We start from the raw sequence: 121,896 nt of genomic DNA on the forward strand, positions 1-121,896 counted from the left end.
CAGGGCTGCATTTCTTAAGATGCTTCTCGTCAGTGGGAAGTAGGTGGAAATTTCCTACATTCTGTTCTCTTCTAACAAGGTTGAATTTGTTGCTTTAATGGAAAACTTTACTGAAGTCTTGAGAATCCCATTCTAGCTATTTCTATCACTGTTGGACTCTAACCTCTTTATATTTACAGATTTATTTTGCCTCACTCACGGCTACTAAGTGTACTTTTACTGAGTTTCTATGGACAAGGTTAATTAGTCTCTTTTCCTGACTTCTTGTGATTTTCGTTGACCCCTGTTTGGGTTTCATAATCACACAACCTCAGGGGTTTTCTGAGGTTAAGGGAAAACAGCAGCTTGAAGGCTCAGGAAGTGGTTGGGCTTTGGGAGTTCTGGAAATAGAGCCCAGACATAGACTTACAAATTCTTGATGAGCCTGTATTGGTGGCTCAGAGGACCTGGTCTTCCAAGGACTAGTAATGCAGCTAGGTTGGCCTCCTGCCTCAGGAAACAGAGCACACAGAGGCTTTGAGAGTGAGTAGAAGGCTGCTGGTTATACCTTCTCAGGCCCCAGATATGCATCTGGGCCATACAGTTGGGAATAGGGAAAACTGTTGAAACTCTTCCTGATTTGTATCAATTAGTTTAGATTCAGCACAACAGCAGTGACTTAATCAAAATATATTAAATGGCTTCTCATATACATAGTCTAATTGCATTATGTCAGCTTCACCGTCTTCAGGGACCCAGGCTCTTTCCAGCACTGTCTGCCCTCCCTAGACAGTGTGCCTCATCCTCATGGTCCAAATTGACTGCTGGAGCTCCAGCCATCACATCTGACTTCCAGGCAGCAGGACAAAGAGACTTCCTGGAAGAACCATACTATACTTTTGCTTACAACTCATTGTCTAGAACTTAATGGCCAAACCAAGTTGGAGGAAGATTGGGAAAATTAGTTCTTTAAGCAGGGTATAGTGCTACTCAGAATAGTTGGGGTTCTGTTATCCCAATGGGGAGAAGGAACATTGCTGTTGGATTGGGTAGGCAGCTAGAAGTCTCAATCAGAGAAAGCTGGATATAGAAGCTGTGATATAAACAGCTTATTGGGATTTATAATTCACTTAACTCTTTGTGTGACCCTAGGCAGATCACTTTACTTCTTTGAGCTTCAGTATCTTCATAAAAAAAAAAAAAGTTAGGGCTTCCCTGGTGGCGCAGTGGTTGAGAATCTGCTTGCCAATGCAGGGCACACGGGTTCGAGCCCTGGTCTGGGAGGATCCCACGTGCCGCGGAGCGGCTGGGCCCGTGAGCCACAATTGCTGAGCCTGCGCGTCTGGAGCCTGTGCCCCGCAACGGGAGGGGCCGCGATGGTGAGAGGCCCGCGCACCGCGATGAAGAGTGGCCCCCGCTTGCCACAACTAGAGAAAGCCCTCGCAGAGAAGCGAAGACCCAACACAGCCAAAAATAAATAAATAAACAAAGTAAACAATGCCTTAAAAAAAATTCTTTAAAAAAAAAAAAAAAAAGTTAGACCTTATGACCAGTAGCTGTGGTTGTTAAACTGTTCCATGAAGTCCTGGGGTTTCTTGGAGGTGCCTCAGAGGTGAACGGGAGCAACCAGAGCTGAGGCAGGAGAGGAGCCCAAGCCAGATGAACTCCTCTCTTATCTGCTTTGTTATGTTACCATGGATCTCAGCAGTTCTAATGCTCCATGGCCCAGGGAGAAACTTAGGAGCAATGGTGCAAAGTTTCTGGGTTTCAAGAGGAGCAAACTGGACAGATAATGTAGGCTCAGGTTTCTGTGGTTTGTGAGATAGAGGGATGCATTTCCATAATTCTGAAAATTCAGGGAGGCCTCAGGAAAAAAGGTTGGTCATACTTTTATGATTCTGTAGGTAATCAGACATAATTTTCTTGACTCATGGGCTTAGAGTATATTTCCTAAGGGCTAGAGTGAAGAGAAAATGGACTTCAGAATAAGATCCAGGCTTGTTTCCCTCCTCTGCCATTTGCTGCTTGTTCTCAATCTCTCCGAGCCTCAATCTCCTCATCTGTGAAATGGGGATAATCATGCCTCCTCTTAGGGCTGCTGGGAGAATTAAATGTATTCAAGTATGTAATGCTTAGTAGGCTGTGAGGAAATGTTAGTCTACTTCAATGTCACCCATTCATCACAGGGTCCCCACCACTTAGGGGGTTATGGTAGAGTAGAAAGGCCTGGTCTTAATGATTCTGCCAATCAGTTCCCAAGGCTCAAAGTAAAAATGATGACATTGGGACTTTGGAACATCACCCTGAGCAGTGTCTGGGCCAAGCCCCTATCTCATAGGGTTTGGGGTTTTTTCCAACATGCAGCGCCCTAGATGCAACCAAATCTCACTGCTATTGTTTGCTTTCTCCCCTAAATCTTCCATCTCTTTCTCTTTACTGGTTTTTCCCCCTCACCATCAATTAAATATTCTGAAGTTGTTCCCATCTTAAAACAAACCAAAAGCCTTTCCACCTCTGGGCAGACGACTCCCACTACCCATGTCTTTCCTCCTTTCATAGCCAAGAACCTTGAACAAGCTGTCTACACCGGCGGCCTCTCCTTTCTCCCCACCTATGCTCTCCTGGTTCCCTGTGAGCGGGTTTGTGCCACATCTCTCCATGGAATCTGTTCCTGCCAAGGTCATGGACAGCCCCAATAACAAGTTTCAATTCTTCTGTGGCCTGAGTATCGCTAATTCTTTTGGCTCCCTGAGGTCACCCTTTACTTTTTTTTTTTTTTTTTTTTTTTTGCCACACCATGCAGCTTGTGGGATCTTAGTCCCCTAACCAGGGATGGAACCCGGGGCCACAGCAGTGAGAGCACAGAGTCCTAACCACTGGACCGCCAGGGAAGTCCCGGTCACTCTTTACTTTAACAAAGAAAGTTCAGCATGTAGGTATTAGTAACACATATAAGTGTGACCCCTAGTGTTTCTGAGGATCGCCCCACCTCAGGGGGGATATGGTACCTGTATGTTTTTAAACTCTTGCAATTTTCTCTCTAACTGTTCCCGTCCCCCTTCCTGTGGCTATCTCAGCCCTGCTTCTGCTCCTACGGGCTGCCCAAGCTCTCTCCGACTTGCATTATCCCTAGATATGAACACACCCGTTGTCTTCACATCCAAGGACATCACTCACTCAGTTCCACTGGGTGAAAGAGACATTAATTCAAGTCTACAGGTACTTCCGGGGAATTACAGCATAGAAGAGAAAGCAGGGAACACGGGGCATTCGCCTCACGTACCTGGGACCCACCGGCCACTGGCACTGTGGAATCTCTTCCCAGCACCCTCTCTTCCTGGCCGCTCTCTCCTGCTTTGTTGCTGGAGCCTCCTTGCTCCCTACCCGGAATCTCCTCCTGTATGTTAGCTTCTTTTAGTCACAAGGCCCATCCCAAAGTTCTGTCTCTGAGGTCACCAGAGGCCCATGAAAATAACTCTATGCTGGGCAATTTCAGTTCCCTTTTGACTCAGTGTTTCCTTTCCGGCGAGAGTGAGGGTGGGTGCCTGGGGGGTGAGCCCCTCTATACTTACCCTCAAGACACCCTTGTACCCTGGGGTCTCCAGCTTCAGCCACATGAAACACTGGCAGACATTCTGAAGCCAACTTTTCTTTCATGGGGTCAATGGTTTCAAAGAATATTCTAGGCTTCCCTCCCCACCGTTAGCGCCTGTGGAAGGAGAGTGGAGATCTTTTCCGAGCAAACTCACGGGGTTGTGGTTTGTTTGTCTTGTTTGTCTCCCCACAAACTCCTGCTCAACAACCTGACACTCTCCTCCCCAGGCTGTCATCACATCACTGTCTCCTATTTACTTCTTTCCTCTGTGCCTGTTCTTCCTGTCTCCTCCCAGGGATCCTCTTCTTCTGCCTTTTTCTTTTTTCTTTTTTTTTTAACTTTTATTTAAAAATACTTTCAGACTTACAGAAAGCTGTTGCATAACAATGTAAAAATACTTAACACTGCTGAACTGTGCACTTTAAAAATGGTTAAGATGGTAAGTTTAATGTTATACATTTTTTTACCACAATTTAAAAAAATGCTATTTGAAGGCTTAGTTACATTGCAAAGGAAGGGAAGGGGTAGAGATAGGAGTTGAAAGTTTTGGAGGAACAACTCACAAGTCAGTTTCAACTCTACTTAATAAATGTCTAGCATTTAATACACACCTCAAAATAATTTCAGACTTACAGAAAAGTTGAAAACAATGCCACAAAGAATTGCAGTGTACCTGTACCCAGATTCCCCAAATGTTAACAGTTAACATTTTATCACATTTGCTTTGTCATTATCTATCTGCTTACCATCTATTATCTTTCTTTCTCTCTGTCTCTCTCTGTCTCTCTGTATCTATCTATTAACTATCTATCTATCTTTCTATATTACCTTTTTCCTGAACCATAGAGAGTAAGCTGTAGACATAATTCTCCTTTAGCTCTAAATACATCTATTGATATTTCCTTAAAAGGGCTTTCTCTTACACAGTACAGTGATATGAGTCAGATCAAAGTTACAAAAACACTGATATAGTACTAATGTCTAGATTGACTATAAACTTTATTTTAAATTTTGCTAATTATCACAAAGCAAGTGTAGCAAAAGAAAAAAAAAACCTTTATATTTCCTGCTACAGGATCTAATCTAGGATTGTACACTGAATTCTTTTTTTTTTTAATAAATTTATTTTATTTATTTACTTATTTATTTATGGCTGTGTTGGGTCTTCGTTTCTGTGCGAGGGCTTTCTCCAGTTGCGGCAAGCGGGGGCCACTCTTCATCGAGGTGCGCGGGCCTCTCACTATCACGGCCTTTCTTGTTGCGGAGCACAGGCTCCAGACGCACAGGCTCAGTAGTTGTGGCTCACGGGCCTAGTTGCTCCGCGGCATATGGGATCCTCCCAGACCAGGGCACGAACCCGTGTCCCCTGCACTAGCAGGCAGATTCTCAACCACTGCGCCACCAGGGAAGCCCACACTGAATTCTTTAGTTATTGTGTTTGTTACTTACTCTCCTTTAATCCAGAACAGTTCCTTAGCCTCTCTTTGTCTTTCATAACCTTGACATTTTTGAAGAGCACAGACCAGTTATTTTGTAGAATGTCCTGCGATAAGGATTTGTCTGTTGATCCCTCATGATTAGACTCAGATTATGCATTTTGGGCTGGAATGTAACAGAAGTGATGTTGTTTCCTTCTCAGTGCATCATGTTGGGAGGCCCATGATGTCTATTTGCCACGTTAGTGGCGATGTTCGTTTTGATCATTGGGTGAAGGTGGTGGCTGGCAGGTTTCTCCATTGTAAAGTTACTTTTTTGTCATAGTTAATAAAAGTGTCATGTATGGAAGATACTTTGAGACTATGCAAATTTCTTTTTTAAATAATTTTTTTTCTTTCTTCATCATTTTATTTATTTTTTGAATTTATTTTTGGCTAGGCGGCACGTGAGATCTTAGTTCCCCGACCAGGGATTGAACCTGCACCTCCTGCAGTGGAAGTGTGAAGTCTTAACCACTGGACCGCCAGGGGAGTTCCAAGACTATGTAAATTCCTACGTCTTCATGCTCCCTCATCAGCCTTCGGCTCTTCTCACTCAGCAGTGCGCGTGGCTTCAGTTACTTGGCACACTGCCTCTCGGACCTCTGTCTTTGGCCAAGATGGCTCCTGGAGGCACAGCTCCCTCACACGATGTCCCGTGGCCACCTTAAGTCAGCACTACTTTTCCTATTCAGGACCTTGTCTCTCATTCCTCCTCTATCCGTTGATGACGGTTTATGGCACCACCACGCTCCCATCGTCCATCATCCTGGCCTCCTGGGCATCATTCCAGACCCCTCCCTTCCCCTCACACTTCATGTCCAGTCAAAACCACTAAGTCCCATTGCTCTTACATCCCCAGTACTTTCTACTGCTCCCTTGGTGCAGGCTGTTATCATCACATGCTTGGAATCCTTCCACAGTCACCTCTTCCTGCCCACAACCTTGCCTTCGCTCTCACTCATTCTCCATCAGATGGCAGAGCGAGCTTCCCAGAGTGTAACTGTTGGTCCTCAAGGGTAGAGCAGGTGGGGTGGGTACTACTTAGACTCCCTCAGGGGGCTCCCCATCACCTTCACAGTACCAACCAATTCCTTTATGGGCAGGTCCTGCCTCCCTCTCCAGCTGCCCCAGTCATGTTGATGTTTTCAATTTCCCATTTTGAGTTGCTCTCCCTGTGGGTTTTCACACGTGAGATCTGCCATCCCCACTTGAACCTGTTCACCAGCTCTTGCCGCCATTCAGGCTTCAGCTTAGACTCTGTGCCACTTGCTGAGGAAGACAGTCCCTGCCCCCGTGGGCGTGAGTTAGATGCCCTTCCCAGGTGCTCCCCTGGTACCTGGAACGTGTTCCATCCCGTGGTGACACCCATCACATCGCTGAAATGGATTAGATCTACTTTGACACCTTCCACTGGGCTGTGAGCGCCTCTACTCCAGGAAGCATGTCTTGCCATTCCTTGCTGGGCAACTAGCACATTATGCGGCTCCAAAGCACATGCTCTGTAAACATTTGTTGCCTGGATAAGTGGATGAGTGAGTGGAGGGGCGAGTGAAGGCAGGACTCGGCTGCGGGGTTTTGCTGATCTAGGAAAGTAACCAAGACTCTGGCGACTCAGAGAATTGGTTTCTAGGGACAGCGTGGCCAGTTCTTGGAGTCCAGCTCTCACGGGCCTAGGACATCCAGGAGGAACACGGGGAACAAGACAAGAAATTTCAGAGGCCACAAGATTTAATTAAGGCAGGGCACTCATCAGATATCCAAGGTGCCTGTGATCCAGCAGGACTGGGTTTCCAAGTTGTAGATGACTCCAAAGGAACAGGTTTCCAAGGCCCAGGTGACTCAGATAGGGTTGGGCTCCAGAGTTTAGGAAGGGCGAGTGCCAGGTAAGAAAGCAGTCAGCAAGGCTTCTGCCCAGGTGGCCAACCACACGGTCAAAACCCTCCGTTGACTTAGCAGCCAGTTCAGCCTGTGGTTTCCTAGGGAACCGAGGGCCAGTCTATAGTGCAGCTTGGCGTGGAGCCGGGGAAGGCTTCTGAGGGCCAGATGGCCAGATTCCGGTGCTGTCAGTGTTGCAGGGTGGGCGGCTGGGGGTCTTCAGGGTAGGACTCAGCACTAGGGCTGGGAGGGTCTGAGAAAAGCTAGAGACTTACAAGGGCTACATGGGTGAGGGGCACGAGAACTGGTGAGATCTGGAGATGCCCGTCACAGTTGGCAGGTAGGAGCGTGCAGAACCAGAGCCTGGTGGGCAGTCTGGAGACAGGGGCCACTGGTCCTGAAAGTCAAGACAAGAAAGTGAGTTACAGACTGGGAGTGACCACATGGTTGGAATCTGGGTCCAAAATATTCTTTGCCCCATGAAGGAAGGAATCTTTTCTCTCTTTTTCTCTGCTGTAATCCACACTGCTTAAAACACAACCTGGAACAAAAGAGTCACACAGATCAGAATGAGAGCCAGTCAGGGCTATTGAAGGGCAGGGCTGATGGTGGCTCTTTCAGTCCTGGGAGGCAGAGCGTTCCAATGACAGAACTGACATTTTTAAAGTTTATTTACTAGGATTAATACCTACATGAAGCACTGATGGTAAAAAAAAAAAAATCATAAGGCATAAACATGTAAACAGTCACAGTCCTAGCAGAAGGCACTCTTTGCTGAGGGCTGGGTCCCCAGCACCTCAGACGCCCAGCCCAGGTGTGAGAATGTGAGGTTGGTCGGTCAGGGATGCCCCGTTGCTAAGGAGACCTGGCGGAGGGGGGCTGCTTCGGTGGGAAGCTGAGGGGCCCAGAGTGAAACTCGAGACCTGACTTGTCTTGAGAAGGCAGGAAATGATTAAAACTGAACCCAATCACCAGATATTTTCTCTCTGGATCTTACTCAGAAGATATGTAGATTAAAGGAGTTCAGAGCATGCGCACTGGCAGTCTGAATTAGGCTGAGTTCCATAACAGAGATGGGAAACCGTTTGTCATATGTGGTTGGTGATGGGCGCAAAATGCTCCATCTGTTGGATTTTTTTCCCCTGATGGCAGCAAGAACTGGGATGTAGGAACATCTGGACAGAGAAATGAGGGGCTGACAGATAAGGGGAAAAGCCTGCACTGCTTCCAGTCAGGAATGTGAGCTAGAGTGCAGGCAGCGAAGCCCTGCCACCAGCAACGAGGGACTCTGGACTTCGAGGCTCCTGGGAGCTCCGGACAGGAAGCCTCTGACACATGGGGGATGGGGCAGCTCAGTGCCTATAGGTTGGGACAGGGAGACAAGTTAGGGAACTGAGCAGACCAGGTACTAGGGAAGAGGCGGCATGAGACGGCCGAAGAAATGGCAGGTTCTGCTACCACCCCAGAGCCTGCCCGTGGCTCCTCATTTTCTGTAGCGTCATAAGTGGCTCCTCTTCCTGGGTTTCAAGGCTCAGCATCAGCACCATCCTCCTCTTCCTCCTCCTCCTCCTCATCAAAATACCATTTATTGAGCACTTCCCTTTTGTTCAGTTACCTCACTTAATTCGCACAAAATGCTGTGAGGCAGGAACTATTTGAGGAAACTGAGGCTCAGCAAGGTTCAGTGACTTGCCAGAGGTCACTGTTACTAGGTCATCACCTAGTAGGTGGCAGAGCCAGACTTTGAATCAAGGTCAGAGGGACTCCAGACTCTGCAAGGTAGCCTAGAAGTTAGGAGCACACACTGTGGAAACAGACTCGCTAGTTGTGTGGCTGAGGGCAACTCCGTGACTCAGTTTTCTCGTCTGTAAAATGGGAATGATGGTGATATGAGAACTAACTCATAAGATACTACTGAGGAGCAAATGAGGAACTATAAAATATATAAACGACAGATAATATTTTAGAACAAAAAGTCTTGCAATATTTGGGACATACTTATACTAAAAATTATTCTTTGTTTATCTGAAATTCTAATGGAACCGAACATCCTGTATTTTATCTGGCAGCCCTATGGAGGGGGCTCCCAGGCGGGCTTGACCCCTTGCCCAGCTCGTCTTGCAGGATTCTCTGCTCTAGTGGGGCTTGTTTCCTCCCTGGCCTCCCAGCCTCCCGGCTTCTGGTCCTGCACTTTCATGCCCCCAACTCTCTCCTCTCCTTTCCTCCCCTCCTGGCCTCAGGGCCTTTCCTTCCTTCCAGCCTCGGCGCCTTCCTTGGTCTTCCTGTGTCTTCTTCCCCCTGATACAGGCCAGTCCATCCGCTGCTCATTCAGGTGAGTGACTCCACTCTCTCTTAACTGGGCTCCACGAACCTATCAGACAGAGCTCTGTCTTCGGAGTCCGGAACACGTACAGGTTTCAGGAAATTCTTGCTTCGTGAGCAGTTACAGAAATGGAACCAGCTTCCTGAGGGAGCCACTTCTGTTTTCCTAGGATGGCGGGGGTTATGCTATCAAAGTAAACCAGAAAGTCTTGGTGTCTCCGGAGGACCCCAGTCGGCCCCCTTCCTCCGGCCTACGGCTCTGTGTCACTTCTGCTTCCCACAGAGGGGAGTGACTTGGGCAGAAGTTTGTTTTTTCTCAGCCAAGGAAGTAGCACCCAGGGCACCTCCCTTCAACTGCAATAAGGAAACGACAGCCCAGCCTGGAGACCTTTAGAACACAGCAGGAGGCGGGGCGCCCACAGAGGTGCCCGTCCCCCTTTGTCACACCTCATCTCAGGTGGCATCAGGCCCGCCTGACTCCTTCCCCTGTTTCCTGGGCCAGGGTGAGTCCTTGGATGGACACCCTGCCCTTCCTGTGCTTGTCCTTGTCTTCCCCAGCCAGGTGTGGGCCCTTGTAGGCTGCATAACTAAAGCCATGTTCCCGAAGAGTGGACCTGAGTCACAATGGGGCTTGTTAGGACCCTCGTCACCAGCCCCATCCCTGGAGTTTCGGATGCATAAGTCTGGGCTGTGCTGAGAATTTGCTTTTCTATCGAGTTCCCAGGTGATGCTGAGGCTGGAGCCCAGTGTCGCACTCTGAGTCAACAGGAGGTTGAGTTTCTGAGAGGCACTCTTGACCCTCAGCTTCCTGATCGGAAGACGAGGAATCCCAAACCAGGATGCAGTCCTCTGCATGCCCGTTTATTGTGGCTGGCATCCCTGTAGCATGAAGGATTGAGTATGGTCATTGCAGGCCCATTTGGTAATCCTGTCTGGGGAGGCCTTCAAGAGGCATGGCGTGGTGGTTAAGGGACACTTAAAGTTGGAAGGGCAAGTCTTTCCTGCAACATGTGTATCATCCAGCGTAGACACAAAGTGAGAAGTAGGGGTAACGATTAGTCACCTATGATGTGATCACACCCCTCAGTAGCGGGTTCTGCGGGTGCTGCTGGGAGCAGGTGGCTGCTGGCTCTTGAGTCGAGTCCCTTTCCAGGAATTGCCCTCCTTGTTCAAGGTCATCTACGTCTATTTATCCCTAAATCTGGGGAAGGTAGTGCAGAGGATAAATGCTTCTAGAAGTTAGAGGAGGGCTCTATCTTTAGGACCTGGTGTTCACACAGAGGGGGAAGCAGATGGGGCAGTGACAGGGTCTGGCAGCCTTTCCACGCCCTCTCTGCGCTGGCCCCTTGCTCCTGAGACCCGGGGAGCCCAAGGTTTGTAGCTTGCTCCCCCCCAAGACTTCACCGCAGTGCATCTGCTCACCCCGCTTCCACCCAGACTCCTGTTCCTTTCACACCCTTCCTTATACTAAGACTTAAGATATTACTGCTGAGAAGATACTCATCTCTCAGTCGTGACCTTTCGTTATCCCCATAAAAGCCACTCGGGTAGATACCATCTCCAAGAAAAGATAAAAAGAAAAGAACGTCTGGAAGAAAAACAACACTGACACTCTGCAGTGAATCTTGGAAGGGGTCCCCTGATAAGGTGCTATGAGCATTTATAAAAAGCAAAGAAGCTCTTTAAAGTTAAATGTGAGGTGCCCAAAGGACTTCTAGATATAAGGATCATTGTCCTTGATAAGAATGACTTCTGGGTTGAACTGGGGGAGCTCCGTGAAGGCCATCAGGAAAACTAACCTCCAGGCACACAGTAGGCTTTGAACAGACACTGACTGAGTGAGGAAACATAGGCTAGGCTGAGCTCTCTGTCAGTCATCTCTTCCCGAGTAACACTGATGATGTCAGCTTATTTTGAGACTAAAAATATTCCCACCGTGCTTCCATGAGGCCTTTGCAAGCAGTGGCCCCCGATGACTCCAGAGACCCCCCCGAGTCCTGCAGAATATGAAAGAGGAAGTCCATTTGGAAAGTGTACCTGAAAAGGAGTCCTCAAATACATCCCCCACAAAGCTTTCCTAACCCTCCCGCCCATGGGCAGACTTAGCCTCCTCTCCCTTTGGACGGGCACTGTCCCCCAGGGCCCCCTCCGAGGACCTGACACTGCTCCTGTAACCCTGCACTGCACTTACTTCTGGACAAGTCTCTCTCCTCCCCAGCCTGTGAGCTCCTCAGGGGCAGGGGCCATGTCTGTATTTACACCCATGACCACAGTACCTGGCACACTGGGGCGGGGGGGCCTTAATATTTATTGAGTGAACAAACAAATTACATATATTTGTTCCAGAAATAATCTAGCATGGGAAAGATAAGGCAATTCATTTTAGTTTGGATGAAACGATATTCTTCCAAAGTCCTTGAAGGTGATAAAAAGGAAACAAAGAAAAAGCAGAAATTGACGTTAGTGGCAGCACACAAAACAAGACTGATGAGAGCACTGGGGAGGAAAAAAAGATGTTCTCTGTGAATCTGGGTTCGTTTTATTCTCAGCTCCTTTTCTGGAAACCAGGGCTTTCTGTATCTTTTTTGACACAGTAGAGGACACGGTGTGCAGAGAACATAATGACTTTCTTTGTTTTACTGTGAGGATGACCCCTACCCCAACCCCCAGTTCTTAGATTTTGTCTGATTCTCATCAATAGGCAAAAACTGACAAGTCAGTTCCCTTCCACGTTTTGGAGTTTCATTCACAAAAAGAATTCAAAACATATAACAATAAAGTCAACTGATAAGTTTACAGTTCATGCTTAGGTAAGCCATGCTCTTATAGTTATTATATAAAGCATTCTATGAACAAGTTGTACATAGTACATTTTAATGTTCCCAAATATCAACGTTTTTTCAGTCTTTAAGAGGGCATTTGTGTGTCTTTCCCATTAAATATATTTCTCTTTCCCCAAGTGTCCCTGTTCCCTTTTTTTTTTTTTTACCAGAAACGGTTGTTTCATCATGTCTTCAACTTTTTGTAACAATCTACAACTCTACCCTCATAATTTCTTTAAAGAAAACCAAATAATTAAAGGAACATGCAAAGAGAAATTCTGGAAAATAAAAGCATAGCAGTTCACATTTCCTGGGATTTGCTGTGTCCCAGGGACATTCTAAACACTTTATACTACTACCTCATTGACTCTTCACAACAGCCTCGTGAGGCAGGTGCTCTTAAACTCAGCCCCACCATGCACGTGGGAGTCTCGCCCAAGGTCACACTGGTGTTGGTTGAGGGGCAGACTCTGGTGTGTAACGCTCTGAGCCTGTGCTCTCAGATCCCATAACGTCCTGCCTGCCTTCCGGGACCGAGATGAGAAAGAGGGGAAATGGGGGCTCTTGCTTAAGCCCTGTCAGTGAGAACTGAAACATGGTTACCACGGAAGATGGCTTTCTGGGTGCGATGAGCTTATCTGAGCTGAGGCTGCTAGGCTGTCTCCAGCCTCAGGGTCACCGGTGTTTAATGCACAGAAAAGGATCTGGTTTTCTGACGCTCTCCCGGTACTCTGTTGCTATCTTATTTCAGGGCTTTCTGTTGGATTCTCATCCAGAGTTTCTTCTACTTATGCTTGGTAGACACTTGAACTTCCCTCCCCCCTCCCCAGCCTCCCCCATTGCTCCCAGACAGAGAGCCACCGAAAGCAATTGAGAGGTCAGAGGTCAATGGCAGGAGTCAAAGGTCGCCGGCCTGGTCCCCTAAACAATGGTTGAGGGTCAGACAATTGAAAAGCGAAGGGTGATAAAAACTTTGGCGTCTGTGAACCAATTAATTAGACGCCCTGTCCCTGTGGAGTGAGTGCAGGACACCTCAGATCCAGTGTGGGCAGCACTAACGAAATGCTAAGGTGAAGCCATCACGGAGAGACAGAGCTTTCCAGAAAAAGACTTGGCTTCTCAGAGACCTTCTGTTATCTTAATCATATCTTTCTTTCACGATTCCAACCAATATTCGTGGTCCACCTGGTGTGAGCAGGGCAGGACGAGGAGGGGATGAGGGCATTTTATCTGTGAGGTCAGGAAACTCGGGGTGACCCTTTCTCCAGCGGGGTGTAGAGGGCGTCGCCTCAGCAGGGCTGAGCACCTGTGCCCTCTCAGATCTATTCTGCCCTCCTTTTATCCGGCATCCAGCGTTTCAGACTAGACTCCCTGGCACGTCACAAGACACCCTCTCTGCTTTCCTCTCCTGGAGGGAAAGAATTTTTGTTCTGGAAAGAGAGGCTTTGGGGCCTGCTTACTTAGGGCAACTCACACCTCAAAAGCTGATCAGGTTCGGGCTCTATATTCAAACTCCTTTCATCCAAGCTCTTTAATCTCCCCAAGAAAGGACCGCCTCGTTCAGCAGCTCTATCTGCCTGCTTGCAGCGATTTGCTTCCCCCGCGAGGAGTAAAGGGGATTCTCTGAGAATTTGTGCATGGTTCACTGGTTTCATTCAAAAGTGTTTACCGAGGGCGGCGCAGTGATTAAGAATCCGCCTGCCAATGCAGGGGACACAAGTTCGATCCCTGGTCCAGGAAGATCCCACGTGCCTTGGAGCAACTAAGCCTGTGCACCACAATTCCTTAGCCTGCAAGCCACAACTACTGAGCCCACGCACCTAGAGCCCATGCTCTGCAACAAGAGAAGCCACCGCAACGAGAAGCCCGCGCACCGCAAGGAAGAGTAGCCCCTGCTCGCCACAACTAGAGAAAGCCCGTGCACAGCAACGAAGACCCAACGCAGCCAAAAATAAATAAATTTAATTTTTAAGAAAAGTGTTTACCGAGCTAATGATAATAGTAATATTCATAAACGTATTCATAAAGAGAGGAGGATTATACAGCAAAATGTAGGAGATTATGTGTGAACTGGTTTTTTTCTTTGTATTTTTCTGTAGTGACAAAGTTTTCTGTGATAAACAGACTCATTTTAAAATCAGAAAACAAAAATGCTATTTTACACTATTATTGATCACGTAGATGAACAAAGCCCTCTTCATAGCATGATGCAGAGATAGACTTCTGCTTCTAGCCATAATGGAGCAACATAGATCAGATTTACCTTCTCACCTAAAACAATTTAAAAACCAGGCAAAATATATGAAGCAATATTTTTCAGCCATGGTACAACAGGCAGTGCAAGACAATAATACCTGAAAGAATAGAAACAAATGAGGAGCACCATGAAATTCCCCCAGATCACTACCTGGAGAGTTTCCATTTGCAGTAAAGGGAGGAGGACCCAAATGGAGCTCAATGGTGTCTTGAGTTGAGGAAGCCAACCTCAGAGTTTGGAGATGGTTAATTTCATGTGTCAACGTGGCTAGGCCACAACACCCAGATATTTCTAGATGTTTCTATGAAGGCATTTGCAATGGGCTGAATATTTGTGTCCCTCCATATTCATGTGTTGAAGCCCTAATCCCCAATGTGATGGTATATGGAGGTGGGGCCTTTGGGAGGTGATTACATCATGAAGGTGGAGCCCTCCTGATGGGATTAGTGCCCTTATAAGAAGAGATGTGAGAGAGGTGATTTCTCTCTCTCTGCCATATGAGGCTACAGCAATAAGACATCCGTCTGCAAACCAGAAAGTAGGCTTTCACCAGACACTGAATTGGCGAGAACCTTGATCTTGGACTTCCCAGCCTCCAGAACTGTGAGATGTAAATGTCTGTTGTTTAAGCTACCCAGTCTATGATATTTGAAATAGCAGCACAAGCTGACAGTATTAAGGCAGTATTTTCTGGATGGGATTAATGTTTAAATGGGTAGACTTTGAGAAAGCAGATTGCTCTCCATAATGTGGGTGGTGGGCCTGACACAATCAGTTGACGGCCTTAAGAAAAAGACCAGTCTCTCCCAAGGAAGAGGGAATTCTGCCAGCAGACTGCCTTCAGGCTTGAGCTGCAACATCAACTCTTTCCTGGGTCTCCAGCCTGCCAGTGAACCTTACAGATTTTTGGCTTTGTCAAGATATATATATATCGACATATATATATATTCATTTACTTATACATATATGAATATATATGACATATATATATTCATTCATTCATTCATTTAGGGGATGATGGGGAGCCACTGAAGTTTCATGAGCAGGCCAGTGTGGATCAGTGAGGTACTTTAGGAAGATGCCTCAAGCTGAACTGGAGGAGTGAGAGGCTAAAGCTTTGGAGAAATTCTGGGGCTGGGGACTGCCAGAATCCAGGTGTGTGGTAGGAAGGAAGGAGGGGATGAGAGAGAGAGGGTCAGTGAGAGAAACATTTTTAAAGAAAGAATTCATAGGGCCTGGTGAAGACTCTTTTTTATTCATTTGACTGGGGGTGAGGGAGGCATTTCAGTGAAGTCCTCATGATGCAAACGGAATACCAGGGATTGGATAATGATGGATAATGAGGAAAGAGAGGCACCCAAGTTCTCATGGAAGAAGGGGGTGGCTAGATCAGTTCCTAGAGGAGTGGTAGCTTGTTTAGAATTCCTCTAGTTTTGCTGTCATTTTCTCCAGGTCAGACACTTCTTGGACAGTTACTGCCATCAGACCCTCTGCTAGGCAGTGCGCAAGGAAACCTGGGCTTGCAGGAAGGGAAAGAAAAGGCTTAATGGGGAGCAGGAGAGGAAGGAGGTACAAGCAAGGAAGGGGGATAAGGCACCGAACAGGCTTGGCAAGAGGGAGGGCAGGGGTTACACAGTCATGGGTGGAGGGCTAGGCTGCGGCTTCTGAGTCCAGAAGAAGACAGAGGAAGTCTGGGAGAGGAAGGGAGTTCAGAGGGTGGACGAGGTGTGGCCTCCATCTGCCCTGTGGGTCGTGAGGGTCTCTAGCAAGACTTTTGCACCCTTCATCCAGGATGTTTAACCTTCTCCCTGGGGACGGTTTATCGAGTCTTAATCACTGCTCACTGGACTCCTGGCCGTGCTCTGCCTGTTCAACAAGTGCTCTGTGTTGTTCTCATGGCAGAGGGCGATTTCTGGCCCTCGGGTATCCCAGGGTACGAGGAAAAGGCATGTTTGAAGCTGGAAAGAATTCCTCACTCCAAAATTTTCCTTGGGACATGGAATTTAAACTTTTGTCACTGACAGGACTTTGCTTCTCATTTTCCTGAATGACTCAAATGTTTCCTTCAGACAATGGCAGAGTGTATCTTGCTTGAATCATTGGACTTCTGTTATTTTTGTAAGATGTGGGTGGGCAATATGACTCAGTATTTTTCCAAGAGATGTGAAAATTATATTGCCTATTTTGGATCATTTCATGCTGAGATCTGGAATCTTTTTCTTGAATTTCAAATCTTGGAGCTTGGGAAATTTTTGTTTCTGTTTTGCTTTTCAATCATTTCAGATCTTTCCCAGATAAAATGTTAAAGGAAAATGACTTAAATTTACTTAGCCATAATTCTAAGTTATGAAGTAAGTTTTGAATTATAACCTATTCTACATTTTTTAAATAAGAGATTTGCTAAATCTAGTGGTGTGTTTGCCATCTTGGTTGTGAAAAAAATTGGGGAATATGGGGTTAGTAGAGTTTTGAAGGTCATCTAATTCAAAACCTTATCTGGTGTGTGAATACCCTCTGACTAGTTTTCCAGCTTCTGCTCGGGCACCTCTCTCTGACAACTGAGTTCTATTTGAGTGCATCAGGTGATGGAGAGCTCTTTGGGTACTAGGCAGAACCACTTCTGCACAGCACTTGCACACAAAACTAAAACCTGCTTCCCTGTAGCTTCCAAACACTGGCCCTAGTTCTGATCCCTATTCTCTATGGATCTCTATTGAATAATTCTGTAACAGTGTGATAGATTTTGAAATGCTTACTGCTGTATTTTCCTTCTTGATAAGTCAGGTCCTTTAGAGGTCTTTTTATTATTAATGCTAGGATAAGACTCTGAGGCTTAGTGTCTCCAGGGAGGATAGTATTGTGGGATGAATTGTGTTCCCCCTCCAATTCAGCTGTTGAAGTCCTAACCCCCAGTACCTCAGAATGTGACTGTATTTAAAGATAAAATCTTTAAAGAGATGATTAAGCTCAAATGAGGTCTTTAGAGTCTGCCCTAATCCAGTCTTACTGGTGTCCTTATAAGAAGAGGAAATTTTGGACACATAGAGAGGCACCAGGAGCATGAGAGCACAGAGGGACAGCCATGTGAAGAGGCAAGAGGATGGTTGTCTTCAAGCCAAGGAAAGAGGCCTCAGAAGAAAACAATCCTGCCAACACCTTGATCTTGGACTTTTAGCCTCCAGAACCATGAGAAAATGATTTCCACTGTTTACAGTTCCCAGTCTATGGCATTTTGTTGCAGCAGTCGTAGCAAATTAATACAGATGTGGCAACTAAGAATAAGAAATACATGCCACAAGGGCAGTTGCTTTCAGATAGAAAGAGTGGAGAGGAAATGCAAAGTCCTTCCAGAGTATGTGCACGAGAGCCACTGGGCAGCCCTAGAAAAGAGCATGGAGAATGTGTCTGGTGCCAGGGCTTTCGATGTCCCCACACCCCACTTGCCTCCAGCCCTGAATTTGGCCCTGGGCGGGAGCCATTGTTGGTAGCAGAAACATCTAGAAAGTTCTGGAGCAGAGGCAGATTTACCATGAAGCTAATGGAGCTCACATTTCAGGGCCCTTAACTTTTTGGAGCTTCCTCCAATGCCCGAGGAGGTGCCCTAGCAAAGTGTCCACATAATCTTGTTTTTTAAAAATTTGCAAAAGATATTTTAACTGCAATTGGTTAAAACCACTGCCTCTTTCCACTCCAACTTCTTCTCCATCACACTTCTCCGCCTGTTGAGTGATGGGAGAGTGGCCACAGCTAAGGGAAATTTGAGTTGGGGTTTCATTTTTTTGTTTTTGTGGAACACAGGCACATAGGTTGTAGTCAGATCTGGCTAGCTGTCCTGGGGTAGGAATGGCTACCAGGTGGTGGTGTACTAGTAAATGTTTAGCAACTGGATTTGTAAAGTTTGCCGATTTCTATGGTGTAAATACTCCCACCGTGGCCCATTTCAAGCTGTCAATGTGACATCACTGTAAGTGGAGTTGGGAAGAGTATACACCATTAGGTAGTATTTGCATCATACGGATTCAATAGATGTAAACAACCTTAAGAGCATAGTAATGGTAAAACGTAGTGAGATAATTGGAAAATGATGAGTTTTGAGTATATATTATCTTTGTTTTTAGTATTATTTATTTAATTGGAAGTTTATATTATTTAATTTTTAATAATGTCTCTGTTTAACAACTGACTCACCAAATTCCTGAAAACCTACCAATGTACTCCTGTGAGCCACAATGAACCAGCTTCATCACACGACTGTGAACCAGGTACACTCCCACTGCCCACTTTGTTGATTCACCATGTTTCATGTCAGGAAGATGCAGGGTTAGAATTAGTAATTTGATATGAAACATATCAAAACTATGTTTTGAGGAGAAACTAGGTTTTTAAATGTATGGAGCAAGAAGCTAGTCCGGAAAATTCTTTCACTCATCAGGCATATAAATTTGTACACAGACGATTTGGTTCTCATCAATGCCTAGGTGAAGTGATAGTTCTTGCCTGTCAAGAATATGCTTGATAATGCAGTTTATAGAATTATAAATGCCCCATATAGTTAAAAGGAAATATTGACGGTGTATTAGCTCCTATCCCCTTTCCTCTCTCATATTCTCCCCCATACAACACTCCCTTTTGCTTTCTCCACTCTAGCCACTCTGGTCTCCTTGCTGTTCCTGGAACTTACAGGGTATATTCCTGCCCCAGGACGTTTGTACTAGCTCTTCTGTCTGGAATGCTTTCCCCAGGTAGCCAGATGACCAGTCCCTCATCACTTTCACGTCTTAGTCATTTAGTCACTTTCTCATGAGGCCTTCCCTCAATCTAAAACTACCACCCAGTTAACCCCTTGGCCTTTCCTTAATTGAAGTTTATTTAGACCTTATCACCTAGGATGTCAGCTTCCTACACTAGGATGCAAGTTCCATGAGGACAGTTACTTGTTTTATTTTACTTTTAAGGTTCACTGCTGCACCCCTGGCTCCTAGAAGAGGGTCTGGGACATGGTGGTAATGAGTTCCCGTGATCTACCAGTCTAGTAACCAGGAAAGAGAGATAAGTTCAAGCCATAATGGCTCCGACTGATCCCTCTCTCTCTCGTTTCCTTTTTTTTTTTGCTTAACTGACATGTAATTATAGAAACAATGCATGCACATAGCAAAATTAGAACGATCCAGAAAAGTATAAAATAAAAGTATAAGATGGAAAATAAACATCACATTCCCTTCCCCAAACGGATCCCTCAGACTCACTCCTTAGAAGCCCCCATTGTCATGATTTTCTGTTTTATGTTTTATGGTGGTTATTATAGAACCCCAAATAATTTGTTTATGACTTTCTTTCTTGATTCATCAATGTAGAAAGTATCTACTAATTCCTTGCTGTGCAAATGAAGAATTTAACACATCTATAATGCTGCCTACTTTCTCTAACCAGTTTCTATCAGATATGTTATTTCAGTTCTTTAGTTCTTCTGTGGGATATCTTACAACTTCACATAAAATACTAAAACCTTTATTTCTGGGTTTATCAAATTCAGGCAGATCCTATTGACTCTCTGCTGATAGATGAAGAAATTTGCACACTTTCATTTCTTTTCTTTTCTCATCTGCCTCTCATTTCTTTATTAGACATTTTTTTTACATTATCAAGATTTAAAATATTTACATTCTGTGACCATAGGTAAAGTTTTCTGTGTTTTGACTATAGATTGGTTCTAAAAATAAAAATCATTTAAAAAGCCATTACAATATTATAATTATTTAAATTATTCATCACTGAACCAACAATGATTGGCTCTGTAGGGAAGGAATGTAATCCAATGTCATTAAATCTTTGAAGCTTAAAGAAAAATCATTTATGCATCAGTGCCTAATGTATCCCCTACTTTTTAAACTTCCTTTACTTCTAGGTCATTCTCAGCTAACACTGTTTCTGGTATTTCAAGCCACTGTATTTCTTGGAGTCCTTGATTTGTTTTTCTGGAAGCTCTGGGGTTTTTGTTTTTTTTTTGTTGTTTTTTGTTTGTTTGTTTGTTTTTGAAAACTACTCAGATACTTTTTTCACATAGGGTAGGTGTCAAATTTTCTAAATTCTTACAAGTCCAAAAACATCTGTTTGCACTTCTACTTAATTGACAGTTTGGCTGAGTATAGGATTTTAGGTTCAAAGTCTTTGCTTCTCAGAACCTGGAAGCAGGGCTGCCTTCACTGGCATGAGACCTGTCCACCCCAAGAAAGACAGTGGCATGAAATACAACAAGCATTGGAAGCCGAGAATGGCCTGAAAATAAAGGAAGCACAGATTAATGAGGCCCTGTGCTTAAAAGGGCCCTCGTTTGGTTTAAGTCTCTGCTGTCACCATCTTGAAATTCTTAATAATTTTTTATGGAATGCCACATTTTCATTTTCTCTGAGCCCTGCAAATTATGAAGCTGGGCCCACTTAGAAGACATTCAAGCATCTAGCCATGTTGATAAGTGTGAAGTCAGACTGATTCTTATTCCTTGGCAGGTAACATGCTTTCTCTTTCTGGAAACTTTGAATATAAATACATACATACATAAATTTTAATCTGAATTTTATTCTGGATTTTCACCAAGGGGCACCTCCCTGTGGGTCTCATTACAACTGCTTTGCTTTGGCATTCAGTGGGCCCTCTTAATCTGAAATCATTCATTTCATTCCTAAGCTTAGGGGATTTTCTCCTTATTGTTTCTTTGATTTTTTTCCCCCCTCTTTGTATTTTTTCCTTGCAGAACTTCCATTTGATAAATATTGGACTTTCTTCATCTTCTATGTCTCAGTATCCCTCACATATCTCCTATTTGCCTGTCTTTTTTGCATTATGTTCTGGGAGATGTCCTTAGGTTTATCTTCCAGATCACTAATTTGGCCTTTAGCTTTGTTCATTCATTATTTCACTCCTTCACTTTTTTTCTTTTACTCTAGTAGTCATAATTTTTAGGTTCCTCAAACTCTGTGAGGAATTCTGAAGGAGCTATGAAGGCTCCTTTTTCATAGCAGCTTGCTCTTTTTTCTTGAAATTTGCTCTCAACTTTCTCTGAGGCTACTCATTAGAATGAAGAAAAAGGTGTATTTCTCTTGTGTTCCTGAATTATGCTTCCTCTAGGGTGAGTTGTTATTTCTTTGTGTGTTTGTTTTCCACATTAGTCCTCCTCTTTTATGCCGTTGATTTTCCTCACATGCCTTTTTGTCCCTTCACATTTATAATACACATTTCTCTTTATTAGTATGAGCTGATTTGGGCTTTTTCTGCAATTTATCCACATGGTTCTTCCTTGAATGGGAGCCCTTACTGTGAGTTTTAGGTGGGCCAGGGAGTGTTTACAGGCATTCAGATCAGGTCTGTATCAGGCCTGCAGGTTGGGGAACTTCTCAATTATCAAAGGAAGAAGGGCTTTATTCTGGGAAAATAGCAGCTCAGTGTATTTCTATCCTTATCCTTTACTCCTTCTCTTTCTTCTTTTTCCTGGCGTCTGTTGTGGAGGCCTGGAGTTACCTAAGCTCTGCTGCATTTCTCTCCCAGCCCTCAGTACCCTTATTAGGAGCCCTCCTTAGGCATGCTGCCCACTTTCTTTAGAGAGCAGTTCTAGCTTCCACCTAGATCAGGGGTTCTCAGTGTGGTCCCAGACCAGCAGCGGCCTAAACATCACCTGGGAACTTGTTAGAAATGCAAATTCTCTGCCCCACCCTAGACCTACTGAAACTCTGGGGGGTGAGGCTCAGCAATCTAGGTTTTAACAAGCCTGAAAACAAGGCCAGTAGTCTGACAACTATTGGCCTAGGGCAAAGCTGCTGCTGCCAGCCACTCTGTTTCTGAGGAGGAGAGGGGAGGGTACACCTGTTCCAGGTGGTTCAGAAGTTCTTTAATGAGTTATCCTGATGATTGTCCCATGGCTCACTCCTTGTCTTTAAATATATTGACTGGAGCTTGAAGCTTCTCTGAAGCTTTCTTGGGAAGATCCACAATTACTTTGGGTGCGGTTCCCCTTTCCCTTTTTCAGTCAATCAAATCCCACCTGCTTTTAAAAAGTTAGCAATTTTTTCATAATAATACAAGGGTATAAGTGATAAATCAAATAGTACGAAATGACTTACAGTGAAAAAAGCAGTCCTCTGCTGTCATTGCTACACCTTTGCTCCCCACCTCCATGCCACCCAGGCCCATTCTCTACTGGCAACTACTTTGAACTCTTTTAACCACTTTTCTGTTATTTAACTCCATATTTCTAAATAAAATACTTATATGGCTATTTATCCATTTTGGACATTACCTATTGACTTCCTGTTATTGTTATTGAGGATTTAACTCTTTCAATCCATCCTCTCCCTCTTCTATTCTTTCCATCTTCTAAGTACAGTTATATTACAGTTTTAAAAGATCAATAATCAGAGTTTAAATAGGATTCACTCTAGAACCCCATAGTGTACTCTGATTGTTTCCTTTCTCTTACAACTTTAGTATGTCCTAAAGTTAAAACCAACTTGGTAATTCCCCTGCGGTCCAGTGGTTGGGATTCCGCGCTTTCACTGCTGAGGTCCTGGGTGCAATTGCTGGTCGGGGAACTAGTATCCTACAAGCTGCGTAGAGCAGCCAAAAATAAATAAATAAATAAATAAATAAATAAATAAACTTGTTTTTAAATTTGCTTATTTTCTAAGTGCTTATTCATTCATTTTAATTGGCCCCAATGAGCCAATATGTCTGTCATCAGTTTTTTTTTCTAATGTTAAAAAGATCATTTCAAGCAATCTGTCAGTTTCATTATTTTTTAGTCCCTGGAAACCTTCCTCTTGTCTTCCTGTCCTTCTGTCCTCGTTTCTCATCTGACAGATTGCTCTCCTGGCCTTCTGCTCGGTTACAATCCTGGGATTTCCCTTTACCATTCTCCCGGTCGCATGAATCTTAGCAGGAAGTACTTAAGCAGCTCAGCAACAAGTCATCCTTCCTTGAATTGTATTTCTAATTCCTGGCCTCTGTCCTAGTCCCTGTCACAACTCATGCTTTTGATACATCCAAGATCACATAGGCCTAGTACCTGACTTTCTTCCTGCCAGTCTCTTTGCCCAGAGAAGGTCACCCAACTCCTAAACTCCAGTCCCAAGACAGGAGCCCTCATAGCTGCTCACAGACTTCCTTGATGCCAATGGGTGCCTTTGATTTTTAAGTTTATTATCCTTCGGATTCCATATCACTGGGCCATCTTCAGCATACAGAGGAAAGAGACTGTGAAGTCATAGGGACCTGGGGTCAAATCTCACCTGCTCCTCTTGCTAGCAGCATAGCCTGAGCAATTGTCTTATTTTCCACATTGGAAAAGTCCAAGGATCAAATTACTACTCTCATTAAGATTGTTTTAAATGTATATAAATACTAGCTCTAGATTCCATTCTCTGCTACCTTGTCTCTCTGGTCCTACCACCAACAGCTGTCTTTGCATTGTCATCTGGTTTTCCCATTTCCGGTGGATAAACTGATCCTTCGTGCATCTGCACCTGGATCTGTGTCTCTAGAACCACCTGCCTCCGCCTCTCCTGTACTTTGATACTTCCCTTTGGCCCACTCAATAAGCTAAATCTAGTTTCAAATAGAGAACCTTTCTAATCTTCCCATGCTGCTACAAATAAGTGGGTCAAATCCATACATAGTTCCACATACCATTTTTTTTTTTTGGCAGAGACTATTTTCTAGCTCCAAAGACATCTTCTGATAGGAGATGAAAATTAAATAGATGTTGAGAATTTTGCTTTATCATCTGTCAATATTACGCCATCCGCCCCTACCATCATGCCTACACCTTCCTTGTTCTTTTTCTCACTCTAAATATAGATTAAAGAGTCCTTTTAGTTGTCCTGAATTTATTTTGGCAAGGCCCAGCTCATCCTAGGCTTTGGTCTTCCTCACAGCTTTTATACAAATCTGTGCTGAAATTCTGTGTTTGTTCTTGACTGAATGTTCTTTTCACCAGGTCCTTTGAAAATCTTGGATTTTCAGGGCTGCCTGTGTACCACATGGTTAACTCTTTGCTCACTATTTTTTTACTCTTGGAAATTATAAGTTTCTTAAAACAGGAACCATTTATACATTTCTTTGATTTTCTTCATGGCATCCAGTATGAAACAGACCTCAGTAAAATCTTATTAACCAAACTTACTTTTGTTAATGCAGGTAATTCTTTTCTAAGGTAATTCTTTTTAGTATTTTTGTTAAAAATCATCTTTAAAGCTATTTTTTCCTCCTATTTTTTCCTCAAACATAAGAGAATATAAGCTTCTTTCCCATGACTGGCCCTGAATATTCAGGCTGACTATACATTAATTCCTATTTTTAAGTACTTAAGGAAAAGATAGCTGGGAATTCTAAACCCTATCTCTAATACTATGAAGAAAGTTATTTAGTAGTATTTTGTAGCTTTTGTGCAATTAGAAAACAAAACTAAAACTTAAAACCCATTTTGGTTTTAATGTTAATTTCTTAATTACAACCTATAAAAGAATAAATATGTGAGGCAATAAAATTAAGAGGCAGGACTCACAATTTAATTAAATCTACAGACTTAATAGGTTGTAAATTAGTTATCCATAGGCAAAAGATTTATAAGTCATATATGAAGAATTCAAAGACAGTGGACAATATCCAAACTTATTACATATATATTCATGCTGCAATTTTCAGGTCACAAAAGAATTACTTGTCATTTGGGTTCAATTTGAAAGAGATTCTTTGCATTTTAAAAATATTTGTTTATTGGTCATTAGGAGTGACTGCTAATTGCATCAATCAGAAACAAGGAGGAATCACCCCTGAAATAAGAATGCAAACAAAATTTATTAAGAAGTTGTCCACTGGGGAATTCCCTGGTGGTCCAGTGGTTAGGATTTGGTGCTTTCACTGCGGAGGGTGCGGGTTCAATCCCTGGTTGGGGAACTAAGATCCTGCAGACCGTGTGGCATGGCCAAAAAAATAAAAAAGAACTTGTCCATAATTCTCTACTTATCAAATTTTTCTATTTACTAAATTTTTCTTTATACTTATAGTATTGCTACACACACCACCTTGAATGCTTAATAAATGTTTGGTGTTGTTGTTATACAAGAAATTTTTGCCACTGCCTCTCATTCAGTCCCCTTTAAAGATACACACCCCAGCCTCATTACTAGTAAGTACTACCTTGATTATTTGGTTTGCTTCTTATAACCTGAAAAACCAAAAACATGTATATAAATATATACACCTCCCACTTCTACTTGAGGTGGGAGTGAAACTTCTTTATACTGCTTGGAAAGTAAAATTTTTACTATTTCATAAATAAGGATAGTGAAGGACATAGAATTTCTTTCAATATTTGTCTGTCCTTTTGGACTAAACATTCCCTGATCAACCCCAGTCCAGATTAGATGTCCTTCCTATGTGCTGCCACAGCTCTTTGTGTTTTTCTCCATCAAAACTCTTAACATATTATGTTACAATTTTATATTTACTTGTTTATCTCTTTTATGGTAAGAACCCACTGAGGACAGGGGATGTGTCTTTTATTCTTGTGTTCTTAGCAACTACCAGATGTATGGAGTAGGCACTCAATAATAAATGAATGGATGAATAAATACTTGAAAATTTTGCCAACCTCTTGGGCTAATAACAGGTACACAATACACACAGACCCAGACATGCATAATTTTCCAGACTGAATCAGTATTAATAACATGTTGCTCACCCCACCAGGCACATCTTCTCCAACTGCATCGAAGTACCAAAGAACTCAGAATGGGAAACCATGATCTAGTGTCCTCTGTAACTGTTTTTTAGTAAATGGGTTGGTAATTGAAACATGGAGATTTTGTAGGTAATGTACACAAGAGCTTTTTGATAGACCAAAATAATAACAAATCCAAAGCATTTGTGATTATGGGATAGCTCTAAGCTCTAGGCCCCTGAAAGAACAGTTTTAAATTTACAGAAAAATTGAGAAGATAATATAGGATTCCCATACGCAGGTACCAAGTTTCCTCTATTATTAACATCCTCCACTTGTCCAATACATTTCCTACAATTAACAAACTGATATTGATGCATCATAATTAACTAAAGCTCATGGTTTATTCATATTTCCTTAGTTTTAACCTAATGTCCTTTTTCTTTTCCAGGATCCCATCTAGCACACTACATTTAATTGTCATGTTTCCTTAGGCTCCTCTTGGCTGTGACAGTTTCTCAGGCTTTTCTTGTTTTTCATGACCTTGACAGTTTTGGGGAGTACCGCTCAGGTATTTTGTAGAATGCTTCTCTATTGGAATTTGCCTGATGTTTTTCCTCATGGTTAGAATGGGGCACAGGTGGAGCTTTTCTTTTTTTAAAAAAATATTTATTTATTTATTTGGTTGCACCGGGTCTTAGTTGTGGAAGGCGGGCTCTTTATTTGTGGCTCACGGGCTCCTTAGTTGCGGCATGTGGGCTCCTTAGTTGCAGCAGGCGGGCTCCTTAGTTGTGGCATGCAAACTCAGTTGCGGCATGCATGTGGGATCTAGTTCCCTGACCAGGGATCGAACCCGGGCCCCCTGCTTTGGGAGCGCAGAGTCTTATCCACTGTGCCACTGGGGAAGTCCCACGGGTAGAGGTTTTTGTATGGAGACTAGTCTAACAGAGTGGTTATCAACACGTGGGACACACGCCCGTGAGTAACATCATCTCTCATTAGACAAGGGGTGGAGTGGTGGGGACACAGCATTAGGAGCATTTAGGAAACTTTCTCTGTAAAAAGTGCCCCTCCCTATTCCTCTTTAGAAGGGTCAAATTCTACCTCTTATTTCATAACCCCTTGGGTTGTGAAGCTTAAACAAAATAATAGTCCCATAGCACTTTGATTTATGAAAGACAGGTATAACTCTAGAAGATATTATCCACTACAAAAATATCATTTATTTAACTTCAGAACAGACTCAGGAAAGGTTAGACTTTTAAACTTATGGAAAATTACAAAAATACAGAAAAGCTGAAAGGCTAGTACCACGAACACTCATATACACGTCATTACCTAGATTCAGCAATTGTTAATATTATTATATTTGCTTCATTCATCTCCATCTTTCTTTTCCTCTTTTTTTTTTTTGCTGAGCCTTTCGAAGCAAATGCTGACATCATAATGCTTTACCTTTCAAGCCTTAGCATGTGTCTCCTAAAAATAAGGACATTCTTTTACAAAACCACAATACTGTAACACAGCAAAGAAAATTAATGTATACTTAATGTCATTTAATACCCAGGTTGTATTAAGATGTCCCCAATTATCCCCCAAACTGTATTTTCTAGATTTTTTTGAATCAGGATCAAAGTTCATAAATTATATTTAGTTATTTTCTTTTCTTTTTATTGAAGTATAGTTGGTTTACAATGTTGTGTACAGCAGGTGTACAGCAAAGTGATTCAGATATATGTATATATATATTGTTTCTCAGATTCTTTTCCTTTATAGGTTATTATAAAATATTGAGGATAGTTCCCTGATCTATACAGTAGGTCCTTGTTGGTTATCTATTTTATATACAGTAGTGTGTATCTGTTAATCCCAACCTCCTAATTTATCCCTTCTCCTTTGATAACCATAAGTTTGTTTTCTATGCCTGTGGTCTATTTCTGTTTTGTAAGTAAGTTCATCTGTATCTTTTTTTTTTTAGATTCCACATATAAAGCGATATCATATGATATTTGTCTTTCTCTGTCTGGCTTACTTCACTTAGTATAATAATCTCTAGGTCCATCCATGTTGCTGCAATGGCATTATTTCATTCTTTCTTATGGCTGAGTAATATTTCCTTTATCTATCTATCATCCATCATCTATCTACCTATCTATTTATATTTGGTTATTTTCTTAAGACTTTTATCTAAAACAGTGTTCCTCCTCTCTCCTGTTCCCCTCCCTTTTTCCTTTCTTTTTGTTTTTAAATTTTTTTACTTTATTTTTGGCTGTGTTGGGTCTTCGTTACTGCGCGCGGTTTTTTTTTTTCTGTAGTTGCTGCGAGCAGGGGCTATTCTTCGTTGCCGTGCGCGGGCTTCTCATGGCGGTGGCTTCTCTTGTTGCGGAGCACGGGCTCTAGGCGCGCGGGCTTCGGTAATTGTGGCACATGGGCTTAGTAGTTGTGGCTCGCGGGCTCTAGAGCGCAGGCTCAGTAGCCGTGGCGCACGGGCTTAGCTGCTCCGCGGCATGTGGGATCTTCCCGGACCAGGGCTCGAACCTGTGTCCCCTGCATTGGCAGGCGGATTCTCAACCACTGAGGCACCAGGGAAGCCCTTCCCCTCCCATTTTCTTAATGACACCTTATTAAAGAGACGAAGCCAGTTGTCTTGTGGAAGGTTTCACATATTGGATGGGTCTTAACTCCCTGTGGTATCTTGCAACTTGCTGCTCTATCTCCTGAATTTCCTGTAAACCGGAAGTTAAGTCTAATGGCTTAACTACATTCAGGTTAAACATTTTTAGCAAGAATACCTCATAAGTGAAGCTGTGTACTTTATACTGTATCCCTTCAGAAGGTATGTAATGTCAGGCTACATTTTTGATTCGCTTTCCTTACTAATGTCACTTATCTGCTTTGCCTTCATTTATACCACTTTCTCATCACTGTTTTATTCTTAAATTTGCACGTCGATTGAATATGTTCAACATGTTGACAGTTTCCTTTAATAACTTCTTAAACTGGGCCATCAGTTTAGAATTTACCCCAGCTCCTGGGGCAGAAGCAAAGAAAATCAGGCTGACTGTCAAAACAGCTGCCGAGCTTTGTGTGCTGGGGTCCTGCCTTCTCTCCTGGGACCCTGCGCTCCTTCCTCCCAGCACCAACCATACACTTCCTCTTCAAGATCTAGTCTCCTTGGGTGATGTTTTCTCTTTTTTCTTTTTAAATTTATTTATTTTATTTATTTTTGGCTGTGTTGGGTCTTCGTTGCTGTGCACGGGCTTTCTCTAGTTGTGGCGAGTGGGGTCCACTCTTCGTTGTTGTGCGCGGTCTTCTCCTTGCAGTGGTTTCTCTTGTTGCGGAGCATGGGCTCTAGGTGCGCGGGCTTCAGTAGTTGCGGCAGGAGGGCTCAGTAGTTGTGCCTCTTGGGCTCTAGAGCACAGGCTCAGTAGTTGTGGCTTGCGGGCTCCAGAGTGCAGGCTCAGTAGCTGTGGCACACGGGCTTGGTTGCTCCTCCATGGCATGTGGGATCTTCCTGGACCAGGGCTTGAACCAGTGTCCCCTGCACTGGCAGGCGGATTCTTTTTTTTTTTTTTAACATCTTTATTGGAGTATAATTGCTTTACAATGGTGTGTTAGTTTCTGCTTTATAACAAAGCGAATCAGCTATACATATACATATATCCCCATATCTCCTCCCTCTTGCGTCTCCCTCCCTCCCACCCTCCCTTTCCCACCCCTCTAGGTGGTCACAAAGCACTGAGCTGATCTCCCTGTGCTATGTGGCTGCTTCCCACTAGCTATCTATTTTACATTTGGTAGTATATATAAGTCCATGCCACTCTCTCACTTCGTCCCCGCTTACCCTTCCCCCTCCCCGTGTCCTCAAGTCCATTCTCTATGTCTGCATCTTTATTCCTGTCCTGGCAGGCGGATTCTTAACCACTGTGCCACCAGGGAAGTCATGAACAGTGTTTTGAAGAAAAAGGAAGGAGAGGGAATACTGAGGAAGGGAATAGCAGACGTGGTCTTGGAGATAGACCAGTATTGGTAGTAGTGGGAAGCAGAGTTGTTAGGCTGGAGCAAACATTTCTTTTTAGAGAAATGAGGGTTTATGGACAAGTGGAGTGTTAAAAACAATCCACAGAGTGACTTCGATTTGATATGAAAATTAAGTAAGATGTATGGTAGGTACCAGAGTACCTGCAAAGGAGAAAGACAGAGGGATCCCCACAGTCGTTGCCAACCAATGCTGACGTGGAGCTGGGTGTCTCTCCTCAAGATTTTTTTTTTTTTAATTTTTTATTGGAGTATAGTTGATTTACATTGTTGTGTTAGTTTCAGGTGTACAGCAAAGTGAATCAGTTATACATATATATATATATCCACTCTCTTTTTAGATTCTTTTCCCATATAGGCCATAACAGAGTACTGAGTAGAGTTCCCTGTGCTATACAGTAGGTTCTTATTAGTTATCTATTTTATATATAGTAGTGTGTATATGTCAATCCCAATCTCCTAATTTATCCCTCCCTCAGGATATTTTCTTTCTGAAATTCTCTTCCCCCTTTTTGTAATAATACTCTCCTAGCTCTCCTAGTCTTCCCTCCTAACTTTCTAGGTGCTCTTCGGTCTTATTATTATTAATAAACAAGTAAAATAATTACTCATAATTATAGCTAATAGCTATATGGGTTACTATGTACTAAGAATTGTGACCTGCATTTTGTTATCTCATTTAATGCATCTAACTGTGTGAGGTAGATATTCTTATCACCCCTTAAAATGAGAAAACTAAAACCCAATAGTTAGTAAGTTGTCACAGAGATAGTAGATTGTGGAATTCAAACACATGCTCTTAATTACTAGGCATGGAGATTGTCACTAAAATTTTGGCATTATTCAGAGTTCCAGCCTTCATTCTTTTCTTCTCAAGGTCAAATCTTTGTGTTTACAATTTTCTAACCTTTCCTTACAGATTTGTATGCCTTATGGTGTTCTTATTCTTGCTGATTTTTTGATGTGCCTTTGAAACTAGCTGTGTTTCCAAACTGGAGACTCAACTAAGTGGACCAGGCAAAAATACACAGAAGTGATGCTAGTATCCTCACTGGATCCTATCAGGTGGTGCATGATTCTGATTTGTCCCATTACTGATGGCCCTTGATCGCTTGATTAAGATGGTGCTTGCCAGACTTCTCCACTGTAAAGTTACTTTAATTCTCTTTGTAATTAGTAAGAATTTTGTGGGGAGATACTTTGAAACTTTGTAAATATTCCAATCCTTTTCAAACTTTCAATTTATGTTATTTACATCTGTATGGTTTTCTATGTTATTCAATGTGTTTAAATACATTATTATTTTTTATTTTGTCCCAGATTTGGGACACAAGTTGGCCTGTGTCCTTTTGACATGCCCCATTATTCTTTGCATATGCCCTTTTTTTCTGGCACAATTAGGGGCTCTAGTCTCATCCTGTACTTCTCTTCTCCAGTCCTGGAATCGGCCGTTTTGCCAAGAAGAAAAATGAAGAGGAGAATGGTGTTTACAAGGCAAGATCTGGGCTAGATATACTCATCATTTTGTTGTGCCCCAGACCCTCTCAGTGGACAGAGTGTGCATGTACTTATATACCTATATTTATTTCTATAAATAGAAATAGATTGATACCTCCATTACCAGTTCACTACCGAAAGATTCATTCTAGTTTTCTTTCCATATTTGTAACCTGTTCCTCAACAGTGAGGAATTGGCTCCCATTTTCCTTAATATATTTACTTACTGGATCAATCCTCTTGTTCATAACCAATCTCCCATCACCACTGCTGCCTCCTCCTCTGCTTGGCTACCCTCCTCACTCCACCCATGGTGACATCCCAGGGCCAGGCGGCCCTTCCAGCATTGAGAACACCTCCTACCCAGCCACGTCCCTGTGTGGTACCCTTCTCACCCCAGCTCCAACATGATAGCTTTCACTGCTTGCCCTTCCGTGACAACACACATCCTCTACAGTGTACTTTTAAAAATACATGATCTCTTCTGCTTATGATAAAGCCTCTGTGAGGTAGTTAAGGAATATATTATCTATAATTTTTCTTTGAGGATATCGTCAAGGATCTAATTCAAGAGAAATGGAGTGACTTGCCCAAGGTCACACAGCTTCTACAAAGCAGGGTCTGAATGTAAGGCTCTTTTCACTACCTGAATCCAGGATGCCTCTAAACATATGCCAGAGTTACAGTAACTTTTCTCTTTTCACCAGTAGAAATATGTTTCGAACTCATTCCCTCTGTGGTCAACTCTGACCTCTAGGTGTTTCTTTTCCTGCAAAATATGTGACAAGCAATGGTGTGGTAGAAAAAGGACTGGTTGTAGAACCAAGACACTTAAAAACTTTAGCTCAAGCCCAGATCTGAGATTTTAGGCAAGTTAATTGCTTTCCTCAATTATAAAAAGGCTAGACTAGATCAGTGGTTCTCTGCCTGGACCTGAATGAGACGGGAGCTATAGGGATTTTACCAACGATAGAAATGCCTGCGAAATTTAGCTACAAATATCTGATTCCATAATTCCTATATATATGCATGTATATATATATAATTTTATTGAAGTATAGTTGATTTACAATGTTCTGTGCTTCCATAATTCTTAACATCCCTTCCAATTCGCGTAATTATGATAACAAGGCAATCTATTTTTATTCGATATGTGTTAGCTGTTTTTATTCTTATCAATCTCATCTTTCATTCAAATATATTTTATTAGTGGCCTAATTATGTGCCAAGTACCGTATTATCTGGTTTTTGTAGTAGTCCCTTTCCGAGGTGTCACTGTCATTTAGAATTTTATCCTTATCTTCCAAACTGGTAACTTGAAAATATTCGCATCTAAGTCGTGTTGTTTATAAACATGCCGGGTTCCTCTCCGGTCCTTTCTCCACCCACATTTCAAGGCTGGTCCCTCTCGGCTCACAGCCATTAAATGAATTCCTCTTGGGAACAACCTCCTTCACCCACCAGTGGTTCCATCAACACTAATTTCCTGGCCGGTCGGTGGGAGTTCGGGTGGGACGTTTTGGAAGTTTGAATGACTTCCCAGCACACTCCTGCCCCACCGCAGGGCATAACCTGCTCGCTGTGCTGTTAATCCTCGGCTCGGACCCACGGAGGTCGCGGGGCGGCTGCTAATTGATTTAAGATTCTCCCCGGGTCGGGAGGTGGCCCTGGCGGGGCTCTAATTTCCTCGGTTCGCAGAGCCAGAGCACACACGCAGCGTGCGCCGCTTTTCACTGCGCAGGAACTTCCCCGGCCTCTGCGTTCACTCAGAAACGCCGGAGCCGGCTGCTCGCACGCGCCCGCTGTCCCCCTCCCGGGGCCGCGCTCCCCGCGCCACCGCGCGTGTCCTCAGGGAGCCTCTGCCTCCCTCCGCCTCCCCCGCCCCGCGTGCCCTTCAGCCTGTCCCTCCGCCGGGCTGACGCGAGAGGAGCGCGGCGCGCGCGCCGGCGGCAGGACGACGTGCGCGAGACGCACGGCCCCGCGCGGAGCGCCGGAAGGAGCCGGGCCGGGACCTCGCGCGTCGTGCGCGCGCCGCCGCCAGCCGCCCGCGGCCCCCTCCCCCCCACCCAGCGCCCGGCTGTGGCATCGCGCGCGCGCGCGCACTGAGGCACCGCCGCCGCTGCCGCGGCTGCTGCTCCGGCTGCTGCAGGAGGCGGCGCTGGCTGGCGGCTGCGCTCGCTCCAGTCGGCAAGCGGAGCAGCGAGCGAGCGTGTGTGTGTTTTTTAAAGATGGCCGGAGCGGCGGCGGCGGTGGCCGCGGGAGCAGCAGCTGGAGCCGCCGCGGCAGCCGTGTCGGTAGCGGCTCCGGGCCGGGCCTCGGCGCCCCCGCCGCCCCCGCCGGTGTACTGTGTGTGCCGGCAGCCGTACGACGTGAACCGCTTCATGATCGAGTGCGATATCTGCAAGGACTGGTTCCACGGCAGGTAAATAAGCCCCTTCTAGCCCCGCCGCCGCCGCCGGCCACCGGCCAACCGCCGCCTTCGCCGCTCCGGCCGCCCGCGCCGCCCTCCGCCCGGCCGCCGCACTGAGCGCCGAGGGGCCCCGGCGCCGAGCCCCCGGCCCGGGCAGCGGGGCGCGCGGGGCCCCGGGCTCGCCGGGCGCCGGGCGGGCTACGGGGGCTGGTGGGATCGCCCGGCCGGGCGAAGAGTCGCCACAACAAACGGGAACAAAGGGGACCAGCCGAGAAGTTGGCAGGGGGAGACCGGGGCGAGGGGACGCGTCCGGGGCAGGCGCCGGCGGAGGCGGCGGGCGGAGCGCCGGCCCGGCCCGCCGCCCCTCGCCGCACCCGCAGCCCGCCGCCGCCCCGCCCGCCCGGGGCTCCCGGCCCGGAGTCGCCGCCCGGCCGGCCGCCGTGCCCGGCCGGCCGCCGCGCCTTCCTTCCGGGCGGCGACCGGCTGGCCCCGGCCCGGGGTCTCCAGAAATTGCCCTCCTTCCCCCCGCCTCCGCCCGCGGGTCGCGGTCGCGCCCCCTTCCCCGGTCTTTATCAAACTTCCTCGGCCGCAGGGCGCTGAGACGGGGGCGTCGGTAGCGCCAGCCCGGCGGGGCTCCGCGGAGTAAACAGAGCAACAGATGAGGCACTCTCGGGGACTTGAAAGATGCCAGTCGGAAGTTCGGGCCGGGGGTCCCGGGCGGGGCGGCGGGGCGGCTCGGGTCGTGGCCTCCACCCGCCACCCGGGCGCAACCCGTCCCGGCGGGGGTGGAGCGGATGGAGTGGGCAGCGGGGCCCGAAGGGACAGCCTCTCGTCCCCAACCCCCCGCGTCGCCCCCGCGCCGCAGCCCAAACTTTACAAAGAGTGAAATTTCCTGTCGCCCGAGGGGCCGGCGACAGCCGGGCGGCCCGGGGCTAGCGCCCGGGGGCCTGGTGCGGGCGAACTTTCGCCGGACGGTGGGGATTTCGGGTCGGGTGGCGGGGGCGGCGAGCGTCGCCCTCTGCCTCGGCCGCCGCCTGTGTTTCGGGTTTGACGTTTGTGAGAGCTTGGGCCGCCTCCGCCGCCGAGCCGCCGACTCGTGTGTTTTGTAATCAAAGTGTGAGGCTAATAAAGGGCGGCGCCACAGCCTCTTGACTCCGGCGTGGGAGGGATTCGCAGGCATTTAAACAAAGAAACTAGTTGAGGTTGGGCTCCCAAAGTCCTTATTTGGGTCTTGTGGCAAAGCCTGAGGTCACTTTTAGGTGATGCAGGTTTCCCGAGCACCGTTTCATGTCGTATCTGGGCGAGAGTACGCTCGCGGGTAAGAGCAGATATGGTGACTGTGATTGTAGGAAGTGTCCTTTGATTGACAGCAGGACATTTAAATACAGCCTCCGCTCCCCCCCTCCCCAATTTTGCAGAAACGCTACACGACCAGGCCAGATGTCTTAGTCTCCCTCTACTGGACCTGGGAGAGAAAACCAGTTAAATTACAGCGTTCTTGTCAGTGTTTAGTGCTAGGTACAGTTGGTTTTATTTAATTTTCAGCTACAGCTAGTTTTCATCAGTTTTCAGGTTGCACAGTTCTGACAGCACAACAACAGAGGGGGGGAAAAAACCCAACAAATTGTCACTGTAAAAGAAGGACAGCATCCTTATTTTGTATATCAGATAATCTTTTAATAGTCTGGTGTATGCTGGGAATGTTATTGCAAATGTGCCGCTTTGTAATAAGAATAAATTATGTAAAGTGCTTTCTTTATTACTTGAAACCGATGTTTCGCCTATATTTTGATTGTATGTAAAACTGAAATATGAAGATACCAAGTTTTGCCAATTCTATTTCTACATCCTCTTTTCCCATCATAGGCAACCAGAATAGAGATTATCCAAAAATCTAGGTTACATATAGAATAAAACCCAAATCCCTGGTGATTATGTAAATACTTATTTTTTTCAAAGAACTATTTTAGCTGCATAAGAAATTTGTCCCATGGTACAATGTAGAGACTTGATGGGTTAATAAATTTTTGGCTACAATTTTATTTATCTTAATTTAAGTAACACTATAACCATGAAAAGCTGCAGGTAGTTTATGGAGAATTTTGTTAATACATTTAAATACAAATTCATAAATAGGAGGAGTTGAAGGGAGAATAAAGAGGCTGTGTGTGAAGGAGGGAGAGCAGGGCCAAAACAAGTATGGTCTCCTTTGTCACATAGATTTGTGTGACTTTATATCTGTGGAAGTGACTTTGAAAAGTGCTTTTTGAACCCAGGGCTTTTTTGACCAGCAATCCTTGATAAGTTAATGTGATTCAGATGTCAAAAGTTAGAAAATTTAGTGATAATGTCCTGCCATGCTTATTAGCAAGTTTAATTCTTAATGAAACATTGGTAATTTGGGGTCCATATGTTTTTCCTGTAATCAATATTTACTTTGTTTATTGTACCACAGAATGAATGCTTTGTTGAACACAGCAAAATGTTCCTCAGGTATTAATTATTAAACAACTGTCATTTGCTTATGTGAGAATTGGCCCCTAAAGTACCAAAGTACAACTTTAACCCCCATGCTCAGCTTTCCTTTGGTTTCCAGGGATGGTCCATCTGCAGAAGAGAAAGAGAGGGTAGGAGGGTGGATACAGAGAATTGTCTTTCCTGGATAACTTCTTGGTACTTTTATTTTTTTCGAGTAGAAGAATTTTTTAAACTCAAGGAGTCAGTAGATTTTGGTATAAATTTGGGTTAACTCTGCCTGGAGTTTCTGACATCTGGAAATCCGAAAAGTTTTTGCCCTAATTTATCCTGAGTGGGAAGGAAGATCCTCCCTTGATGCTTTTTAGCCAGGCATGAGGGCAGATGGAATCAGCTTCCTCCAGGTTTGAGGCTTTTGAACTTTGACTGCATCCTTGGTGTTCAGGAATTCCAGTCCCTCAGTCTGCCTAAGCCTTTTCTGTAAGTGAGAGGGGAAAAGAACATGTGCCCAGGGTACAACATATAATTGATACCTTAGGGGCAGCAAGCTGAGGAATTAACAGGATTTTCCTGGGCAGGTTCCTTCCAACCTAGAGATGGAGTTTTTCCTCTCTGAGTCCTTGGTGGAAGTAAGACAATGGAGATCTTTCTTGACAATGCCCTACCCCCTACTAATCTCTAGGATAGATGTCTTTCATAGAGCTTTTATATCATCCTATGCAAAATGGCATCATTGCCCTGATTCAGTTGTATTATAATGTCTTTTGTCTCGCCATTATAATGTAAACACCTTTATTTATTAGTCTTGTTAGTCATATATTCATGTTGATTGGCAAAAGTAACATATTGTAGAAAAATTGAGAGGTATAGAAGAGAATCAAGAATATGAAATTACCCATGTCTTCCAGTGATTACCAGTATTTTAACATTTAAGGTATACATATGTATTTTTAAAAATGAAACAAAACTAGGAATTTATTTATGCGTTCTACTGTTACCTATCATTCATTAATGTATACTTTTTCCTATATCTTTAATGTTCTTTGAGAAACATTTTCAGTGGCTGCATAGAGTTTAATTTCATGGAAGTACAGTACATTTCAAAATCATTCTCCTCATGTTAGTTTTTTACTTTGTTTACTAGTTTTTCTTCTATTTCCTAATGATGGATGGTTGATTGACATCCTTCTGAATAAACCATTGTTGAGCATCTCTAATCATTTCCTTAGAATAAATCAAATGAGTTAATACATGTAAAACACTTAGAAGAAGATCTGGCCCATGTAAATACTCAGTAAGAAATTTCCTTGAAGTAGAGTTATTAGTCACAGGGCATAGATATTTTTAGACTTCTTGTGCCTATTGCCAGAATGTCTTTCAGAAAGGTTATTTCAGTTTATACTCCCACCTACTGCCTACTTGCGTTTCCCTGGATTCTCACTAAGGTATTATTAACCATTATCTCCCTCCCCCCGGCCCCCCCAAAAAACCCCCAAACAAACAAAAATGTTGCCATTCTGCAGATACCAAAAGACATACCCATGAACCCAGAAGCCCATTCATGGCAGCACTATTCATATTATCCCCAAACTGGAGCAACTTAACTATCATCAATAGTCGATTATATAAACTGTGGTATAATCATAAAATGGAATGCTACTTAGCCATAAAGAAGGAATGCACTACTGTTGTATGCAACAACGTGGGTGAATCCCACGGATATAAGGTTGAACAAAAGAAGACCGACATGAAAGCATATACTGTTTGATTCTACTTATATGAAGTTCAAGTACAGGCATAATTGAGTAGAAGTCAGACTAGTATTGATACTCACCTCTCTGGGGGTATTTACTGAGAGGAGGCTCAAGGGAGCTTCTGAGGTGCAGGAAATGTTCTATATCTTGGTCTTGGGTTGTTGTTACATGAGTGTATACAGATGGAAAAGTTCACTGAGCTGTATGGGCACTGAAGATTTTTTTAAAACTTTATTACACTTCAAACATTAAAATAAAAAGTTTAAAAAGTTAAAAATTTGCCACTTTAGTAGCTGACACATAGTATTTTGTAATTTTACTTCATTTCTTTTTCCGGACACAAGGGACTGCCTCTTGTGTTTTATCAAGTATGCTGTTGGCTTTGGCCCAGTTTGCAGTATGCCTGGCGCTGTTCTTGGTGCTAGGAATATAGCGATGAACAAAGTCCTTGCTATCCTGTAACTTACATTCTGTGGAGGTGGGGATGGTGGGGAAGTGGGATAGTTGAGTAAATATACATGGCAAAAGAATGCTAAGTGCTGTGAAGAAAAATTGAGTTAGGAGAAGAGAGAGGACTGGGGGTGGTATAAGGCTGCTTTCATACGGTGTGATTATGGAAGGCTTTGTGAAGGAGCCATTTGAACACTAGAAAATTTTGGATTTCACTCAGAGCAAATAGTCAAATATTTTGAGTGGAGGAATAAACGATCTGACTTAACCTTTAAAAGGTTCACTCTGGCTGCTACATGGAGAAAATACTGGAGGGGGAGGCAAAGGTGACAGGCAGGTGAGTAAGAAAGCTATTGTGATAATCCAGGTGAGGGATGATTTTAAATGTTTGAGTGGTTTTGGTAATTTACAAATGTCCTATATTAATTTTCATTCCTGAAGTTTGAATGAACGAAGAGCCTGGTTTATGGGGATAGAAGCATTTTACCTAGAATAATGCTACTGGATAGGAGTTTCTCAGCTACTCACTCTTAGAGTCCCAGGAACTCAGCCGAACACTTAATGAATGCTTTGCCAAGTTCTAGGCACTGTCTAACTGCGTTAGCTGTATTAATTAACTCATCTAACTCTCACTGTAACCTTGCTGGGTAAGTGTTATTATCATCTCCATTTTACAGATGAGGAATCTGAGGGTTGAGAGGTTGGTAACTTTCCCAGGGTTGCAGAGCTAGAAGGTCATAGAGCCAGACCTGATCTCTGTCTCTGTCGTGGGGTGGGGGTGGGGGAGGGGTGTGATGCAGGTAAAACAGATGTGCCAGAGCTCCAGAGAAATACATCTGTAAACATCTTCCTTTTTTCCCTTTATTAAAATTATTTTCTTTGGCGTAAATATGTTTACAATGATCATAACTGCCTTGGGAACAGAGTATGAAATCATTATTTGAAAAGTTTTATAATTAACTCTGTTTCATCCTTATTATAATGGATTTCTTATTGGAGCGTATTTTGATTTTTCTTAATGTTAAGGATGGGAATTATTTTTAAAATTTGTTTTATCTACGTTTCTGCTTAATGATCAAGTCTTTTAGTATTATAAACTTAATAGGTGAACATGTATCTCCCTGTAAGAGACAAAAAGTCCATTTATTGAGTTTCTCAACATCTTTTTTTGATGTGACAGTTTATCATAGGAGAATATATGAGTATTTTCTTCATATGTTTCACTTATAATAGTATTCTACATATATACTCAATTTTGCTATTTGAACTAAAATATGTTGTGAAATGGAGTCTTCTCTCAGAATGCTTAGTGGCACTAACATATAGTTCTCTCATCAAGCTTTAAAACTTTTTAAACCATCAGTTTGGGGCAGATTTCTGCTTGGTATGCTGTCATATCCTGCATTCTTAGGTATGAAATTGAGTTTACTGAACACGTAAAGGGGATGAATGCCTTTATATTTGATGGTCTGACATGGTGGGGCTCAAGAATAAGAACAGAACAGGAGTAAGTAAAGGAATTTGATTATAAAGCAAGCTTTGGTTGGTTTGAGCAGTTGAAACCCCACAATAATTTGCACAGTTTTTGAACAGTTGGTCAGTGCTGATGTTGCAGCTGCTACCAAGTGTCTAATTCTTTTTGGAAGTCACATTTTATTACTGTAGTGATTGCCTACTTACTTTTCCATTAATATTAATATTATACTTTTTCCATTAATTATGGTGTGAATAAATGGTAACATGATTTTTTTAAAAAAATTAATTAATTAATTTATTTTTGGCTGTGTTGGATCTTTGTTGCTGTGCGTGGGCTTTCTCCAGTTGCGGCGAGCCGGGCTACTCTTCGTTGCAGTGGCAGGCTTCTCTTTGTGGTGGCTTCTCTTGTTGTGGAGCACGGGCTCTAGGCAGGTGGGCTTCAGTAGTTGTGGCTCACGGGCTCTAGAGCGCAGGCGCAGTAGTTGTGGCGCACGGGCTTAGTTGCTCCATGGCACGTGGGATCTTCCCAGACCAGGGCTTGAACCCGTGTCTCCTGCATTGGCAGGCGGATTCTTAACCACTACACCACCAGGGAAGTCCGACATATGATTTTTGTATGTATTTGTGTGAGCCCTGGTTCCTTTTATTGGAGAATGGTTGTTAGAAACCAAGGTCTGGCACTCGGTAGGCTCATTGCTTCTAGACGTTCTCAGTGGACAGAACTAGGAAATACTCTAATCACGCACATGCACACACACCTGTATTTGTGTTTATGTCTATTTGTACTAAAACCATAAAACTTTATAGTGATACCTTTGATTCTAATCTAACACCACAGGGTTCATTTTAAACTTCCTCCTTTCCTTACTGTTGACTTTGTTGACTAACAGAAACGCAGCTCTCATTATCTACAATATATTTATTTGTTCAATCCTAGTGTATACATAAAGTACATAAAGTAGTTCTCAAATTGCTAACCCATACCCTTCTGAGAAACCCAGTTTGCTAAGTAGATTACAGTATTTGTGTGTAGGTTTTGTTTTGTTTTGTTTTTGTCTTTAGCCTTATAATATCTAGGCAGAAAACCGTTTTCTAAAGTTAACTTCTTTTCTTCTACTTTAGTGTGTTATTTATTTGTAATATAGTTCAGGTTTATTTGTTACTGTTTATGTTGCATTTTGGATTCCTCCTCTGTCCTGGTTGGTTTTAATTGTTGGTTTATATTTTGGGTATGTGGAACATTACTGTGGTTCTAAGAAGCCAGAAGTTACATGAAAAGGTATACTCACAAGTGTCTTGCCCTCTTCACTCCTCCTACCCCTCCCGGTCCCCCATCTCCCCGATCCCCACGAGTGATCATTCTCTTTAGTTTCTGGTTTATCCTTTCTGTGTGGAGTTTTTTGTTCATTTTCCCACAAATGTGCAGATCCTTGTGTGTTTTCTTATATCTACTTTTTTTTACACTGTGTAGCATACGATGAATACTCTTCACTTTGCTTTTTTTTACTTGACGGTGTATACTGGAAATCACTCCATGTCAGTTCATAGAGCTCTTCTTTATTCTTTTTAACAGCTGTACGGTACTCCTTTGTGTGCATGTACCCTGTTTTATTCATCCATTTTCTTGTGTATGGGCATTTAGGTTGTTTATCACATTTTATAGTTATAAACAATGCTGTAATGAATAACCTTGTGCATATGTATTTTCATATTAATGGAGGTATATCTTCAGGTTAGATTGCTAGAAGTGGGATTACTTGGTCAGAAGATTAAGTGCATTGTTTTGTCAGGATTACCAGATTTCCCTCCAGAATGGTTGGACTAGCTTTCATTCCCACCAGCAGTGTAGGAAAGTGCAGCTTTCTCCACATTCTTGTCATCAGGATGTGTTGTCATGTTTTTAATCTTTGCCAATCTGATAGGTGACAAATGGTATCCACGTTTTGATCTGCATAGCTCTAATTACAAATGAGTTTGAACAACTTTTCATGGGGCTGAGGGCCATTTTCCTTCCTTCTTTCTTTCTTTCTTTTCTTTTCTTTTTTTTTTTTTTTTTTAGAATCATCTGTTTATATATTCTGAGAGCCCCTGCATGTGTTTGAGCAAGCATACCATGGGATGGTTAATGGAAACTAGTTGAACGTTAAGATTCACTTACTGGCATGGACATATATACACTACCAAATGTAAAATAGATAGCTAGTGGGAAGAAGCCGCATAGCACAGGGAGATCAGCTCGGTGCCCTGTGACCACCTAGAGGGGTGGGATAGGGAGGATGGGAGGGAGATGCAAGAGGGAGGAGATATGGGAATATACGTATATGTATAGCTGATTCACTTTGCTATAAAGCAGAAACTAATACACCATTGTAAAGCAGTTATACTCCAATAAAGATGTTAAAAAAAAGAAGATTCACTTACTGGGTTGGTTTGTCATTCATCTCAATATTGCTAGCCACCATGATGGTTTTGACTTTAATTTCAATTTTTGTGGGTTTTTTGGAGAAAATTTCAAACATAAACAAATAAATAGGATTATATAATAGGCTTCCAGATAACCATCACTCCACCTTAGTGATTATCAATTCATTCATGACCAATCTTGTTTCATCTAACCCTGCCCCCATTTCCCTTGCACTTGGTGTTATTCTGAAGCGAACTGGTGATGTGTCATTATATCTGTGAGCATTTCAGCATGTATATCTATTAAGATAAGGCCCCTTTTAAGAAAAACTACAATACCTTTAAAACAACTAAAAATAATTGAAAATTGTGTAATATCAGTATTCAGTGTTCAAATTTTCAGTTGTATCATAAATGTCATAATATTTTTTAGTATTTTGGTGTAGTAAATGGTAAATACAGTAACTTTTGGTATTATAGTTTGAATCAAGGTCCAAATAAGGTCCACACATTATGATTAGTTGATGTGTCTCTTAATCCGTAGCAGTGGTTCTCAACTGGGTGCGATTTCGCCTCCCAGGGGACACTTGGCAATGTCTAGAGACATTTTTTATTTTGGCAGGGGGATGGGGTGGGGTTGTTCCTGGCGTGTCATAGGCAGAGGGCAGGGATGCTGCTAAATGTCCCGCACAGAGCAGCTCCTACGAGAGAGGATTCTCTGATCCTAAATGTCAGTAGTGCTGCTGTTGGAAAACCCTCATCTGTAGATTTTCCTCATGTTTGTTTTCTTCCTTTGCAATTTATTTGTTGCAGAAAGTGGTTGTTTATCCTCTAAAGTTTTCCACTTTCTGGATTTTGCTTATTACATCCTTGCAGTATCTTTCAACATGTTCCTCTCTTTCCTGTAAATTGGTAGTTGGAGCTAGATAAGCTTGATCAGATTCAGGTTTTTCCCGCCAAGAATATTTTGTAAGTGGGTGGTGTAGTCTTCTATCAGGAGGCATGAAATGTCTGGTTGTTTCTCTTTTTGTCATGTTTGCTGCCATTGATCAGTGCCAGTATCCATTCATACATTCATTAGCAGTTGCAAAATGATATTTTAATTATAAAATTTCTTCTTCATTTGTTAGCTGGAATACTTCTATAAAGAGAAAACTTTCCTTCGTCTACTCCTTTGGTTACCATTTGTATAGGAGAGGTAGATTTAAACGCTTGATTCGGGCTTCCCTGCTGGCGCAGTGATGAAGAATCCGCTTGCCAATGCAGGGGACGTGGGTTTGAGCCCTGGTCCGGGAAGATCTCACATGCCGCGGAGCAACTAAACCGGTGTGCCACAACTACTGAGCCTGCGCTCTAGAGGCTGTGAGCCACAACTACTGAACCCGCATGCCACAACTGCTGAAGCCCGCATGCCTGGAGCCTGTGCTCTGCAACAAGAGAAGCCACCGCAATGAGAAGCCCGCGCACCACGACGAAGAGAAAGGTCACCACAACTAGAGAAAGCCCGTGCGCAGCAACGAAGACCCAACGCAGCCACAAATAAAATAAATAAATTTAAAAAAAATGATAATAAGATGGGGGAATTCCCTAAAAACAAAAAAAAAGCTTGATTCTTTCCCTTCATCACTAGTTTTGAAATTCATTGGCTCATTAGCATCCTCTATTGGTTATTAAAGGAAAAATTCAGTGTATAATATTTATTAGCTTTAAGTAATATGAAGTAAAATGGTGAATTTTAAAAAAGGTCCGTGTCTCCTTTGACCACATAACTTGTAATTAAAAAACAAAAACAAACCCCCAAAAATCTGGTGAGAAATTCAAGCAATATAGAAGGATAAAAAAGTGAAATGTGAGACATTCACAGAAAGACAGACAAGATGAAAAGGCAGAGGGCTATATACCAGATGAAGGAACAAGATAAAACCCCAGAAAAATAACTAAATGAAGTGGAGATAGGCAACCTTCCAGAAAAAGAATTCAGAATAATGATAGTGAAGATGATCCAGGACCTCGGAATAAGAATGGAGACAAAGATCGAGAAGATGCAAGAAATGTTTAACAAAGAGTTAGAAAAATTAAAGAACAAACAAACAGATGAACAATACAATAACTGAAATGAAAACTACACTAGAAGGAATCAATAGCAGAATAACTGAGGCAGAAGAACGGATAAGTGACCTGGAAGACAGAATGGTGGAATTCACTGCTGCAGAACAGACTAAAGAAAAAAGAATGAAAAGAAATGAAGACAGCCTAAGAGACCTCTGGGACAACATTAAACGCAACAACATTCGCATTATAGGGGTCCCAGAAGGAGAAGAGAGAGAGAAAGGACCAGAGAAAATATTTGAAGAGATTATAGTCGAAAACTTCCCTAACATGGGAAAGGAAATAGCCACCCAAGTCCAGGAAGTGCAGCAAGTCCCATACAGGATAAACCCAAGGAGAAACACGCTGAGACACATAGTAATCAAAGTGGCAAAAATTAAAGACAAAGAAAAATTATTGAAAGCAGCAAGGGCAAAACGACAAATAACATACAAGGGAACTCCCATAAGGTTAACAGCTGATTTCTCAGCAGAAACTCTACAGGCCAGAAGGGAGTGGCATGATACACTTAAAGTGATGAAAGGGAAGAACCTACAACCAAGATTACTCTACCCGGCAAGGATCTCATTCAGATTTGATGGAGAAGTCAAAAGCTTTACAGACAAGCAAAAGCTAAGAGAATTCAGCACCACCAAACCAGCTCTACAACAAATGCTAAAGGAACTTCTCTAAGCGGGAAACACAAGAGAAGAAAAGGACATACAAAAACAAACCCAAAACAATTAAGAAAATGGTCATAGGAACATACATATCGATAATTACCTTAAACGTGAATGGATTAAATGCTCCAACCAAAAGACATAGACTGGCTGAATGGATACAAAAACAAGACCCATATATATGCTGTCTACAAGAGACCCACTTCAGACCTAGGGACACATACAGACTGAAAGTGAGGGGATGGAAAAAGATATTCCATGCAAATGGAAATCAAAAGAAAGCTGGAGTAGCTATACTCATATCAGATAAAATAGACTTTAAAATAAAGAATGTTACAAGAAACAAGGAAGGACACTACATAATGATCAAGGGATCAATCCAAGAAGAAGATATAACAATTATAAATATATATGCACCCAACATAGGAGCACCTCAATACATAAGGCAACTGCTAACAGCTATAAAAGAGGAAATTGACAGTAACACAATAATAGTGGGGGACTTTAACAGCCCACTTACACCAATGGACAGATCATCCAAAATGAAAATAAATAAGGAAACAGAAGCTTTAAATGACACAATAGACCAGATAGATTTAATTGATATATATCGGACATTCCATCCAAAAACAGCAGATTACACGTTCTTCTCAAGTGCGCACGGAACATTCTCCAAGATAGATCACATCTTGGGTCACAAATCAAGCCTCAGTAAATTTAAGAAAATTGAAATCATATCAAGCATCTTTTCTGACCACAACGCTATGAGATTAGAAATGAATTACAGGGAAAAAAACGTAAAAAGGACAAACACATGGAGGCTAAACAATACGTTACTAAATAACCAAGAGATCACTGAAGAAATCAAAGAGGAAATCAAAAAATACCTAGAGACAAATGACAATGAAAACACGACGACCCAAAACCTATGGGATGCAGCAAAAGCAGTTCTAAGAGGGAAGTTTATAGCTATACAAGCCTACCTAAAGAAACAAGAAAAAGCTCAAGTAAACAATCTAACCTTACACTTAAAGAAACTAGAGAAAGAAGAACAAACAAAACCCAAAGTTAGCAGAAGGAAAGAAATCATAAAGATCAGAGCAGAAATAAATGAAATAGAAACAAAGAAAACAATAGCAAAGATCAATAAAACTAAAAGTTGGTTCTTTGAGAAGATAAACAAAATTGATAAGCCATTAGCCAGACTCATCAAGAAAAAGAGGGAGAGGACTCAAATCAATAAAATTAGAAATGAAAAAGGAGAAGTTACAACAGACACCGCAGAAATACAAAGCATCCTAAGAGACTACTACAGGCATCTCTATGCCAATAAAATGGACAACCTGGAAGAAATGGACAAATTCTTAGAAAGGTATAACCTTCCAAGACTGAACCAGGAAGAAACAGAATATGAACAGACCAATCACAAGCACTGAAATTGAAACTGTGATTAAAAACCTTCCAACAAACAAAAGTCCAGGACCAGATGGCTTCACAGGTGAATTCTATCAAACATTTAGAGAAGAGCTAACACCTATCCTTCTCAAACTCTTCCAAAATATTGCAGAGGGAGGAACACTCCCAAACTCATTCTACGAGGCCACCATCACCCTGATACCAAAACCAGACAAAGATGTCACAAAGAAAGAAAACTACAGGCCAATATCACTGATGAACATAGATGCAAAAATCCTCAACAAAATACTAGCAAACAGAATCCAACAGCACATTAAAAGGATCATACACCATGATCAAGTGGGGTTTATCCCAGGAATGCAAGGATTCTTCAATATACGCAAATCAATCAATGTGATACACCATATTAACAAATTGAAGGAGAAAAACCATATGATCATCTCAATAGATGCAGAGAAAGCTTTCGACAAAATTCAACACCCATTTATGATAAAAGCCCTGCAGAAAGTAGGCATAGAGGGAACTTTCCTCAACATAATAAAGGCCATATATGACAAACCCACAGCCAACATTGTCCTCAATGGTGAAAAACTGAAACCATTTCCACTAAGATCAGGAACAAGACAAGGTTGCCCACTCTCACCACTATTATTCAACATAGTTTTGGAAGTGTTAGCCACAGCAATCAGAGAAGACAAAGAAATAAAAGGAATCCAAATCGGAAAAGAAGAAGTAAAGCTGTCACTATTTGCAGATGACATGATACTATACATAGAGAATCCTAAAGAGGCTACCAGAAAACTCCTAGAGCTAATCAATGAATTTGGTAAAGTAGCAGGATACAAAATTAATGCACAGAAATCGCTTGCATTTCTATACACTAATGACGAAAAATCTGAAAGGGAAATTAAGAAAACACTCCCGTTTACCATTGCAACAAAAAGAATAAGATATCTAGGAATAAACCTACCTAAGGAGACAAAAGACCTGTATGCAGAAAATTATAAGACACTGATGAAAGAAATTAAAGATGATACAAATAGATGGAGAGATATACCATGTTCCTGGATTGGAAGAATCAACATTGTGAAAATGACTCTACTACCCAAAGCAATCTACAGATTCAATGCAATCCCTATCAAACTACCACTGGCATTTTTCACAGAACTAGAACAAAAAATTTCACAATTTGTATGGAAACACAAAAGACCCCGAATAGCCAAAGCAATCTTGAGAACGAAAAATGGAGCTGGGGGAATCAGGCTCCCTGACTTCAGACTATACTACAAAGCTTCAGTAATCAAGACAGTTTGGTACTGGCACAAAAACAGAAATATAGATCAATGGAACAGGATAGAAAGCCCAGAGATAAACCCACACACATATGGTCACCTTATCTTTGATAAAGGAGGCAAGCATATACAGTGGAGAAAAGACAGCCTCTTCAATAAGTGGTGCTGGGAAAATTGGACAGGTACATGTAAAAGTATGAAATTAGAACACTCCCTGACACCATGCACAAAAATAAACTCCAAATGGATTAAAGACCTAAGTGTAAGGCCAGACACTATCAAACTCTTAGAGGAAAACATAGGCAGAACACTCTATGACATACATCACAGCAAGATTCTTTTTGACCCAGCTCCCAGAGAAATGGAAATAAGAACACAAATAAACAAATATGACCTAATGAAACTTAAAAGCTTTTGCACAGCAAAGGAAACCATAAACAAGACCAAAAGACAACCCTTAGAATGGGAGAAAATATTTGCAAATGAAGCAACTGACAAAGGATTAATCTCCAAGATTTACAAGCAGCTCATGCAGCTCAATAACAAAAAAACGAACAACCCAATCCAAAAATGGGCAGAAGACCTAAATAGACATTTCTCCAAAGAAGATATACAGATGGCCTACAGACACATGAAAGAATGCTCAACATCATTAATCATTAGAGAAATGCAAATCAAAACTACAATGAGATATCATCTCACACCGGTCAGAATGGCCATCATCAAAAAATCTAGAAACAATAAATGCTGGAGAGGGTGTGGAGGAAAGGGAACACTCTTGCACTGTTGGTGGGAATGTAAATTGATACAGCCACTATGGAGAACAGTATGGAGGTTCCTTAAAAAACTACAAATAGAACTACCATACGACCCAGCAATTCCACTACTGGGCATATACCCTGAGAAAACCATAGGTCAAAAAGTGTCATGTACCACAATGTTCATTGCAGCTCTATTTACAATAGCCAGGACATGGAAGCAACCTAAATGTCCATCGACAGACGAATGGATAAAGAAGATGTGGCACATATATACAATGGAATATTACTCAGCCATAAAAAGAAATGAAATGGAGGTATTTGTAATGAGGTGGATGGAGTTAGAGTCTGTCATACAGAGTGAAGTAAGTCAGAAAGAGAAAAACAAATACAGTATGCTAACACATATATACGGAATCTAAGGAAAAAAAAAAAAAAAAGGCCATGAAGAACCTAGTGGCAAGACGGGAATAAAGACACAGACCTACTAGAGAATGGACTTGAGGATATGGGGAGGGGGTGGGGTGAGATGTGACAGGGTAAGAGAGTGTCATGGACATATATACACTACCAAATGTAAAATAGATAGCTAGTGGGAAGCAGCCGCATAGCCCAGGGAGATCAGCTCGGTGCTTTGTGACCACCTAGAGGGGTGGGATGGGGAGGGTGGGAGGGAGGGAGATGCAAGAGGGAAGAGAAATGGGAACATATTGTATATGTATAACTGATTCACTTTGTTATAAAGCAGAAGCTAACACACTATTGTAAGGCAATTATACTTCAATAAAGATGTTTAAAAAAAAAAACAAAAAAAAAACCCAAAGTTAGCCGAAGGAAAGAAATCATAAAGATCAGAGCAGAAATAAATGAAATAGAAACAAAGAAAACAATAGCAAAGATCAATAAAACTAAAAGTTGGTTCTTTGAGAAGATAAACAAAATTGATAAGCCATTAGCCAGACTCATCAAGAAAAAGAGGGAGAGGACTCAAATCAATAAAATTAGAAATGAAAAAGGAGAAGTTACAACAGACACCGCAGAAATACAAAGCATCCTAAGAGACTACTACAGGCATCTCTATGCCAATAAAATGGACAACCTGGAAGAAATGGACAAATTCTTAGAAAGGTATAACCTTCCAAGACTGAACCAGGAAGAAACAGAATATGAACAGACCAATCACAAGTAATGAAATTGAAACTGTGATTAAAAATCTTCCAACAAACAAAAGTCCAGGACCAGATGGCTTCACAAGTGAATTCTATCAAACATTTAGAGAAGAGCTAACACCCATCCTTCTCAAACTCTTCCAAAAAATAGCAGAGGAAGGAACACTCCCAAACTCATTCTATGAGGCCACCATCACCCTGATACCAAAACCAGACAAAGATACTACAAAAAAAGAAAATTACAGACCAATATCACTGATGAATATAGATGCAAAAATCCTCAACAAAATACTAGCAAACAGAATCCAACAACACATTAAAAGGATCATACACCACGATCAAGTGGGATTTATGCCAGGGATGCAAGGATTCTTCCGTATATGCAAATCAATCAATGTGATACACCATATTAACAAATTGAAGAATAAAAACCATATGATCATCTCAATAGATGCAGAAAAAGCTTTTGACAAAATTCAACACCCATTTATGATAAAAACTCTCCAGAAAGTGGGCATAGAGGGAACCTACCTCAACATAATAAAGGCCATGTATGACAAACCCACAGCAAACATCATTCTCAATGGTGAAAAACTGGAAGCATTTCCTCTAAGATCAGGAACGAGACAAGGATGTCCACTCTCACCACTATTATTCAACATAGTTTTGGAAGCCCTAGCCACGGCAATCAGAGAAGAAAAAGAAATAAAAGGAATACAAAGTGAAAAAGAAGAAGTAAAACTGTTATTGTTTGCAGATGATATGATATTATACATAGGGAATCCTAAAGATGCCACCAGAAAACTACTAGAGCTAATCAATGAATTTGGTAAAGTTGCAGGATACAAAATTAATGCACAGAAATCTCTTGCATTCCTATACACTAATGATGAAAAATCTGAAGGAGAAATTATGGAAACACTCCCATTTACCACTGCAACAAAAAGAATAAAATACCTAGGAATAAACCTACCTAGGGAGACAAAAGACCTGTATGCAGAAAACTATAAGACACTGATGAAAGAAATTAAAGATGATACCAACAGGTGGAGAGATATACCATGTTCTTGGATTGGAAGAATCAATATTGTGAAAATGACTATACTACCCAAAGCAATCTACAGATTCAATGCAATACCTATCAAATTACCAATGGCATTTTTTACGGAACTAGAACAAATCATCTTAAAATCTGTATGGAGACACAAAAGACTCCGAATAGCCAAAGCAGTCTTGAGGGAAAAAAACGGAGCTGGAGGAATCAGACTCCCTGACTTCAGATTATACTACAAAGCTACAGTAATCAAGACAATATGGTACTGGCACAAAAACAGAAACATAGATCAATGGAACAAGATAGAAAGCCCAGAGAAACCCACGCACCTATGGTCAACTAATCTATGACAACGGAGGCAAGGATATACAGTGGAGAAAAGACAGTCTCTTCAATAAGTGGTGCTGGGAAGACTGGACAGCTACATGTAAAAGAATGAAATTAGAACACTCCCTAACACCATACACAAAAATGAACTCAAAATGGATTCGAGACCTAAATGTAAGACCGGACACTATAAAACTCTTAGAGGAAAACATAGGAAGAACACTCTTTGACATAAATCACAGCAAGATCTTTTTTGATCCACCTCCTAGAGTAATGGAAATAAAAACAAAAATAAACAAATGGGACCTAATGAAACGTCAAAGCTTTTGCACAACAAAGGAAACCGTAAACAAGACGAAAAGACAACCCTCAGAATAGGAGAAAATATTTGCAAACGAATCAACGGGCAAAGGATTAATCTCCAAAATATATAAAGAGTTCATGCAGCTCAATATTAAAGAAACAAACAACCCAATCCAAAAATGGGCAGAAGACCTAAATAGACATTTCTCCAAAGAAGACATACAGATGGCCAAGAAGCACGTGAAAAGATGCTCAACATCACTAATTATTAGAGAAATGCAAATCAAAACTACAATGACGTATCACCTCACACCAGTTAGAATGGGCATCATCAGAACATCTACAAACAACAAATGCTGGAGAGGGTGTGGAGAAAAGGGAACCCTCTTGCACTGTTGGTGGGAATGTAAATTGATACAGCCACTATGGAGAACAGTATGGAGGTTCCTTAAAAAACTAAAAATAGATTTACCATATGATCCAGCAATCCCACTACTGGGTATATACCCAGAGAAAACCATAATTCAAAAAGACACATGTACCCCAATGTTCATTGCAGCACTATTTACAATAGCCAGGACATGGAAGCAACCTAAATGCCCATCGACAGACGAATGGATAAAGAAGATGTGGTACATATATACAATGGAATATTACTCAGTCATAAAAAGGAATGAAATTGAGTCATTTGTTGAGACGTGGATGGATCTAGAGACTGTCATACATTGTGAAGTAAGTCAGAAAGAGAAAAACAAATATCGTATATTAACGCATGTATGTGGAACCTAGAAAAATGGTATAGATGAACCGGTTTGCAGGGCAGAAGTTGAGACACAGATGTAGAGAACAGACATATGGACACCAAGGGGGGAAAACTGTGGTGGGGTGGGGATGGTGGTGTGCTGAATTGGGCGATTGGGATTGACATGTATACACTGATTTGTATAAAATTGATGACTAATAAGAACCTGCAGTATAAAAAAACAAACAAAACAACTAATACTAAACTTTCATTGGGTTATCTCTATGGAAATATGTTAATATAAATGTTTCAGACATTATGTGAAATTTCTAAAAATCTTATATGTTCTGGTATAATGTTATGTCATAATTCTAGTTATTACTTTAAAATGTATATCTCAGAAAAAACTTAATGTCCTTGTCAATTGCACTATTATGAACTTTCATCAAATCTTTAACCGTGGTCATTTTTAAGTCTTTTGTCAGTTACAGACAGTTCTGGGTGTACTCTGATGCTTTTGCAAATATGTTCCTATAAAAGGGTTTCATCGTCAAGGAATTCATAGGAAAGACTCTGACAAGTACAGGTTTCTGGTAACTGTACTGCTGAACTGAATGAATAAGCATTTTCAGAACTCTAATGAAAAACTGATGAACTCATAAAAGTGCTAACAAAAGGTCAAGATGAAAAAAAAAATTAATTACATGGGACTGAGTGAACTGATGAGGATGATTATAATTTTTGTGACTTTCTGTTTGAATTAAAAAAAAAATCCCACAAGGACTCAGAGGCAAAGAATATAGAAATCAATTTTCACTGCAAAGTAAAGGAGCTGTTACAGTGGAGGATTACTGGATTGAATGTCAATATTATAACATAGTATAAGTGTGTTTCGTGTTTGGTAATTGCAGTCATTGTTGCTTTTGTTGTGGTCATCCATTTACAATGCTTGGTGTCAGTCTGTTTATCTCTTGTAAAAATAAAATACAGTGTGTGTGTGTGTGTGTGTGTGTGTGTGTGTGGAAAAAAAAAAGATGCTATAAACATCTGAAAAAAAAAAAGTGAAAAGTGAAAGTCTCTTGTCTCCTTCCTACAGTCCTCTTTCCCCAGTGGTAAACACCATTAACAATTTTGAATTTCCATCCAGATGGAAGGGTTCATATACGGTATACATGGTTTTGTACCTTGCTCTTTTTCATTTATTAAAATATTCTGCAGGTCTGGGAGAGATTTTCACATCAGCATATACAGATATCTCATTCTTTTTAATGGCTGTGTAGAATTCCATTCTGTGGATTTACCATAATTTACCTGGTTCTCTGTTGAGGAATTCTTCAGCTGGTTTCTCTTCTCTCTCTCTCTCTTCCTCTCTTTTTCTTGTATTTACTTAATAGTGCTGCAATGTATATATATTTGTGTGTTTATCTTTATTCTTGATGAGCATTTACATATTCTTAAGGTAAGTTCCTACATTATACAATTTGAAATTGTTTTTAGCTGTAGTCCTATTTACAATTTATTTTCTAAAGGGACTGTGGATCAAAGACGGGAAGCATAAGGAACACTGGTACTGAAGTATAAGTTTGATGAACTTAAACATACTAACTATGCACACATAAGATACTTCTTTACCAGTATGTAAGTTGCATTCATCTGGTAATTCTAATACATCAAAAAATCATCGTTAGAGGCAATACAATGACATATCCAATTTGTATTTTATTATGGGGAGGGGGAAATAAAACTCTTTCATAATGCTTTGTGGAGAAGTGCTGAACTCTTCCTTTGTAAACTGGAAGTGTTTTACTTGAGCACAAAACACAGAAATTCAAACATAATATTGACTTCTATTTATCAGTTAGTAATCATAACAGTCTGATATCATGCAATAAATCACGAAACTGCAAAAGCTGGAGGAAGCTATACCATTGTAGGTAATTTGGTGTTTTTTAATGCACAAAAGCTGTTGTCAGATGAGTGGTCCTATTTGACAAAGAAATTGGAATGTAGTCCACTGTGGTCCTTTTGATTTATACAGTGTCCTATGGATACTTTAATATTAATAAATATAGAAAAGAAAAGAAAATGGTCCTGGAATCTGTCTGGAAGTCCTGGAGATATTCACACTGCCCAGGAACCCCACAGATTATTGAAACAAAACAAAACACATGAACAAAAGTCAGAACAATGAAGCAGTTTGGAAAGCATCCTGACTGAGCCATTAAGTGACGAAGTAGAGGGCAAAAGGCACCCTCGAAGCAGAGGCTCTCTGGCCAGTTCCCATCAATGACTTCAGAAGCTTTCTTGTGGTGACCGACCACAGGGGAGCATTCTCTCCCAGAGCCTGGGTTTGTGGGTTCCCGGGGCTTTCCTCTTCTCTGTGACCTCCTCCTACAGTGCCTCACCTGTCACGCACGCCACACTGTAGACATGTGATCAGTCTTTTTTGACTTTACTACTTTATGAAGGAACCTTGGGATATAAGCTCTCTGCAGATTAGAGGAATTCTAGTCTTTTTACTTAATTTAACTTTTCACAGGTCTGACTCATATTCCTCTCTTACATTCTTCCTATTTTAAGGCTGGCTTTCTGTGTGTCTGGCTCTTGAAGTCACTTTCCTTTTTTTGCTGGCCTGTCCTTATTTTCTGCATATCAGAGGATCAACATTTCCTTAGATGCCATGGTTACTGGGAGAGCAGAGTCCCTTCTATTCAATTCAGGGACTTCTTTCCTCACGCCTGCTTTTCCAACCATCCAAATGCCAAGTAGTCAGCACTGGGCTCTGCTTGCCTTATTTTCCTATTCTTGCCTCTCCCTTTGTGGGAGGAGAGATCAGAATCCCTGATCTGAACTTGTTTTCTCATTTCTTGAACCCCTTGTTGGAAATGATTATCCTCTGAAAGCTCCAAAGTCTTTCACACACCTCTTTCCCTCAGGATCACCTCGTTGGGGCTGCCTGTCCCTTCAGGAGTGTTACCCAGGGAATCTACCCACTTAACCTCCTGCCAGTTGCAGGGTGGTTTGTTTTTAGTCTTATCCTGGCCCCAGGGCTGCTGCATGATTCATTCACCAGTTCCAGTGCTTTGAAAGGATCTTTTGTTTCTTTGGACAGGAGAGAGGAAGACTGTGGTACAAGCTTTCTTAGGACTTTAAGATCAAATGATTTTAAGATATGCATGACTTTTCTTTTTTCTTCACCACATCAGTGATTTTTGGTTTCATTACCACTGTCACATTTCAAGCTTTTATTGACCACTGTCATGGTTTCTACCATATCTGTGTAGCACTTGTAATATTTGTTTAATATTTTTCTTTAAAACAACTTTAAATGGATTTTGGTTTTTTAAATTTAATTTTGTTGTAAACAGTGGTCTCTGTTAAATCATATGTTTGCAGTGCTCACTACATATTTTAATATTTGTGAGAAAAGATATATTTATTGAGATAAAGAGTATTCATCATCTAAAATGTTTATGTGTAAGATTGTCAGAAGGGTGATGGTGATTGATAAAAGGGTAATACAGAGACAGGGAAAGGATACAGGTTTCTTTAATGGAAGTAAAGAGTTGAAGATCTTAACCAAATGAGAATGGCTCTATAAAGCAGGAGGCCCAGCAGAATTTGTCCCATTGGCAGGACAAGCTTCCCCGGCCTGCAGTTCTCATAAAGGTGCCCTGTTGCCAATGATGATGCCATCTGGGAACTGGATCCCATCAGGTTCAACCATTCTCACAGTGTTGACGGTGCTGGGCTCCTCTGGGTTCCTCCCTATTTTAATGGTGACCTTGTCTGCCCAGCAGGTGTGAGTAACTGCTCACAACCTCAGCATATTCCTCAGTATTTATGGCAAGATTGGATGACTTGTGGATCAGCTTCTTCTCTTGTGTGCCATCTTTCTAACAGTCTTCAAGCCTGCTTGAAGTCTATTCCTCCAGGTATGCATAACTCTACACTCTGGTAGACCTTGAACTAGATCAATAAAAAGTAATTAGAAGGTTTGTACACACCCACAGAAAGAAGGGATCCTTAAATGATGAAAAGTAGCATATCTATTTGTCAAAATAGCATATAGTCTTCAAATAAATGACATTTTTTTCCCTTTAGACATTTTTTATTCTAGTCATTGTTTTTGAAGTGTCAGTGCTACACATCTTGCATTCAGTCGTTTGTATGTGAGCCAAAGTTTGCTTTAGTATGGAGAGATCTATTTTCAGAATTAGGAAATTTCTGGAAATGTAATTTCAGGAAGAAAAGGAAACTGCTAAGTCATTGGAAATTATCCTTAGGTGTATTAGATGTATTAGATCCCATCTCCTTTCCCCTATTCAAGGACATGACTTCAGCATTACCCCCTCTCTCACAATATCATTGTTTTTCTCATTAGTGTGCAAATAATATATAACTTCATTGAACAGAAAAGTCCTTGACCTTATAGTCCTCCTTCAGCTGCAGCCTCATTTCTTTTCTCCCTTTATAGCAAAATTCATCAGAAGAATTGTCCATATTTAATGCCTCCAGCTGTTTTTCTTCCCTTCTCTCTTTATTTAATTGAGGTCCCATTCTCTCTCAACCCAGTCCAATGGGGCTTTCATCTTTACTACTCCACTGGAACAGTTCTTATCAAAGTTACCAATGAGTTTCACCTTAGTTGGCTTCTAGGAAATCCCTATACTGATATTCCTCCTGCTTCGCTCTTCCTTCCTCCCCCTCACTCCTCATTGCAGTTCCTTCTTATCTCTCTGATCTTTTGTCACTGGAGTACCACAGGGTTCATTCCTCAATAGTTCTCTTTTTCTAGCGTTTATCTGGTCCCACCACTTCAGCTTTCATCTGTATGTGGATGATCCCTCAATTTTTATCTCCTTTGTAGACCTCTTCCCTCAGCTCTAGTCTTAAATATGTAGTTGCCAACTTAATGTCTCTCCTTGGATGAACAGCAGGCATCCTGCCCTCTAGTGTATCTAAAGTCAGACTCCAGAGCTCCCCTCCCAATCAGCTCTACACACCCCATAGTCCTCTCCATCTCAGTCAGTGGTAACTCCTTCGGGCCAGAATCTTTGGAGTCACCCTTGCTTCTTCTCTCATAATCTGCATTACATTTTCAGCAAAATCCTGTTGGCTTACCTTCAGAATCTCACCACTTCTCATCACTTTCACATCCCTTTCCTATATAAATTGAGATTATTGCAGTAGCCCCCTAACTAATCCCCCTCCTTCTGCCGGCACAGAAAACAGAGTAGTGCTTTTTAAAAAAAAATTATTTATTTATGTATTTATTTTTGGCTGTGTTGGGTCTTCGTTTCTGTGCGAGGGCTTTCTCTAGTTGCGGTGAGCGGGGGCCACTCTTCATCGCGGTGCGCGGGCCTCTCACTATCGCGGGCTCTCTTGTTGCGGAGCACAGGCTCCAGACGCGCAGGCTCAGCAGCTGTGGCTCACGGGCCTAGTTGCTCTGCGGCACGTGGGATCCTCCCAGACCAGGGCTCGAACCCGTGTCCCCTGCATTGGCAGGCAGATTCTCAACCACTGCTCCACCAGGGAAACCCCAGAGTAGTGCTTTTAAAATGTCAGACCCTGTGACTCTTCTGCTTGAAACCCTCTAAAGAATCCCACTCAGAGCAGAAGCCTTCCTGTGGCCTGAAAGACCCTGCAGATGGTCCCCACACTCTCTGTCCGGCATCATCTCCTGCCACTGCTCCCTTGGGCTCTACTAACCTCCTTTGTGTCTGTCTCCCCCCAATAAAATGTAAGCTTCAAGAGTACAGACACTTGATTTGTTGATTTTATCATCGCTGTATTTCCAGTGTCCTGATAGTGCTTTGAATGAGTGAATGGTTGAGCCATAGAAGGCATTTGGGTTCATTTTACAGCGTAAAGTTCGTCTCTTGAGGAAGGAAAGCAGGTAGTGTCAAGTGTGTATTTTACCCATGTACAATATTGTGGCATACTAAACGAAGAAGAAACTAATATTACGGCCTGCACCTCCACCTGCTAATATGCCTTTTCCCTGCTTTCACCGCCCATGCTTTACATTGCCTTCTAGCTGTCTCTTCATGACCTAATCTCTTCTACCTATCCTAGCTTCATTTGTTTTCCTTCCTCATTCTAAGACCCACCGCATTTCAAAGAGTTTACCCTCCCTCTAACCCTCCCCCCACCCCTCACCGCAGGTACATAAGTGTAATTTAGCGTAACACTTTCCTCTTCAGCAAAAAAAATTTCTCTGGAAATTCCCTGGTCATCACCATGATTTCTTTCTTCATATAAAAATAGTTCCTGAAGTGCTACTTTCTCTGTGGAACTTAAAATAGCTAAAATATTTTAATCCCTTTTGTCTAAAAGACGATTGCCCTCTTTCCATCTGCTCCCCTGGTCCAGTTTCTGCACAGTGATCCAGTCTCACAAGGGATTCATGGTAGGTGAACCCAGACTTGAGGCTGCTCTCAGAGGTGGGACAAAATTTGTCTTTAAAACCCACCACTTCTATGTCTGTCTCTGGAACTGATATATAGTAAGTTGGTAGGAATGATTATTTCTCCCTCTGGAGAATTGCTGAGTTCCAGTGATGGTTTCCCACGTATACAAATCAGTTGTGGATTTCCTCATCAAGCTGGACTATTTTGTCCTTAATCTTTGTTCAGGAATTAAGTATTAAATATTACTTATTAATTAGTAATATTATTTACTTAGTCTATACCTATTTACCGCTAATAACTTTATTTATCATATGTATTTTATGTACATACTTGTTCATTATTCATCCCAGAGAGGATGGAGGGATAATGGACAGAAGGGTGAAGAACACAGTGAGTGTTAAGGTGAGCGTATGTGTACAAAGAGTGAACACATGTCAGTATGTCTGCATATTAGCTTGGCTGGACTAAAATGCTGCACAGGTAGCAGGCTCTGCAGAAGCCCCATCTCCCTCCCCTGGCTTTCTGTGTTCCCATCTCTATCTCTAGCTCTGTCTGTGTCTCCATCTCTGGAATACTTCTTGTTGAAAGCACTTGAGACTTGACCTGAGGGCTTCTTCTGGCTACAGGTGCTCAGCAGCTTGTACTTGAAGCAGGCTGGAAATTCTGAGGAGTTAATGCCTCTGGATAGCCCTCAACCTTTGTCGATTAGGAGACAGTGGGTAAATACCTAGCTTCCTCTTCCACTGCTGGGACCACCCTGAAGCCCCTTCTGCCTAGTCTTCCAGATGTCCCCAAAGGGGCAAATGCTCGTGAAGGTGTCCGCTATGGCTTCCTCTCCTTCCCTGTCCCCCTTTTCCGCTCCCCTACCAGTGCTTCCAGAGACCACCTCCCAATATGGACACCCCCTCAGATTCGTGCGTCAGGGTCTGCTTCTGGGACACTCCAACCTAAATGGGTAGAAAATTGTTAATGTGAAGAGTGACCGTAAGTGAGTGATCATAAGACAATTGGATTTGAAAGTAGAGTTTGGATTCCACTTATTAAATAGCAGATAGATTTTTTACATGATAGTCATGTTCATGTGTTAATGCCTATATAATAAGTGTGTTTTCATTTACTTATGTCTGTGTGCAGATGCTTTGGGACCATGACTATCAAAGTAGGATATGAAAGCTGCTTGCTTACTTCATTGAATAGTTTTCTGGTACAACCTTGAAAAGATGCCTTGACTTGGAGTTTATGTGTGATAGGGTTTTAATTTGAAGCTGTTTTAATTGATTTCTCCCTTCCTTTATTCCTTTTGAATCCCTACTTTTTAAAATGCTAGAAGCATTTCATAGTAGTAAGTAATCTTTTAGCCTGGGAACAACTGCAATGAAGTGTTAACATTTTACAGGTTAATTAGCATATAAAAAACTAGCAACAGCATTGCCATCTTTGGGGAATGTTATGGTCTACTTAAGTAAGATTTTCCTGTAACTGAAAGATTCTACTTGTGAAATGTGGCTGAGTATCCTAGAAAAGTTACTCAGAAGATAAAATTCTTTATGTGTCAACTGTTTTTGGAAGGATTTTAACAATATATTATGCTCTTCTTGATAGAATATTATATCATTTAATGTCTAAGCATCATGGACCTTAGTTATTCTCTGTGCCCCGTGAGCTGTTGGCATGTGTTGGACCATCTCATCTGTGCACTAAATTGCTCCAGGCCAGTGGGAGCAATTCATTGATAGTGTTTCATCTCCTTCCTTGCTATATCTTTTTCCTGCTGTCTCTTATCTACTTTAACCAGTCCCCACTGCTGCTTCTAATTTTCTGTGTTTTCTTAACTAGAGAAAAACTTCAAGATTTTGATGGGGAATCTGATAAGAGGTCTTCCTAAATTGCCCATTCTGTCATTCTGATACATTGGTGACAGTAGGATGGGCCTAGCCAGGAATGGAGTCAAGCTATGCAAAAGGGACTTGGCAAATATCATTTAAATAGTTTTGACAGGCAAGGTTATAATTTTTGAAGTCAGAGAGCTCATGGTGCTAGATAGTAGCTTTGAATTCTTACCTTAGGACAGAAGCTCTGTGGGGAAGGGTAGTCCTGGCTCATAGGGAATTTTGCCCAGAAGAAAATCAGATGGCTGGCATAGAGATATGGTGTATCTTGCTTCTTATGGAGATTGTGTATTTTGACAAAATTGTCAGCTCTTTAAAGTAAGGGTACACAGTCTTCAGGCTTGAGCCTAGAAAGTGCCCTATAAATATTTGTTAATTATATTGTGATAAGGGAAATCTGAGACAAATATCTTGTTAAGTTTCTCTTAAGTTTAAAATGATAGTTTTAAAAAGTTTTAGTGTGTTATCGATTATTGACTGTTTTTGCTCAGGTGCTTTCCGATAGTGTGTGCTGTAAATGCTTGGTAATGCTGTCACGAATTTGGTATCCTTTGTTGTTAAGGGAGTGGTTTCACAAAACACTTAATGTGCTGGTACTTTGTACCAATTGTAAAATTGTAAATTAAAAAAAAGTTTGTGGGAAAAAAAAAAGTTTGTGAATTTAAATTGTAAAATTGTAACAATTGTAATTATAAAACATTAAATTTATAGTACATTCTTCACAGCTGGTGAGTCTGAAAATTAACTTCTATAACACATTCCTAAGGTGGGAAGTAATAGCCCCCATCTAGATCCCCATCTGGTAAATGCAAAGTGCACATCAATTTGTTGAATTCTCCAAGAAGTCTTGCTGGTAAGTAAAGTGATTTGATCTTAGCCCAGCATCTCCCAGGCTTATTTGACTGTGGAATCTTTGTGTGTGTACCCTTAACTCCTGTGGGATAGTTTAAGAAATGCTCTTCTAGAGGATGCTGTGTAGGTAGTCCGCACCTTGTCCTTTCTGATTCGCACAGATTTTGGTCACCATACAAAGGAAAACTGTTTCGCTACTTATAACACTTCTGATACCAAATGTGTGGGTTTTCTACACCCAGCAGTTCTCCAGTTCTCTGCAGACACCAACTGGGTATCCTACAGTTTAATTCAACTCTGACAGTAATAACCTGGAGTTAGTGTAGACCCCACAGGTTAAGGGCTCAGTCCAACAAATCTGCCCCCCTACTTCAGACACCAATTGCAAATAGTGGATTCCTGGGTTACATAAATTTCTGTCTGACTTGGCTACAAATTGGGGGTTTCCACGACCTTTTAGGTTTGATAATTTGCTCTAATGGCTCACAGAACCCAGGGAAGACTTTACTTGCTATTACCAGTTTATTAGGAAGGATATTATAAAGGTTGTAAATGAATAGCCAGATGAAGAGGTACATAGGGTGAGGTCCTGAAGGGTCCCACATGCTTCTGTCCCTTTGGAGTTTGGGATACACCACTCTTCTGGCACGTGAATGCACTCACCAACCCCAAAGCACTCCGAACCCCTTTGGGTAGGGTTTTTATGGAGGCTCCACTATGTAGGCACGATTGATTAAATCATTGACCATTGGTGATTAACTTAATTCCCAGCTTCTCTCCCCTCCTTGGAGGTTGGGGGGTGGGGCTGAAAGTTCTCACTCTCTAATCCTGGTTGGCTCCTCTGGTAAACTCAGCCATCCTGAAGCTATCCAGGGACCCACCCAGAGCCACCGTATTAGCATAAACTCAGGTGTGGTTGAAAGGGGCTTGTTATGAATAACAAAAGACACTCCTCTGTCACTCAGGAACTTACCAGGGTTTTAGGTGCTCTTGCGCCAGGAGCCAGGGATGAAGACCAAATATATATTTCTCATTATATCGGTCTATCACCATGGTTTAGTTAAATACTAGTCCCCCATGACACGATTCAAATTTTGGTCATCATGATATGGTAACTGTGCTAATAAAGTATAGATTTTGCTGCTAGCTCTTCAGTATGCAGGTCAGCAAGTCAGTGTGTCCACAACAGCTGGGCATCTGTTCTTCAGCTCACACACAGACAGGAAAGGGTGTTGTTGTACTGCTTCCTTGTTTCCCACTGATAAGGGTGACGTACTACAAAGCTGGGTAATCACAAGAGGGAAGTGGTCAATAAAGATGAAAGTCCAGCAAAGAACAAACAGTGATGTTTCTGGAAGTGAAATTTAAATTGAGCATAAATGAAATAATAAAATGAGTAACTGATGGTAGGAATGTTGACACTGCCACCATTTGAGAGATTCTTGATATGCAGCCAGGAGCACTTAGTGAAGGCAACCTTAAGAGCATAATGTTTTAAATTACAGTGTACTAAGTAGATGTTTTAGTAATTTTTCATTTCTCCATACATTATAACCAACAGTAAGAGAGTTTTAAATGTTTTAACGAACATTTTTGAAACTCGGGACAACTGTAATTTTCCCATTGATTACGAAGATAGCTTTGCGTAGTTTCAACTTGCATAATTATTTTTATGCTCCCACACTACCATGCAAAGCAAGGACTGCCTGTATTTTTCTTGTATTTGCCAATCATTTATCATCTGACCTCTAGTGGAAATAAAGAAGAATTACAAAGTGAACCTTGAGGAACCTATAATGATAAATTATCTTCTGAATGGATCTAATAGGTAAAAACCCCTACGTATTATACACTTAACACTTTGCCCTTACTGTATGTTTTGAAATAGGATGGTCCAGTGTTTGCTGTTGACCTTTTCTGGACAACTCAGCACTACCCGTTTTGCTTTTGATGGGTACTTCTGATTTGTAATTTTGTTGAAGTTCTTTGAAATCTTCATGTAGGGATGTTTGTTAAGGATTATGTCAGGGTTTCCATGATCCAAACCTCTACTCTTAACTCATCCTTCATTGAGAATGAAGAAACCTGCTAAAGGTGTTAAGTAGTCCCCCTTAGAAACCTTAGTTTCTGTCCCAACAGAAAGTTCTCTAAGATGAATCCTTTCTCTTGGCTTCACTCAGAATGTAGTCTCTCCCCTTAGATTTGGCACTGAAGACTGTTTACAAGAGGAGAAAAGTTATTAGGGAACTGGATCGGCTTGAGGTGACTCCTGTCCTTTGTAGCTGACTCATCACTAAGTGTCCGCAATATAAAAGTTTATGACTTGCTGTTGTCTTTTATCCCAGGGTGTGATCTCTTAGCCGTGCATATATTAAATCTTCTGTAAGTGTCATTAGACCCTGGAAAATATAGCTTTCCTTACCATGCTCACAATGGGAATTAAAACTGTCAGCTGGGTTGAAATGAAAATGCATGATGGCTATTGGTTTATCTTTTTTTTTTTTTTTTTGGTTTATCTTTAAAAAATCTATTTCTACTTATCTATTTAATCTATGTATTCTTTTAGTAGATACCCTACTTGGAAAATCAAGTTAACATAAGGACACTTAGAAGCTGCAAGAAAGGAGAACAGAATAAATGGGCATAATATATAAATCTGTAATGAACAGAGATCTTTTTTGCACAATGGGACTATATACCTGCGACTAAACTCGAACATTCAGGAATAATGCATCCTTTTTCATTGACAAAAAGTATGGATATTTCAAACTAAGATCTCGAAAGAAAAAGTCATCCATTATTTATTTTTTCCTCCTCACATCCATTTTCTACCCCTTTATATTTGCAAAATTCATACTTAATTTTGACTATGATAGGGTATTAGCCAGGATAGTAGCCCAAACTAATGCCTCCCTAATGTGCTTGGAATTTCTGCTTTCCGTCAGTAAATATTCTGTGAGCGGGGACTTCCCTGGTGGTGCAGTGGTTAAGAATCTGCTTGCCAGTACAGGGGACACGGGTTCGATCCCTTGTCCGGGAAGATCCCACATGCTGTGGAGCAGCTAAGCCCGTGCGCCACAACTACTGAGCCTGCGCTCTAGAGCCCGCGAGCCACAACTACTGAGCCCGCGCGCCTAGAGCCCGTGCTCCGCAACAAGAGAAGCCACCACAATGAAAAGGACGCGCACCACAACGAAGAGTAGCCCCCGCTCACCGCAACTAGAGAAAGCTCGCGCGCAGCAACGAAGACCCAACATAGCCAAAAAAAAAAAAATGAAGGCAGTAATGTACATAATGATGGCACAGTTTTTAATTCCTTCCTTTATTAACTTAACATTTCCAAGCAAACGTTTATGTAATTGCTACTGTTTATCCTTTATCATCATGGCAAGTTTTTTCTCCCCTAAGATGATTTACAAAATTCTTATTAAATTCTCACATAATATTCATTTTGGGATGGCATTTATTTGCTGTTTCACTGGTTATAAGTAGAAGTGTGGTCTGTCTTCATGAAATAGCAGATATGCTGGGCACCATTTGCACTATAGCGTTCCTTAGTCACTGTTGGCATACCTCAGGCATAGCCGGACAGGCAGAAAGTAGATTCCTAAAGAGGAGTAAGAGAGTGTTAGTTTGAGAGACTGAAGAGCTAGTGGAACGACCACAAAGTGGTGAAAAGCAAATCCACTTAGCTTTTTGGATATTTCAGAAATTTAAAGCAACTTTTCTTTCTTTAGAGCATCCTAATAGAAATTATTACCTTCCTGAGATAATAGTTTGTTTATGCTTATTTGTAAAGATACTTTAATCCATTTACCATTTACGTTGCCTACCCTGTGTACTCAGGTGTCAGATAGACAGTGACAAGAACAAGCATGTTTTCTGTGCTCTAGAGGCAAGTAGTATAATGTTCAGCATGTAAATTATATTTGATGTATATGTTTCACACATTCATCTTGGAACAAATTTTATTAGAAGCATGTCAACAGGATTTTCAGCTTTTTAAGGGGTGCATTTTGTATCAGTGAGCTCACCTCTTGGTTCTTCAGTCCCTCTTATTTTCCTTTCATGTTCTTTGTTCATTTCCTTTTTATATTGTCTTCCTCCCTCACCCTTATTAGCATAGATGTTCTGAGTCAGCTGGTTGGAAATAATTCAGGAAGCCCTAGGACAGTTGGAAGCATGAACTGGCTATTAGAGGTAGAAAAACTATCTAATTTTCTGAGATTATTATGAACCAAAGGAATTTGGTTCAGAGTATGCACTTCATTCAAAATCCTTATTAAGTATAGTTAAGCATATTATATGCCAGTAAATAGCTTTAATGTGTCAAAAAATAAAATCTTCAATGCCATACTCAACTTGTAAAGAAAAGCACTTAATTTTTTGAAAAGAGTTTTACATGTCAGCAAGAGAATAACGGAAGTTGGGTTTTTCTGAACCACAGGTTTAATAAAAAACTACCAGGTTGATTTTCACTGAAAATATTTCATATATGCAAATTATAAATTTTTGCTTTAGCTGATAATTGATAATAAAGTATCTTAGGGTTAAAACACTGCATAAAATGCAATTTAAAAGTGAAAATGCCTGTTGGCATCCTAGTACTTTTAGCAGGAATATCAACCTATTAAGCTAATACCGGTTAGCAAAGTAAGATTTTTGGACCACCAAAACAATTGTTCTACAGTTTCAGTTCTGAACATTTTATGTTTATTAACTTAATTAATTTTCTTAACTTTGAGGGAGATACTGTCATTATCTCCATCCTTTCAGATGAGACCAAAAACAGACAGAGAAAGTTACCCGAAGGCACATATAGGTAGTAGCCCAGGATTTTAACATAGGTAGACTGACTCCAGAGAACTCAACCGTCAAAAAGGAATTAAAAATTGAAAACGAATTCTCTTCTTTTTCCCTTAAAGAATGGCCGTTTGAGTGTCTAATGTGTGCTCTGAAGAGACATCACTGAAGAAAAAAATATTAAGCCTAGTCATAAAGCCAAATTTCCTGCGTGGGCTCCAACCTCATAGGTAATAAGCCCAGAGCTGTATAAGCTATGATTGGTACCTAATAGAAGCATAATAATATTAATGGTTACTATTCATTACTTAATAATATTTACTGTACTATTTCTTGTTATATGCTAAGCCATATGCTTTACGTATTTACATACATTGTCCTATTTAATCCTAGGAGAACTCCTGCTCAGAGGAATTAAGGAAGTTGCACAAAGTCAAAACTACTGGAGCTAGAAATCAAACCAAGTCTTTCTTTTTTTTTTTTTTAATTTATTTATTTTACTTACTTATTTTTGGCTGCATTGGGTCTTCGTTGCTGCACACAGGCTTTGTCTAGTTGCGGCAAGCGGGGGCTACTCTTCGTTGTGGTGCACGGGCTTCTCATTGCTGTGGCTTCTCTTGTTGCGGAGCACAGGCTCCAGGCACGCGGGCTTCAGTAGTTGTGGCACGCGGGCTCAGTAGTTGTAGTTTGCAGGCTCTAGAGCACAGGCTCAGTAGTTGTGGCGCACGGGCTTAGTTGCTCCGTGGCATGTGGGATCTTCCCGGACCAGGGCTCGAACCCGTGTCCCCTGCATTGGCAGGCGGATTCCTAACCACTGCACCACCAGGGAAGTCCCCAAACCAAGTTTTTCTAATTCCAAAATCTATGCATCCCACTGAAGCCAGTTGACACCTGTTTTTCTGGTGGCGTGAAACAAGACTGGGCAGTCCTTGCCTGGCTTATAGTTGTCCCAAGGCCTCAGCTGACCCCAGAGTTATGATATGAAAGGAAATATGAAGAGCAGGTTATAAACCACCCTCTATATTCCTGGTGTTAATTCATCTCAAAGGCCACTCCGCATCCTCTTTGATGGTATTAGTGTGAGGCTTTGAGGGTTGCACAATGGATGACTCAGTCCTCTATGAAGAAGTCATAAAAATCGCCTGGGTAGAAAGATGAACTTTTGAAACACAGGCGAAAACTTGCACTGAAGCAAAATTTTAAATGAATGAATTTCATTGCTACATCCTACTACCGTCTAAGGAAAGATGATAAATCTACTAATTCATACATTGAAAGATCTTTCCCTTTTTTACCAACTGTGTTGCCTTTAGTTCCTATACCAAATTCTTAAAAAGTTCAAGCAGAACAGAACTTTTTTTTTTTTTAAGCTGCTTATAACTTTACCACAACGGATCAATTTTAAAATAAGTTTTCAGCACAGTTAATAACCAACAGAAATTTACTGGGATCATCATGTTGAGAGGGCACTGTAGGTGGTCCTGAGAGAAGTCTTGAGCTCAACTCAGGAAATAGGGTGTGTAAAATAGCTCAATATTAGACATCAATGAGTGGAAATGTGTATGAATCAAATGTTGCAGGACTTTCTATGGGGTGATCCAGTGATGTTTCACCAAGGAGGAGGAATTTGTGTTGAGCTTTGAAGCCTAGGTAGTGTAAGGTTCCTTGTTGAGGAATGGGGAGAACATTTGAAGCAAGAGGAATATCTAATGAAGTCCACTGGCAGAAAGATCTTAAAGAATTTGGCCACCTACTCTTCTAACACCAAGAGGAGGGAATATAAATGGGAGCATTATCCAAGCGGAAGAAAGAGAGTGTTTGGCAGATCCCAGGGAATTCTGGTTAGTCATTAATTCAATTCTGTTCTCGTTAAGTGTCAAAAAAGAAAAATGCCAGCTAAGCAACAACTTCAGAAGATTAAGACAATAGAAAGTGCTAAAGTTGTCACTGTCCCACTCACCAAATGGCAATGAGGCTGTTCTTCTGTAGATGGAAGCTATTCAGAAAAGCTCAGATTGTCACCGCTATAGGAAACCCCCCACACACATACACACACACACTCCCAATGGTCTAATAAACATTGAACATTTTGCCATTAGGAAAAAATGGAGCGATTTGTATATGAAGGAAAGTTTTATAAGAGAACTAAATGGAGTGAGAGACTGAAGGGGATTTGAAAGTTATTCTTAGAAAGTTTGCTTTCAGAGTTCTGCATTTTATGTGTCCTACTGCATTTGCTCTTAACATATCTGTTAAAGCTACAGTGACTCTAGAATTCTTTTAACGGGGGCTGAGGGATGGGAGAAGTTATCCCTCCCTTTGAGAGAGAAACTGAAATGTATGTAGTAGTTCCTTTTAGTGCCGTCCAAAGATCTGAAATATTCTTGGTCTAGGGGCATTTAATTTTTATGTTTAATTTGATTTTTAAAATTATATTTTATGTGATTAATATAAAGGATTGTTTTTCAGATTTACTAATTTATCAGATGTACTGTTTTTTATTAATTTACCAAACTTACCATTAAGTTCTGAAATTTTTTGATAAATGTAAGCTATAAATGTTTTGCCAGTTGATTAGAAATGGTCAAAACCTGAAGATATGGTTGAACATTGCTGAGAAAATGAAAACAATCACACAGCTGTGCAGAGATGATTTCACTTGGAATTCATTATCACAGACCTCAGGTAGAGTCTCAGTGCTACCTAGCAGTGTTATTGTTTCTTGGTCTTCATTCCTCAGATCAACTATTTTGTATTTCCTTTCCTCACACTGCTCTACCACGTTCTAGACTCGGCTGATTATCTCATACTAAACTAAGCTGAGAAAACAGAAGCCTTCAGATTGTAGTGTGACATCCAATTCATCTATTTTTCTTTTGTCCCTCGTGCTTTTGGTGCTGGATCTAAGAAACCATTTTCTGATTCAAGGCCATGAAGATTTACTCCTATACTTTATTTGAGGAGTTTTATAATTTTAGGTCTTACATTTACATATATGATCCATTTGAGTTAATTTTTATATATGGTGTGTGGCTGCATTCTTTTGCATGTATTTGTCTCAGTACCATTTGTTGAAAAGACTATTCCCTATTGGATGATCTTGGCACCCTTGTTGAAAATCAGTTGCTCCTAAATGGTAAGGGTTTATTTCTGGACTCTCAATTCTGTGCCATTGATCTGTATGTCAGTACCATACTGTCTTGATTACTGTAGCTTTGTGAGTAAGTTTTGAAATTGGGAAGTGTGAATACATTATCCAGTGATTCTTAACCTTTTCTTTGGGTTACAGAAACCCTTTTGGGTGTCTTATAAAAAACCATGGACCCAGTAGGTTGTGCATAAATAAGTAAAAAATTTTGCATAAGGTTTATTTTATTGGATTGGAAATTGATAGTTTTTCAGTTAAAAAAACTTTTTAAACAATTAGCATATTCACCTTTGCTTTCTGTGGAAATAAATGAAGTATATCTAAATTGGACAGATAAAACCAAAGAAATTTCAGTTCTATAGAAGTAAATTGCAAGTACTTGATTCAGTTACAGGGATTGAATATTCAAATGGAAATATCATGTTAGCTTTGACAACTGGTTTTGACTTTTTTTTTGTCTTGATGGCATCAAACTCTACTCAGACTCCCAAAGACATTATGGAAGCAATTGTACTGGAGTCCTCAAATGAGAACAGGTTTATTTTGGGGTATCCACAGATCTTTAAGATACATTGTTTTTCATATTTTGCTGTAGTTGTTAGATTAATACAAGGTTTTTGTTTGCTTAATCTTTTTATATGATTGTAGATAGAATTTTATCCTTAAAAGTATTTTAGGGCTTCCCTGGTGGCGCAGTGGTTGAGAATCTGCCTGCTAATGCAGGGGACACGGGTTCGAGCCCTGGTCTGGGAAGATCCCACATGCCGCGGAGCAACTAGGCCCGTGAGCCACAACTACTGAGCCTGCGCGTCTGGAGCCTGTGCTCCGCAACAAGAGAGGCCGCGATAGTGAGAGGCCCGCGCACCGCAATGAAGAGCTGCCCCCACTTGCCACAACTAGAGAAAGCCCTCGCACAGAAACGAAGACCCAACACAGCCAAAAAAAATAAAATAAATAAATTAATTAATTAAAAAAAAAAAAGTATTTTAACTGTGAAAGAATACAGAAAAATGTCTAAAACATAAATGTATAACTTAATGAATGATTATAAAACATATACCCTTTTAATAACAACCACCCAGGATCCAGACACCTCCCCCCAATCCTTTCCAGATCACAACTCCCTAGAGGAATCTACGATCCTACTGTTATGATCTATCTCTGCTTTTCTTTATAGTTTAATCCCTAAACACTGTACTTCAGCTTTGCCTGGCTTTAACCTTTAGGAATAAATAGAATACATTGTATATATTCTTGTCTCTTTTTTTAACATAATATTGACATTCATATAATTCATTCAGTTATTGCATGGGTCTATAGTTCTTTCATTTTTATTATGCAGAATTCCATTGTGAGACTATACTGTAGTTTATGCATTTTACTGTTGATGGACTATTAGAAATAATGATTCTGTAACTTTTCCTGCATAGTGTCCTTGTGCACACATACATGAGTTTCTCTAAGGTACATGTACCTAAAAGAGGAATCGCTTGGTCATAGAATATAGGATTCTTCAGTTCTTTTACAAAATTGTTTTCCAAAATGGCTGTACCAAATTTACTCCAGCCAGTGGTATATGAGTTTCCATTGCTCCCCATCATCTTCAACATTTGGTATCAGTAGACTTTTTAGTTTTAGCCAATATGGTGAGCATATTGTGGTTTTAGTTTGCATTCCTCCAGTTATTTATGAGGTTACATATATTTTCATGTCTATATCAGTTACTTGTATTTCCTTTTATTGTGTGCCTAGTCACATCTTTTGTTCATTTTTTTTTTACTGGGTTCTTCTTTCCCCCTCTCCTCTCCTCTCCTCCCCTCCCCTCCCTTCCCCTCCTCTCCCTTCCCCTCCCCTCCCCTCCCCTCCCCTCCCCTTTCCTATTGATTTGTAGGAGTTTATTATACTGTGGGTATAATTCCTTTGGTGGTTATCTCTCTTGTAATGTCTTCTCCCACTCTGGCTTATCCTTTCATTCTTAAACATTTGTTGTTTTTTTTTTTTTTTTTAGTTTATTTATTTTATTTTTGGCTGTGTTGGGTCTTCGTTTCTGTGCGAGGGCTTTCTCTAGTTGTGGCAAGTGGGGGCCACTCTTCATCGCGGTGCGCGGGCCTCTCACTATTGCGGCCTCTCCTGTTGCGGAGCACAGGCTCCAGACGCGCAGGCTCAGTAGTTGTGGCTCACGGGCCTAGTTGCTCCGCGGCATGTGGGATCTTCCCAGACCAGGGCTCGAACTCGTGTCCCCTGCATTTGCAGGCAGACTCTCAACCACTGCGCCACCAGGGAAGCCCCCCTTTCATTCTTTATAGTTTAATGAACTATATATTTTAGTATAATTAAAGTTACCAGTTTTTCCCCTTATGGATAGTACATTTTATGTTTTGATTAAGACAACACTTCCTACCATAAAGTCATAAAGATATTTTGATTTTATGTTATACAACCTTTGTAGTTTTCCTTTCACGTGTGTTTTCATGCGTGTTTCTAATCTATTTTGGAATAAATTTTTATGTTGTGAGACAGGTGTCTAATTTCATTTTTTCCCCATACAGGTATATAAATAGTGTCTCAGGACCTCCTACAGAAAAGTCTGTCCTTGCTGCATAAGTGTCCACATATGCATGGGTCTGTTTGGGGGCTCTTTCATCAGTTTTGTATTACCTTCATTCCTACAACTTTAAAATATGTCTTGATACCTGGTAGAGAGTTTGCTTTTTTCTTCCCCCCCCACCCCCAAGAATGCCTTACGTATCCTTGGCTCTTTATGTTTCCATATCAGTTTTACAATCAACCTGTCAAGTTCTACAGATTTTGACTGAGATTAAATTGAATCTATAAATCAATTTGAGGAGAATTAATATCTTTACATATTACACTTCAAATCCATGATCATGATGTATATCTCCATTTATTTAGGTCTTCTTTAAAGTCTCTTAATAATGTGTTATAAAAAAAAATAATGTGTTATAATTCTCCTTAAAGGGGTCTTTGCATAGTTTTTGTTAAATTCCAGCGTACTTGACATTTTTTCTGCATTTGTGCATGGTGTTTTATTTCATTTTTTAGCTTTATAATGTTGGTATATGGATATATGATTACTTTTTATGTGCTGCTATTGTATCTAGCAATCTTTCTTTTTATTGATTTTTTTTAAATTAATTAATTTATTTATATTTATTTTTGGCTGTGTTGGGTCTTCGTTTCTGTGCGAGGGCTTTCTCCAGTTGCGGCGAGCGGGGGCCGCTCTTCATCACGGTGCGCGGGCCTCTCACTGTCGTGGCCTCTCCCGTTGCGGAACACAGGCTCCAGACGCGCAGGCTCAGTAGTTGTGGCTCACGGGCTTAGTTGCTCCATGGTATGTGGGATCTTCCCAGACCAGGGCCCGAACCCGTGTCCCCTGCATTGGCAGGCAGATTCTTAACCACTGCGCCACCAGGGAAGCCCCTTTATTGATTTTTGTAATTTATCCACAGATTCTTTTTCATTTTCTACATGTGTAACCACAGCATTTGCAATAGCAGCTTTGCTTTTTCTCTTCCAATCTCTATACCTTTTAATTCTTTTTCTTATTTTACTACACCAGGATAAGTTTCATTAGAAATGGTAGCATCAGGCATTCTTGTCTTGTTCTTATCTCAAAGAGACTGCTCTCATGTTATTTGCATAGGAGTTTTATAAGTACCCTTTACCAGATTTTGGAAATATCCTTGTAGTCTTAATTTTCTAAGGGGTTTTGTTTGCTTTTTAATCATAAGTAAATGTTGAATTTTATCAGATACTTGTCCTGCTTCTTTTTAAATGGTCATATGGTTTTTTCTTTTAATCTGTCAATGTGGCAGATTTCGCAGATTAAATTTTTTAGTGTTAAAACCACCTTGCATTCCTGAGATAGACCAAACTTGCTATTTGCATCTTTGCTCATAAATGAGAGTGACTTATAATTTTCCTTTCTTGTATCATCCTTTCCAAGTTTTAGTATCAAGGTCATGCTATCATAAAATGAGTTAGGAAGTAAGTCTTTTTTTCCTACTTGCTGGTGCAAATTTTATATAATATTGGAATTATTTATTCCTTTAATATTTGCTAGAACTTGCTTGTGAGGCCATCTGGGCCTGGGATTTTTTTTTTTTTTTTTTTGGAGGGGGAATAATTTTTAATATAAGTAACAATTTTAGGACTATTCAAATATTTTTTTTCTTTGTGACCCAGGTTTGCCTGTCTTACCTATATTTTCTAATCTTTTAGCATAAAATTGTTCATAATACCCTCTTTTGCATTTAGCATGTATAGAATCTATAGTTTCCTCCCTCTTTTCATTCCTACCATTGTTTATTTATGTTTTATCTCATTTTTCTTGAGCTTGCTAGAGGTTTACAAGTCTTTTCAAGGAATCAGTTTTTGGCTTCAGTGCTCTATTGTATGTTTGTTTTCTGTGTCATCAGTTCTGTTCTTTTAGTTTTCCTTCTGTCTGTATTTTTAAGGTTTATTTTGCTATTCTTTCTGTAACTTTTTGAGGTAGATGTTTATTCATTAATTTTAGCCTTTATTATGATTTATCTTTTGACTCGGGTTATTTAGAATATTATTTCTTAATTTCTAAACACATGAAGATTTTCTAGTTAACTTTTTGTCATTGCTTTCTATCTTGAACTGTGGCCAGAGAATTTCTGATTTCAGACCTTCAAATTTGATTGTGGCCCAGTGTATGATCACTTGTTACGAATGGTCCATGTGTGCTTGAGAAGAAATGTGTGTTCTATGGATGTTGGGTGTAAGATTCTATAAATGTTCATTAGGCCATGTTTTTTTAATCCTGCAGTTCAAATCTTGTATATTTCATAGATTTTTGTTTTGCCTGTTTATTCTATCAGATACTGAGAGAATTGTCAAAATCTCCACTACTGTTTTGTCCTCCTGGTGAATTGAAATTTTTATCATTATAAAGTGAACATGTTTATCTCATATTTTTTGCTTTAGATTCTGTGTTGCTTAATATAGCTGTACTTTCTTTTGATCACTATTTTTGTGGTATTTATTTGCCCATCCTATTACTTTCAGTCTTTCTGTATCCTTGTTTTATGTCTCTTATAACCAGCAAATTGTATTGTTTAAGTCCAGCCATATAATCTGTCTTTTAACTTGAGCATTTAGTCCATTTGCATACAATATAATTACTGATATATTTGAATTTATACCTTATTTTGGTCTTTTTGTTTCTTTTTCTCTTTTTCCTCCCCTCCTCTTTTTAATCACCCTCTGCCCCCACCTAGTTTGGGAGCTATGCTCTCTGTTTCTGTTCTTTTAGTTGTCTCCCAAGAAATTATAATAGGGGTCCTCAACTCATTATTATTGAAGTCTAACAGTAATCATTACCTTCTCTTTCCTTCTAGTATAAGTGCCTTGGGACCCTGTAACTCCATTTGTCCTCTCCTGACTCAAATGCTGCTATTGTCATGTGTTTTAGCTCTTTATATATATATTTAAACCTCACATGACATTATTTGTTTTATGTAGTCAGTGTTCGTATAAATTTACCCACATATTTATTACTCTACTTTTCTTAGCTTTTCCATTTTTTTCTTGCATCCCAGACCTCTCTGTGATCATCTTCCTTCTGCCAGAAGTACATCTGTTGGCATTTTCTTTACTGTGGGTTGGCTGGAGGTGAACTCTCAGTTTTTGATTGTACAAATACTTACCCCCCCTCCTTCTTGAAACACATTTTAACTGAATATTGAACGCTTGGTTAATATTTTAGGTTAACAGATATTTTCTTTAAGCACATGTAAGATATTCTAATGTGTTCCAGTTTCCATTATTGCTTTGAGAAGTCTCTCATCCTTGCAAGTAATCTGTGCTTTTTTCTTCTTATGGCTTTGAAATTTTCTGACTTTGTTTTTCTGCAGTTTTACTATGATGTGATTAGATGCAGACTTTTTATTCATCCTGCTTGGGATATGTTGGGTTTCTTAAATCTGGAGATCAGTGTCTTTCATTATTTCTGCAAATTTGTAACTGTTAGCTCATAATATTGCTTCTACCCCTATTCTCTCTTTACCTTCTGAGGCTGTGGTTAAATGTATGTTATACACTTACTTTTTCATTTTATCCTTCATGGTTCTTACAGTCTTGTTTGTATTTCCCACCATCTTATTCTCTCTGCTACATTCTGAATAATATGACTGTCATCCATTTCACTAATTTTCTCTTCCACTGTTACACCTGTCAACTGATGCCCCAAAATTCTGTGTTAGGTCTGCTTTGGTTCTTTTTCAAGTACTAGTTGTGGTTGTGTTTTTGTTCTGAAACTTTTTGGGAGTACAAACATGTATAAATTTTTACCCTAATAAGTTATTTGGGAAGTGAGCAAAGCTGCTGTGGTCTTTCTTTGATGAACTACTCCTGTTTTCAAGATGTCACTATGTAGTTTTATCAGTTCTTAGGTGGTTCCCTTAAACTTTATTTTTATTTAAGTGCTACTGCTGTATACTCCATGATATGGAGTATGCCAGATACAGTGCCTCAAACTAATTTAACTGGTTAATTAGGGATATGAGACCTAAAGCAGAACTGTTAAGACTCAGTGCTCTCACCATGTCAGTGATGTTACCCAAATTTACTAATCACCTCTGCTGATGACAGCCATATTTTAAAGTTAAGTGGTGTTTTAGTCTGCTCAGGGAGGAGAGAAGGAGAGGAAGAGAGAAGAGAGGAGAGAGAGAGGGTATGTGAGCTCTGTGGTGTCTCTTCTTACAGGGACACTAATCCTATTGGATTAAGTCCCCAATCCTTATGACCTCATTTAACCTTAATTACTTCCTTCTTAGAGGTCCTATCTACAAATACAGTCACACAGGAGTGTACAGCTTCAGCATGTGAATTTTGGAGGGACACAAACATTTAGTCCATAACAGGTAGTATTTACATAATGGTTTGAGGGTGTTATGGTTTATAATTATGTTACTTCTGCTGTCTCTACTGCTGCTAATAGTGAATCACTTCCCACGTATTCAACCCCACAGTTATTCAGCAAGTATGTAAGGAAGAGAATAAAATTTATTCTTGCATGTGTTTCTGTACTTTACAAAATTTATTGGTGAGGTTGTACATTTCTCAGCTAAATTCTAACCAATCTGTTATAGTTAAGTGAAAATCTTCACCTTATTCACACATTGGCTTTATTTTTCTTTATCTTAGCTGTGTTGGAGTAGAAGAACATCATGCTGTTGACATTGACCTATATCACTGTCCCAACTGTGCAGTTCTACATGGTTCCTCCTTGAGTAAGTACTAGAAGCTTAAATAAAAATTGAAGTTTAGAACTTAATATGTACATGACAATACTTTAATGATACTCTGACTATTTATATTATACCCACCAAGAACTATAAGGAAGATTTTTCTGAAGATATTGAGAATACAGTTTTTGTTTGAATTATTAAATAACTTATTTAACAAGTCAAAACATTAAGTGAAAAAAATACTATCCTTCTTAATTGCCAGCGCAAAGCCCCCAAACTCAAATACATATTTTCAAAGCTTTCAATTTGCGAAGTGCAATAAAGTAAAATTTTTCTGATTCTGGCTGTTTTTATCTCTATAAATTAAAAAAAAAAAAAGAATGGTAACTAGACTTATCATAGTGATCATTTTGAAGTGTATAGAAATATTGAATCAGTATGTTGTGTACTAGGAACTAACACAGTGTTGTTGGTCATTTATGTTTCAAAGACAAATAAACAGACTCATAGAAAAAGAGGTCAGATTTATGGTTACCAGAAGCAGGGATGGGTGAGAGGATTTGATGAAGATGGTCAAAAGGTACAAACTTCCAGTTATAAGACAAATAAGTACTAGGGATGTACAGCATGATAAATATGATTAACACTGCTGTATGTTCTTTATGAAAGTTGTTAAGAAAGTGGCTCCTAAGAGTTCTTACCACAGGAAAAAATTTTTTTTTCCTATTTCACTTATTTTTTATCTACATGAGATGACAGATGTTCACTAAACTTATTGTGGTCATCATTTCATGATGTATGTCAGTCAGATCATTATGCTGTATAACTTAAACTTATTCAGGGCTGTATGCCAATTATATCTCAATAAAACTGGAAGAAGAAGAAAAAATCTTCCAGTACTATTTGTGACAGTGAACAGTATAGGATAAGACTTTAATGCACACACGTGCATTATACTTTTAGGAGAAAATTAGGGCACTGATATGCTAAAGTACTACTTCTGTTGTCCGAATTAAGTCATGCTATTGAGTATGGCCTAGAGTCCTGCCCAGCTATCCTCTGTGATGGGAGCAACTTCCCCACAGTCCCCGTCCCACGGAAGGCAGAGGCCAGACCAAGTCTTTGCCTGCAGTCTTCTTGAGGGGTGAGGGCACGGGCAGGGAAGCTCACGCGTCCTCTGGAGTACACCAACAACACGTACAAAGCGATATTATTGTCAGCCTTTTACAGATGCTTTACAGGAATAGATGGGAATATTAACTGTTGTACAAATATGAGAGTAAAGAAGAGATTTTAAAGCCTTTGGATTGTAACTGTTTCCTTTCTTAAAAATTTAGACTGCATGCTAGCTTTTTTGTGTTCATAAAATTAAAGAGAAAAACTGTAGACTTAGTCATTTTAGAACTGAACTTTTCCCGAACATACCTTGATACACACTTGGGTCAGATGTAGGTAGCCTATACAACCTCTTTATTTAGAGTGCAGCCTTTTTCCTAATGCTTTTTTAAAATAGAAATTTTGTTCTGAGGTTATGGGCAAGTGATTTTTTCAAAAGAGACTTAGGAGCAACTGACTGCTTATCTGTTTTGTTAGAAATATTAATAATTTATCAGTTTCTTTCTAAGAGATTTAACAATTTAAGCTATATGAATGTATTAAAATTTTTTTTGTAAAATACAGATTATCCTTTTTATTAGTTACGCAGTATAAAATTTGGGGTTAGCAAATTGGTAGAATTGTTACACGTGTAATTGACTAATTTGTTAATATAAATGTTTTTAAAGGTTCTTATTTTGTGTAGCACTGAAGTATGTAGTATATAACTTGAAGTAATTATTGACCAAGTGTAATTCTTTGAGGAAATAAATAATACTGGGTTGTTCTGTCAAGAAGGGAAACAAAACTAAAATGTAAGTTTCAACTTAGAATTTAAGTAAATAACCCCAAAATGAAATAATTTGAATTTAATTTCCATGAAATGTTAAAGGGGTTACTATGAGTCAGGATAATGTAGTGTTTAAAACACTCTTGCAGGGACTTCCCTGGTGGTCCAGTGGTTAAGACTTCACCTTCCAGTGCAGGGGGTGTGGGTTCGATCCCTGGTCGGGGAGCTAAGATCCCACATGCCTCACAACCAAAAAACCAAAGCATGAAACAGAAGCAATATCATAACAAATTCAATAAAAACTTTAAAAGTGGTCCACATAAAAAAAAAAAAAATCTTAAAAAAATACTTAAAAAAAAAGAAAACACTACTAAATGTAATGCACTCTATTTTCTTTTTTCCTATATGATTTAATTTTTTTAAAAGCTTGTCATGCTCACTAAATTGACTTCACAATCCATAATGGATCATGACCTGCACTTTGAATAACAATACTTCAGAGAGAAGCTTGACTGTTACTTGCCCCTTCATATGCTTCTCATCGTTGAATAACATAAGATCAGGCATTGGCTGTCTTCTGGGCAAAAGTCCAACTCTAAGTACCCTTTAGGAAAATGCCCAAGATCCAGGAATCTGTTTTATCTTGATTTAAGGCTCCACTGCCCCTCACCCCTCACCCGCGCCCCTAATTTGGGTCATACCTTTTGGTCTTAAGCCTCTTTTGCTTGCCACCAACGATTTCCTGTTTCTTTGAGAGCTCCCCAGGAATCCTTACTACAGATACCATTGAGACAGTATAATATCCATAAATATGGTGAATTTAGACTTTACCCTCTTAATGGGAATTAAGAACTTTGTTCGAGGTCCAGTGTCAAAAAAACCAGCCTGATACTTAAACACATATTCTCAGTGCTCCTCAGGCACATGCAACCTAAACTCAAAATTCTCTCTCCATTCCCTATTAAAATATTCTTTCACTGGCCTCCTTCCTTTAAGAAATTCAGTCAGCTCCTGCAGCAGCTGATTTTATGTGTTAAGGATGTTGGCCCAACAGGACGGTGTAGCCTTCTGTTAACATCCTGCAAGTCAGCACATTTAAAAGAAAAGTAATTGGCAGCTTACTGGTTGCCCCAGACACTGTGCTAAGAAAGACTAGACCTATGTTATCTCCTTTGATATTTGTAACACCTTGATGTGAGAAAAATTATCTTACTAGGTCTTTCATGTAGCTATTTGGCAGAGCTGGAGTTTGAGCCCATAGCTATCCAATCCCAAATCTGTTTGAATTCTAATCTATTATGCCAAAATGAAAATTAAAACACTGTAACATCATTGTTTATTTTCAAATGGGCAGTCTGTTCTTTCTCCCTCTTTTTCTCTTTTTCCCTTTTTCCCTCCCTCCCTCCCTCCCACTGTTGACCTGGGGCTTTCAAATAGGCTGCTCATATATATTGTTAAGAATGTGAGTTACTTACCACTTTTCTGGAGGCAGGTTTGCAATATGTAGCAAGAAACAGATTTATGTATATAAATATTAATATTAATTTCATCTTTATTGAAAGATGCCTCTACACTTACGTCTTAAAATTCTAGGCTGCCTTTAAATTGTTTTTGAATATTTAATAAGGAGAAAATGCCCATGATAAGAAAGGTAAGCAAGATAAACATTATGATCCCAGTTGAAAATAAAATGGGGTTATGTATCTATATATCTGTAGGAAAAAAAAGCCTGGAATGAAATACCCTTGAATTTTAGAATTGATTTTAAGTGAGAAAAAAAAAATAGTAACACACAAAGGACACCTTAATGGTATTTTCTAGGAAGGTTGCTTAATGATTGTCAGTTTTTCCATGACATTTTTAAAAAACGGGATTTACTCTCTTCCATCTTGGGGGTCTGACTGCCATAAATTACTTGAGGATCTTGTTTTAGACTCTTAGATATGAATAAGCCTGATTTCCACCCCTATTGATTATTTAGTGTGACTTCTTATCCATATGAGGATCCAACATTATTTTATTATTATGATCTTTGTAAGGAGAAGGATTTGAAATAACTTAGACTCGTAGAGTTGTATCCTTCCCCCAAGGTTTTATTATGAAAATGTTCAAACATACAGGAAAAGTTGAAAGAATTTTACAGTGAGTACCTCTAAACCCACCATCTAGATTCCACTATTAACATTTTACATTACTTGCTTTATCTCATATCTGTCTGTGTAACTATCCCACTGTCTATCCACCTTATTTTTTGATTCATTCTAAGTAAGTTATAGACATCAGTACATTTCCCAGAATCATGGAGGTTTTAGGCTTAAAAGTGATTTTCAAACTTAAAAGAAAAAAAAAGTAAAACTGAAATCTTACATTGATACCACACAAAAGACATGTAGGTGGTGCCCCCTGGGGGAAAGAGGAATGAGGTCCAGAGCTCCTACCTCAGCCTCTTCTCCATCTTCCCTTTTATTAAGGGTTCCTCAACACAGTCTGAAAAGCTGTACTCATTCCCTTCATTTCCACATTGAGGAAACTGGACCCAGACATGTTAAAGAGATTTGCCCGAGGTTGCAGAGCAAGTTATGACTAAACTAGGAGTCAAAGCCAAGTGCCCTGGTTTTGGTTTTGCTGTGCTTATTCAAGATTGTAGCCTCCCAGAGCCATAGAATCACGGGATCTGAGCGTTAGAACTGACCATACGTTATTCATTCTGTCATCTTACTTGTCCTCCTTTCGTTATGATGCCGTCACCTGCTATTCTTTGTGTCAGTGTAACCACGCTTATTTTGGGAATAAATCTTGACATAAAAGAGAAGGGAACTGTGCTGTTAAAATAGATTTCCGATGTGGGATCAAAGGCCCTGTCCTGAGGGGATGATTTGGATGACCCATAAAAATCGTATTATGACCTAATGTTCTAGTGAAAATCATGATTTTAGATAATTGTGAGATTTTATATGTGTAAATGTGGATATTATAAAAGGCTCAGTCTGCTAATTTGAATTTGTTGATTTAATTTTAAAATCATTTTTGAAATGAAAAGATTTTTTAAAACCCACAGTTAATTGCCTATAATTGCAGCATTAAATTTTACTTCTTCAGCCTTAGAAATGCATTTAAAAATGTGAGTATTATTGTACTTGACAATTGTTGTTTCTGATTATATAGACTATAATGATTATAGAAAGTACATAGTACCACCAGTTACAAAAATGCTTTCTTTTTTTAATCTTCTAAAAATCCAGTGAAAAAGAGGAGGAACTGGCACAGGCACGACTACACAGAAATTGATGATGGTTCCAAACCAGTGCAGGCTGGAACTAGAACTTTTGTGAAGGAGTTACGTTCTCGAGTCTTCCCAAGGTAGGAAACCTCTTATGACCAAAGAACATTTAAGAATGTTACCCAATAAGGTGACATTATCTAAAGCAGCATTTTCAAACTTCAGGTTACAAGCCATTATTATTCTTAATCAGCTTTTTACTTTTTGAAAGTAAAACAGAATAGAAAATATTGGTACATTGCAAGTAATAGGAGTAAATAAGCATAGGTTCATGGAAGCTTTGTTATGTGCATGTGTACTGGATTACTGGGTAAAAATGTATTTAACTGTAGGTCTCAGTCCAAAAAGTTTGAAAGACGCGGATCTAAGGCACTTATTCCCGTGCTTCGTTCCTTATGTTGTGCAGCTGCTGCTTCTCTTTCTCCTTCACCTCACCTACACCTATTTTCATACTCTGCTTTTTTCTAATGTTATTTTCCTATCTGCCTCCACCCTACGTCTGCCAGAAGTCCCCACAACCGTTGCTTAGCGTCTGGTGGCAATAGGAGTAGGCTTTTTTTATTTTTTTTAAAGATAATGGAAAGTATTTGAGTTATCTGTGGCTCAAAGAACAAACGTCAAAAGCATTATACAGCATTTAACCATGCTAATTTAGATCATTTCCTACTCGCTGCCTGACATCTATTTAAAGTGATAATGCTTAATAGGCTTTTTACACGAGATCATATCCAGGCTTGTTAAAAAGGGGAAGCACAATTTAAATTTCAATCACAATATCACCTGCAGCCTATTATGGAATTATTTCAGATCTTGTAACTATAAAACTCTTGCTATTTCGTCATAGTCTTTAGGATACCTGGCTGTTCCCCTCCCTTAAACAGAAACATAAATTATAAGCAGCTACTGTTGGCTCCCTCACATACTGAGAGAAAAAAAAAAATATGAAACACGGTGATTTCCACGTGATTTTTGTGATATTAAAGGCCTTATTCTCAAATATTCTCCTTTATCAGTTTCAAAGTCATTGGAGAAATGTCTGTTTATTTTCATTGATTGATTTGGAGCCTAGGGCCAGAGTTTTCAGCCAGGGTCTATGGGCTGGCTTCAGAGAGGCTTGTGAGTTTCCTAAAATTGTATGAACAGTTGACATGTTGACATGTGAATGTGAATTTTTCAGGGAGAGGAGCCTTAGCTTTCATGTTTTAAAATAGGTTTGTAACCCAAAAGTGTAGTGTTAAAAATCCTGGCCCAGTGATTCCTGTGGCTTCTCGGCCGAAGTATTAAACACAGATGTGAGCAGGTTACAGAGGCGGTCACAAGTGTCCACACTGTACTTACCATTAATTAAAGGTCTTTGGTTTTATTTAATGTAACTCCATAAACCGCCACATCATTTAAAACCATGGCAGGGTGACAATAATTAACTAAATTATACATACTTAATGTGATTAATACAGAAGTGTATAAAATAAAGTGAAGGGGTTATCTACCCCGACCCTCCCACTTTAAGACAAAGTCTTTTGAGACCCTTTTTTTAGATAAATGATAACTTTTAAAACAATTATGTGTATAGGTGTATGGATGTATATATACATCTATTTTTAAAAAATAAAATGGGGTTATGTTATGCATATGTTGTGCAACTTGCTTTTTTTACTGTTATGTTTAATAGATATCTTTCTGTATGTATACACAAATTTACCTCACTCCTTAACTGCTGTGTAGTATGCAATTGTGTGTGTGTGTGTGTGTGCGCGTGTTGTGTGTATGTAAATATATCCCGTAATTTACTTAACCGTCCCACTATGGTGTATGTTTAGTTTGTGTCCAGTTTTTTCCTCTTGTAAGTAATGATGTGCCTGTATTTTTAAGCACTTGTACCTATATATTTTTGATCAACGGGGGGAGGTAAAGCACCAGACATTTAAGATGGAGGAGTACAAGTGATTTAAGATTCTCCCTTAGGTTGGAGTTTAAGGAATTGTTAAATTCTCAGCGGTTGGGGAAGAAGGAACACTTGTGGATGCTTATGGGGAAAATAAAAGGCAGTACAGAACTCAGTGAGTCGGGTGAAGGAGCTCTGAGCCCTCCACTTACAAGACTATCCAAGAAAAGTCTGTCTTGATTTTTTTAGGCCTTAAACTGACCTTCTGTTATTGAGGAGGTGGGACGATCTGAGCTCAGTAATTCAGAGACCCAGTTTCTCCTGTCTTCTCCTTGACACCTAGGCTACAGATGACATCAAGACTATTAAGATCTGACTGTATAAATGGAAACTGTTGTGTTTAACCTATGATGCAAGTGTTGCACTTAACTTTGAATGTATAGCAGCTGCATTCTGTGAGCAATTGGAAGATAAAATCTAGAATATCCCCGTTTAAAGAGATCTTTGATTTATGGTTAGATAGGGGATAGTGAAAAGGGACAGACAAACCACACTTAAGTGTAATGCCTAGAACGTGTTAATCATTAAAGAGGGCAGCTGGAGGTTCAGCAACCCTTTTTAGTGGCTTAAGGTGACTGCGTGTTAAAATGTATTAAATACTGGTGATAGCAGATCTTTGAAACCAGGAGTTGGGGCATTTGGACATTGTCTCAAAGAGTAGGGACCACAGATGCTAGTCATCCCCCAGTGTGCAGGACAACGTGAATTGTTCTATGTCCGGTGAGACTTTGCAATGCCTAACAAATATTTGTGTAGACTTTTATAGCCAGATAAAATCTGGTCTGTTTTTACTTATCGTAACCAGCTTTTATTCTATTGTACCCCCTCCCTTTTGCTCTTCTGGTTTTCTATGCAGCTTGTGTTGAGTGGCTTCTGATCTTGTTACTTTTAAATCCAACCACTCATTACAATTGATTGTAAGCATCCTATTAGTCTGTTATATTTTCTAGTGTTGTTTACCTGAACATTTACATATTGAAATACGTATTTTGCTGGAAACTAATTTGTTTTTTCTCTTGTTATAGTTAAGGCATTTTATATAATACATATATATTCTTCCAATTATATGTAGTATTGAAGTGATTATCTATGACTTTTACTTTAGAATACTAAAAGGGGCTTTATAAAACATTTGTTATAAAAAGGAGGATTAGGTATGATAGGTTGAGAACCACTGATGTAGATAATAATATAGTATATGAATTAACCCATTATCAGATTATCTTTTTTAACTGAACTTATCAACAAAGATGACATGTTACTCTTATGCTTTCCTTAGTGCCGATGAAATCATTGTAAAGATGCATGGCAGCCAGCTGACACAAAGATACCTGGAGAAACATGGATTTGAGGTCCCTATTATGGTCCCCAAATTAGATGATCTAGGACTCAGGCTCCCTCCACCTACTTTTTCTGTTATGGATGTGGAACGTTATGTAGGTACGAACTTGATTCCTTTAATTACTTGGGAAAACATGGTAAAAGTAAAATTGGTATTATCCTAAAAATACTAAAAGTTGAATGAATAGATGTTAATTTAGTTCCGTTTCTGGGTCAGGAAAAGTGAAATTCAGTATTACCTATGTTGAAAACTATTTTTCTCTCAGCAGACCTACATTCAGAAAGACAGAAAAAAACATTTTGCATATTTTTATTTACTCAGCCTCATCCTACTGCTTTTGGTGTTGTTGTCATCAAATTTCCTGATACTTGCTTAGGAACAGTTATTATGGAGGGGTAGCTACAGACTGAGGAAGAAGGCTTTGGGAAATCGGGTTGGTTCTAGGCCTCTGTAGCAACATTCAGGTACAAGATTTCTGGATCCTGCTTTAGTGACCTCCTGCTGCCTAGAGAAAGGCTGTGAAAAAGAGGAGCTCACTTTCAAACCTGTTTTTATATTAATGACTTGGTGATACTGCCATTTAACGATGTCTGGACCTAATTTTTTATATTGAGGCCCGGAAAGGTATAAGAAACAAGGTGGAAGACCCTTCATCTGTTGCAATATTGTTGACATTTTCAGTCACTTTTTTCATTTGCATCAGGGTATTTAGAGATAAAGCTGACTCTATGTAGGTCTCATTCCTTGTCAACGAAATAGAGATTATTTGAGGATTAGATCTCAAATCTATCTTGACTCAAACTGTCTATTCTTTATAGTATGTTATCTCCTGAGCATGAAGTATCTGAGAACTTGTCCCTTTATTGATCCATTGGTTGACATTGATAATTGTTTCACTGAGGAAGTCCAATTAAATTGTCTGACTTCACATTCAGCTAGTTTTGAATTATTTGATAAATTAGAGGATGAGGCTGAGGTTTCACCTAAACCTGTTTGCATAGATAGCACTGTAGAGTAAGTGGCTAGTGTAATGTAAGTGTAGGAAAAACGTTCATACTACTTGATAGCTAACTTTTTAGTACGCGGAATGCTTCAGTTAACAGAATTGTTTTGCCTCGTAAGTATAAAATAGTCTATTCAGCAATACTTTCTTAACTTATATAAAGTTACATTAAAGTAAGAAAATGTCACTTGTTTCCTATTTCATATTAAGTATTGCCATATTTTGAATTTCACCTTATCCTACAGGACATTGTAAAACTAATTATGCTTTTTAGGGTGATGCAGTGTTGAGCAAGCAATACCTCATGATTTTATAGGAAAATTGTAAATTAATCCCAATTCAGAACTCATTTCACAGGCCCTAATATGAACTGGTTTTTGCTTCCTAACCATTCATTTTTTTTCTTGAAGCAGAATATTAGAAGAGAAGACACTACCAGGCAAGCAGGAATTGTTTGTCCTGGTTAATTTGTTCACTAATTCCCCAATGACCGATTGGTTTCTCAAAATGATGGACTCAGAATCTTAGGTGTTAAAGAAGTGAAAGGGAAAAGTCAGTCCCCTTATTTTATGCATGAGGAATGCGGCACAGTTCTTACCTACCAATGTAATATGTATTTTTGTTGTGAGCTGCACAAGAAATCACTGGTGTGTAGAAAGCTTTGTAAACATATAACTTTTTACACTCAGTGTTAATTATGCAGCTCTGTCTTAATTGCTTTATTCTTTCTTTCAAAAATCATCCTTTTGTTCAAAAGTTCCAGTTGGATTTAAAAAGTAAGGATATAGGAAGAATCTTTGTCTAGGCTATATAGTTTTTATAGATGGCTTAATTATCATACAAGTAAATATGGTCTTTAAAATATTTTTGTTTAGGGCATCTATTGATGAAATTCTTAAGCCCAATAATAAGACTATAATTTTTCTCTGCAGGTGGTGACAAAGTGATAGATGTCATTGATGTGGCAAGGCAGGCAGACAGCAAAATGACACTTCACAATTATGTTAAATACTTCATGAATCCTAACAGACCAAAAGTGTTAAATGTGATCAGCCTTGAATTTTCAGATACAAAGTGAGTAGTTCTGGACATTTTGGTTTAGCCTTCTGAGTGTTAGCTAAAATGTAGTTAAATGATGAATTTCTTTTAGTAAAAAACATAATTGTGACTTCTAAAGTGGCCCAGTGATACAGCTATGTTGTAAATTTTGCTTTGGTTCCCTCAGACTTTAAGTATTGCTGCTAGCTGTGAGTTCCAGTTAATTTCTTGGTTTGGGTTGAGATGGGAGATGAAATTTTAAGAAGTTTTAATTTGCATGATGTGGGTGTGTGTGTATGTGTGTGTGTGTTTTTTTTTAAAGGATGTCTGAATTGGTGGAGGTTCCTGATATAGCCAGAAAACTTTCCTGGGTGGAAAATTATTGGCCTGATGATTCAGTCTTTCCCAAGCCATTTGTTCAGAAATACTGCTTAATGGGAGTTCAAGACAGCTACACAGATTTCCACATTGACTTTGGTGGGACTTCAGTTTGGTACCATGTCCTCTGGGTAAGCTTGGGGTATTTCTTTGTTCACTTAATCACAAAAACATACAGTCTTATTTTTCCACGGGTATATTCATTTGCTATAAATGACATTTGTAAAGAGGGAAGTTTTTTGTACTTTTTCAGTGGGAGCTATCATTTTAAATACTTAAAGAAGCATTATGATTTTCTTTTTTTAATCCCAAGTAATGGAGGAGCCATGAATTCTTAATTTATATAGATTCCCTTTTTTTGCCCCCACCTTATAAATTAATCTCTTTTAGCCTTTTGTCTCTTTTTGTTTCTTCTTCCCCCTAGTCAATTACCAGTTAATCCCTGAATCTAATACCTGAGAAGGAGCAAAATTATAGTAATAATTGCTTCTGACCTTAAGGTCAGGCTAAAGACAGCTAGTTGGATAAGTCAGGAATGCCCATAAAAATACGAATTCTCCTCAGGAGCTTATATTCACCTTGCTTTATCTAGAACTGTGCTATTCCGTACAGTAGCCATGCGGCACATGTGGCTACGTTTAAATAATTAAATATAATTTAAAACTCAGTTCCTCATTTGCACTAACCACATTTCAAGTGCTCAGTAGCCACATAGGGCTTATAACTACTATATTGGATAGAACAGATATAAAACATTTCCATCATCACAGAAGGTTCTTTTGGACAGTGCTGATCTAGAACCAGATCTTTGTCAATGTCACATGCCTGTGCATCAGCAATGCTCTGGACTATGTTTGATGCTGTGCCCTTGAGCTCCTCTTCCTTTCCTCCATGAGAAAGCAAAGGTTTAGTTCATTAAAGAAAGTTTATTCACAGATCTTTAAAAATAATTGTATTATTATATGTCTTAGGAGAAAGGGCAGAGTTTCAGAGATGACTCTCTGTAACCTGGGGCCTATTAACATGTATTTACTTCTATACCTTGAAAATGAGATCAGTAGGATGTTTGTGATTCTTTACCCTCCTCTCTTGTAACTATTTCTCCATCACTACTTTATTGACCCCTTGTCGTATTTGAGAGGGGGAGCCTTAGCTCCTTTGAAGATGCTTATTAAGGGCAATAGCTATTGATCAGGTATGTGAAATATGTCTTTTTGAGCCTTAAAAAATCTGATAATTATCTAATTTAATTTAGAACATTGTATTGGGAAATTACATCAATATAGGCCATCCTAAGAATGGCATTTCCTTTTTCAAAAATAGTGTGATTACTTCCTCCTAGGGCGAGAAGGTTTTTTATTTGATAAAGCCAACAGATGACAATTTGGCACTCTATGAATCTTGGAGTTCATCTGTGACCCAGAGTGAAGTGTTCTTTGGAGATAAGGTGGATAAATGCTACAAATGTGTGGTAAAGCAGGGACATACCTTATTTGTTCCTACAGGTAAGGTTTTAATCCCATCCCGCTCCCCATAGTGGATACTCATCACATGGAGTCAGCTTTTGATTGAAATCTCTGACTTTAACGTGTTTGGAAAGGAGTTTTGCATAGCCCGAGAGATGATTCTGATCTTGGACTTTTCACTTCTTTGTGCCTTAGAGGGCTTCTCTTGTAGTTAGGACTTGTTTTGGCATTGTGTTTTATGTCATTTGCCTTCACTTTTATTTTTATTTAGAAAAATTCATATACCATAATACTCACCCTTTTAAAGTGTACAATTCAGTGGTTTTTAGTAGATTAACAGGGCTGTGCAACCCTACCCCTATCTAATTGCAGAACATTTCATCACTTCAGAAAGAAAGCCCATGCCAATTAGCAGTCACTCCACATTTCCCCTCCTCTGAGCCCCTAGCAACCACTAATGTGCTTTCAGTCTCTGTGGATTTGCCTATTTTGGGCATTTCATATATAATACGTGGCCTTTTGTACCTAGCTTCTTTTGTTAGCATCATGTTTACTAGGCTCATCCATGTTGTAGCACTTACCAGTGTTTCATTGCCTTTTATGGCCAAATAATATTCCATTGCATGGATGTACCACATTTCATTTATCCCTTCATCAGTTGATGGACATTTGGGTTGTTTCCACTTTTTGGCTCTTATGAATAGTGCTGCTTTGAACATCTGTGTGAAAGTTTTTGTGTGGAGGTTTGTTTTCATTTCCCTTGGTTCTATATACCTAGTAGTGGAATTGCTGGGTCATATGGTTTAATGATGTTTAACTTTTTGAGGAACTGCCAAACTGTTTTCCTAGTGGCTGCACCATTTTACATTCCCACCAGCAATGTACAGATGTTCCAATTTCTCTACATCCTCACCAACACTGTAATTATCTTTTTTTATTTTTGTCATTCTAGTGGGTGTGAAGTACTTGTATCTCATTGTGGTTTTAATTTGCATTTCCTTAATGAGTAATGATGCTGAGCATTTCTCTTATTGGCCATTTGTATATCTTCTTTGGAGAAATGTATGTTTAAATCCTTTGCCCATTTTTATGTTGGGTTGTCTTTTTACTGTTGAGTTGTAAGCATTCTTTATATATTCTGTACACTAGCCCCTTATTAGATATATGATTTGCAATATTTTCTCCCATTCTGTGGGTTGTCTTTTCATTTTCTTGATAATGTCCTTTGCATAAAATTTTGATGAAATTCCCTTCAGTTTTAACTGGTCAGCTCTACATTGATGTCAAAGGCCCAAGCCTGCTGTAAGAATCTGGGCAGCTGTCCTGGGGCAGTTAGGAGGCAATGAGTCTGTTTTGAGGGACCCTAGGAAGGGATTGAGTACCAGCCTTAGCTGTAGCCTCAAGTATAGGTATCAGGTCTGTCATTTTGAGACGTGACTAAATGCAGGGTATGGACTTTCCAGGTCAGTGGTTTTGAGAATTGTGTTCTTCTGATTTGGATGACCTTAATGGCTACACAGTTTGCAAGGATCTGTTACAGGCCCTGCTTTCTTACCTTGCCTCTGGAGTATATAATAAGAAGTATGTGTTGAGCAAATGAATGAATAAATGTCTAGAACTACCAGAATTTATAAATCTAGATACGTATCAATATTTTCACTGTGAATGGGGTAAGCTCCTCCCTTAAAGCCCCTCCCTTAATGCCCCCCAAAGCTCCCTTTTATAACAAATATTTTGTTATGCCCGCTTCAAAAATCTTGAATTCACATTTATCATTAATATAACCTCCTGCACCAGTAATTCCCCCCCCCAATTGATGTAATGACCTAATTAGAATATAAAGAAGAAATTAAAAGTAATTTATAATAAAACACCATTTTACAATGTCCCTGCTCAGGCACAGCAGCATTAGAAGTCAGGATGATGCACAGGCCAGCTAGCCAGTACAGGTGTGTAATTGGTAGTTCAAAGTCTGTAGCTTTGGTGTGGATTAATGGTTCTCAAACTTCATTGACCATCAGAATCACCAGGAGGGCTTATTAAAACAGAGTGCTGGGCCTTAACCCCAGCGGTTCTGATTCAGTAGCTCTGGGGTGGGCCTGAGAATTTGCATTTCTAACAAGTTCCCGACTGAGGCTGGTGCTGCTGGTCTGGGGACCACATTTGAAGAACTGCTGCCATAGATAGTGTGATTTTTTTTTTTTTTTTCCCCCCCAAGGTAGTTGGCAACTGATATACTTCCTTCAGTTTACAGGCTACCTAGTTGTATTCCTGGAAAATTGTGCCAAAACCATGCAAAAGATCCTTGTTTCATATGAATGGAGTTATAGTTTCTGGGCTCAGACAGTTAATAACAGATTTTGTACCTATCTGAATGCCCAGCAGAAATGTGAAAGTCCTGACTAATGGAGGACAATTTCTTACTGTGTGGAAGCGTCCTGCATGTTGCATCCCTGGCTCCCGCTCACGAAATGACAGTAGTGCCTCCTGATCACTGTGACCAAAAAAGCCCACCAGACTGTCCAGATCACACTCTACAGGCGGTACTGCCTCCATTGAGGACCACTGATCTACAGAATTTGAAGCCAACAGAGACCTCAGATTTGTGATTTCAGGGTCAAGCTCAAGGCTTTTGTGCCTTTGAGCACACACGTGGTCACCACTTGAAAGCCAGTCTTGGGGGGGAGTTTTTTGATATTGTGTTACAGCACAATGAGGGATCAGAATATGAAAAGTATAAGGAAAATGGGATCTGTCTACTTTAACAGTCAATATTTACATGCAAACGTATGTGTGTATATTTATTTATGTTTATATGAAGTCTTTATGTTTGGTCTACGGACCTTTCTTTCAAAAGTTTAACATCATCTCAGAAATGAGCCTCACTTTGAAACATTTTTATGGGAAAACATTTTGACTTTGCAGGAAAATATCATTTTGATTGCCAACATTTATATTTATAGGACCATAACCCTGCCTAATGAAATGTGGGTGATCTACTTTTTCTTTCTTAGAGGAAAGTCCCAGGTTGAGTTCCACTGATCCTCCTCTGCTTGGTCCCTAAGGACACTTGTTTCAGGATGACACTAGGGAGGCAAAGCGCCCAGCCAATCCCATTGTTCATTTAATGAAAACGTGCTTGCCTCACTCTAACCAGATTTGACTTGTCTCAGAGTAAAATCTTTAATATAGAGTAGATTGTGTTTTTAAACTAAAAAACTGAAACAGCAACAACCACAAAAACCTTCACCTATCCTGCACCGTAATTTTGTCTAATTCGGTCAATCCATTTATCTTAAACGCAGCACAGAGGCTGGCATATAATAGGCATTTAATACATATTTGAATCATTGAACCTCTAGATGGTAATAGACATTAGCTTCTCTAGCACTGAAGTATGAGGTAAACTGATTTTGATATTTTGTGTTTCTTAAAACAGGTATATATCACGTTTGTGTGGTTTGAATATTGAAAAATCACTGATTTATATACTTTTAACCATTTCAGGGTGGATTCATGCTGTGCTCACTTCTCAGGACTGTATGGCTTTTGGGGGGAACTTTCTGCACAACCTTAACATTGGCATGCAGCTCAGGTTTGTGTCATCAGTATTTATAGGATCTTTTGTCCTTTCTTAAATAGGACTTAGTTCTGAAAGTCAAAAAAAAAAAAAAAATTCAGCAACATACTTAATTGAGATCTCATGGAGATAGGCCCTGAGAAGTTATTAGGAACTTTTAACAAAAGTATTGTCTTAAAATTTTGACAGGAGAACACCTTGATGCTTTTCTAATCTAAAACAAAAAGAATAATTTATTCAATTTGAGACTAGACATCTCCCCAAATTTCAAAATTTTGTAGAAATGGATAGGCTCTCCTTTGGCTATTTTTACAGTGAGGGAATTGAACTAAAACCAGTCAGACTCAGGTGTGACATATGGTGCTGGGGCAGAGCAACCCTAAGTTAGGATTGTTGTCAAAACACCTGCTTTAATTTTGCTGTGGTAAAGGATTAACAGCTATTTCCCCTTCTGCATGAGAATTTGACCTTTGGGTAATAACTTCCCCTGGTAGCCTAATGAGAGAAGAATGTTACTAGGCAACATTGCTTATGGTAAAATGATTCCTGATTGATAAACCACATCAGTACTGGCAGAACTAGAAATACCTAGTAGGAAGCCGTGTCTTTGGGCTCTCCTGAGTGTGACTGTTATAACTTGGCATGCCCCTGGGGAGCCCCGGAAGCCATGCATCTGTGGAGTTGTTACAAGAGATTCTGGCTCTTAGGGGGGGTATGAAGCTTTAAGCCCGGGCAGCTCCCACACTCGCCAAGTGCGAATCTTGATTCTTTGGACCTGAGCTGTCCCTGGGGAAAGACGGCTCCTGGCTGTGTGGACTGTTGCAAGGACTCCCACGGAAGACTCACCCTGTGGCGAGCTGTGGTTTCCGTCTTCTCACCTTGACCCTTGCCAAGTGTGGTCCTGAGCTTGAATGCTTAGTAGAGCCTAAAGAAAATGCCATGAGAGGGTGTTGCAGTGCTGTCCAACACAGGGAGCTGGTTTGTAAACACATCGTTCTATTTATTATAGTGGAACCCTTGTAAAATTCCTTCTGTTAAAACTAGGCTACAGATCCCAAGGGGTGATCTTTTTGAAGACCAGTGTAAATTCTTCGGTATCCTGTCAAATCTGTTAAGGGCGGACCTGAGTAAGATCATAGCTCAGTCTTACCCACGTGTGGTGGTGTTGAGCGATGTGCACTACTTGATTGGTCTTACACGTTGTGGGCTGCTTATTTTAGTTAAGTTGGTTGTCTCCATTTAACTTTGAAATGCTAATATTAATATTAAATTTCTTCAACTTTTATTTATTTAGGTGTTATGAGATGGAAAAAAGGCTAAAAACACCAGATCTTTTCAAATTCCCTTTCTTTGAAGCCATATGTTGGTTTGTAGCCAAAAACTTGCTGGAGACCCTAAAAGGTAATAAATAATCTGTACATTTTGTTGTTTCATATGATGCATGATATTTCTAAATTCACTAAAAGCCACTCATAGAAAGAGAGGTCCTTTTTAAAATGTGGTGTGGCTATTGTCCCTATTTTGTTTTTTAAATGCATGATTTTCCTCTGTTCAGAACCTTTTTAGCAAATTAGCAAATCTCTAGTCCATAGGCATAAAAATCAGATATATGAAAAGCTGCATCAGAACCACACAGGTAATATTGATAAATGTTCCTTTCACCGGGGACTCTAGTCATCTGCACACATTATCAGGCACGTGAAAGTGCCTCATAACAAAAATGCAGTTGAAGCCAAGGGACTGTTACCTAGTATTTGTTCCCAAACATTTGCTTTTAAAAAGTCGAGGGAATAATTTTCATGTCCTGAGTGAATCAGGTGGTGTCTGTGCCATTACCATTATGACCATTATGTGGCCAGTATAAGGCACCTGTTAGCACAAACCAACTAGTGTCAGGCTGTGCATGTATAGTTGAAGAAAAATGGTTCTTTTCAAGGGAGGGGGGAAATATGTCCCTTTAAACTTGAAAGGTACCTCTTTTATGTGGAATTTCAGATTTTGATGTTTTATTACTGGTTTAATAATCTTTGAGCAGTCAAGTTGGAGACTCACTGTAACTTCCACTTTTATCTATTTTTTGCTTTTTGTGCACTTATGCCCATGAAAATACAGTCCATCTGGTTTTTGTGTTGTCTAACTTTCCTAGTCAGTTTGCCAGTAGTGCTACTATTTTTTTAAAATTATTTAATTAATTTATTTATTGGCTGCATTGGGTCTCGTTGCTGCACGCGGGCTTTCTCTAGTTGCGGCGAGTGAGGGCTACTCTTTGTTGTGGTGCACGGGCTTCTCATTGCGGTGGCTTCTCTTGCTGCAGAGCACGGGCTCTAGGTGCGGGGGCTTCAGTAGTTGTGGCATGCGGGCTCAGTAGTTGTGGCTCGTGGGCTCTAGAGCGCAGGCTCAGTAGTTGTGGCACACGGGCTTAGTTGCTCCGCGGCATGTGGGATCTTCCCAGACCAGGGCTCGAACCCGTGTCCCCTGCATTGGCAGGCGGATTCCTAACCACTGCACCACCAGGGAAGTCCCAGTACTACTGTTATAATTAGCTCCCAGAAGAAGAGATATAAACAGATTAAACAATAAAGTCTAGTCTAAACATTTGGGGTTTTTCCCCATTTAAATGTTACACAAGAAGAAAAGGTAAAAGGAAAAAAAACAACCAATAACTTATTTCTCAGGATGGCATGCACGGATTTAAATGATAAAAATCATTTATGGTTTCTTTCCTTAAAAGGGGGGCTGGGGAAAGCTCACTTTCTTTGGAAGGAAAGAGCAGCAGAACCCCATCTCACACCTTGTAGCACTGTGTAGAGGTAGGTGTCTTGACAGTGGTGCAGCTTTACAGGATGGAGGTGGGATCCCATGGATGGAGAGGAGTAGTGTTCTCGCGTATTTTTCTTGGCTGCGGGAATGTCACAGTAGACCCATAGAGTTGCAATATATGATTTTCAGTAAAATACTGGACAGTAAAGTTCATAGTCTCCTATTCAAGTAGAAGCCTGGGAAAATAGGAGCACTTATAAAAACACTTACAAATGTCCTTATTTTCTGGAAATAGAACCCAATTACTGAACTCTCCAGATAAGAGATTGGCAATTCAATATTCAGAAAATTCAGAGCACTTTTTCCATCTTTCTCTTCTCAGTAACACATACATGTACACACACACACACACTGACACACTGACACACATACACACCTGGGGTAATGCTTTTTCCTTAATGTCTAAGAGGGGCTCATCAGTCGACTTTTTAGAACAAATTAAAAATGTATCTAAAAGACAAAGTCTTGCTGTTCCCCTTGCAGCCACAAGCAGCAAATTGTTCAGTCTTAAAATAACGATTTAACCTTTGTTTTAGGCCATTGAGAGTCAGAAATATTGAGGTCTGACTGAAAACATGAACCTATACGTTAAAAACCTAAAAAAAAAAAGATTACTGTAAAAGGATATTTGTAGGTGAGGTTTTAAAATGTTTTCATTTTGTCAGCTATATCAGTACAGGGTGCCTGGCAATGTTAGTGACTCAGTCCGGCCCCACGAAGGCTAGCGCCAGACGACCACTACACCAATCGCCATCGTCTTAGGATTCATCCTGGAAGCGGGAATGGTGGTCTCGTTACCCCACATTATGTTGTTTTTTTTAATCCCTGGCCCTTTAACTTTCTACTGTGGCCTGTTATCTTCCAGCTCAGGCTGTTAATAAGGTTTATATGATGGGTTAAATAAGTGTGGATTATATGAAACTCTTAACTGTGTTTAGTGTTAGTAATAATAAAACAGTGAACCAATTTTGGGTTCATGTAAGTAAATTAAACACTGAGCAGAAGTGAGATCTTTTGCTTTTGTTTCACCTTACCTGAATTTTAGACCACATCTAATATATTTTGCCTGAGTTTTAGATAACCAATTTGGTTTTAAAACCCAGAAAAAACATTTGTGTGTATGTGTATTTGCCTTTACAATAATGTGGTATGTCATGCCCATAGTCAATTGTGTAGGTCACACACTGCATACACATACTCTCTCATACAGTTCAAAGAATTACACAGCTATCACTCAGGTCAGCTCTACCCAAAGTAAGCAAAAACAGCCTTGCTGCTGCCTTAGAGAGGCCCAGTTATTTTTCCCATTGCACCCTCCTCCTTCCCTTCTAGAGAGAACCACCATCCTGACTTTTGTGAAATCCTTTTCTTCAGTTTTATCACTGTGTCACTAACTAAAATAGTTTAATTTTGTCCATTTTTAGACTTCGTGTGAGTAGATTCCTACTGATACTCTTTCGTGACCTGTCTTTTACTCAGCATTATGTTTGTGAGCTTTCTTTCAACTGGAGCATTTAGTACAACTACATTTAATGTGATACTGTTTCTTTTTCTTTCTCACCTTTTCAACTGATTGTTTATTATTTCTCTGTTAACTTGTTTGATATTTGGTGGTTACTCAAAACCTAAAGTTAATCCCTTTGTCACAGAACACTTAACTCCTTTCCCCCTCAACTTCATTGCCACAGAACTGAGAGAAGATGGTTTCCAGCCTCAGACTTACCTAGTGCAGGGAGTGAAAGCGCTGCATACTGCTTTAAAATTATGGATGAAAAAAGAAGTAAGTAGTTGTCTTTGGTGAAATAATTGTTAATTTTTACATGGCAGGGTGAGGAAAACAGAGTCCTTATGTTATTTTGGGGTAGTAGAAGGAGTGGAAATCATGCTTTAAGTACAACCTGCATTTTATTGGACAGTATATGCAAATGTGCTGGTTTATGTTTATATTTATGAGAATGAAGTACCGAGGTATTTCTTTAACCTCAAAAAGAAAGTAAATTTGAGTATATCTAGGATATTGACTAAGAAATGAACATGTAGATATAGAATAATAATATATAACTTTGAGCTCACATAGTGTGCTAACCACTGTGCTTAGTTATATCCATAAACTCATTTACTCTTCAAAACAACTATATGAGGTTGGGGTACTCTTGGTATCCCCATTTTACATATGGGGAAGCTGAGGTTCAGAGTTTAAGAACTTGCCCAAGACAACTGGTGGAGCTAGGATTAAAGCTCAGTCTCTGTGTTTGCAAAGCCTATGCTGTTATCCCTCTGCTAGTCTTATGTAAGAACGAAGGAAAAGAGAGGTCAGGGTTCAAGCAGGAGATTTCCATTTTTCCCTAAAATGTGGTCTAGTTTGCATCTGAATCCCACCACCTCTAAGAGGTCATCCCAGGTCTCCATTTGGAAGCAGTATGTCTTTTCCTTATGCGTCCATAGCGTATCTCTTGTGCCAGTGGACTTAAAAAGTAATGTCCATAAAGTAATGTGTCCATGTCCTCTTGTCTAAGTTTATAAGCTCTTGAAAAACAGGGACTTTCTCATCTTCATTTCCTTCCTGGAACTTTACACACAATGTTTTAATAAATGATAAATAGTTGAGCTGATGAAAATACATTCCCATGCTAATTTCTCAAATGTCCACCTGAAATAAAAATCCCCCTCTTAAAAGATATTGGGAGACAGTAATTAATAGGTTACCCTCCCAATAATTTTATGCTCCCTTTCACTTCATTGCTGCATATCCATTAAGAGTAAGGGCACTGTGGAAGCATTCAGGAAAATAAAAATCATGTCTTCCAATGTCAAAGATGTCATCATCTAAATGCCAAGTAAAGGCATAAACAGATTACAAAAGTATATAGTATATAAAAAGATAAAAACGAAATAAAGGATATGTTGCAAAAACCATGTAATTCTTTTCCTTCTGAAGGCTGTAGACAAGTTGTTCTCAAACTTGTGTGTTTATCAAAATTGCCTTTAGAGCTTTTTAAAAATAAACTCCCTGCTTCTTTCCCAAGAGATTCTGATTTAATTGATCTGGGGTAGGATCTGAACCTCTGTTTTTAACAGACTTTGTAGGTGATTTTGATGCACAGTAAAACTCATCAATAATACATACTATTAATTCATTGCATTTGAAGTACCCTTTTAAAAGCATGATGTTTGCAGTTAACTGTAAACCTTGCTCTAAGATGAGAGGTAGCTTAGCATAGTGGCTAAGAGCGTGAACTCCGGAGTCAGAGGCTTGGATTCAAGCCTTAGCAATGCTGCTAATAAACCGCTAACCTGTGCTTCAGGCCCTCAACTGTAAAGTGAGAGTCCTAATAGTATCTCTATCATAGTGTTGTTGAAAGGATTTGTGAGTTAACACTCGTAAAGTACTCAACTGTATCTTGATGTCATTAGTTTGTTTTAACAAATTATGCTAAACCAAGGAGAGGATGTAAAGCAGAAGTAACAGTTAGTACGTTAAGTGCGCCTAAAAGGTCAAAACTTTCTTAGATGTACAGATTAATATTTGGAAATAGACATAGTAAATAATGACAGCAGTTTGCAGTCCAGTAGATATGGTAACTCACCAATTAATTCCTCTTTCCTGTGGATGGGATCTTTTTCCTATTTCGCTTTCGATGTGAAAAGAAAAAAAACTTTGCGAATTAGATTTCCCATGAGAAACTAGGATTATTTTAGTGCCTATGTTCCCCCTTACAGATCCTTACGTATTATGAATTAAATGTAGTTAGTTTCTTTACTAATTATAGTAGTAGTTAGAATTACAGTAGGCTTTGAGGTGTAGAGTCCATATAGAACAAAATTTACAGTAAGACAAGTCCATTTTTAACTCAAGGTAAGAGGATTTTATGAGTTAATAAGGATCTCCTTAGAAGGTATGAAACCAACCACATGAGCTCTGAGACCTGACTTGTGGATATTTGGCCTTGTCTGTAAAATCTAGAAAATTGATTCAGTAAATTAGTTTTTACATCTTAAAATGTAAGTAACTTTGGTTGTCTTATCTTTGTTAATCCAACTACAGCTTGTATCTGAACATGCCTTTGAAATTCCAGACAATGTTAGACCTGGACATCTTATTAAAGAACTTTCTAAAGTAATTCGAGCAATAGAGGTAAGAGTAGAAACTATCATCTAAATGCCTGGTTACTATCTGCTTTGAGAAGCAGTTGGATCTACCACCACACTACAAACATTGGAAAGCCCTGACACTCTTAGAAGAAATAGAATGCACTGTGTCTTGGAAGGAGTCTCAGGTTTTCAGGCTCCCAAAGTCCTACGGAGAAATCTGGAGTATTGTATCATAGTGAAGTAATAAGGAAGCAGTTATCAGGTTACTTTAGGTTCTTTAGGTTACTCCAAAAATAAAAAAATACAGCATAAACAAAACTTTCAGATCTCATTCATTTCTGCAATGCAGAGATGAATACATGTTAAGAAATGAAAGAAAGAGAAAAGGTAAGATGAGTAAGAGCTGGGTGAAACTGAATTGGAAAGAAGGATGACACAAGTAGGGTAAGGCAAGGAGATCCACTTGACTGAAAATATTACAGCAACTCGGTTAGGTAAATGCCCTTTGATAAAAGCCCATGAAGTCTGAGATTAGGTGTTTTAATTTATTAATTAGGAGCTATTCTAGGTATTAAAGAAAGGGGGTTTTAATTAAAGTAATTCTTGAGGAAGGTGGTTCTGTTAGTGTCCAGCTTGAACTGAAAGGAAATTAAGTGGAGGAATGGCGGCTAACTGATACAGCTCAGATTAGGGCTGTGTTTGGGGAATGAAAAAAGATGTATGTCTAAGAAATATTAAAATGTTGGGTTTAATATCCTTGGATAGAGTATTTCATGTAATTCTCAATATGTTCAGATATGGTAGGAAATTGTTTTCTGTTTTTGAAGAGCTGCATATAAATGGATTTTTAAAATCAAAAGTCACATATTTAATTTATATATTTATGGATAAATATATAAATGTCATATATAATAACAACCAAAACTAAGAATAAACTCAATAAGAAAGGTGTAGGTCTATATGAAAAAACTATAAATCTTTACTAAGAGAAATAAAACTATAGTTGAATAAATGGGAGTGTCATTTCTGAAATATGTCAATTCCAAATTAGTATTACAAATTGAAAATGGTAAAATATACCTGGAAGAATAATTGGACAAAAATAGCCAACAAAGTGTGTTTTTGTTGTTTTGGGATTTTTTTTTGTTTGTTTTTTTAATTGGAGGGTAGGGAGTACAGAAGGAAGCAAAATGGCAGTAGAAAAATGTACAAAGAAAAATATAAACAGGTATTTCACCAAAGAAGAGATAGAAATGGCCAATCCAATAAAAATATGAAAAATAGTCTCAATATGTGAAAAAGTATTCAAGTACATTTTGCCGCATAATTTATGATTTCAAATGATCATTTACCAAATTGGCAAAGATAAAATTCTTTATTTTTGTGCTGCTGGTAGGAAGTGTAAATAGTTCATGCTTTCTAACTGGCATATCCCTTGACTTAGCATTATTTTAATAAAGTAAATAGGAGGAATCCAATTAAACTTTCTACATGACCATACCTGTTTACCACTATCACCTCTTGGAACCAAAATGATAGTAAAAGAATAAAAAGCAATATCCCCTGAAGACAAAGAGAATAATAGAGATGAAGACTCCAACAAAATTTTGGAAGCTGGAAAGCAAATGTTCAAGTGGTAACTGACTTAACAGACCAGAGAGAGCTGAAACCTGTGTGGGCAATGGGAGAAGACCAGAGCAGATCTTATTTGTACAGTAAAACCTTCAAAACGTTTAGCAATCAGGGAAACTAGGCCCCTCAGAATATGAGAGTGGAGGTGGGGTTGAAAACAGGATTGATTAAAGGTCTATTTAAGAAATAAATTGGGGGCTTCCCTGGTGGCGCAGTGGTTGAGAATCTGCCTGCTAATGCGGGGGACACGGGTTCGAGCCCTGGTCTGGGAAGATCCCACATGCCACGGAGCAGCTGGGCCCGTGAGCCACAACTGCTGAGCCTGCGCGTCTGGAGCCTGTGCCCCGCGACGGAAGGGGCCGCGATAGTGAAAGGCCCGCGCACCGCGATGAAGAGCGGTCCCCGCACCGCGGTGAAGAGTGGCCCCCACTTGCCTCAACTAGAGAAAGCCCTCGCATGAACCGAAGACCGAACACAGCCAAAAATAAAATAAATAAATAAATAAATAAATAAAGTAGCTATAAAAAAGAAAAGTGCTAAAGAGAAACTGAGGCAGGGATGTTTGACTTACCTAGTGGACAGAAAGTTAAGTGAAAAAAAAAAAAAAAAAAAAAGAAATAAATTGACCTCCAGATCCCTGCCTTAACACATGCAAGAAACTAGAGATTTAATTTTTTAGAGGTTGAACTTGAGACTGGACTTTGGCCACTGAACCCAGCTGAGGGAGATGGGTACCGTACTGAAAACAAGAGGATTAAGTGACAATCTACATAGTGAATGATTCTTCTTCCATGTGGCTCTCCCAAACACTGGCAGTCTGGCCTGTACCTCCCAGGCCAAAAAGAAGATCCACTGATGTTGACAATTTGAAACCTTCAAATGGAACAACCCAGATTCCTGTAGTGAAACCCATCAGTTGGTAAAGCCCCACTCACACAGAGCTCCCAATTAGCTTTTTCCTTTTTACATACAGTGAAATGCACAGATTATGAAAGTACAATTTGAGTTTTGACAAAAGAATATACCTGTGTAACCCTTACTCCAGTTGAGCTAAAAATCATCTGCATCACCCCAGAAGGTCATTTCTTGCCCCCTTCTATTCAGTCTTTGACTATCATAGCTACCACTCTTCTGACCTCTCCTGCTATATCATAGATTAATTTTGCCTATTTTTGAATTTCAGATAAAGGCAGTCATACAGCATATAGTGTTTTTGTGTCTGGCTTCTTTAAACAAAAGGCTTTTGAGGTTCATTCATGTTGCATGTGTCAGTAGTTCTTTTTCATTGCTGAGTAGTATTCGGTTAAATGAATATACCACAGTTTGTTTTCCATTCTTCTGTTGATGAATATTTGGGTTATATGCAGATTTGGCCATTATGAATAAAACTGTTATAAGCAACATTGTGTGTCTTGTGGTAGATAATATGTTTTCGTTTTTCTTGGATAAATACCTGGGAGTAGAGTTGTTAAGTCATAGGGTAAATGAATTTTTAACTTTATGAGAATCTGCCAAACAGTTTTCCAAAGTGGTTGTACCATTTTACACTCTCACCAGTAATGTATAGGAGTTGTAGTTGTTCCATACCCTTGCCAGTAAGTATTTGGTGTTTTCAGTCTTTTTAATTTTTGCTATTGCAGAGAATATGAAATGTTGTTTCATTGTGGTGTTAGTTTACATTTTCCTGAAGACTGATGATGGTGAACACCTTTTTGTGTGCATGGCTGTCTGTATATCTTCCCTTATGAAGTATCTGTTTGAAGTTTTTGCCCATTTAAAAAATTATGTTGTTTTTATTATTGATTTGTAGGAGTTTATTATATATCCTGGATACAAGTTCTTCGTCCTTTGGCATGCATTCATTCATGTATGTACGGATGATATATATTATATATGAGATATATACATATATATAATAGTAAATATTTACCCACAGCCTATGGCTTATCTTTTCATTATCTTCATGGTGTTTTTTGTTTTTTTTTTTTAACTTTTTTTCCCTTGAGATATAGTTCGTATGAAAAATGGTGTCTTTTTATGAGCAGAAATTTTTAATTTTGAAGAAGTCCAATTTATAAAATCTTTTTCTTTTATAAATAGTACCTTTTTGTGTGTCCTAAGAAATCTTTGCCCACGCAAGGTCTTGAAGATACTTTCTTTTTTTTCTAGAAGCTTTTACATTTAGGTAAATGGCCAATCTTGAAATTTTATACATAGCATAAGGTAAATTAAGGCATTATTTTTCCCCATATTTTTATCTAGTTTTCTTAGCACCATTTCTTGAAACAAGTTAGCTTTTTAATGCTTCCCTTTGAAAATGCATAGAAAGCCAAGAAAATTTTTTAAGACAAAGACCAAAAATAAAAGATAAAAAGGGGAAGAAAAAGTATTCAGAGGAAACAATCAATAAGCAAGTAAGTCTTCAGCCCAAAGCCCAAACATAACTGATTCCCTGAAGAGAGAAAAGAGTAAATAGTACTGCCATGAAAAAAGAACAGGAAGCTTTAACAAAGGAACATTCAAAGAAAAAAGAAAAGGAGCTCTTGGAAATTAGAAATAAAATAGAAACAAAATTTAGTAGAATGGTTGGAAGCTAAAGTTGGAAAAATCTCTCCTAAAGTTAAAAAAAAAAAAAAAAAAGACAGAAATAGGACAGAAAAATTAGGTCGTTTTACACAATCACTGTCAAAATAATATGAGTTCCAGAAAGAGATAACAGAGAAAACAAGATTATCAGAAGAATAATCAAAGAAAATGTTTTAGTTCAAGGACACACCTTCCCAAATTGAGAACTCTACAGCATGCCTGGTACAGTGAGTGAAAAAAGACCTATTCAAAGGCACACTTGGTCACATTTTAGAATACATGTAATGAAGTGTATCCTAAAAAGCATCAAAGAAGGAAGTATGGGTCATATACAAAGAACTGGGAATGAGAATAATATCAGATTTCTCAACAATAACATTACAGACTAGAAGGCAATAAAGCAAACTCTTTAACATTCTGGGATAGGAGGGATGCCAGCCTATAGGTCTGCGTTCAGCCAAGCTATAAGTCAAATACGATGGTAAAGATGTCAGAGAGGCAAGGTCTCAAACACTTTACCTCCACGTTCCCTTTCTCAGGAAACTCTTAGAGGATGTGCTGGGAGGGAGTAAACCGAAAAAGGAGCAGCCCTGGAATTCATTCTTCCAACAAATACTGAGTACCTACTGTGTGCTGTGTCCCATCAGGAATGGGCATAGAGCAGTGAACAAAACAAAGGCCCTGCCCCCGTGGAGCTTAGTAGGAAGAGGCTGGCCGTAAATATTTTAATGTCTCAGGAGTAAAGGAGTGCTCTGAAGAAAATAAAGGAGCGGAAAAGGGTAGGGAGTGACAGCCAGAGATGGGGGGGGCGGGGGTTGCAGCTTTATGTGGTAGAATGGGAGCAGGTCGGGAATGGCCTTTGGTATCACGTGCAGGCCCAGAGTGCAGCTAGTCCAGGATGGACCAGGAGAATGAAAGGCCCCATATCAGTTGTTGATCTGAAATTCACCTTTAACTGGGCATCTTGTGCTTTATCAGGCCTTCCTGTCTAGGAGGTCTGTCTCCAAAGAAAAATATAAAGATTGATAAATTACTTAATCTGTTTGAATGTTTGCATTCTTCTAGTGGGAATTTGGGGATCAATTAGTGATAAATACATAGGAAACAAAACAGATGGAGATGAGGCAATTATAAACTCAAGGGAAAGTCAAAGGATGTAAAAGAAAGTAGAGGTAATAATAGTATGTTACGTGGCACTGGGTTGTAAATAATTTTCATTGAGTCCAATTTAAATACTGAATACTGAAGGAAGAGAAAGTGTGTGTGCCTTTAGGAGAGGTGTGCAAAGATTAAGACTTTATCTTGCATAGTAGGGATTCAATAATGTCTGAAGCTGAAAAACCAAGAAATAACAGTTTAAACATGTTCTTTCGACATTTGGAGGCAAATAACTGAAACAACAACAACAACAACAACAAAACAGCTACAAGAGTTGGAAGTGCGGGGTATATACGCCAAAGAATTGAAAGCAGGGTGCACACACATGTTCATAGCAGCATTATTCACAGCATCGAAAACATGGAAGCAACCCGGATGTCCATCGCAGATGAATGGATGAACAAAATGTGGTATATACATACAATGGACTATTATTCAGCATTAAAAAATAAGGAAATTCTGACACATGCTACAACATGGATGAACCTTGAAGTTACTGTGTTAAGTGAAATAAGCCAGTCACAAAGGGAGAAATACTGTATGATCCCATTCACGTGTAGTTCCTAGAGTAGTCAGATTCATAGAGAAAGTAGAATGGTGGTTGCCTGGGGCTGGGGCTAAGGAGGAGTGGTGAGTTATTGTTTAAGAGTTTGAGAGGATTAAAAAGTTCTGGAGATGGATAGTGGTGATGGTTAGACAACAATGTGAAATGTACTTAATGCCACTGAACTGTGGCATTTTACACTTTAAAATGGTAAATTACGTATACGTTACCACATATATTATGTGGTACAAAATTCTGTGTATGTTACTACAATGTTTAAAAACTTGCAAGTTGTTACCTCTGGAGAAAGCGAATCAGATGGGGACGAGTAGACTGCACTTTTCATGATATGCTTATAGAGTTTTAATTTTTAAAGCTACATAGATGTGTGACTTTGGTTTAAAAAGCATTTATTGATTTATGCAATTATGTATGTGAAAGAATTTCATCATAGGGAAGAACTGGAAGCAGCCTAAATGACTGCCATCAAATATTAGGTCAATAAATTATGCCATATCTCTACAGTAGAATACGACACAGCCTTTAAAATGATATTGAAAATCAAGGAAATATGTTCACAGTATATTACGTGGGGGAGAGAAGGGGAAAAGATCTCAGCAAAGCTGTTCAAGTTTTATAATTTGGTGTTTTCTGTTTATATGATTAAACTGAACGTTTTTTGTTTTCTAAAATATTTTTATGGCTGATGATTTAGTCAGGCTTGATTTAGTGGGCTTGTCATAAAAATACCCTGGATTTCATTCTTAAAGGAGGAAAACGGCAAACCAATTAAATCTCAGGGAACTCCTACTGTGTGTCCAGCTTCACGGTCCTCAAATGAAGCAGCTTCCCCACACCATTCCCGACGAAGGATGCGGAAACTTCGAGATCATAGTGTCCGAACTCCTTCTAACCTAGACATCCTGGAGCTGCACACGAGGGAGGTGCTCAGAAGACTGGAGATGTGTCCCTGGGAAGAGGCAAGCTTCCGTTCCATGGTCACGCGAGAGACTTGGTCGTTTCTGAAAGGCCTTCAGAAGGACTGTAGAAAGAGAACAGTCCGGCCGTTCTTGTTGTCTGATCTTTGCTTAGTGCCGTAGGGGTCAGCAGCGCTTCTGCTCGTGACAGGGACATGCTTCAGTGTAGAAGTGGGATGAACAGATCTCATCTGTTTGCCGACACGTTCACTGAGTGCTTACCAAGTGCCGCATGCTCTTCTAGGCTCTGGAGAAGATACCAGAGTGAGCATAACCTAAGTCCCTGCCCTGCTGTAGCTTCCATCCTAGCTCAAGTTGGAAGAATCGAAGTCAGAGACAGATATTAAAGTAATATAATTTCAGATAACAAATGTTATGAAGAAAGAGAGCAGTAGAGCCAGAGAATAAAGGGGCTCGGGTGGCTGGCTGCTTTAGCTAAGGTGGTCAGAGAGCCTCTCAGGTGGGTGCATTTGAATGCCACTTACATAGCAGAAGAAGTCAGATGGATACACAGGTTTGAGGAAGAGTATTGCAGGCAGAGGGAAGAGCAAGTGCAGAAGGCCTTTTCCTGGCCCAGCAGCAGCAGCATGGATGACTGTTAGGCTGGGGGTCTGTTAAACCCATGACTACAGTTTGAGAAGTGATGGCCTAATGGACAAAGGGGAGAAGCAGTGGGGCAGCAATGAGCTCAATGTAGGGCCTTTGTAAAACGTGCTAATGACATGTGGTGAGATCCATATCATCCATGATTTTACATCTTGAGTAGAAGATAATTTAAAATGAATAAGATAGCAGTATCTCTTAATTAACATATTTAAAGAAGCTATATAGAAATGAAAACTTCCTTAAATATTTTAAATTTTATATAATTATATTTATACCGTTTTAAGCTTTTGTTGTTCTAAACCGCCTTAAACCCATAGCCATCTAGGAGAAGATTTAGCTTATTATAAAAGGTTCTATTTATTATTAAAGAAAAATATTACCATAAAAAGGAAATATTCTTTATGTATTGAAAACCAGCTACTGTTGTGCCTTTATGTCACCCGGTGGCCTTTGTTCCTGGTGACAGCAGGGTGATGACCTGTAAATTGCTGGGAGTGTCTGGTGGGAAGACTAGAGATTAGGTCAAAGATAGGGTGACTGGAAAGGACCCAGCAGCTAGCACTTCTGCGGGGAGAAACAAGGCAAAGAGAATTCAGATACATGAAAGCAGTACTTCTCCAGGTTTTCAGTTTTTCAGCTTTCTGCAAGAGTGAAATGTCTGAATTCACTTGATAGAGATTTTATATTCTGCGTTATAGAATGTGTTTTATAGTTACTGGCCCTACAGAAAGGTGAACCAGATTCATGCTTTGGTTTTAGGAACCATTTAGTTTTCTTGCCACACCACTACAAATGCCCTAGCCTCGAGGCCGCCCAGCACCCTTCAGCATGCAGGGCTTGGGTGGGGGGGAGGTGGTGGGTGGTATACAGTTCTTTACTTGTCAAGCTGGCATATTTGAGGGTGGAGGTTAAGTAAGTTCTGTTTTTATACTTTAAGGACATTTTGAGCTCTAAACTGAATGGAAAATTCAACAAACATCTCCAGCCATCTTCCACGGTACCTGAATGGAGAGCGAAAGATAATGATCTCCGATTACTGCTGACAAATGGAAGGATAATTAAGTATGTGAAGTAGATCAAAGTATCCAACAGATTAGTTTTCAGTGGATTCCCTCTGTTCATTTAATCCCTGGTCCAGACCATTACACAACTGCCTGAAATATGGGGAAAGTGTCTTAGTTCTCTATTTTCTCTGTAAATTAAGGAGGGGTTTAATACCATTTGGCTACATGGTTGCACTGTTTTCTGACTCGATTGTTTTTCCCACTGTATACAGGGATGAGAGACAACCCTTTGCAGATCAGAGTCTTTATACAGCAGACAGTGAAAATGAAGAGGATAAGAGAAGGACAAAAAAGGCAAAAGTGAAGATGGAAGAGAGCTCAGGAATAGAAGGGGTGGAGAATGAAGCGTCTCAGAAACCACTTAACAGTATGTTTGTTTTAATGGTCATTTTAAAGGTCTGCTCGTTACCAATGTGCTAATAATATGTAAAGTAACTTGCTAATTTTAAAGTGCTTAAATCAGTAGTAGGATTACAATTTCTGTGTCCCTGATACTCTTTTGAGAAGTCTGGAGCATTTCTGAGTCGTCTCTCCATCAGGGAAATGCCAGATGTGACCACCAAGTGAGGGGTGGCGCCCAGGGAAGGTGGTATTAGTGATGAGGATGTCGCCGGCCAGTGACACCCTCATCTAGTGACGGTTTTTACAAGAGTCACATGAAGCTCATGCATCTCACGGGCCTCTACTCCAAATAATAAAATAATAAAGTTGCAAGTTTAATCCTATTTTTGAGATAATCTTAGCTAACATACATATGGTTTTCAGAATTAGGAGACATATATAACTGGCTGATCTGAAGCTCTTAGTAACCCATGTACTGTTTTATTTGATTGCCTGTTGACAAGAAGGCCTCTACTTGGTTATTAATTGGTCATCGTCAGTGTGATGGATAGTGACTCCTCCTCCTCCTCGAGGTCTTTCTTCTTTGAATGAAGTCTTCATTTTCTCAACACTTTTCAGGGCCTCCATATACCCTTCTATCTTAAAAAGGAGTTAAATATTTTAGTACTTGATAAGTAAATGTTCCAGGTGATTAACATTTTTTAATCCATGTTGAATACCTCCGTCCTGCTAATTCTGGGTAAGTTTGGTATTGCTGTAGTTGCTGACTCTGCCTTTGTTCTCGAGTCTGGGGAGAGGCAGCTCATCAACGGAACTCACCCCACAGTTGTTGAGGAGTGCTGCTGGCAAGAGACAGGCAGGGCTGGAGCCTGGTTCAAGCTTGTTGGGTTCACTGTCTACTTGAATGTGTCTTAGGCTTAGGAGAGTTTTTTTTTGTTTTGTTTTCTGTTGAGAGAAATAACGCACAGCGGAAAGTGAAAAGCATCTTGCAGCTAATTTTAGTGTTAGAGGTTTTTTTCTGGAAAGAAATATAAAATAGTCAACCCACCCATATAAGGATTATATCACCATATTCAACAAATACCCCAGATGTTTTAAGAATACACGTTAATCTGTATCTTGGTCAATTAGGGAGATGGTCCATGGGGGAAGAATGAAATGAAGACAGTGAAAGCAGTGAGAAAAGGACAGAGCAGGAGCGGTTGAGCCATCTCACAAAGCTGGACAGGTTTTGGATGGCACTTTATTCAAATTCTAATGACTCTATTTTTCTCTCATCATTTTCCTTCTCAGGGTTTTTAACAAGTGTGAGATCAGAACTCAGGAATCGATCATCAGAATATTCTGATATTTCTGATTCAGAAGACTCTGGACCTGATTGCACCGCACTGGTACGCCTGGAACCCTTAACTTAAAGTTATGTGACAAAAAGATGAACACCCACTTTCCTTTACCTAGGAGGAAAGTGAATGACAGCTTTCCCAAAGCCTGTGTCTCTGACCTTTGTGGCACAGGGCCTTCTCTGCGGTGGTAATTATACACACACGTCCCATCATGTGACTATTTACATCTGATCGACATAGCTTTTGTCTGATTTTGGAAAGGGTGGAGGGAGATACTGTTCTCATGTTTCTCGTATTTCTCATAGGTTATATTTCATTTTGCCTTAAAGAAAACCTGTACTATGTGTTTGTTTCTTTTTTTACTAAGGAATTATGTTACTGTAGTTATTAGAGATTTTCACTTTTTCATATGAAATACAGAAATAATTACAAGATAATTAAGATTCTCACTTTCCCTAAACGGATAAAGTGTTTCTGGTTAGTTTGTACAGACCTGTTCAGATTTCTTATATAGATTTGCCTCCATTTCATTATCTCAGAAAAATAATTTTACCACTGAAGAGTCTGAAAGTTCAGGTGATGAAAAGAAACAAGAAATTACATCAAACTTTAAGGAAGAATCTAATGTGACGAGGAGCTTCCTTCAAAAGAGCCAGAAGCCATCTAGAAGCGAAATTCCAGTTAAAAGGTAGGCATGCTGATGATGGTAGTCTTATTATATCGTGATATAAATGATAGGAAAACGTTTGTTGCTTTGTTTTGTTTGGGGTTTTGTTTTGTTTTGTTTTAAATTTTACCAAAAATTTTATTAGAATTAAAAAGGTTTTTGTCTTTTTTGCTGATCCGCCCTTTAGGGAGTGTCCTACTTCGACGAGCACAGAGGAAGAAGCTATTCAGGGCATGCTGTCTATGGCAGGGTTGCACTATTCCACGTGTTTACAAAGGCAGATACAAAGCACAGACTGCGGTGGTGAAAGACACTCTCTCCAGGATCCCAGCAGCTGCCACAGCAGTAACCATGAGGTTAGGCAGTTGTATCGCTGTGATAAGCCAGTGGAAAGTGGTAAGAAACATAAACTATAAGTCTCTGAAAAATAACATATAACCCCACCTTAATAGCCCTGTCATTCCTAGTTGAGGTTAGAGATTATGAATAAGAACTGTTTATTGCACATCTTTAGTTGGAAATGGTGTTAAGCATATTGGCAAAAGACTACATAATGTTGACAAATGTAAGATGCAAGTATAAGAACTCAAAATGTAAATTAATGGATTAAGAGTTGTGTTCACTGGCTGTCACAAGACAGTATTGTTTCTCTTTTATAAGTCAGTCAGAGTGGAGGGAATGTTTTGGTGTCTTAATTGATGTGCTAAGTTTGAACAATCAACTCTTTTTCCTTTTGTGGAAGCAAGTTTTGAACTGTTTCTGCTTGAGGATATTCTCTCTTACTTGAAAAGGAAGTATTAGGAAAGAGAGATGACTCGGTGGCATTATCAGTGATGCCACACAGTGTTTTCTTCTGTCTGCCTTTAGTGAAAAATTTTATTTCCCTAAAAATCTGAGGAGGATTGGGGAGAAGATGGTACCACATTAAAACTGAAGTCTGTTGTGGACATTGTGTTCATTCCCACCCAGCTGTGTTAACTAAGTACCAGGAGCTTGACATTGATTTCACTTAATTCTTGAAACAACATTTTGGGTGTATGTAATGTAGCTTTAACAGGTAAAGGAAAAAAGACTTAGTGGACTTCACTTGCCCATTCTTACATAGCTGTTCAGAGGTTGGAATTTGAACCCAGGACTAGACCGTTTGATCTCAAAATCTTTGCTTATTGTATAAGAGGAAACTGAGGTTTAAAGAGGTTAAGTAACTTGCCTTAAGATGCATTGGTAATGGAAGAACTTAAATTCAAATCTAGGTTTGTCTGTCTTTCCACTATACCATTCTGTCTGCCTGTAATCTCTTTGTCCCTTGAAAAGAAAGCTTGTATGGAAATGCTGCCAAATTCAGGCAAACATATGCCTTTATTCTATATGGGAAAATATATTACTTTTAGAGAAAGTATATTGCACTTGGTTTTACATCTACAGCAGATGGCCATAGAATTTGATCTAGGTCCTCCAGCATCTGGCACAAAATCCTGCCATAGAAAGACAGTCATTGGGAGAATTGAAAGAATTAACATGTTAGATTGAGAGCTGGTGACTGTTGTTTTTGAGAGGGAAAGGAGTGTGGTGAAAGTATATGAATAAAGAGTTAGTATATTCATTTTAAAATAAAATGTCAATATAGATTTACTTTCAATTTTAAGTAGCAGGCTAACTTTGTTCTTTATGATCCAGTTTGTGCGAAGATCATTTAATTAAAACTTCTCTTTAGGGTATCATGTCAAGACTGAAGATCAAGACTTGAGGAGTTCTTCCTGGATTAAACAATTTGATACAACTTCCAGATTTAATCATCAGGTATATTCAAGGTTTGAAACGTTAAAATAGATTGTCATTGGCGCTCTGTTTTTGCTTTCTTTTTTAAAGCTGCAACCAGTAATCAACCACTAGACCTGGAAAGCTTAAAAATTGCCATTAAACGCACATTTGAACAGCTATCCATTTTTAGGGATTCTGATATAATGGCTGATGAAAGGCTTATGGATAGAATGTGATCTGGAAAAGAACAGTTTATTTAAGAAAACAGTTAAAAGCTCCTGGCTGCCAACACCTTTAGGTTATGTCTGGCTAGAATGAAAGATGAAAGGAAATAAAAAGTACCACGAGGATCCTTTTAGTCTCTGACGTTGTTTGTCAGATTTTTTTTTTTAATGTTATTTCATTTATTTTTGGCTGCGTCGGGTCTTAGTTGCGGCGCACGGCATCTTTGTGGAGGCGCGCAGCTTCTCTCTATTTGTGGCGTGGGGGTTTTCTCTCTCTAGTTGGCGTGCAGGCTCCAGGGCACGTGGGCTCTGCAGTTGTGGCACGCAGGCTTAGTTGCCCCGCGGCCTGTGGGATCTTAGTGCCCTGACCAGGGATTGAACCCACGTCCCTTGAATTGTAAGGCGGGTTCTTTACCACTGGACCACCAGGGAAGTCCCTGTCGGATATTTTTAGATACTAAATTTCTTTGAGAATTTGATGACAGTTACGGATTCTCTTTGCAGAAAAATGTCCATCATAAATATGACTTGTGCTTACATTTTCTCATGGTTTGTGCCCACCCTCACCCCAGACCATTTGTTGACTCCAGATTAAGAGCCCCTGCTCTAAGAGAAGGCACTTGATGTCTTAGGATCCTGGTGTATGAATGCTTATACCAAACAAAACAAACCCAAAATACCTTTTAAAAAAACCAAAACTTTATCAGTAGCACCATACAAGGAAAGCAGTATGACCTTTTGCTGCAGACCTTGGAAAATGACAGCCGAAGAAAGAATCAAAATTCTCATGTGGCAGAGTGGAGTCCTAAAGCCTCCCCAACCCCAAGCATTCTCTGAGTAGCAGAAATATGGGTAGTTTTTATGTTCTTCGCTTGGCTTATCTATATTTTCTAAATACTTATCAATTACAGTTATAATAAGAAAAAGAACCAAGTTATTTTTTCAAGGCAAGTACAAGTTCTTTTAATGGAAGGATATGCTCCAGGGTCAAAGGTCAGCTAAGAAATCCCTGAACTATTAAGAATTCACTTATTCGGGCTTCCCTGGTGGTGCAGTGGTTGAGAATCTGCCTGCTAATGCAGGGGACACGGGTTCAAGCCCTGGTCTGGGAAGATCCCACATGCCGCAGAGCAGCTGGGCCCGTGAGCCACAATTACTGAGCCTGTGCGTCTGGAGCCTGTGCTCCGCAACAAGAGAGGCCACGATAGTGAGAGGCCCGCGCACCGTGATGAAGAGTGGCCCCCGCTTGCCGCAACTAGAGAAAGCCCTCGCACAGAAACGAAGACCCAACACAGCCACCCATAAATAAATAAATAAATGAATAAATAAATAAATAAATAAATAAAGCCACCCATTTACTTTAAAAAAAAAAAAAAGAATTCACTTATTCAGTGTATTTATAGTGCCTCACTGGTTATAAAATTTATAACTCATTAGCATTATAGGATTTAGTATTAAAAGTAAGCTATTATTTAAATGTAATGGTTGTTTTTATAATTGTCTGAAAATAAAGAAGTAGGGGACAGATGATTAGCAAGATCACCTTAGAGAAGATTGAATTTCTATTGCCTGTAATCTAGCGAGGTATTAGAAAGGCATGTCAAATTGAACAGCTGTTTCTTCATGCTCAACAGTATTTGTGAGACTATTTTAAAGCAAGTCTGTGTTGAATGCTGATTTTAAAACTTACTTGACCGTTACAGAATCAGAAATTCACTTTAATACACACACTTAAAACTAGTTTCATGAGACATCACATCTGCAGCATGCTCTTTTCGAGTTTATCTTTCCTTCTCTTTTTAATTCTGGTCAGGACCCTCTCTGTTTTGATTTCAAGACCCACCAGTCATCCATCTATCTATCTATCTATCCGTCTGTCTATCTATCTGTCTATGTTTTCTTCTCGACTTAAATTATGAGGCATCTTCAAGACTTGAATCCTTCAGCACTTCTAGGTTTTGGAATGAGATGACCATCAGGAGGGGGTGGTTTTCTGTGGCTACTACATGTTAAGAAAACCCAAGTTCAGTAATCTATTTCTTCTCTCTCTTCAATTGTTAATGCATAGAGAGGTTAAATACCTTACTTATCTTAAAGGAACCCTAAAAATTCAACCTTATTTCCTTCCTTCTTTTTTAGGATCTAAGTAGAGGCCAGAAATGCATCAGAAAGGAAGTTTCATCAGAAATCAGTCAGAAGGTACAAAGTAGGAATTCTGTGGACAACAGTGGCTCAAGCCCTCAGAATGGAAAGTATATGCAGAGTTCAAGCTTGATGTCAGGGGCGTGCCAGATAAGTAATGGCAGTATAAGCCCAGAAAGGCCCGTTGGTGAAACTTCCTTTTCAGTGCCCCTTCACCCCACCAAGAGACCTGCATCAAATCCACCACCTATCAGCAACCAGGCAACAAAAGGTAACTGCTACATGTGTGTATGTTAAGTACATTTGTGACTCTGTATGTTGGCGACAGCAGCAGTTTAGATAGACATCGTCTGCACCCTCACGTTGCTCACAGCCTGCTGCATCACAGACAGCGCAGCAACAGCAGCGTGCACAGGTTACTATGGGGACAGAGAAGAAGGATACCTCGGTCAACCCTGAGGAGCAGGAGGGGCTTTCTGGAGGGGGAGGTAGATCCTGGAGAGGCTGATAATGGGTTAGCCATGCTGAGGTGGAGGAAGGGACAGGGTAGACAGCACCGAAGGCAGAGGAGACAGTGTGACCCACAGGACAAAGGGGAGAAACAGCACGGGGTTATGTATGAAACTGCCATCACTTTCGTTGCTGAAGCACAGTTTGAGGCAGGATCGGGTAAGAGCTTGTGCTGAAGAGAAAGGCAGGGATCAGAGCGTGGGAGGGTCTCCTAAGTCTTACGAAGGAGGTTGGCCCTTACCTCTCACGTGATGAGGCAGAGGAGTTTTACGCAGTGGAATTCCAGAAGTGTGACCCTGCCCATTCAGAACACCGAAAAGCCTTTGCCTACCATGTCGCCCTCGTTTAAGTCTTCCAGGTGCTGTCACCTGTGATTTTCATTGTTATTTATGCTGTTGTTGGTGTTCTGTATATTATAGGTAAACGTCCAAAAAAAGGAATGGCAACAGCCAAACAACGTCTTGGGAAGATCCTTAAATTGAACAGAAATGGCCACGCACGTTTCTTTGTGTGATGGAGCTGCAGTTGTGGTCGCTCTTCCTTTCGGAGACCGGTCTCGGGGTACGGGAGCCTGGAGCTTCCGCGCGCCCCCGCTGAAGCAGTTTGCATGTACCGTAGGGAACACTGCCTGAAGAACAAAATGAACCTGATGCTGCATTTTCACTGTGCCACACCCACTCAGCAATAACCATTTTGGACCTGGTGGGGAGAGGAAGAAGGAGGGTAGAACCTTAAAAAGAGACCTTGAACTGGAAAGGGTCTCTCTCTTGTCAGGGCTTGAATTTCATTTTGTTGTTGGTAGTGTTTTGATTTATTTTCAGTGGTAGGGTAATGAATTATCAATAATTTATTTAACAGATTTTTTTTTAAAGTTAACAGCTTTTAAATTCTTTCTTTTTTAAAGCTATTTATTTGGAAGATTTCTGGAGAAATATCTCACTAATTTAGATTTAAGAATGTGAAGGTTTTTAAATTATTTTTGATAGTGTGTGTGTTACATGTGGGGAAGAGCCACGGTAACAGTAACTAGTCTGGACTCTTAAATTTGCTATTCAGGTTAAAGTCTTAAACAGGGATTTGATGCATTAATTATTTTAAATTAAGATGTATATGAAAATCATTTTATTTTATATAATTCATGTGTTTTTTATAAGCTATTAGCTTCGCTTTTGCTAACATCCAAGGTGCATACTGTTATCCAGGTCGATTACCTATATCCCACCTTCCCTCTGCACTCCTCATCATTTCGTAACGACACAAGACTCTTCTCTTTGCAGGGAAACACTTTCATAGCCAATGTGTAAGAACTACGTAGAAGACCCCACATGTCTCATTTCATTTGACATTGCAATTTTCTTCTAAATAGAAAAATAGGCTTCTTGCATTTTCATTTTTTGCTGATGATATCTGGGTCCCAAAGAGTACAGCTTTAATATCTTTTTCCTACTTGTGGGAAAAGTATTATAAGTTTGGTTAAATTGTCATGTTTGTAGTTTTTCAAATACATTTGTAACTACAGAGGGCCTTCTTCATACTACTGGTGTTGGAGGGCAGGACCAACACCTGCCACAGAGGTTATATTTTATGACGCTTTTATTCTGTATACCTAATTTGTTGGAAAATATGAAATATGGTTTGACTTAGAATATTCAAATCTGCATAATAAGCCGTAATATAATAAGACTATACTATATTAAGTTGTATAGAAGCAAGCATGTTGGAGTAGATGACTTGGGTGTGTGTGTGTGTGTGTTTAGTTTTTTATTTCTTAACCTTCTAAAGAATTATTTAAGATATGGATTTGGAGTAAAATGGGTGCTTTTTGCAGTTTCTTCCATCTGTCCTAACTTAACCAGTGCATAGTGAGGTTAAGTATCTGGTTGAGCTTTAAGGAATCATTTCTCTCCTTAGTGCACAATTTTTACTAAGTGCCAGTTTTCAGTTGCTTGCAATAGCTTATATTTTCCTTTTCCGCCCCCCATGACATAAAAACAAGTGATTTCTGGGGGGGGGGTGGGATGGTGGAGATATTCCCAGTTCTGACAATAGAGCATTTTACAAGTTCCTACAAAGAAAATATAGGCAAATTGCATAAAATTTATTTTTATGGAGAAGAAATACGGCCATATTATGGGTTTGTCTTTTTTTTTTTTTTTTTACTCAGCAAGGTAGCAGGACTTTCCTTTCTGTATTAAGTATCACTTGAAGAGCTAAGAAAAAAAAAGTCTATACCGTTATCTTTCATGGTCACATTCAAATGTGTATTTTCAAAGAGAAATATTTCTTACTCTGCCTCCGTTCCAATGTTTCGTGGAATATATATGAAATATCTTACAGATTAGCCTTTTTGGTCCAAGTGACTGGACCACTGTCTGGGTCTTATCTGGGTGTCAGGAAGAAGAATTTTTATGGGAGTACTAAATGTCTATAATAGGCCTACTTAAACTCTGTACGCTGTGCCAAAACTAGGTAGAGATAGGTACAGTCAGTCATTTGTTGGCCATCAGAGCTCAAGATGTCAAAAATGTGGGTCTGCCTGTTTCTCCCGCCTTCCCCGCACAATATATTACTGCAATGTTTTGGTTTTCTGTAGATACCATTTTAGTGTTAAAATACACATGTTTTGGTGTTAGTTTAAGCAATGAGAATTATAATTTCTTTTTCCAGCTACATTATGATTTGGGTTCTTTTGTTGCCTTTACATTTTTCACAGCTCTAAGTATTTTTAATTACCTTTTTTTTTCTTAGCTATAAAAATGAAAATAAATAATTTATTTTTATGAATTAAAATTATAGCCAGTATCTGCCCTGTGTACTTAGGCTGGTAAATACTAATTTTAAGTAGCCAGTATGTTGAACTTTTAAGTGAAGGAACTGTGGATTCATTTTTGGCAGTGTTAGCCCATTAACTGGCTAAGTTCAAAAAACTTTCAGTAACATGAAATAACCACTAAAACAGAATACATGTAATTTTTTTGTGTATTGGTAAAAATCCAGCCACTGATCCAGTGACTTCCTTGTCAAACCTCTTGTAAAATCACTGGCTGTGATACATCCCTTTATCTTGTGGAAATGACAGAACTTTGAAGTAACTCAGCATCTGGAGTCGACTGCAATAGACAGTCTTTCGTCTTTCCCTCAGTCTCATTTATTATGTGTTGTACAAACCCTGCAACCTAGGAAGACAGCAGTGGTGGCATTTAGCTAGTTATAAGCAAATACAAATTATGTCAAACACTTATGATTTAACATATGCAATTTTAAGTGTAGTAGTAGGTAATCATTTTCCTGTATTGATTCAAATAAGTGACTTCGGTTAACCTGGGATCCACTGTACTGTAATTCATAATGTCACATAATATTATGCTCTCCAGTATTGATTAATGGTGTAAACTATACAAAGCTGGCAGTTTATAATAGTTCAATACCTAGAATTACTTTGAACTTCATAAGTATCAGTTAATTTTTAAAGCATACAGAATTGAAAATTCTGACCGAAACCATCTTATAAACTCAGAAAACAAGCCCATCTTTATCACTACTTAGCACTGAATACTGCTTTATTTTATTTTTTTTTGCTCTATTTTCTAATAGTCCTAATTATTGCCTTTTTAATGAACTCTACTGTATTTATTCATATGAGATCAGCAGGTATTTATCAGACGTCTACTGTGTGCCCAGCACTACTTAGTACTGTGGGGGGCATATAAAGTTGAAGCTGTATTGTTTGCTCTTGGAAATAAGCAGTATTATTTTCACTTCTAAGCAAACTTAAGCAAGAGGGCCCATTCATAAAACAAAATAAAACAAAACTCTATTAGTTTTAACAGAGATACACTATACAACTGTAGAGGTAGAAGTAAAAAAAATTTTTATGTTTTCAAAATTTAAAAAACATTTCAAAAGTTAATAATTTAATGTTCGTAATCATAGGGGCATGTTATAGCATGAAAGGGAGCAGAAGACCTCCGTGTTTGTCCAGGTTCTGCCCTTTACGTTTCAGCTGTGTGACCTTGAAGAAGTCACTTATTCTGAGTCTTAGTTTTCTCATTTGTAAATTTGGATCAAAACGCAGTTAAGAAAAACACAGAAAAGCATTCCTTAATCTATTAACACTTCATATTTGCAGAGGATTTATCATTATTTAAGTTACAACTGACAACAAATGCACATTTATATGCATTTTAAAATGAAAACTGCTGTTAACTCATAAAATTTGCTTCATATCAAATATATGCCCAGAGCTTGCTACCTAAAAAATCTGAACAATCTCTAACAAGATGCTGAATTAAAGTCCGAATCAGTGCATGAAGTGAAAGAAAAAGGAATGAGATGCTTTATGGATAAGAGTGAGAACGTTTATCCTCAAGTAATCATTAAGATGATTTAAAGTAATTAAAAGATAATTTTAGGTTCTTCTCAAAGAGTACTGCTTCATAGATTCTGCATACTCTTCAGGGCACTAGCATAAGGTAAAATAAGTCATGGAATTAAAATGATTTAACAACTATCCATGGTACTAGGGCGGGAAAATAAGGTGGTAGATAGATGGGGATCAGCAAAGACAGCTCCGAGTTGGCCAACAATGGCTCGTTGGGTAGAGAGAGAAACAAACCACTGTAGTGTAGGAAGGGAGACTCGACTGGACAGCTTCAGAAGAAAAGATTCTGCTTTTTTCAAGAAATGCTCTTTATAGTGATGAGTCAGCTCCCCAGAGAGCTGATGAATGATTGTACGGCCCGGTATACTACTGCCAGAAGTAGCTATTGCACTATATAAGCATCTTATGATTTCATATTAAGAGACGAGGGCTTTACATAAATTTGAAATTTTTTCAAAAGTTCATTTTTCTCATTAATTATTAAGCTAATTGCTTCCTCCAAAAAGAGAAGTTAAAGATCACCAGTCATTTTCAGATGCCCTAGACCTTCATCTAAAGCAGTTTTGAGAAGGTTGAACATCAGATCTTTAGCTTAAGAAGAGAGACAGATGAAACCCAGCGAGGGCAGTGACTCGCCTGGGGTCACAGTGGATCCCAAACCTCTGGTACTTTGCTTCCTACAGCAGCCCCTGTTCTGTGACACTGTGAGCCCTCTGCTTGTCCTGTGGCGGGTGATGTTGATAGACTTTCTAGAAGCCAGGTGGAAAGAAAGGGGAAGAAGTCACATACTCGCTACATTGCTGTTGAACGTAATGTAATTTTAATAATGGAGCCTTACTAAAAGCCCTTCCCTTATTTTTGATTTTTTTTTCAGTGAACGTCATGCCGTAAGTCAAATATTTGCTATCTCTTACATAAAAAATTTTTTAAGTTAAGGACGTTAAGAAGCAAATGCCTGTTTTCAAAGCAATTTGCTTATTGTGACTGTGGTTTTATTCTGCTATGGTGGGGTTTTTTTTCCCCTTTAATGGGTATGGGAAAATAATGCTCATTAACCTGCATCCTGCCCCTTAGAGTCTCCCTCTCACCCTTCCCGTCCTTCCTCGTGTCCTGAAGCTTTGTCTTAACAAGCGCAACATGAAATTTTCTTTGTTAAAGCCTTTTTGAAACTTTATTCAGTGATTCTTCCAACAAGTTTATCTGCTGTGCACTATTTCACTAATAAACCCTGGCTACCACGTAGCCCCTGACCTCCAAGTAGTTTACCTATGCAAGACCTGTCACATCCTGAATTCACTTTTCTTTATTTCAGAAAGCACCCCTAAATGGAACTTAATCAAAGATAAACCTTGTCTCCACCCAGTTTTATTTTGGCCATTTCCTATTCAAAAATGTCAGCTATTTTCCCCCAAGATTTTTCACCAAAACAATGATCATAAGTGCTGGAATATATACTATTTTGCAGGAATAAAATAACCCAGAAATACTCATATTTCTTTGGTGGATTTTGGTTGGTAGCTGTTAGCAGGAGGTGTAATATATAATGAGGAGTTGATTCCTTGCCTAGAATCATTTCTTCCCTCTAAGATTCATAGGATTCACCTTTTATTTTTACAAAGCATACATATAACTTCCACATTATAGTCAGGGACCTGAGGTGTAACTTGCTAAGTGAACCCCAAGGTTATTTTATCTTGCAAAAGAAACCTAAACCAAACTAAGGGCCTTACATTTATGGTTAGACTGAATCAAAAGCTATAACCTCAGTTTTTCTGAAAACAGCTTCTGACTGCAAAGCAAGTCATGCAGTTGTTAGGTATGAAATAGCACTGATCAGGAAATGCACATGCGTCTTGGCAGACTGCATTTCCTTCCGAAAAGACTTTTCTACTTTTAATATAAATTAAGCCATAACAGTTTCATGCTGTGGAAAGAGGGTGAAAAGGTTCATTTTAAGAGATTATATAATATGAACTTTCACATTTACTGTGAAATGTCGAACTTTGCCAGTGCTTCAGCAGGTTTGTTTGATTTTTGGGGGGGTGGGGGGAGGGTAAAGGGTGGTGACAGGGAGGGGTAGTATTGGTTTTAGGGGGTTTAAATCTGTGAAATTTGAAAAGGGACAGTTGTTGGCTATGGTATTTACTAGTTTTGTAGTAATGTTTTGCTAGCCTGACTGACTTTCCTGAGCTGATTTTCATGCCCGTGGTCCCAGGTGACTGTTAGCCTTTCTCGTTCGGGGTGTCTGCAGAGTAGTGTCTTGTTGTGTGGATAGGCGGTCAGTGTGTGTGCACACGTGTGTCCTTTGAATAGAGAAGCACACTGTGACGACAGAGTGAGGTGTGGCTGGGAAGTGGGATGCTGAAGCTTTAAGAGCATTTTTTTTCGATTCATAACAGTATTTCCCATCTTTTGCC

The 121,896-nt window shown here is 39.9% G+C and overlaps 1 protein-coding gene across 1 annotated transcript; it reads left to right on the top strand.

Annotated features, from left to right (window-relative positions):
- The first annotated feature begins 33,762 nt into the window (after positions 1–33,762).
- Positions 33,763–121,510, top strand: KDM7A (lysine demethylase 7A). The gene is made up of 20 exons (XM_059933229.1): positions 33,763–33,995; positions 76,670–76,755; positions 81,841–81,958; positions 85,103–85,263; positions 87,101–87,242; positions 87,529–87,715; positions 88,927–89,089; positions 92,558–92,645; positions 93,925–94,031; positions 97,139–97,230; positions 99,496–99,585; positions 106,233–106,442; positions 107,983–108,107; positions 108,322–108,476; positions 109,745–109,842; positions 110,334–110,482; positions 110,649–110,857; positions 112,176–112,261; positions 114,586–114,859; positions 115,518–121,510. The coding sequence occupies exons 1-20, from the start codon at positions 33,802–33,804 to the stop codon at positions 115,610–115,612; spliced, it is 2,829 nt and encodes a 942-aa protein (XP_059789212.1). The 5' UTR covers positions 33,763–33,801; the 3' UTR covers positions 115,613–121,510.
- The last annotated feature ends 386 nt before the right edge of the window (positions 121,511–121,896 follow it).

Source organism: Balaenoptera ricei, chromosome 9, assembly GCF_028023285.1.
Source record: "Balaenoptera ricei isolate mBalRic1 chromosome 9, mBalRic1.hap2, whole genome shotgun sequence".
Classification (NCBI taxonomy): domain Eukaryota; kingdom Metazoa; phylum Chordata; class Mammalia; order Artiodactyla; family Balaenopteridae; genus Balaenoptera; species Balaenoptera ricei.

What these genes read in the sequence shown, in the direction of transcription:
- KDM7A (XM_059933229.1), top strand. Translation starts at nt 33,802, where the DNA reads ATGGCCGGAGCGGCGGCGGCGGTGGCCGCGGGAGCAGCAGCTGGAGCC. An exon ending in AAGTAATTCGAGCAATAGAG is followed by an intron (nt 99,586 to 106,232) that starts GTAAGAGTAGAA and finishes TCATTCTTAAAG; the next exon opens with GAGGAAAACGGCAAACCAAT. An exon ending in TGATAAGCCAGTGGAAAGTG is followed by an intron (nt 110,858 to 112,175) that starts GTAAGAAACATA and finishes ACTTCTCTTTAG; the next exon opens with GGTATCATGTCAAGACTGAA.